The 143,037-nt window shown below is 37.2% G+C and overlaps 7 protein-coding genes and 1 long non-coding RNA gene across 11 annotated transcripts; 2 read left to right on the top strand and 6 right to left on the bottom strand.

Annotated features, from left to right (window-relative positions):
* Window positions 1–11,237: 11,237 nt before the first annotated feature.
* Window positions 11,238–46,824, bottom strand: LOC128231630 (sodium-dependent serotonin transporter-like). The gene is made up of 14 exons (XM_052944659.1): window positions 45,928–46,824; window positions 36,064–36,198; window positions 32,154–32,250; window positions 26,051–26,176; window positions 23,191–23,329; window positions 20,673–20,807; window positions 20,358–20,461; window positions 20,032–20,156; window positions 15,033–15,145; window positions 14,565–14,693; window positions 14,309–14,408; window positions 13,737–13,837; window positions 13,261–13,428; window positions 11,238–12,998 (listed from the first exon to the last, which is right to left on the bottom strand). The coding sequence occupies exons 1-14, from the start codon at window positions 46,316–46,318 to the stop codon at window positions 12,510–12,512; spliced, it is 2,352 nt and encodes a 783-aa protein (XP_052800619.1). The 5' UTR covers window positions 46,319–46,824; the 3' UTR covers window positions 11,238–12,509.
* A 17,277-nt stretch (window positions 46,825–64,101) lies between these two features.
* Window positions 64,102–66,436, bottom strand: LOC128231031 (uncharacterized). The gene is made up of 4 exons (XM_052943453.1): window positions 66,260–66,436; window positions 65,802–66,021; window positions 65,216–65,365; window positions 64,102–64,580 (listed from the first exon to the last, which is right to left on the bottom strand). The coding sequence occupies exons 1-4, from the start codon at window positions 66,434–66,436 to the stop codon at window positions 64,102–64,104; spliced, it is 1,026 nt and encodes a 341-aa protein (XP_052799413.1).
* Window positions 66,437–74,106: 7,670 nt separating this feature from the next.
* LOC128232257 (cartilage matrix protein-like) lies at window positions 74,107–84,262 on the bottom strand. Its single transcript, XM_052945720.1, has 8 exons — window positions 84,152–84,262; window positions 81,185–81,227; window positions 80,798–80,951; window positions 80,430–80,562; window positions 80,041–80,179; window positions 76,251–76,385; window positions 75,251–75,325; window positions 74,107–75,097 (listed from the first exon to the last, which is right to left on the bottom strand). Exons 1-8 carry the CDS (start codon window positions 84,191–84,193, stop codon window positions 74,544–74,546), a joined length of 1,275 nt encoding a protein of 424 aa, XP_052801680.1. The 5' UTR covers window positions 84,194–84,262; the 3' UTR covers window positions 74,107–74,543.
* Window positions 84,263–84,777: 515 nt separating this feature from the next.
* Window positions 84,778–91,082, bottom strand: LOC128229907 (uncharacterized). 2 transcript variants are annotated; one of them, XM_052941810.1, is made up of 7 exons: window positions 90,842–91,082; window positions 88,900–89,201; window positions 88,406–88,504; window positions 87,990–88,107; window positions 87,173–87,346; window positions 85,768–85,812; window positions 84,778–85,267 (listed from the first exon to the last, which is right to left on the bottom strand). In XM_052941810.1, exons 1-7 carry the CDS (start codon window positions 90,903–90,905, stop codon window positions 84,882–84,884), a joined length of 1,188 nt encoding a protein of 395 aa, XP_052797770.1. In that variant the 5' UTR covers window positions 90,906–91,082; the 3' UTR covers window positions 84,778–84,881. The 2 variants fall into 2 exon arrangements, with proteins under 2 accessions (XP_052797770.1, XP_052797771.1); XM_052941811.1 differs by having other exon boundaries at window positions 88,900–89,120.
* An 81-nt stretch (window positions 91,083–91,163) lies between these two features.
* LOC128229908 (collagen alpha-6(VI) chain-like) lies at window positions 91,164–98,995 on the top strand. The gene is made up of 4 exons (XM_052941812.1): window positions 91,164–91,203; window positions 95,369–95,441; window positions 97,290–97,931; window positions 98,446–98,995. Exons 1-4 carry the CDS (start codon window positions 91,189–91,191, stop codon window positions 98,805–98,807), a joined length of 1,092 nt encoding a protein of 363 aa, XP_052797772.1. The 5' UTR covers window positions 91,164–91,188; the 3' UTR covers window positions 98,808–98,995.
* A 3,204-nt stretch (window positions 98,996–102,199) lies between these two features.
* LOC128232318 (uncharacterized) lies at window positions 102,200–106,542 on the bottom strand. Its single transcript, XR_008260518.1, has 4 exons — window positions 106,420–106,542; window positions 105,472–105,531; window positions 103,469–103,542; window positions 102,200–103,104 (listed from the first exon to the last, which is right to left on the bottom strand). It is a non-coding gene; the product is annotated as an uncharacterized LOC128232318 (long non-coding RNA).
* A 73-nt stretch (window positions 106,543–106,615) lies between these two features.
* LOC128232537 (synaptosomal-associated protein 29-like) lies at window positions 106,616–114,438 on the top strand. The gene is made up of 3 exons (XM_052946163.1): window positions 106,616–106,918; window positions 110,189–110,573; window positions 110,796–114,438. The coding sequence occupies exons 1-3, from the start codon at window positions 106,697–106,699 to the stop codon at window positions 110,957–110,959; spliced, it is 771 nt and encodes a 256-aa protein (XP_052802123.1). The 5' UTR covers window positions 106,616–106,696; the 3' UTR covers window positions 110,960–114,438.
* A 4,314-nt stretch (window positions 114,439–118,752) lies between these two features.
* Window positions 118,753–140,085, bottom strand: LOC128230579 (uncharacterized). 3 transcript variants are annotated; one of them, XM_052942988.1, is made up of 22 exons: window positions 137,781–140,084; window positions 134,474–134,580; window positions 132,714–132,863; window positions 131,794–131,988; window positions 131,395–131,499; window positions 130,147–130,185; window positions 128,785–128,827; window positions 128,531–128,583; window positions 128,223–128,339; window positions 127,779–127,915; window positions 127,475–127,542; window positions 127,076–127,185; window positions 126,661–126,883; window positions 126,224–126,328; window positions 125,975–126,043; window positions 125,644–125,846; window positions 125,195–125,251; window positions 124,854–124,963; window positions 123,557–123,618; window positions 122,990–123,067; window positions 120,847–120,981; window positions 118,753–120,635 (listed from the first exon to the last, which is right to left on the bottom strand). In XM_052942988.1, the coding sequence occupies exons 1-22, from the start codon at window positions 139,927–139,929 to the stop codon at window positions 120,295–120,297; spliced, it is 4,656 nt and encodes a 1,551-aa protein (XP_052798948.1). In that variant the 5' UTR covers window positions 139,930–140,084; the 3' UTR covers window positions 118,753–120,294. The 3 variants fall into 3 exon arrangements, with proteins under 3 accessions (XP_052798948.1, XP_052798949.1, XP_052798950.1); XM_052942989.1 differs by lacking the exon at window positions 130,147–130,185 and having other exon boundaries at window positions 137,781–140,083; XM_052942990.1 differs by lacking the exon at window positions 118,753–120,635 and having other exon boundaries at window positions 120,858–122,756; window positions 137,781–140,085.
* Window positions 140,086–143,037: the final 2,952 nt, after the last annotated feature.

Below are 143,037 nucleotides of genomic sequence, written 5' to 3'. Positions count from 1 at the left end.
GAAGAGTTCCAGCTTTTGGTATTTTTGTTTTAACACTCCTTATGATTTTCCACACTTTATTTCGTAATTAAAATAAGTACATTTTACAAACCATGAGCGAGACACTTTGGGCCAGTAAATGTTGCATTTCTTCATGAAGGGTTGATTGTACAAAATATAAATAAACACGCTCTATGGCCGTGATTTGCTCATTTCACTCAATTACTCTCTAGATATATAGAATAATAAAAAACTAATTGGTTGTGCATTGTACGGTTGATGCATATGTTTCAATATTCTATTTCATACTTAATTATGTTTCTTTCAACTTCAAATAGAGATCGTTTTTTTAATAATTCTCTTGCGGTCGTATTTTATTCCATTTAAAATGGTTTCCATAGTGCGATTCACAATACTAAATACTGGACTAAGTCACATATATTTCCGTTGGCGACATAGACGCAGTTTGGGCGTTACACGTGTTAGCCTGACCTTTTAATGTTATTTGAAAGCGATAATGATGTCAACACTTTTGCTGCAAAATGTAAAGGATCCTCATATTACTTGGCAACATGCTAACTTGTTTGTCTCTTATATTTTTCGTATAAGGAACAAAATTCTAAAACAAAACAGTTGGTTTCAACTTTTGTATCTAACAATAATATTGAAGATTGGATCGGTCTTTTTAGTGTTGCCATGTTAACGTATGTTGTAATTGCATGTTTGATTATATACGAAGGCTCGTGAGCATATAGTGAAAGACTAGGCTCATATTCCGGAGCACAGATTCAGTAGATCTGCCTTTTAAATAACTTCCCTAGCTGCCTCAAACGGTCCCTGTGTACCGTATGAGGCTCATTACAAGTTAGAAGTCAAAATATCGATCAGAAAAGGACGGCACTGTAATGAAGCAATCAAAATACATACAATGCATAAAATATGTCACTAGCGCTATCCGTCCAGAAACCCAGGGATCAGCGCAGAGCCAGTCTAGATCTTTCAGTCCCGGGCAAATTAATGAAAAGTCAAAAACCGAGAAAACATGTTCAGATGCAAATCGATTGGTACGAATAAACGTTGTTTTATTCATGTACTCGGACATTGTGGGCTTATAACAGACATCGTAGGTGACTTTACCATTGGTTATGACAAAGAACAGATATTATGTATACAGACATCTTAAGCTAGACTATATTACAATCTTACGTGTAAGCAAAATAGAGTTTGCAAGAAAGCATAAGAATGTAGACTTGGTCCGTCCATAAACATAGAGTCTGCAAGAAAGCATACGGATGTAGACATGGTCCGTCCATAAACATAGAGTCTGCAAGAAAGCATAAGGATGTAGACATGGTCCGTCCATAAACATAGAGTCTGCAAGAAAGCATAAGGATGTAGACATGGTCCGTCCATAAACATAGAGTCTGCAAGAAAGCATAAGGATGTAGACATGGTCCGTCCATAAACATAGAGTCTGCTGCAAGAAAGCATAAGAATGTAGACATGGTCCGTCCATAAACATAGAGTCTGCTGCAAGAAAGCATAAGGATGTAGACATGGTCCGCCCATAAACATAGAGTCTGCAAGAAAGCATAAGGATGTAGACATGGTCCGCCCATAAACATAGAGTCTGCAAGAAAGCATAAGGATGTAGACATGGTCCGCCCATAAACATAGAGTCTGCAAGAAAGCATAAGGATGTAGACATGGTCCGCCCATAAACATAGAGTCTCAAAGAAAGCATACGGATGTAGACATGGTCCGCCCATAAACATAGAGTCTGCAAGAAAGCGTAAGGATGTAGACATGGTCCGCCCATAAACATAGAGTCTGCAAGAAAGCGTAAGGATGTAGACATGGTCCGCCCATAAACATAGAGTCTGCAAGAAAGCGTAAGGATGTAGACATGGTCCGCCCATAAACATAGAGTCTGCAAGAAAGCATAAGGATGTAGACATGGTCCGCCCATAAACATAGAGTCTGCAAGAAAGCATAAGGATGTAGACATGGTCCGCCCATAAACATAGAGTCTGCAAGAAAGCATAAGGATGTAGACATGGTCCGCCCATAAACATAGAGTCTGCAAGAATGCATAAGGATGTAGACATGGTCCGCCCATAAACATAGAGTCTGCAAGAAAGCATAAGGATGTAGACATGGTCCGCCCATAAACATAGAGTCTGCAAGAAAGCAAAAGGATGTAGACATGGTCCGGCCATAAACATAGAGTCTGCTAGAAAGCATAAGGATGTAGACATGGTCCGGCCATAAACATAGAGTCTGCAAGAAAGCATAAGGATGTAGACATGGTCCGCCCATAAACATAGAGTCTGCAAGAAAGCATAAGGATGTAGACATGGTCCGCCCATAAACATAAAGTCTGCAAGAAAGCATAAGGATGTAGACATGGTCCGCCCATAAACATAGAGTCTGCAAGAAAGCATAAGGATGTAGACATGGTCCGCCCATAAACATAGAGTCTGCAAGAAACATAAGGATGTAGACATGGTCCGCCCATAAACATAGAGTCTGCAAGAAAGCATAAGGATGTAGACATGGTCCGCCCATAAACATAGAGTCTGCAAGAATGCATAAGGATGTAGACATGGTCCGCCCATAAACATAGAGTCTGAAAGAAAGCATAAGGATGTAGACATGGTCCGTCCATAAACATAGAGTCTGCAAGAAAGCATAAGGATGTAGACATGGTCCGCCCATAAACATAAAGTCTGCAAGAAAGCATAAGGATGTGGACATGGTCCGCCCTTAAACATAGAGTCTGCAAGAAAGCATAAGGATGTAGACATGGTCCATCCATAAACATAGAGTCTGCAAGAAAGCATAAGGATGTAGACATGGTCCGCCCATAAACATAGAGTCTGAAAGAAAGCATAAGGATGTAGACATGGTCCGTCCATAAACATAGAGTCTGCAAGAAAGCATAAGGATGTAGACATGATCCGTCCATAAACAGTTAAACTTTAGAAAGGTCTATTTTTCCACCCCAGATATGAAGATCCAAATATTTGACCATTCTTGAAATCCTTATCTTGCCCACAGACAAAGATGGAAAAGTACCTGTTAGGAACTATTTTTTGATAGTCATCACGCAATTACCTTGTATTTAACGTGGACTTCGCATACTATTAAAACGGTATTGGCCGCCATTTTTTTGCGATGAAATTGCGTTTACATCAATGTCGATAAAATTAATAAAATGATAGACAAACCTTGTCTTGTGGCAATTATTAAATTCAAAATAAAACACTTCTCGCTTCAAATGTCACCAATAAGAGGTTTTCAGGCTGCATTCCAGAAATGATGCGCTCTCCTCAGAACTAGTAAAGAACGATTTGACAATTTACATATCTTAAATTACTACAGTCGTTTCTTTAACAACAACAAATTATCACATATCTATACGTGAATTATAGTCACAAGAGAGTTAAAGCGAAAACATTCATTTTTACTATATTTTGTTTGACTGAGGTGGGAGAAAAAGCATCTTCCATAACCGCTCGTGTAAGAAAGGTTCATCCCAACACTCGCGCAGAGTGTTCTGTGAAAACTCGGTAAACCTCGTTTACGCAAAACACCCTACGCTCTGGTTTGGATGAACATTTCTCCCACCTCAGACAAGTAGATGCAATAATTTAACCATGCTAGATATTCTTATCTTGCCCACGGGCGAAGATAAAATGCCCGTATGGAACTCTTTTTAACGGTCACCACATTATAATTACCTCCCTTGTTGAAGACTGTCGTCAGTAGCATCAAGGAAATCTTGTCTTATGGTAATATTTAGAACGCTAATTAATGATTTCTCGCTTCAAATGTCACCATTAAAAAAACAGTTTTCACGCACCATTCAAGAAATAATGCTTCATTTTACTTAAAACTATTTAAAAAGACCGATTTGACTATCAACATTAACTGGATCACTACGCACATATCCATGACAACCACGTGCTATCGCATATCCATACGCAATTATTTTCACTAAGCACAAAAGAGTTCCAGCAAAAAATACATTTTTACTAAATTTTGTTTAACTGATGTGGGAGAAAAAGCATCTACCATAGCCGCTCGTGTAAGATAGTTTCATCCCGACCCTCGCGCAGGGTGTTTTACAGAAACTCGGTAAACCTCGTTTCCGCAAAACATCTTACGCTCGGGTCGGAATGAACCTATCTTACACTCTCGGCCATGGAAGATACTTATAATCTTACACAGGCGACCATAAAATATACTTATATTCTGCTTCATTCCTCTAACAATATGAACGCTTCAGATGTACCGTTTATTTAAGGGTTTTAAAGATAACTCTTACACAGTCAACATAAAACCTGTCTTGAGGCAACAATGTCGTTTCTTACGATGATAGTTATTTATTACATACAAGAACATATAAATAAAATGTAACTTGTCTAAAGATTGTACTTCGCCTTTACCTTTAAGAAAAAAAATCATAACTATTAATTCACATTAGAGAGTAGTAGCAAACGTACACTTTCCGTATGACAAAAGCAGTTTTTGGACATCGTTAATTACCAAGCGGATACATGGTTCGATGACTCGCTACTTCTCTCAAGTCAACATCAAGCTTTTGACCATATTTGGTAAAAATTCTGTACTTCTTGGCTCGCATATCCGTATACAAACTACTTCCAACTTCAACTGAAAAATCTGTCTAAATAACGGAATGATTATTCATAGTATGCGAAACTTCGGCTTAGTCGAGTATAGAAAACAAAGTCCGCCGTAATGACAAAATATCGAATGCAATTGTTTCTATCCATGTTTAAACGTTATCTGATTATTTCGACATGGGGACAAAATATGGTAGATAAACCTCACAGAAGATATCGCTTATGCCCTAATACCTTCTTTAATTCCATATGAAGATAATGAATAAAACCCTCATACATAACTGACATAAGCCAATACCCTTGGCTTCCGTTCAAAGCAAGCATTACAGACGATATTTACATTAATATCTTTTTGCGACCTTTGCATTTTGACAAGAAAGCATTATTGAGTATGTTTTTCAATGCATTTTTAATAAGAGCTTTCGCAAAAAAACTTGGGAATTAACAAAACAGGTTTCATGAAAGTAAAATCTTCATACAGATGACTATGTAAAGAAATAGCATTAAGCTATTTGTAAAGAAAATTAAATAAAACGTTCTGCTCTTGTTATGAAAAACAATGCGAGGACACGAGACCTATAACGTCTATACAGTATATGATTAGAAAGGTAAAATTGGCTGGAAATTTCCATGAAATACAAAATGTAAAAAATAACTTATGTCTCCTGAAAGCCCAATGTTGCTCATCCAATATCAATCGACGTAGGAGCAGACCTTAAAATAACTTGGTATGATATTACTATATGCAACTGTCGTATCATTTAGTAGTTTTGTAGCATTGAATGTTCGTGGCCTTTGATCCCCCAAGTGAATTCCAAATCTAAATCAGCATCAAAAGCCAGTAACTTATCACTTTGAAACTTACTACTAAAAGATTCATACACCAGCAACGGACCCATACATGAAGAGTTTGTATTGGTTTTACAGCAACCTGCCAATTAAATCGTAGCCTAAAACTACGCAATTTGAAGTGACAAAAACTTACTATTTTGAAATCGATCTTAAGGTAGTACAATTTGTTGCAAAAAGGTATCATGATGGTGCTTGTATTAGCCAATCGACGAGAAGTTTATTGGCTGACATGAAGTCCCAATCACCTCGTTTTTGCAAATTCGACTGTAGCTCATTAATATGCACGACTATCATAAAATTATTGTCTACAGTATCATAACGTGAATCCTAATTCGGCATCGTTAAATGAGCGAAACATGTGCAAACGTATCTCTACCGTAGAGGTTAGTCGCAAATATAACAAGAGGCCCAAAAGGGCCTATGCTCTACTGGCATGGCTTTTGTGGTCATATCAATCTACAGCATGTATTTATGGGTAAAAGGCAACAGACATATAGTTTATGTTTTGTGTTTGGGTTACCTGAAAACGTAGCACGTTCAACATCTGAGCCCAGAAAGTATTGTAAGCAGATTAGTTGCATGAACTATTTTAATATGTGCCAAGTAAAAGTCATCTGACAAAACAAAAATGCTTTCAAAACTGTACTCATAGTAAAAATTTCTGTAGGTTTAAAAGTAAAAAAAAGTTGGTCAAAAGGTCAAAGTCAAGGGCATCCTAGGACAACATTGATCAATTTGAACAAACATTCACAATCAATTGTGCTGAGATGGATGCACGAACACACAAAAAGATTTTCAAACCTTTCCAGATTTATGTTTACCAAACCTGTGAACCCTGGGTGTGGCCAGTAATGACACCAGGTGCATAACTTAAACATTCACAACCAATTTTGTTAAGATGAATGCGCAAACTACAGAACTTAAAGCTAAAAAATGGCCTTTGGGCTTTCAACAAGAACAAGGCAGAGTAATTCACAAAATCAACTGCAGAAGCAAAAAGGAAATTGTCTCTCAAAATCCTAGACTTGCAAATTGTCTCCCTTAACTCTAGACTTGAATTTACATGTACATGTAAATTTGGCTAAAAATAGAATTCGCTCATGCAGACCTGGCTAAAAATAGAAAGCATTTCTTTAAAACTTTCATGGCCCATAATATAGGCATTTATGGGCGGATCTGGCTGGTTTTCGAAAGGAACCGAGCTCTAATGGATATCTAGATACTGTACAAGTTTCATCGAGATACAATCAAAAGACTGTATCGTGTTCACAACCAATTGTTAACAGACGCACGAACGCACGACCGCACGACCGCACGGACGCACGGACGCACGGATGCACATACTACGTACACATTACCATCGCATAAGCTCTTCTGGCCTTTGGCCAGTAGAGCTAAAAATAGGTTAGGGCTGGTAGTGTTGTAGAGAGGTTTTGTGTCGCTTTTATTGCATGGCAGTCACAAAGAGATTCCTTTGTCCGGCGTTGTCAGTGTCCAACCTTCCTTTCCGATTGCGAATGAAGTGCATAATCTTCTACCTTCGTATGCACATTGGTCATGGTCAGAAGATTATCTGAATAAGGTCTGAATTAGTCAAAGGTCAAAGTCATATTGATCTTTACTACAAACATTACGGGCGATTGTGTCGCCGATCAATCGAATGACTTGGTGCAGACTCCTGAGACATGGAATGCATATTGGCCATGGTCAGTAGATGACCAAAATTGATTGTTGGATTAATAGTGAACATAAAGGTCGTGACCTTTACTGGGAAAAAACATTGTCGCTCCTGACAAGCGACACTCGATTCTCGGAATTCTAGTTTGTTCTTATGGTTGACACTTTCTATGGTCACTTTCATTTTGAGATGACAACCCATACTATATATTGTATTAAACTGATTGAAACAAATATGTGTATTAACTTGCAACAATTGGGGAGACAATATGCCTCTAGAGAATTAAAATGGTTTTCTAACATTTGACCTGGTGACGAAATTGATCGGACATAACCTACAGCATATGAAGGTCAGTCCCTTATGTGTAGCTCACTGATTATTCTCTAAACGTTGTGCCTTTTAACAAGACCATGTAACGGCCATTGTATTAATATTAGGAGTGCTCACAGAGATTTGCAAACATTTCACCCTTTGATCGGACATGAGCAGACCAACATTCTGATCAAGTCGCTTGAACAATAATAACAGTATTTATTATATACCCATCATAAATCCACACGCAATATATATCGCAAAATACGGTAGTCCGTATTCCACTCCAGTGCAATACGGCCGTATTTCACTCTAGTGACGTCAAGTCATAACAAGTATCGTTGCGCGATGTTAAAATGACGTCATATAACAAAATAGTGCGTCGTTAAAATGACCTTTATTATGAAAACATGTGGCTTTTAAGTGATCTAACCAGTAATGTATATAATAAATGGGTTATTAGTACTGCGTTTTGATCCGGAATGTCGTATTCGACTCGAGTGGATTTTGCAGATTTTGATTTCACTCGCTGGCGCCTCTGCAAAAATCCACTCGAGTCAGGATTATGTAGCTTGATTGTTCAATGTACATGTTTCCATAAAGTATTCCTATTGGTGGTGCAGTTCGTCGTTTTGTAAAGACAATAGTGTTTGATTTCTTGACATTAACTTCAATTTTCCAACTCTGGCAATATGTATAGACAATATCTACTAGGCGTTGTAGATAAAGGGGAGTGACTGATACTAGTATGCTATCATCCGCAAACGATGGATTACCTCCCTTGACTGACATAACCATACTTCCATAATTGCTTCGTTCAAGGTCTACGAGAAGTTGGTCTACGTAAACCAAATACAAAAATGTTGACAGGACCCTTCCTTGCCTAACAGAACGCAGAACGTCAAACGGCTCTGATTTAAGTCCTTGCACTCTTATCACACATTTCAGGTCCTTGTACGAGCTCATTTAAAGTCTCAGAAATTTTCCAGTGTATTCCAGCTTGCCTAACTGGAAGAAAAGTCCCATGTGCCAAACGGAATCAAAGGCAGCTTTCTGGTCCAAGCAGGCAACGTAGGCATTGCTTCCACTCTCAATTTGATGGTAGATCGTCTCTTGAAGGTTAAACGAGGTAGTTATACAAATGAGATCTTTATGGAAACCTTGCTGCTGAGCTGATGGAAATATTTGACTATGCACATTGATGTTTGTATTTATCCTTGAAAGAAGCATCTTTTCAAACAATTTACAAAGATAAGGAATTAATGAAATCGGCCGATAGCTGCTTGGATCCGTCTTTTCTTCTCCCTTTCCCTTGAAGAGTGGTACTAAAATGCTTGTTTTCCAAGTTCCCGGTACTTTTTCATGGGATAATATTGCATTAAATAACCGAACTAGCGCTTCCTGGATGTTTTGTTTTCCCTTGAGTACGTGCTCGTTGAGGATATTGTCGACCCCGGCGATTTCTGTGCTTTAAACGTTTTGGTAACTTTGTGAACTTCAGTCAATGTAACTTGCTTCGTAAGTATATGATTATTGAAGAACAACCTGAAAATTATAGGCCAATTACTCTACTTAGTTGGTTAGGTAAATAACTTACTTCGGTTATAAAACAAAGGCTTACAAGTTTCATTGAAGAAAAGGAACTTATTAATAAAAACCAAGCGGGATTTAGAAAAAAACACATAGTTCTGTTGATAGTATATGTGTGCTTCATTTGTTAGCAGAATATTGTCAGAACAAAAAAGAACTGTTTTGCGCGTTCATCGAATTCAAGAAAGCTTTTGATTCGGTCTGGCGTGCAGGTCTCTGGTCAAATCTTGTGAAATATAATGTTGACGAAAAACTGTTTTCATTTACCAAGCATATGCACTAAAGTATAAAATCCTGTTTAATTCTGAGCATTTAGACTGAGGACGGGGTTTGCGTCAAGGCGAAAAAATATCACCGCTTTTTTCTCTTTTCCTTAACGATCAAGATCATAATATGTTCAATAAAAAGAACCCAAGTGTAAATATTGATGATGATATATTAGATGAGTATCTCAAACTTTTTTTTCTTTTGTATGCTGATGATACGTTTATATTTGCAAAAACGTAGAACCTTTTTCTTAAGTTAATAGAGAATTGTTATAATTAAAGCAAAATATAGAACTTAGATATAAATATAGATATAAAAAGATATAAGCATTTGGCGATAGACCTAGAAGTGGGAGAGACATATATAAAGTTGTGTTTGGGAAAAGATTCGAAGATATAGAAACATTTAAATATTTAGGTGTTTTTCCTAAGAATAGAACATTTGTAACCACCAAAAAGCATGTTACTGATCTAGTAAAAATATTCATTCAGTTTATATGGTAAAGTAAGTCATTTAGATTTACCTCTTGATTGTTAATTGAAACTTTTTTTATTAAAAAACGGATGATAGGATTCTGGTATAAATTAACTCACAATAGTTATAACTTATCTTCGATTTCGTGTAAGGTAATTTGCAATAAGGTATTTTCCTTACATGGTTAGACAATGTTAAACATATTTTTGTTGAATGTGGATTAGGTTTTATATGGCAAAACCAGTACTAGGACGGTACAAAACATTCCTTATTGAGCTTGGTAGAGACATCACTGAACGATCAATATAAGCAAACTTGGAGAGACTAAATAAATCATCAAAATGCTATACATGTAATTACCGAATCTACAGAGCTGAAAAGTTTGAAGATTTTTTTATTTCTATCCCAAACATATTTATCCAGACTCTCATAAATTTGAGACTTTGTAATAATACGTACTTTATATTGGACTCGGATAGCAAGTGTATAAAAGTTTTTTGAGTGATTAAGGTTTTGCTTATGTATTTGTTAACTGTAATGTTACCAATATGAATTCATTATTGTGTGAATTCAAAATTAGAATACTAGTAATTGATTGTTTAAAGTATGCATCTTCTATAGTGATGTTGTATAAAGAATTAAAAAACTACATTTGATTGTGAGAATAACCTAGATAAATTACCAAAAGCTTCTAGACTAAGGCCCAAAAAATAGTTTGGTTAGGGTTACATCCGTTTAAAAAAAACAGGTTGGGTAGGGAGGCTATTTATTTCATATTTTAACAACTGATTACGAAAACGGTAGGGTCGGCGCCTATTTTTGTAGGTATGTTCGGGTTACCCGAACCAAATGCATTTTAAGACCTTAATATTTCAGCTCATCCGTTAAGAATTCAAACGGTTAAATATAACTGTAATCGAAGTCAACGTGAAGGAATGGACTGTTTATATTATAATGTAAGCGATATCGAAGATGATTTCCGTTCCGTATGTGTTTGTCCATTTTCGATGTTATTCCAAGAAAATATGTTTAACGATTCGTGTTTTGTCAATAGACGTAATCACGAAAAGTAGTCTTCAGCAATCAGAAACGATTCTTGACAAATAAGAAACTAAATATTCTAAAACATAAATCGCCGTATACCCACGTGGGAGAGTCAATCGGAACACCTCGGTCATTATCCAAAATATATGACGTATATCCGGAAGCTTGCCGGAGATGGCCGAGTTGTTACGATTGTTTAATGGGTAACGGAATAGGTCAGTCGTTGGTTTCGCTGAGTGGGTAACAGCCTGTGACAAACAACTTGACCCAGTTTCGTTTATTAATGCGTATTTCTGTATAACATATATTACAACTCTCTGTATATTTCAGAAAATAACAAAATACAGCAGAACTGTCCACAAAACTATACTTGGTTTAAAAATGAAAAGTAATTGATGGAAGCCATTTATTCAAATTAGTTTACTGTAATGCTTGCTGTTGAAAACTGCTATTGCGAATAACCTGTGAATTCAGTAATGGTTTCATTGGCAAACACATACTGGAATAAAATAATAGGAAAACGCAAATGAATACCCGTCATGTTTATCCTAAACATTTAAATGCTACAATCATTTTCAAATGAAGTGAAATTGTTAAAGGGACTCGCTCATGTTTTTGTGAAATGCACTTTTTTGTATGGGGAAATAAAGTGTGGCAAATCATTAGGGGTGTAAAAACTAATACAATGTCTACCAAAAGCTGGAACCCTTAAACAATTGTTGATATTTGCTCAAATATCGTATTCGAAGACAAGAAATTTCATTAGCGTAAATAACGGCTACGATTGGTTGATTGACATTATCACGTGATGTTATCTATGTGTTGTTAAAATGACAAAATATCCATTTTCTTTGCATAAGTCCTGGTGGCCTAGTTTTCTTGATTTATCGGCTTGGTTTCGTACACCACCGAAATCAAAATACCCTTTTTATACTATGTTTTTGTTTTGCAATTCCGATTTCATAAAGTAAAATAAGAGCTTTCAGATGCATTGCCTGGAACACTAATTTTTGGTCCAAAACATGGGCGAGTACTTTTAAATGGCGATGTACATATATATCAACCTTTTCCTAAATGTAGTAACAAGCCTTCGTGGTTATGAAATGAACACGATATCAACATAATAAAATAACTGAATGAGGTATGTGGATGTGTTATGCAAGTCAAATGTTACAGTGTCCATATCACTTAGTTTTGAAGCCATAAACAAACAGAAACACGAATATACGATAATTGGACATTTATACAGTACTGGACCCTTAGTACCTTCTCCCAGTGGTGTGCAATGCTAAAAGAGCAAGCGCACAATGCACAAAATATCGAGTTTCTATTAATATATGGCGTCAAAACGACGTTATATTGATACCACATAAGTACATATTGTCACAGTTGGTAGCTAAACGCACGAGCTACGATAGAAACACGTTCAAGTAAAGACTGAAACGTTTCTTATATACTAATACTAATGGTGTTCATGAATATTTTAATCATAATAAAGTTCTGTTTATTAAACCTTCCGTTTCTATATTAAACAGAGTCCAAAATTAGTTTAAACAACTGAACAATCTTAGCTCGGCGTTACCTTTCAATGTTTATAGAAGTTATCATTTTGGCATCTATGTACAAGTGTAATAAATAATGGGCCACAGAAATGGTGATCCTATCTATCCGTTGGAAGAATCCGTTTCTATGCTGTGTCGATGACCACTCCCGTTGATAATGATCCTTCCCTCGGTGTCATTGTTTGTTTTATTGTTAAGTAAATTATTGCCACTGTTAAAACCATAACTATTTGTCTGTGTAGACGGTAAATGTTCGTTTTCATGTAAATAAATTCCGGTATTGGAGTCTGAGGCTCTATGTTCAGGGGACACGTGGTTACCTAATTCAGCTTTTCGGCCATGACCATTGATGCCTGCGACAATTTCTGTCATAGGATAGCTCGGCCCGCCGTTCATCTTCAGCTCTGCGTTCTTCAGTTCCGGTGGTTTGGTTTGGCTGCTGGTTCTGAACACACCGGAGCGGAGCGACTGTACCTTGCTGTATACGTACCGAGCGGCGATGGACGCGAGTCGCCAGGCATTGCGAAGAGTAAAGCCTCTGTCGTTGGGAGGGTAGTCTGTCGACTGTCCGCGGGTCATCTCCAAAATCCGCTATAAGAATACGTATGCTTGAATAATTGTAACAAAGAGCAAAATGGAACACCTTAGGAGGTGAGCTTTGAAAATGCGCTCCTGCTTTTTAATTTTTAACTACTAGTAAATGCATTTGCGAAAGATAATAAAGATTAAGCAATAAATATTAACTGCTTTCCAATACATACAAAGCTAAATTCTAACCCCTGAAATTAAACTGTATTTGTATTATGTTCACAAGATGTTTTGTCATTAAATCAAAAGCCTCGAGTGTTCTGACCTGTTTGAATGTTCCGCGTGTGAACACAAGGCTGGCGATGATGCCGACTGGGATACAGACGAGGGAGCTTGAGGTGACGAGCCAGCCCACAGACTCCGCCCAATGTGGGAACCGGTAATCCTCGATCTCCAGCCCCGCGTACGCCACGATCGACAACACGAACAATACCTACCGGATGGAAAACAGTGAGACACTGAACGCTTATGTATACTATGTCATACCCGTATCAATATACTCATAAATGAAGCCAGGAGTCCTTGTTAAAAGTGCTATTTACTTTACTACTCCGTTTCAAAACTATTTTTCTGTTTTTGTTCTTTGTAACAGAAAACATTTGACGATACGTATCGTGAATATAATCGTTAAAACATGTTTCTTTTAAAATGTTTTATAACAATTAAAATATTTCATAACAAAGTATTTTAAAGAACCTCATTGGTTATTACTGTTTTGGCATCTATGATTTTGATACATACCGCGAGGAACGTTGGACAAATGATGGCCCAACAGATCTTCCAGTAAATCCCGGGCTGGAAGCCCAACATCCGCTCAATGTCGTTGGAAAAGTGCTGCACACCTGTGTGGAGAAACAGTGCGATTCGCATTGACATGTAACTGAACTGATTAATTGCAAAAAACGACCTAGTAATCCTGTGTGCCCTGTCTCCTCTGTTGATGCTTTATTGCGAATTTCGTATAAACAAATTTTAAACCGTGGGTCCGTGGTTTTGTCCGTAATGTTTCATGTCGCAGCATGATGTCTGCTCAATAGAAATCCTCTTGTACACACAGCAGAAGGGAGCAAACCGGAGTAACCATTCTTTAGACATGATGGAGTTCCATACCATTATGCTTCAGTGCAATCATTAAGAGTTCCATACACATTTTCAATTAAGTCATTATGATGATGAAATATTTTATTATTCCATACATATGAAAGCTGAGTTCCATACAATTAAGCTTCAATGATGATAATACTATTTGGCTATAGTTTATCAAAAGGATTCAAAAACAATTGTCTTCAGAAGTGTTATCCGTGTTAACGTACCGTAGAACCAGCTGACGGCGACGGCCTCCACCAGACAGATGCCGATCAGGGCGACCGGCGCCGCGTGCGTGTCCAACAGCGTTATCAAATACTGGCCGCCCTAAAATAAAGAATTGTCTGTCTGTATGATAAACCGTATATCACACGATTTTGAAGATGTATAAACTATTACATAGAGAAAAGGGTTTTGCACTAGCTTGCTTCGCACATGCAGACGGAATAAAAATTCCTATTTAGCAAGAAGTACATTACTTACGTATGTGGTTGTGGGCAGTGCCCCCAGGAAGCAGACTACCACGACCCCCAACACAACAAACTTGCGCTTGCTTGCCAAGCGCGGACTGATGTCGCACAAGGCCGTGATCACCGATTCGAGACCTCCGAACTGAAACATACAACACTGATCAAATGGGAACGTCTACATGAGTTAGTAGACAGTCTAGCGCAGGGGAAAGGGTTTCCACTTCCCTTTCAATGGATGGCGTTATCATTCATAGGCGAAATCATAAGAACAAGTCATAATATAAACATAGTCAAGTTCAATTAGTCTTTTTGTTAAGAATCGTATTCTGTGGTATATGAATTCATGTTAGTATGCAGTCTCCTAGAAATAATGAAACTGAATAAATAAATTAAAGTGTTGTACCTCGCGGTTACCATTTTAAAACCATTAAAATATGTTAAACCAGGCCCGTGTTTCGACCCTTTGTTACTAGATACTCACCGTGCTGTCGATGCCAAGGGTGATGAGAAGCAGAAAAAATATTATTGCCCAGAACGTGGATCCCTCCAGGGTGGAGATCGCCTCAGGGTACACAAAAAACACCAGCCCCGGGCCTGGAACGGGACAGTATGGTTATTAAACACCAACAACAGTGACCCCTCGTGAATGGAAGGCTCCTAGGAGTCACTAATAACGCAAGACCTTCACTGTTACAAACTATGTTGTGATAAAGGGCTTTCCATACTTTCCGCCCGAACTAACATTGATCCTTGAGTAGCCTTAAAGGGTTGGGGTTTAAAGACCCTGAATAATGTTGTTGAGTTAGGCCGACGACAGGTGTTAACAAGTGTAATGAATGGCTAAACTAATAAGTTGATCATACTAAATGAGGGACTGTCTTCGAATACGGACAAAATATAAATTGACGGGAATGGAAAACATATGTAAAGTTTAGTTCAATTACAGGTTTAATAATTGCTCACATGATTGAATAGTCTATTTATGATTTTGGTTTTTATGTTTATAAAAAGTACATTTTCTGTTCAGTGATATTCGTGGAGATCGTGGAAATTGACGTTCAACCACCTGCCATTTTATCGCGTGGCCGTCTCTACGCTATAAACGGAAGCTAGCAATTCGCCGTTATCTCGGCTTAGTTAACGTGTTCTGCCAACATTTCTTTTAATCAAATTAAGATAAGTATTATCCCGTGCCAGTCTGTATGACTGATACAACAACTACACAGAACACTGAATGCAAATGTAATTCAGCAACTGCATATCTCAATGTTATACACTTCAAGCACTAGTCTGCGTTTGCCTAAAATCAAACGCCACTGGCTTACTATCACTTCTGCTGAACTTGATTGCATTTTCGTATGTGGGTTTATGTGATTTGGAACGAATTTCTTTTATTCTTATCAATCGTTATGCCTCGTTGTGATAAATATTTTCTTCCTGATGTAAACAATAATCTTAACTAAATAAACCTGTCGACAAAACTGATTTCAATTGCTGTTTTTACAAGGTTATTTCGACCTCAATATTTCAGACGCACTTTATCTTTATTTCAGAAAACTTTAATGTCAATCAAAAAACATTTAAATGCGTTTCGAATTATAAGAAAACTCTTAATGTAACATCTGGACGAGTAAATCATAGACGGTAATTATGAGTGGGCGAGATAGGATGGAATAATAACCATTTGGCTGTTCATGTCATTACCGAACTATCAACTCTCTTATAAAGGTGATAACCAGTGATAACCAGGTCCATAAAATATAGCCCTGTCAGACAAAGAACGTAAGTAACCGTGGGTAGTGAACTCGGTCATCTTCTCATTTTAGTCGATTAAGAGAAATCGTATATTTGTTTACTGTTTAAACGATCGTGAACAAAGTTATAAGAACTTATGCTAAGTCACTTTCGTTGGCACGATATTGCGCAATAGAGAGCTTTTGTGATATGGGGGAAACCAGAAATCCCCGATAAAATCATCTTGTCCGGATTGGTGACCAACAACGAAACTCGCCACAGCAACGTCACTAGGCCGAATAAATATGGCGATGTAACATTAAATAATTACCCCGTTTAATATAATCACCCCCAGGAGTCACAGGAAAGAGCCAACGAACTCTGCAAGATGGTTTCTTTACAGAAAATCTCGCGTGACCGGGTTAAGCATTATCAAAAAGACCCTCTCAGGGTGGCTTTAAAAAGACCCTATTAATGGTACAGGAGTGTTTCTGTTATGCAAGAAATAATAATTGGATTAGTCACATATTTTAAAACAAAAGCGGGTTAAAGGCACATCTTTAGTACATCTATTTCTTGTAAAAGAAAGTCGGTAAGCAAGCATGCTAAGCATGATTGCGGTCCAGTATTTCTTGATGGGGTGGGTTGAAACACAGTTAATGAAAAGATAAATTTCAAAACTGCCCCGAAAAAGGTCAATCCCCACCCACCCTCACTTCCAAATCTGCAAGTGATGTGTTTCTTTTCCACTTACGTTTACTTTTAATGATTTGTTTGCTTGTTCTACTATGCTTAATTGCATGTTTACATATTGTTTTACTGTTATAACAGTGCAAGTGTTACCTCTTCAATTCCGTCAACAAGACAAATGCATTTATTGTACTTTTGGTACGTCACAGCTTATAAAGAAAAGTTGGAGGACTTAAATGTAGGTACACCACAATAAAAATGTCCAGAAACTACCTATCACGCCATATACGATTTCGCAAATACGGACCAGGCAGAGGATCAATAAATGTTTATCCCCATTCTCTCATAAATTTTAGAATTTGTAATAACTATTTACTTGTTGAAAAGCCCCGCTGGCATGGTATTGTAAGAAATGAAAGAAAATATATTTTTTGCAACCAAAATGATATTTGTTATTAATTCCATTATCTTTTGAAAAGTAGCCACGTATAAATATTGTCGTTCACCAGAGTGATGATGCTATGCGAACCACATTTATCAGATTTAGATTTATCATTATCAAACCTCTGATGGATGAGAAGGCTTATTAAATGAATGAAGGATTTTTTTCCCGGCTTTACAAACTAATAAAATATATATCTTATGTTTCAAAAGGTAATATTTCTGAATGTGTTCATATCATTGAACGTGTGTTTCAGTCGATGACTAGTTTATTATTAAATTGAAAGATTTGTGGAAATAATCTGCAATATGCTTTAATGCAAGAAAAATGTATTGGGAAAATTAACAAGGCCAGTGACATTTAATTGGGGCGGATGTTCATTTAAACTACAGTAACTCTGCATGTATGCTTATGCCTCAAACGTGAGGTACATATAGCGGTTTCATACTTGTCCGTCCTTCCGTATGTCCGTTAACAGCGTAACACAGCTATAAATTACTCTATCCAATTTCGTTCACATAATTAGCTTGCTTTGACATTCAGGGTTTTTAATTATTTTAAAAATTAAGACATTAAAATAACTTAAAAGCAGTTAATACCACTCTTATACACTTTATAACGATATTATGCAGCAGTAAGTCATGGAAAATTCTTCAAAAGTTTGTGTCTGTAAAAAAAAATACAATCAGAAAACATTTAAACTGTTCGCATTCATTTTTTGCTCATTCTTATCAAGAATATGTCTGTTTTAAATTGGTATCTTCAAAAGTATCAGCTAATATCGGAGTGAACCAGCTTTTAATTAAATGTTTTAGAAAGTTATCAATCCATTGTGATAGCATATAATTTTCAAAGAAAAACCAAACAGCAAATCTTGAAAACAAAAATAGACAAAAACATGGGTTTTCAAACCGTTCATTCCTCGATAGAATCTGCCGAGAATTTTCAAAAAGTTTCCTTCCTTTATTTTGTTTTAAATGTCAACTATCAATTGTAAAACACTGACAAAATCAACATCACAGGGGACAAATAAATTGCTGCATTTACATGACATGAAATACATACAGGGGTGAATTTACCCATCTCCAGACTTTGGGCAAATTTGCCTAAAGGTCATTTTAACCCCCTTTGGTTTTTGCGTATAAATGCACACGTTTGCCCTCGAGGATAAATTTCGTCATATGAACGCAAAATCAGTCATCAAGACGTATTGTTCACATTATCAGTGTATACGGTGAACGCTTCCATACAAATCAAATCAAGTATGTTCAGGGCTGCCCGCCCATACCTGCCAAAACCATCGACCCTTGTGTTGTTGTTTTAGTTGGTGTTGAACGTGATTTGTGTTGATTACAATTAAAAACGAAAAGCATTAATTATTGAATACATACGTGATGTACCGAAATAGTCATTGTAAGCATTGGCGACTTGGTTTGCTGTTTTGAATTTACTTGAAAAAAACCTTTGTCCCTACCCTACCTTACATTTTTGGGACCGTTGCCCTCATATATATATTTTAGGCCTTACCAGTAAATACCAGTCATTAATATGTTTATGTCTCTGTCATGCAAAGGTGGATGGCGCTTGGTTTAATCGAACGTCCCAAAGCGCTTGCGGTACGTAATGTTCCCTAACTATATGATTTACAATCACCAAACTTAACGGTGAAAAATGCTCATTAAAAGTTTTAGATTTTATGGTCTGACCAGTATCAGCACAGTTATTGCTCATGGGTTAGCAAAATTTTTTCTTTTTTGCGGAATATGTACGGTATTATACACTAATTTAAATTTATAACGGTTACAACGCTGGAACCACAAAAATGTTTGAATGAGTTTAGCATTAATACCGACAAATATGTCACTTTTTAATGTTGCATTATGGCCAGACTTCAGCTGGTCAGTTAAGTATTAACATTCCTCGCGTGGAAGGATCTTAATTAACGGTTGGGGTCAGATTTCAACGTTTAAAAACATAAATCACCCGTTGAAAAATAACATGGAGTCCATTTTCAACGGGTCAAAATGTAACGTTACACCGGCCGTTATTACATGACCGACTGTGTCTGACTATAAGGCAAAGAAGGTCATGGCCGGAAAAAAATGGTGGAAGGTTAAAAACTGAAATCAACATATGCATTTAAGCGAATTAAATCAAATAATATTCAATAAAATGAAAGTAAGTAACCTTATATCGAACCACGACATGAGTAGCAATGAATTAATTCAATTGACACAATATTTCTGTGCATAATAGATGCAATACCTTGCACACAACGTGACATTGTAGGAATAATCATTGCTTAGGCACAGCAATACAAATTTAGCGGTGGTATAGCTATTTATAAAAGCTTGAACGTGTAACGTTAAAAAAGCATGTTTGTCTTTTTACATGAATAACCGCCACCGAGAAACAACTGTCAGAATACATGCGTCAAGTAAAATAAGTATTATTTTCAAAACCCCTGAACCCCGGTTCGTTTCAATATTACTTGTGTCTTATTTTGGTAGCAATGCCAACCCTAGTATTTGTGAAAATATTGAGTTATATCACAGGCCGTTTCTAATGCATCAGGTCAATAGCCTGTTATACAAAATGATGGAGCTTTGCGTACCTTGTACGGCGAGGTTCTCTATGGGAACAGCGAGCACGTGACTCATGTAGCCGAGAACGGAAAAGACGACAAAGCCTGCCAGCAGGCTCGTGAGACAGTTAATGGAGGCCGTCAACAACGCATCCCTGAAAATATGGCAAATCCTAACGATGATAGTATCTAAAAAGCCTCGATATGTCATCGCCCTGCTCAAATAAATTACAATAGCAGTTTCTAACAGTAATTTTTGTTATTGTTTTCATATTTTTACAAAACATAAGTTTTTTATCATTTACATGTTCTGTGTGTTGAAATAATCACATCAGTTAAATGATAGAGTGACTTACATGTAACAGTTGTTGTTGAACTTGTTATAGCTGGACAGCGCTAGAAGAGTACCAAAGCCGGGCCCCAGACTGAAGAAGATCTGGGCGGCGGCATCGAGCCAAACCTTTGTAAACAACAACACGTTCATGACCAAAGGATAAAAGTGTTATAGAACTTCAAAATTGTATCCCATATAGCATAGGGGGTCTCTTATAAAAATTGGTTTAGATGTTTAAAGGTATATATAAGTTTAAACTAAAAAAACACGTAAGATGAGCCTAACACAAACGAAATTAAGAGGCACTTGAAATGAATCTAAGGAACCTGTGATTTACCCCGAGTTCCAGAAGGCGGCTCCAGACCGGTGTGACGTAATAGATTATGCCCTGGCGCGCGCCCGGAAGGGTGGCTCCCCGCACGAGAAGAATTAGGAGGATAACGTAGGGGGCGGTTGCCGTGATCCACACAGCCTGAAGAAGTTGTGGTTTGGTTTGCAGAAGACAATATGCTATTGAATTATATACAAGGGGTGTAGACTTGTTCAAAATCTTTCAAATTTTATTATCTAAATGTTGCTTCCGTGTTCTCAAAAGCATGTATCATTTGATGGCATATTGAGTGCACCACCTAGATTTACCCCATGTTATTCAACAAACAATAATTCTGAGGAAGGTAAATGTTCCAAAATGAAAAATGCATATGAAGAGCAGGATCCCTGGTTATTATCATGATATAAGTATGTTGTTCCAATTCCGCTAAATAAAAAGTGGTAATGAACAGCCCTCGTGTAAGTGTTATATGAACAACTCAGATGCCAATATTCCAGCGCTTGTTCTTGTGCATTTAATAATGAACAACAGAAAAAACGACAATAATATAAAGTACACATAAATGCTGAATCAAATCTATCTCAATAAAAAAAAAACTAAAACAAATTGTTCTTCAGTTTTAAAGAGACAACACACTTTGCTTGGTTACTTGAAGTAGATAAAGTATTGATGTGCCAATAATATATCGTAAATTGAGGCCTTGAAAGTCTTTGAGTGCAGTTAACTATATTGCAAGCAATTATTGTTGTATTATTCAATTAATCCTCTACCATTAATCGGATTTTTACTGCTATTTAATGCCTTTTAATAACTTTTCATTGACAAAAATCACATTTAAGCAAAATTTCGCTTCCATACCAATATAAACAAAAATATTGAGGTTCCTATAGTGTGTTTAACATACTGTAGACAAGGTGGGTGATAACAAGAAATATATTTAAAAAGATAACTGCCGTACTTTAAAAGAACATAGTTTGCTTTAGAAATGATGCTATTGAAGGGGCTGGTATGAACATTCAAAATACACGACAAAAAATGTTATTATACAGATATTTTTATTTTATTTCATTTTATTAACTAGGTTTTCACAAAGTGAAACCTGGTTATTAGAATGACGAACGTCGTTGTTCGGGCGGGCGGGGGTTCGACCGGGCGGCGTCAAACTCACCTATGAAACAGAATAATTTCAGTAAGGATTGACATATCTTGACCAAACTTGGTCTATATGAAGAGTTTATGGATACCTTTCAAGGGATTGCGTTTGGTGTCCCTAGGGTCAAGGTCAAGGTCACTGTTACTAAAAATAAAAAAGGGTGAAACTGAATAACTTAGTTAGGTTTGACATATTTTGACCATCTTGGTCTATATGAAGAGTATAAAGATACCTTTCATGGGATTGCATTTAGGGTCCCTAGGATCAAGGTCAAGGTCGCTGTTACTAAATATAGAAAAACGGTTGAAACTGAATAACTTTTGTTAGGGTCCACATATCTTGACCAAACTTAATCTTTAGGAAGAGTTTATAGATACCTTTCATGGGATTGCGTTTGGTATCCCTAGGGTCAAGGTCAAGGTCACTGTTACTAAAACAGAAAAACGGTTGAAACTGAATAACATTAGTTAGAAATGATATAGTTTGACCAAACTTGGTATATAGGAAGAGTTTAAAGATACCTTTCATGGGATTGCATTTGGGGTCCCTAGGATCAAGGTCAAGGTCATTGTTACTAAAAATAGAAAAACGGTTGAAACTGATTACTTTAGCAAGGGTCCACATATCTTGACCAAACTTGGTATAAAGGATGAGTTTATGAAGACCTTTCATAGGATTGCGCTTGGGGTCCAAAGGGTCAAGGTCAAGGTCACGGTTACTAAAAACTAGAAGAAAAAAAACAGTTGAAACTGAATAACTTCAGTCAGGGTCCACATATCTAGACCAAACTTGGAATAAAGGAAGAGTTTATGGAGACCTGTCATGGGATTGTGTTTGGGGTCCCTAGGATCAAGGTCACTCTGACTAGAAATAGAAGAATGGTTGAAATTGAATAACTTTAGTCAGGATTCACATATCTTGACCAAACTTGGTCTATAGGAAGAGTTTATGGATACCTTTCATGGGATTGCGTTTTGGGTCCCTAGAGTCAAGGCCAAGGTCACTCAAAATAAAAAACAGGTTGAAACTGAATTACTTCAGTTAGGGTTGACACATCTTGACCCAACTTGGTATAAAGGAAGAGTTGGTTTCGTCGCATTGCGGCGATTCTTGTTTTGTTTTTGTAGTTGTTGTTGTTGTTTTTGTTGTTTTTGTAGTTGTTGTAGTTGTTGTTGTTGTTGTTGTTGTTATTGTCGTTGCTGTTGCTGATACTGTTGTTGTTGTTGTTGCTGTTGTTGCTGCTGCTGTTGTTGTTGTTGTCTCCTTTCAGACAACGAGATAGACCACTGCCATTATACCTAGAAAGATATATGTAACAAACATTACCTTGTTACCACCCTTACCGTTGTGTATGTGTAGAATGGTTCATACCTTTCCTGAAGACTTGATTCCCTTCCAGAGGGCGAGGTAGACCACCGTCATCACTCCCAACAGGCACAGGCACAGGTCCCACTTGACATTGCCTAGGTCGCCTATACCCGTGGACCGCTGGGACTCCAGGGCCTTGAACCTCAACAAAAAACACAACAGGTTATGTTTGGGAAGACAAGCGATATGCGGAGAATGCTGACTACGGGGACCAGACCATATATCTGTTATGACCCAAGCACCAACAGCCAGAGTCAAACTGAGAAACGAGGCTTTAAGTTTAAGATCAGATTTGTTCTAGTTGGAATACGATGACAACGACACCCTATACTTATTGGTTGTATATAAAGTAACGCGGCCTGTATGCGCATTACGCTAGCTCCAGTTATGGACCGCTAATGATATACGTGCTTTAGAAATAAAATGTGCGTATTCGAGTTTACTTTTGCCGCTTTAAGCCATTTTAACAGTGTTTCCTAAGTGTCTTGCTGTACATTCCCATATCTGAACGGTAACAAGTAGGCGGAGCTTAACAGTTCAGTTATTAGCATGCTGATAAATTACGACGCTATTCACTTATATTTAAAGTTAGTTTTCGACTGTTGTCATTAACAACATGGTACAACACTGTCACCCACAACCCTCGTGATTGAAATTATACACTAAGTCGTATATCTCGGTTTGAGTGCAGTTATTATTGTTAAAGGAATATCCTATGTCGACAACGCCAATACCTTTGGTAATTGAACTTTCCTTGAATGAATTAGTATGTTCTAGCACAAAACTCCATCCACTTAACAATATATAATATCCTGATAATTAACAATCAACACGGTATTTTGATAGGTTTCACCTTGGAAATTGTTGTTGACGATCGTGCTCAGATTCTTACGAATTACATAAATATTGTTCCACGTTCATTACAAATATCGTGGGGGCGAAATTTTATAACCATTTTTTTCTCTATTTATTCCAAGCAAAGTGTGTAAATTATGAAAGCACAGCAATATTTCTCCGATATCAAGTACAACATTTTAATTTCTATTTCAGAGGAGATCGCGATTTGCTTTCGGCTAAAATCCAACTGTCATGCTCAATAATACGATGATAATATCACTTCTTTGTAGGCACGTCCCCATTCTATTACGAGCATGTCAAAATTGCAAAAAATATTCTTAAAATTAGATCATGTATTGGTCAGCATACCTTGTCTGAATGTGGTGTCCACCTCAAGCACTTTAACTAAGGTCAACGTCTGTCTACGTATCACGTATACCGTACGCCTACAATAATTTCTCCAATCAAATGAAAATAACATTTCGGGGGACGATGTAATTAAGCGGTATCTATATAGCAACGCCAGTGGGCTACAAGGCACAGTTAATTGCTTGTATTAATTCCAAACATGTCCTCTTAAATCACTGCCCTTTTCTCTGTCTCTAGGGAAAATCTGACCATTGCTTAATAAAAGCGCACGATTACCCTTCATTAGCCGTTACCAAAAATTCAATTTTCCCAACACATATAAGTGGTCAAGCGGAAACAGAAACAGAAATATCAGACCTTTTCAAGAATTAACCAACGAGAATGGGTTTTCTCAGTTATATTGTCTGCTCATATACGCACAGGCAATAGTTGGAGGAGGTGTGTAAATGGTACACATATAGCTTCAGAATGTGTATAATTAGTGTTGATCGCCTGTCATAATGGCCCTACAATATAAGACCAAGCCACCATCCTTACCCATCACATTAATATAATTCAATTAAGGATTTCTTATAAACAGACATTATAAAAGATAGGATGAAGCCGAGCTGTCGTTATGTCGAGATAGAAGTGTGGTTGTCCAGAAAGAAGTGTCATTGTCGTCGAGCTGTCGTTATGTCGAGATAGAAGTGTGGTTGTCCAGAAAGAAGTGTCATTGTCGTCGAATAGTTTACCAAGTTTATCAATGAACAATACAGAAAATAACTAATATTTCAATGAATGCATGCCAGACCAATCGATGGGATTCTTGAATCGTTCATCAAATAAAAAATGCAGGGACAAGACCGATTGTTATTTCGTACAGTTAAAGCCAAAAGGGCATACAAACAAAAACAACATACACATACACAACGCACGCACGCACGCACGCACACACACTCACACCACGCACGTGCACTCGCGCACGCGCATGCACACGCACACACACACACACACACACACACACACACACACGCAAACTGACTTACATCCACCATTGTTTTACTAGAGTTGAATCAACTAATACTATTGTTGTAAAAATGTTGTACCGCCAGTGAGCCTGCTGGTAAACGGAGCACCGAGGTAATCATTGATGGCTTTAACCATTTTTCAAGTCCAATATATTACATTTAACCAAGCAAGTATTAACGGAATATTGCAAAACATGCTGTAACAAAACAACAACAAAAACGAAAACTATATTTGAATATCTCATGGTCAATCTGTCTAGATTTCCGGAGTAAACAAGAGCTGTATCGCGCTTTAAACGGACCCATTTAAGGACATGCGCATGCATATCAGGGGGCTTGGCGCAAGACTGCCGTAACGTCTTATATTGCTATATTGTATTACAACCGCCACGCACTACGTCTGCGATATGATCATTTTAGCAGCATGACTTTGTTGAGACATTAAAAATATAAATTTAAATACACCACGTATGTATCTGACATACGTACGTGAATCATTTGATGGCCATGAAGATTGTTGTACCATTACCTCCACATTGACCCATAAGACTAACTACGATTTTTGTTATCAAAATGTCAGTTGGTGGAAACCAGTAATCCCTGATGGTTCCATTGAAAAGTGTTTAATTATTTTAGACGGTACTCACTGGAAGTACTCGAGAGCCGAGGGGTTGGAGAAGTTAGTGACCATGGAAGCGTTGTATCCCTGGGAAATCGAGATACAGTTCGGTGTGTTCCATTCGTTCCCACAACTCGCCCACGGTACCTCAGACCTGCAGTAGTAAAGGAGGAACAGTTGGAAATGTCAAATTGTCAAATATATAATGTAATACTACACACTACTCCTACCATTGAGAAATACTACGCTTGACACTCCTACACATAGCATGGAGGCAGTCTGTCCAGGCATGTCTGGTTCAGTGCTAGACCGCCATGCAAGATGTCACGGAGAAAGCTGGTAACGATACAGGAAATCATAGCTGAAAATTAAAACGAATAAATACATATGTCTTCCTACATTGTCTCAATTGTAATGCAGAAGAAGGTAATGAATTGGCAGATACGCTGGCAAATTGCAAACATTCTGAGAAGGATATGAATACTTGAGTGATGCCATAAACGATTTAAGTATCAAACTGGAGGTGTTTAAACTTGAGAGTAAACTATATGCAATTCGACGCCAAGATTGTTGTATCGGTTCGTCTGTCCTTGTGTTGATATAACAACGTAGTTAATTAAGTGGACAAAATAGAACAGGGCTCACTTAATGATAGTGGTGTATCTCATCCTGATCGTATTTACATGTTACAGTAGTACACGATGATAATGTAGTGTATGATGTTGATGTAGTAAACGACGGTGATGTAGTGTATGATGTTGATGTAGTAAACGACGGTGATGTAGTGTATGATGTTGATGTAGTAAACGACGGTGATGTAGTGTAAGATGTTAATGAAGAACACGATGGTGATGTAGTGTAAGATGTTGGTGAAGTACACGATGGTGATATAGTGTATAATGTTGGTGAAGTACACGATTGCGATGTAGTGTAAGATGTTGGTGAAGTACACTTGGTGAAGTACACGATGGTGATGTAGTGTATAATGTTGGTGAAGTACACGATGGTGATGTAGTGTAAGATGTTGATGAAGTACACGATGGCGATGTAGTGTAAGATATTGATGAAGTACACGATGGCGAAGTAGTGTAAGATGTTGATGAAGTACACGATGGCGATGTAGTGTAAGATGTTGATGAAGTTCACGATGGCGATGTAGTGTATAATGTTGATGAAGTACACGATGGCGATGTAGTGTATAATGTTGATGAAGTACACGATGGCGAAGTAGTGTAAGATGTTGATGAAGAACACGATGGCGATGTAGAGTAAGATGTGGATGAAGTACACGATGGCGATGTAGTGTAAGATGTTGATGAAGTACACGAGGGCGATGTAGTGTATAATGTTGATGAAGTACACGATGGCGATGTAGTGTATAATTTTGATGAAGTACACGATGGCGAAGTAGTGTAAGATATTGATGAAGTACACGGCGGTGATGCAGTGCATGATGTTGATATAGAATATAACCATGATTTAGTACATAATGGCGTGTAGTGCATGATATTGATGTAGTATACGACGGGGATGTAGTGCATGATGTTGATGTAGAACACGACGGTGATTTAGTGCATGATGTGAATGTAGCACGACGTCGACGTAGTGCATTATGTTAATATAGTACACGACGGTGATGTAGTGCATATTGGGTACACTAGTTGTGAAGTGTTTGATGGTGATTTAGTACATGATCTTGATTTAGTGCATGTTGCTGGTGATGTCTTGCATATAAGTTTTACTGCATGGCAATGATGTTTTACATGATGATGTTATGGAACATAATGGTGACATTGTGTATGGTCTTGATATAGTATATTATGGTAATGTAGTTTATATTGGTGATGTTAGTGCACTATGGTGATCTAGAGCATGATATTGATGCAGTGTATGGTGGTTCTGCAGTGTTTAATGGCGATGTAGTGCATTGAGGTGATAAAGTGTATGATTGTGTTGTAGTACATGATGGTAATGCAGGGTATACCGATGGTGTAGTGCGTCACGGTGTAATGCATGCTGGTGGTGTAGTGTTACATGGTGATGAAGTGTTACATGGTGATGTCATGCATACACGAGGTGCAGTGTATGTTTGCGATGTTGTCAATGGTGGTAATGTAGTGTATTATGGTAATGTAGTACATGATGGTAATGAAGTGTATGGTGGTAATGTAGTGCATGATGTTAATGTAGTGCATGATGGTAATGTAGTGCATGATGGTAATGTAGTGCACGATTGTAATGTAGTACATGATGGTAATGTAATGTATGATGGTTATGTAGTGTATGATGGTAATGTAATAAAGGAATGAATTGCGGGATTGATATCATTTTCGGGATATGAACGCAATTGGGCTGGTCAATGTGTGTGGAGTCCGAAGGACATGATATAGATGTGTTACACTATTGTGATGTAGTACATGATGTTGATGTAGTACACGATGGTGATGTAGTACACGGCGGTGATGAAGTACACGATGGTGATGTAGTACATGATGTTGATGTAGTACAGGATATTGAAGTAGTACACGATGTTGATGTAGTACACGATGGTGATGTTGTGCATGATAGTGATGCAGTACATTGTTATGTTATGGACACTGATGACAAAGTACGTGAAGGTGATGTAGTGTTTAATGGCGATTTAGTGCAAGCTGGTGATGTAGTGAATGATGGTCATCTCGTGCACCATGGTCGAATGCACGACAGTAATGATGGTGATGTAGTGTATGATGGTGATGTAGTGAACAATGACGATGTAGTGCATGATGGTCGTCTCGTGCACCATGGTCCAATGCACGACAGTAATGATGGTGATGTAGTGCATGATGGCGATGTAGTGAACAATGACGATGTAGTGAATGATGGTCATCTCGTGCACCATGGTGCAATGCACGACAGTAATGATGGTGATGTAGTGTATGAATGTGATGTAGTGACCAATGACGATGTAGTGAATGATGGTCATCTCGTGCACCATGGTCCAATGCACGACAGTAATGATGGTGATGTAGTGCATGATGGCGATGTAGTGAACAATGACGATGTAGTGCATGATGGTCATCTCGTGCACCATGGTGCAATGCACGACAGTTTGATGGTGATGTAGTGCATGATGGTGATGTAGTGAACATGACGATGTAGTGCATGATGGTCATCTCGTGCACCATGGTCCAATGCACGACAGTAATGATGGCGATGTAGTGCATGATGGCGATGTAGTGAACAATGACGATGTAGTGCATGATGGTCATCTCGTGCACCATGGTGCAATGCACGACAGTAACGATGGTGATGTAGTGCATGATGGTGATGTAGTGAACAATGACGATGTAGTGCATGATGGTCATCTCGTGCACCATGGTGCAATGCACGAGAGTAACGATGGTGATGTAGTGCATGATGGCGATGTAGTGAACAATGACGATGTAGTGCATGATGGTCATCTCGTGCACCATGGTGCAATGCACGACAGTAATGATGGCGATGTAGTGCATGATGGCGATGTAGTGAACAATGACGATGAAGTGCATGATGGTCATCTCGTGCACCATGGTGCAATGCACGACAGTAACGATGGTGATGTAGTGCATGATGGTGATCTAGTGAACAATGACGATGTAGTGCATGATGGTCATCTCGTGCACCATGGTGCAATGCACGACAGTAACGATGGTGTTGTAGTGCATGAAGATGATGTAGAGAACAATGACGATGTAGTGAATGATGGTCATCTCGTGCACCATGGTCCAATGCACGACAGTAACGATGGTGATGTAGTGTATGATGGCGATGTAGTGAACAATGACGATGTAGTGCATGATGGTCATCTCGTGCACTATGGTGCAATGCACGACAGTAATGATGGTGATGTAGTGCATGATGGCGATGTAGTGAACAATGACGATGTAGTGCATGATGGTCATCTCGTGCACCATGGTGAAATGCACGACAGTAACGATGGTGATGTAGTGCATGATGGCGATGTAGTGAACAATGACGATGTAGTGCATGATGGTCATCTCGTGCACTATGGTCCAATGCACGACAGTAATGATGGTGATGTAGTGCATGATGGCGATGTAGTGAACAATGACGATGTAGTGCATGATGGTCATCTCGTGCACCATGGTGCAATGCACGACAGTAACGATGGTGATGTAGTGCATGATGGCGATGTAGTGAACAATGACGATGTAGTGCATGATGGTCATCTCGTGCACCATGGTGCAATGCACGACAGTAACGATGGTGATGAAGTGCATGATGGCGATGTAGTGAACAATGACGATGTAGTGCATGATGGTCATCTCGTGCACTATGGTGCAATGCACGACAGTAACGATGGTGATGTGGTGCATGATGGCGATGTAGTGAACAATGACGATGTAGTGCATGATGGTCATCTCGTGCACCATGGTGCAATGCACGACAGTAACGATGGTGATGAAGTGCATGATGGCGATGTAGTGAACAATGACGATGTAGTGCATGATGGTTATCTCGTGCACTATGGTGCAATGCACGACAGTAACGTTGGTGATGTAGTGCATAAAGGTATAATAATACATGTATACATATTTTATATAATGACGATGTAGTAAAACAATGGTGGATGTAAGTTCGTGCCAACATACCTTAATGAGTTGTCTTGTTAAATTAACACCAGAAAGTGATGGTGTTGTGGTTCATAATGTTTTTGCAATGCTGTCTACGGACCTTCATACGTTTTCTACAATCTACTTAAGATCATTTGGCGCTTAAAACACTTTCGGACAAAAGTATTCCAAACGTACTTCCGACCTAAATTGTGTCACCCTACTATGGGATAGATTACTTATTCCACTTTTCTTGTTATCTTCAGCGAACTGTTGGTACTATAGGGTACCAAGCAATGTTAGTGCTGCATGTTAACGCTAGTAGTATGTCTATGTCTAACCTGCTGATGTAGACATAAATTGCAATCTGACTGAATCTCGCTTGCTGTGAGATCTGATGACGACCTATTTAAATGTATATTGCGAAGATCTCGATTTCCAATATCGATTTGCTTAGCATTCAAGCTGCTGTCAGTTTTTATTTTTCATCCAGATGGAATTACCGAACTTTTTAAAACAGAACTCATTCGGCATCCTTGGTACACATACCGTTCTGATAGGTCAGACACCAATAAACAAATTTCAAATATAATCTATAGTCAATTGACCAATTTGCACGCAAGATATCACTAATTTCTAGTGCAACTAGACAACTGTAGCGCAATCGGTTCCTAATGACTTTCATACCACATTAAGTTCTTTTGGGGGGCATTTTTGCACCAAAATGTTGTTGTTGTTTTTTGTGCAGACGAAGGAGTGAATATAAACAAACACTAGACGTAATTTCTTTTATCATCATCATTATTTATTTTTTAGTTTGGTACAAGTACACATGAGTAGACGTGCCATTTAAAACAATTATTCAGCTTTTTTAAACAGGTTAAAACCCAAAATAATTGTAAATGGAGGCTGGGTGTATAATGTAACATTTAACGCATTTTTGATTGTGTTTTTGTTGTTGATATATTTTGAAGATGAAGTTATGTTTGTGCCCACGACCTTGTTTGCGTAGTTCACTATTACATTTAAATCTGCTATTACTATATAAGTTTCATTTACTTCAATCATTTCATCAAAGCACTATTTCATTGAGTAATTCTTTGTTAATACCGCGTTAAAAAATATTCGTTAAAAAGGGAAACAACTTGTATAAAGTTTAAATTTTGAAGAGTTATCGTTCTCTATTTAATGAATTTAAACAAATGGTTAAGAGTTTTCGTTATTTAAATCAAAATAAGATAATAAATCATATAACACAAACTCATCATTTTGTCTAACAATGTAAATATGAGGTGTAGGATTCGCCGAGCATTGGTCCTCTTTGTACCAACTGCATGTGCCATGCCGGTATAGTTCGTGGCGAAATGAATGCGGTGGCTAAGTGTATGCGACACTACAACCCTCAAAAGTCTTTTACCGACTGAGCTATTCAGACAGTGACCTTCTAAGACTCGTCCTCACATCGTTGTGCTGAACGTGAATTGCAGATCTAATTAAATTGAAAAAAAAGTTGTGTTATCATGCATGTCCGCCTACCTGAATGAGTTGACGAGGTAGTAGAGAGCCCATGCAATGATGGTGTTGTAGTACATGCCCACGTACGTCGCTACCATGATGATTGCCACACCAGTGCCTGCAATTGAACACGAACAATTGGCTACAATAGGGCAACGCATCACCGGAGTTGAAACTAAATGAATGCATGTATTCATTTACATGTCGTTATGGATGATTGAATATATGTTGGATAATGCAAATATGATATAAGCATCCCAAACAGCGCAGATCCATTCGTCACAAATGATATAGTCTTGAAGGTCGACCTCTGTGGAACAGAAAAACATCCTTCGCGGCGGTGAATTTTTGGCAATGACAATGCTGACATAATTAAGGTGAACAATAATACAGAAGAAATATTTGATCCTATACATTCTTAAAAGAGCTGCTCTTTCTTGGCCACAGAAACAGGGTCCATATCGAATGACAAAAATGTGAAAATGGCCAGTGATAGAACATCCTTTTAGTATGCAATTCATGTTGCATTTTGTTTCAATAGCTCGAAAGGTGAATGACAATGTCTGTAGTAAACAACCAGGTGTTCGGCAGTGTTTCCGGTAAAATATCTTTCAACAGCTGAATATATACTATATCCTAATACAATTTACACGACGACAAATGCCAACATTACGACTCACTCAAATGACAGTCACACATTTCACCATTGTTTTTGTTTGACTTGAAACTCGGTGATGTGATATTTTTTCCGAAAAAAAAATCCTAAAGTGAATGTTTGTCACAATTTGCCTTGGTATTAAATATTGTGTTCCATAAAGCCATAAGGCTTATTGTTTCAGTGAAATACAGCTCGGAAGACAATTACGCGTATTTGGTAAAGAGTGAGCAGGGTGTTGTAGGTCATTTTGGGCATTCAAATACCTGTCTTCATGCATATTACTATGCTATTCTCTTCAGCTGAAAATCAAGTTGGATGGTTTTATACGAGACTTTATTTGGCATGCCTTTATACTCGAATCCGCGCTTCTTTTAAAATTTGACCAACTTCCCATTGAATTTGTAATACAATTCTGATAGTGCAAGTTAGTTGCCCAACAAGAGCGGCCATTTGCCTGGCTCTCTCTATCTTTTATTCTTATTTCAGTTATAATGAGAATACGAACGGGACACTCATGTCTGACTAACTGAAATAACGATAAACTTGGATGCTTTTGTTTGTTGACCTTTAAACGCATGTATTAGTACTCGGTCGATTTGTTGCACTGTCTGTCTTCTCTATTTAAACATTGGGTTATAATTGCCATTTCAAATGAGTATTTCTTGCAAACATTTTTAGGCTGAGGGCCGCAGGCCTACAGACTTCAGTTCCGCAAATCGAAATCAGGTATTGTCGGATTTACTTTTTGACATGACATGCCGGGTTTACAGAATGGGGCGTTTGGTGTTATTCGGTTTAAATTATTGCGAATTAAAAGACCATTTATTTTAAATACCATACGTTTAATGTGAAATTAATAGAAACCAGAATAATCTTAAATGAATCTTGGAGAGGAACCGAGTGAATACTTATAGATGAAAATGCAGAAAATTCAAATGTGTTCACTAAAACCTATGCCTTACTTTTCCTATTGCAAATAGTTAAAACGTCCTCAGCCAATATCGGGTCTCATATAATTAACTTTACACTAGCAATGCACTTTCGATATGAAAGCGATTTTTATATTATCTAGTACATAAAGTTTATCGGTTAATGTTATTAAAAAATCATCACTTTATAATACCTATTCCTTGGTAATGACAGGCACTTACCTGTTACAGTTAGTGCCACTCATTTTTATTTTTTTTCGGATTCCATATGTTTTGCCTATGAATAGAATTGTAAAAAAAAATCAAGCTTATCCCGCCTTCAACCTTTCAACGCTTTCGGCGTTTTTATTTTATGTCTACAGCTTTAAACATTTGAAATTTGGTCAAATTGCTTACGTTTACACAATAGAGTTGGCAATGAAACAATTCTAATAACCAAAGGAAAATTGTCTTTACAGTAAATAATTTACTGGATGATACTTTTTATGAGCACTAAAATTACTCTTATATAGATGCCAAACACATTTGAATGCAGTCGTTTATTGAATGTCCCTCGTGCATTGGAAACAGAACTGTTCGTGTGGTCAGTCAGAAGAAAACGGTCAACTTGAAAGGATGCGCGAAAATCAGGCCATAAGCCGCAACATAACTGTGACAATATATAAGCGATACCATACAACTGTCTATAATCGAATAAGCCTCTCTAAAATCATTTCCAAAGTGTCACACCAATTGTATTTGTCTGCTGATGTTGTTCCCTTAAAGAGAATAATGTCGGTGTCTGGCTCTAATTTTCTGTCACGTCTTGTTTGCCTCGTGAATTATCACAAACAACTCTTGTTCGGAAGTTGTTTGTGGGGAGGGTAAACTAAGTACAATTATGGCAGACCTACATGTACATATTTATGGTAGACCTACATGTACAATATGGCAGACCTACATGTACAATATGGCAGACCTACATGTACAATATGGCAGACCTACATGTACAATATGGCAGACCTACATGTACAATTATGGCAGACCTACATGTACAATATGGCAGACCTACATGTACAATTATGGCAGACCTACATGTACAATATGGCAGACCTACATGTACAATTATGGCAGACCTACATGTACAATATGGCAGACCTACATGTACAATTATGGCAGACCTACATGTACAATATGGCAGACCTACATGTACAATTATGGCAGACCTACATGTACAATATGGCAGACCTACATGTACAATATGGCAGACCTACATGTACAATTATGGCAGACCTACATGTACAATTATGGCAGACCTGCATGTACAATATGGCAGACCTACATGTACAATTATGGCAGACCTACATGTACAATATGGCAGACCTACATGTACAATATGGCAGACCTACATGTACAATTATGGCAGACCTACATGTACAATATGGCAGACCTACATGTACAATATGGCAGACCTACATGTACAATATGGCAGACCTACATGTACAATATGGCAGACCTACATGTACAATTATGGCAGACCTACATGTACAATATGGTACGCGCTACTGGAAATCGTTTTATTCCAACGCCTGAAATTGTGCAGAGATTGAGGCACATCTTTAAAAAAAAATAAAGATTGTTAACTCTACGTAAAGCCATGCCGTTTTGCAATGTTGACACTCAGGCGCCTATGTTTCGATATCCGTGAGCTAAAACAAACAAATATTTTTTGGAAAGCTAAAACAAACTGAATTGTCTTCGATTTTCGAAGCCACTGCAAAGACGACAACGATCCATACAGGGCCAGACGCTCAATACCAATGAAGTGAATGAAAAGATAAGCGTCAAGTTACCCTGAGCAATGATTTGCCATTAGACACTACAACATTTGTATTTTCCCGTTTGGGTTTTATACCATTTAAACCAATAAAAGCGTAATATTTAACACTGGTAACATGGCAAAGCAAGCTGTTCGCCGTTAGTGTCCAATAGGGTGATCAAAATGTTCTCGATTGGTATGCATTGCAAGTTGACTCTTAAAACAATCTCATCACTCTTTGAAAAAAAGTTGTCCAAGCCAATAAAGGGTCATCCCTGGCAGGAGATTAACCATCCTACCGTTTTAAAAAATCCGAATACTAAACATTGCAGAGTTCTGAAATGTCGAAGTGGGAGGTTTGGTTTTTTGTTGTTTTCATCATGAATACCTCAGAAGAGATGCATTCTCTATTTCCTGGGTGATATTTTTTTATTTACTTTTTTGAATGACTGTGTGATTTTTTTCTTTGGTACCTAGGTTTGGCGAACAAAAATTAAAATCTTAGCTAAAGTGAACATGCTTATGTCGCCCTTTTCTTGCACTCACCTTTAAACATCGGACAGAGGCGGTCCCAGATTTTGATGGCGCCGCTGCGGTGGAACTGCCCCAGAGCCAGCTCCATGTAGAAGAGTGGCAGCCCAAGAAAGACCAGCATCAGGAAATAAGGGATCAGGAACGCTCCTGAAAACAGAATGGTAATGACACATTTGTAGGTGTTTTTATGGTTTAGTAATGGATATTGGTATGGTATATGGTAATTGGTGAAGTATATGGAAATTTGTATATTCTATGATAGTTGGTATATCAAATGTTATTGGTTAAGTATATGATAAGTGGTATAAAATAGGGTTATTATTATAGTATGTGGTATTTGGAATAGAATATGGTATTGGTACAGAATATGGTATTTATATAATAGTTATATGGTAGTTTGCATGGTATATGGTAACTGGTTTAGTGTAATTAGTATGAAATTTAGTAATTTGTGTAATTTATGGTAAATGGTACAGTATATATCATAATTGGTAAAGTATGTTGTTTTTGGTATAGTATATGGTAAATGATGTGATATCATTTATGGTAGTGATTTAGTGTATGGTAATTTGTATAGTATATCGTAACTGGTTTATAGTATATGGTACTGGTACCGTGTATGGTATTTATATACTATATAGTATATGATTATTCATATGGTATATGGTAATTGTCATAGTACATGGTAAAAGGAATATTCAAATGAAACGGTATAGTGTATGGTAATTGGTAGAGTATATAACATATAATAGTGTAGTCTTGTACGTGTTGTGTACATGGTGTGTCAGTAGTACTTATTGCACCCAAACCCGAGTTATTCAAATTATACACGACGAGCACGAGCTATGGGTATGTATAATGTCAATCACGATGGTATGGTGGTGGAACTCTTTTATAACATGTTGTCCAGCCTACCGTACGTAACTATCCACGCTACTTACGGCACGATACTAGTGGTACGAGACTCAATGCAGAGGCGAAAACAAAAAAAAAAATTACCCAATGCGGTACATAATGCTGAGCACTGTATCAAAGGTTTCGTCGACCAGGGCTTTAACATTGATATGCATATTGGTATGCTTGGGATAGAGATTTGCATATTTCCGTTGAAAAAATAATGTTTAATGGCGTAAACCGTTACTAACGGTTTTAGAAATATGCATAAAACATCAATTTTTTAACTTAAATATAAAAATCTGAGATCTGATTTTTTGTGAGCAATCTTTAACCATTGGTTTGCAGATCTTAATGCAAATATTTGCTCTTTCCAAGACAAAAACTAAAAAAGTTGAAAAAACGGTAAATCTGTGAGAGTGCAGCTTTAATGAGTTTGATATGTATGTTCGTTCATTGTTTAAGACTGGTGATTTTAGATCTACCAAACTTTTTTCTTAGTTATTCTTAAATATGTGCTTTAATTATTTTCAAAAAAGAAGAAAACAAAGGTATGTCCCACACCGAGTATATGTCATATGATAGTGCCGTCAGAAATAATCAACATAGTACATATAATGCGATAGTCATATAGGAGGTGGACTTGGGCTTCACGTGACTGCTAGTAATACTAGTAACATGCAAGGAACGCATGATGATAAATGCTAAATCGTTCAGATGCCACTAGTAACGCAGGATGCCAGAAACCACGCGTCAGTCACTGCCTCTAAACTGAGTAAGATACCCCGGGTGACTCAAGTGTCGCCTTCCACAGATGACAGATAGAGGTAGCCACTTATCAATGCGATCACGTGCGGGCGGCACACCAACTGAGGCCGAACCGCTCAATGTCAGCGAAAGCACGGGTTGAATGTGGTATACTCATTAAAACCTCTTCAATTTATCATTGGAATCTTATCGATGAATATTCCCCTGATTTCCTTTCTGCAAAATAAATCAAATTCCGACATAGTTTCGGTGTTTTACTGTGTTTTCAAGTATTCCCCGGAAAACTGGTCCCTGCCGACCCGAGTTTGATGATTGGCAATTTGTCGGTGTATTGCTAGTAATGAAGATGGTCTGCCCATTGAGACGCTATTGTATAGCATATTGAGTTCATATAGTTTGTGTCATAACTCTACAAGGCATATCTGGGGCTTGCCAAACGTTACAGTATTCGGTATTTTATAAATATTTCATGTCGAATAGTTCAACGTTATAAGATATATCAAATATTGTAATGTTTGACACACCATACTTTTCGAATTCAGTAAGCTATTGTAATAAGCTACAAGAATTGTGTTTTATTGAGACACCATTGTATATTTTTACGATTTATCATCCTTCTTAAACCTTCTCAAGTGGCTTCAGTATGCGAGTGTTTTTTAAGATGTTTGAAAAATGAACCATTGGCATATTTCTCCGTATTAACGTGTTAATTCCAATACTAAACAACCAATAATTTTTACTCTAATAAGTGACCATTAAACCCGTCATTCCAAAACGCTAGAAGTAGGAGTTGGTTATTAAAAAGATGTTCGGAACAATTACTTAGCTGTTTTACAGGGGCAGTGTGCTTTGTTTTTACACACCCCTTTGACAACGCCACCCGCCCGCCCCCCTCCCTTTTTTTAAAAAAATCCCAGGCTTATTAATAATGATGGGAGAACTGTTACTTATGTTAGCTCACAAAAAAAGAAAGTATTCACTGCAATCCTTGAGATCAGAAGGCTATAATTTACTGTGTAAGAAAGGAATATTTATGGCACTGTTTGCTTTAAAAAGTAGTCAGTGGTATTCACAGTCTGGCAAAAAATATCTTTCTGTTAATTTTGTTGGTAGTAAAAACTCACAGTTTTGTGTCCGAGGTCGAAGATGAATAAATATGTCGCAGCATCTAGTATGTGACGGCTTGCCTTACTTGTGACAAAAAATAATTGATTGATCTAACCCGAACATATTCAAACATTTTTTCTCTCAGGGACATCTTACTGAGTAAACACTGCAGGACACTTAACTGCTTGTGTGAGCATGAATGTTTACTGATTTTATCATATGTAAATAATTATTGATGGATGTTTCCGCCGCTATTTCTTGAAAATAAGTTCTTAAGAGGGCTATGTGATCCAAACATGTAACCAATGTAAATATAAAAACATCTCAACTTTCTGTCCGCTCAGTAAAGGTAACCTGTCATGGCTTTTATTAAACCACTCTTCATCTTATCAAACCTTATTTCGCCCCGTAAAATCCACATTCCAGAAATTCAGGGCATCATAATTATTTAGTCATGCTACTTAATAGTAGTTTTTAACAGAAATTCAATGTTTAACATTAACTCACCAATCGCTTGTAAACTGAAGCCTTTTCCCGTTCGAAGCATTGTTATCTTTTCAAAAAATTAAAGAGATTTAGTGCTGCACGTGCACATATTTATTTCATTTCGCAACATCTGTGTGTCATGTGTGTGTTTTTAAACAAACGTGTGCTTAAATTACTTTGAGAGTGGAACTCTATAGCTTGTATATGTATTGCTACAAGTGTTCGCTGAAGTCCATTTTTTTATATAAAGTAATATAACGGTTAAAATTCTTTTTTTAACCGAAGGGATGGCAGTCTTTATCAGTTTTAATCAGTGTTCAACACTTTTTATGACGGCACTGTTCATGACCTTGACTGACATGCATGAAACACAAGTTCTGATGAAAAAAATGAGGAAGAAAACCAAACAAAAACAACAACAACAACAACATCATCAAAAATACGTAAAAGCTAATCCAAATTTTTTTCCAATGACAACTTACTCCAGTTTAATAAAAATTTCAGCTTATCAAAAAAAGAAGAAAACAGTATGTCAATAACTAACTATACACATGTTGAAATGACTTTACCATACCTGCAGAGGGACCACGTGACAAATTGCGTCATAAATGCTACGGAAGGCAACATTTTGCTTTTAATGAAGACTATAAACAAAGATAACTTTACTATTTCTTCACCATTTTAAATGAAACATAATGCAGTCTACGCCGCTTACGGAGCACTGCTCTCAGTCTTAAACCAAGTTTATTTTCACACGTTACATCACATAAATATAGGCTATCATGGCCCATGATCAATTTTCATTTCTAAACATTTGCTTGGTGGGTTATATAAGTTTTATGACTTTTTGAAATGCTTTACATTAACATCAAATTATATAACACCGAATATTTAAACTATTTTTCAGAAGAAAAAAAGCGTATTAATATTTTTAGCTATTGAAAAGTTGGTACTTAAACATTAATAAATCATGTATGGAAAGTGTAGATAAAATAAACTTGTCAACTTGTAAAGTAATGAAATTCTTTCTCTGAGCAAATACTTTTTACAGGAAAATGGAACGATTCTTTAACAAACCAATACTTTCTGTATTCGACATTTCAATGGTGTAAAACATATTTGAATGAGAACGGTAAAATCGTGGATTATTTTTAGATCCAGTATTTGTTTGTAGGCTGTCAAAATCGTCGTCTATGACATAACAATAATGTGCATCTACCAACTTCTATATTTAGCCGATGCGACGCTTATCAAAACTGGTTCAAAGCAATTCATTTACACACTTGAGGTAGGTTTTGAATTCAAAATTAGAGATTTTTCTATACTATAAAATAACGCTCTTGAAGAGGCTGACAATCTTCTGTTTAACGTTTTTGTGCACGCCATCCACACCCCAGTTTGTTTTAAGTGGGAATTTTACAACATCATCAAGCATTACATTCTTACAAATTTATCATTCGGCATACTAAAACATTAGACCAGCATTAATTAGTATTGATAATGCAATGATACATTATTTCTAGTCTACCCGCCTCTGCATATACAAAATCGTTTTAACCGAAAGTGTATATTTTATAAATTTGGTTCATATCTTTACATTTGGCAATTGTTTTGAACATCCCTAAACTTCTAAACCATATAATAAAATAGGTCTAAAAAGTTTGTCAACAAGTACCAATATGTTCAGAAAATATATTTAAATTGAGAAATTACTTGAATAAAACTACTAATATAACAATAGAAATAGTATAATGTATTCAAGTATTTTCTCAATTTAAAAAATGCTTTATGTGCTTAACCAGACAACGTTTTGGAAGCACGAATATATGACCCACCTTATAGTTAGACTATACCTAAATATGTAAATGTATTGACAACTTCAAATAATGATACCAGATAGAAAAAATAAACATTTAAATGTGATCGTCTAGCTTCCCGCATACCAGAATCTTAGGTTTGCCTTCCTTCGAAGTGTGCTTTGCTTTGCACATTTCGGTCAGTCGTCCGGTCGTTTGGTCGGTATGTCAGTCAGAAAGTCGGTAGACCTACTTGCCCGAATGATAACCCGACAGTGCCTGGACGCATTGTCCTAAAACTTGAATTGGAGGTTTGGCGTTACCAGTAGACGACCTCTATTGATTTTGAAGTCATCGGCTTAAAAGTCAATGTCACCGTAACCTTTGTAAAGAACATGCCCGAGTGATTACTGGACAATGCATCGACCAATACTTCTTAAACTTCACTTGGAGTTTGGGCGTAACCAGTAGATGAATCTCGTCGATTTTAATGTCATCGGCTCAAAGGTTAATGTCACTGTGGCATTGAATTCAAAAAGCTTGTCCACGTGATAACTCCATAATGCCTCAACTTACGGTTTTCAGACTTGACTTGGAGGTTGGGTGTGTCCAGAAGATGAACTCCATTGATTTTGAGATCATCGGACCAAAGGTCACAGTGACCTTGAAATGAAATGTTTGTCCGAGTGAAAAGTCGCCAAGACCTTGACCTTCGGTCCTCAGACTTGAAATGGAGACTGGGCCTGACTGGTAGATGACTCCCATTTTTTGTATGGTAAACAGTTTAAATGTCAAGGTCACAATCACCCTCAAACTTGACACGAAGGTTGTGGGTGTGACTCTATTGATTTTGAAGTAATCAGGTCAATGTCAAAGTCGCATTGAATGCGAAAAGCTTGTCCGAGTGATAACTAGACAATGCATAGACTTATGGTCCGCAAACATGACAAGAATGTTGGGTGTGTTTTGGAATCATTTGTTCCAAAGTTTAATGTCATAATGACCTTGAACTTGAAAATCTTGTCCAAGCGGTACTAAACAATACATGCATTGTCTGTCGTCAAAATTGACATGGAGGTTGGGCCGAACCAATAGACGACCCCTATTGATTATGAGGTCATCAGGTCAAACAAGCTGGAATTACGGTCTATGCATATTTTTATTTAAATGCCATATATTTCTGACAACATGGCCCTCAGGGGTGCATAATGTTTGACAAAAATAAATTGCCATCTTTAATTAACAACATCGTCTGCATTTAAGCGAAAACAGAACGTTAACAATCCTGTGTCGACCCCACTAATACAAAGAAAATAATAACGGCTATAGACATTCTCCTTGACGAACACCTAAATGACTTTCTAACGCTGCACGTAGAGCATTTTGGTGGTTGACTCTTGAATTTTTATACATAGCGTGTATTAATGAAAAACGATTGCCCCTTAGTCCTAATAAATAAAGGTTATACCACAGATTATCTCGTACTATATAGTCAAACGCTTTTGTAAAATTAATAACAGCACAGAATAACTGGTTATTTTAATTTAGAACATGGTTAATTGAAATTTGTAGTAAACAAATCATTATCAATGTTACTCATTTTCCCCTGCAACAAGCATGTGCCTAGATATATATACATGTATATACATTTTAGAGGGATGTGCCTTGTCAATAAACAAAAAATGATTTCAACCATTAAACAAGGTATCATTTATTTGGAGGTATTTATGAACATTGAAGGTTCGAATAGCTACCCCAGACTTGAACTTAAAGCAAACTTTAAAAAAACACTATGAATGTATCAACTATGCATCAAGACATGTGTCATCAATATATAGAGAAATGCTCACGAAGCATGGTCATTAAGCATGGCCCGGAAGCATATTCCGGACATTATCAGCCGGATATTATCCATTAATTTATTTTCCTATAAGGTATGTACGGGGACAAAAGTAAATCCAAAATGGCCGCAAAGAAATTTAGATTACATAAGCACATCCCAATTAAACTATCCTGTATTTAAAAGGATACTGTGTGACAAATATATTAAAACAATGAAAACGTGGTATTTTTGCCTGTTTTACTTTCTCGCTTGAGATTCTGAATAGTTTTAAAGGGTGTCAAAACTTTACGCCCCTTTTTAACGCACTCTCTTACGTCAAATCTAGAATCCGCCCCAGCATAAATCTAATCGTTATGTGATCATCCTGCGATTCATGTTCTATTATCGTTCATTTTTGGAGAATAATCGCAAGTGAATAACATCAACATCCGGCTGAAAACATGTCGGAATTACCCATCTAAATTATTTTACATATGACATAAGATTACGTGGTATGTGCACCGGGATTTAACCGCTTCCGTCACATTTATTACTTTTTCAGAATTAAACAAAAAAGAGATCTTTATTTAAAGTAATAGTAAGTTTGAAAGAAGATGTGGTATTCAATTTCGTCCAATTACAGGCATGTTCAAGTGCGGAATCAATAAGTCACACTTGGAACACATACAAACCAACGATTTTTTTGATTTTTTTTGGCAAAAAAATAAAGATTATTATTTTGGATTACTGACATATTCAGAAATAAGATAAGTGCCAATGGATTTAAACTGTCTTCATACTTTCAACGTTTTATGCTTTATTAAGTACTTTCATTCACCTGCCAAAATAACTTCACACGGATGAGGCCTTGAATTGAAAGGAATGTCGCTGGGAGTTTTCAAAGAAAGCCCTTGGCTAGTACCGAAAAAGTACATGTATAAAGTTATCCTATTTTTAAGTATTTGATTGAAAGATTAAAGATTCATTATACCAGTTTCTGTGCCGCGCAATGACATTAATGATGACTGAAACTGGGTTGTTTTGATAAAAACAGAGCTCTAGCCGCCCACTCCAATCAACAACATGGAATGATCTTGGCACACTAGCACTTTCTATATCTCATAAACCACATTGATCAGATATATGGTACATCCATTCTTATCTGATGATAGGCATATATGATCCCGTGTCTAATTAGAATGTTTATTACAAACATTGTAATGTATGAATAAATAAAGATATTGAAGCGAATGACCGATCGAGAACAGACGACAAATGCACATAGGTCTGGATCTGTTTTGAAAATTGCACCAGAATATTGTATCACATTTTGTTAACACTATGCTTTATCGTTACAACAAATACAAACAAAAGGTTGCTATTTCTTTCGGCCTTAAACTGTCGTATCAGGTTAATATAACATGCATCGTACATACGAGGAAAGAGTCAATATGAATCGGTACAATTTGTGTTTAGCGTTCCAGGCCTCGCGTGAATGCAGGCATTGCAAAACACCCGCAGCAAGTGCAAAAACGGCAGCCCATATATTCCATGGATTTACCGATTATTAGAAATATTTGATCATAAAAGTTGTGCTTTCGATTGTTCGTACACAGGTTAACTTATAAACAATAATATCAAACAATTCCTGTGCCCATTTCCGGCTACTTAAGTGTGCCTTTACTCTCGCAATAAACGATTCACTTTTAGTTGAAGAGCCCTTCCTTATATCATGAAATAAATACAAACCGTGAAATGTGTGAAACCAGATTTTGAATGAAATAATTTAATGCAAAGAAAACATTTAAAACTTTTCCGTTCTCAGACTTATATGATTTGATTTTAGCAACCTTATGGTAAATTTAGCCATTCAAGTTGCAATGTATCCTTTTAAATTAGCGAAAGTTAACGACTGGGGTGATCGTTGTTTACTCGAGCTAAAAATAACAACCATACTGGAGCATGGTACCATATCTATTTATTGCGCTATATTATATCAACAAGTATAACCATCCGATTAATTATTTCACACTCTACTAATAGTCATAACGTTGTAGTATACATTTATCTGCGTAATCAGTAAACGTCTTAAACAATTTTGGCACCTATTTGACACAGATAATGTACTCTGTTAGATATAGTTATACAAGTAACTATTTAGCATTGAACAGACTGATATTAATAAGATAACGCTTAAATATTTCAAGCGTCACGAAGGTATTAAAACACATTGTTTTGTTTTGGGGTCCGACTACTGACTTAATATTATTCGATACAGGACTTCAATCTTCACACGGTCATTTCGTATTTATGTATAATCATTTTGTATTAATGGCCTGCTTTTCGCTTCAGGTCTGAAAAGGGTTAATGGTGATGCCAGATTTAATATAAAAAGCGTGTAATCTTGTAGTTTCACACCAAGTTAATGTTGTATACAGTGAAGATACTGTTAAAACAGAATGAGGACGTACTGCGTTTATTACGTTTAATATGTAAGTACACGAGCACTAGATTTTAACGATTCTTGGTCTGTCACCTCATTCTAATAAGTGCTCAGCGTGTACGTGCATCTTTATTCTACGTTTCTTTTGCATAGTTGATACCGAGAGTCCTTTGATAACCTTGCTTAAATGTGTGCGATAGATGAGAAGAATCAGCTGTCGAATCAGGACAACTACTTAAAGATGCACTCCTACTCCCAAATAACATTTACCAAAATTAAAAAAAAGTTGATTTAAAATACCAGAGGGGACGGATAAATGTCGAAAACAATGATTCTTATGAAGGATACAGAGTTTAATTTGAAAGAAAGATGCAAAAATCACGCTATTCGACCTTATGAAACGATAGTAGATCACAGTAATTCTTTCAGCATTCACCAATCATTTAATATTTTCACTCAAAATTCATGTTTGTTATACATGTGTATGTATTGATTATGAATAAGAGTGTCACTTTAATACGACCCACTAAATGACCATGCAGCACTCCGTGTCCACTCACCTCCGCCGTTCTTGTAGCAGATGTATGGGAAGCGCCACACATTACCCAGGTCCACCGCGAACCCCGTCACCGACAACAGGAAGTCGATCTTGTTACCCCAAGTTTCGCGTGTCCCATTGTCACCATTGTCCCCATTCTCATGGACACCCAACTCTAATTGTTCTGAACTAACAGTTGTGTTTTCGTATGGTGGTGGTTGTGAGTGGTGACCGTCCTGTGTGTTAGTTATACCATTGTGATCATTAATGTCCATTTCGCGCTTAAATGAATGTTCATCCTTCTCGTGGATGTTCAGTAAAGCGTCCGTCACAGTAGGGCATTCAAAGACATTTATATCAGTATCCGTATCCATGTCCATGAATCCTAACCTTTCATTAACACTATTAACCATTACAGTCAAACTTATTTTGTCAGTTGAATTTTTTTCTCCTGTAACGCAAGTTCCTCATGGCAGAAACATATTACGCTATCTGATATTTATGTTTCTGATTGCTGCTCTTATACCTCTTGGAAAATGTTTCTTTTTTTTCACCGTCGACGGATAAAAATGACGTTAATAGTTCATGAAACAATTCCACAGTGCTTATGTAATGCCGTGTCTGCTATAATCTCACCCACATTCAGTTTGTAAACAAAACGTTATCACACACGACCGTCATCCGTCATATATTTTAACCGATTTACAGCACCAGGTCACAAACTACCAAAGAATTTGATTCACACTCAAGTAAATGTGAGAGAGAAATAACACCATCATAAAAAATAAATCTTTTTTACAATTAAATAAGATAATTTGCCACAAGTTAATCACCATGAGTTTTTTTTTAAATCCATGTATCCAATTGAACAACTTTATCCAATTAAGAGGAGAACAAACTGTGTTCTGGCGCTATAAAACGGAAGAACTTCTCAGTAGAATGCATCACGGCTCGATGTTAGTAAACAGCTTAGCTCCGAACCAGCCTTATCTAGAAAACCAAGATTCCTCGCCAAAATCAGTTAGAGCTTTAATCCATGTCCACAACTTATCAGGCGTTATTGAAATATTTATCTACTGCAGTAATCCGGCACATTGTGCTTGGACAAGTGAGCTGAAAGTGCCGCCATACGCCAGTCATGTCTTTGTAATAGTCCGTAAATCTGTATTGTCATATGTTGGTATAGTTGATATGATAAAGATTGAGTTACTACTATAACATAATAGTTCGAAAACATCAATCGATATTCGCTTCAAGAAAATTCACATCAATTGCGTCATTCGGAACTCCTCGGCCATTTTTTTTCAAAAACAACCTCGGATGTATGCCGGTACATCTGTTGAAGTAGTCCGTATTTTTTTGAATAAAAGCATTAATTAAATGTAGTGTTTAAGAGTTGTATTCATTGCTCTCAGTTGAAATTGATTGCCAGTGAAGTGTATTATTGCAAACATAATTACGATTCCCAAGAGTTAAGTCATAAATTTTAACTACTAAATAAGATTACTACGCGATCTATTTGCAGCGGACTTAAACGTACCACTTTTTAAGTATGTAAACCGTCCATATACATCCGAGGTTGTTTTTGAAAAAATGGCCGAGGTGCTCCGAATGCAATTGCGTCGAATCAGATTTTCAGTATAAGTTGTAGTAGTACTAGTATTAAATCAACATCGTCATCGTTATCGCCGTCATCATCATCGCCGTCATCATCATCGCCGTCATCATCATCATCATCATCAACATCATCATCATCATCATCATCATCATCATCATCATCATCATCATCATCATCATCATCATCATCATCATCATCATCATCATCATCATCATCATCATCATCATCATCATCATCATCATCATCACCACCACCACCACCACCACCACCACCACCACCACCACCATCATCATCATCATCATCAGCATCACCAACACCAACAACACCACCACCATCATCATCATCATCATCATCATCATCATCATCATCATCATCATCATCATCATCATCACCACCACCACCACCACCACCACCACCACCACCACCACCATCATCATCATCATCATCATCATCATCATCATCTCAACCACCATCACCACCACCATCACCATCATCATCACCATCATCATGTACCCTTCTGTTTCCTTACATAGAACGTCAGAGGGGACTCAACCCTGCTTATCTCCTGTAGGATTCATCCTCTCTCCGTACATGATGTCATCCCTACGATAACTTCCAGATTAAACACAAATTACCTCTCAACTTACCCAAATGCCTTTCCGTGTCTGTTGACACCACTCTGAAGCTTGTTAACACCTGTTGAGGTAAGAACACCCTCGTCAATCTACGTCAAGTAATAATATCACAATATCATTTGAAACACTGCTTAATACTTTTCCGTAGGAAAACGGTTGATAAGCCTTAAACTGCAATGCCACATTTCTAGTGCTGTATTTTATTCAATTATGTAAGACAGTGATACGTATAGATTAAGATATTCTAGCAAATAGATAGTACAGGTTTTAATATAAAATCATTGGGCCGATTGTTCAGAAATTCCCGACAAGTTAGCGATTCGCCAAATTAAAAATTACTAATTTTTTAACATATCGCTTGCTAACTGTTAAAAATATGACTGGTCAGAACACCGTTATCGCTGTCGCTAACGTACAATCGTTCAACGATTTAGCGATATCGCTAATTCTTAAGCAACAAATGTACAAAAGAGTTGACCCATAATGCATTTGCTTTTTCCCACAATGCATTTAATCTGACCTGCACTGCAGAGTCCATGGCACAACCTCTATCGGTAGGTCCACGGAGCCTTTCTTCCAGCTGGTCAGTTATGAATTCTAACCACTCCTTACCAAACCTGCAACTGGCACGCAGTTCTTTGTCTATGAGGGGTTTATACATGAACTTTGGCCGGTAAACACGTTTTTTCCCTGATTTTATCGTTCAGAGCATCAATAATTGCGGCCATTTTGTTTGTCGTTGTTATCCGTCGTTAAATTTGATATTGGGGATTTTAGGTTATCGTTAGTTATTGCTAAAAACTCCTAAACAATAAAAAAAAACATATGACGAAAATGTTAACGATCTCTATAAGTATATTACCAAACTTAACAACGATTTCTATGCTAAGTATTAAGCGACTTTCTGAACAATCGGCCTATTGTTTGTCTTGTTTTTGCATAATGTTATGAGAACTATGTGATGGTAACATAAACATTTCAGCAAAGTTTTTTTCAGTCTGAATTAAATCATGTCCTAGTATAACTTTGACATAGGAGATCATCTTCTGGTGACCGTTCGGTCAGCTAATCAGAGTCCTCTTTACGCTAAGCCGTAAACCGCGATGAAGTATCCAATATTTCGATGGAATTACAAATATTTTTCACTAACCGGAATAGCTCAGTAGGTGGATAGGTGGACCTACAACACCAAACAACACTCTCGTGCAACATCATACCAACTAGAGTTACATAGCGTAAGTTCATGTTTCTACAGATTCGTTGTAAAATAAATAAAAATAAATCAAACATACACAAAACCAGCGGCCAATAGTGTTCAACTGTGTCTGTATATGTTATACGTGCACAACGCCAGCGGACAATAGTGTTCTACTGTGTCTGTCGATGTTATACGTGCACAACGCCAGCGGTCAATATTGTTCTACTGTGTCTGTCCATGTTATACGTACACAACGCCAGCGGTCACTAGTGTTCTACTGTGTCTGTCCATGTTATACGTACACAACGCCAGCGGTCAATAGTGTTCTACTGTATCAGTCCATGTTATACGTACACAACGCCAGCGGTCACTATTGTTCTACTGTGTCTGTTCATGTTATACGTACACAACGCCAGCGGTCAATAGTGTTTTACTGTGTCTGGCCATGCTATATGTACCCAACGCCAGCGGTCACTAGTGTTCTACTGTGTCTGTTCATGTTATACGTACATAACGCCAGCGGCCAATAGTGTTCTACTGTGTCTGTCCATGTTATACGTACACAACGCCAGCGGTCAATAGTGTCATACTGTGTCTGTCCATGTGATACGTACACAACACCAGCGGCCAATAGTGTCATACTGTGTCTGTCCTTGTTATACTTACAAAACGCCAGCGGTCAATAATGTTCTACTGTGTATGTCCATGTTATACATACATAACGCCAGCGGTCAATAGTGTCATACTGTGTCTGTCCATGTTATACGTTTACAACGCCAGCGGTCAATAGTGTTCTACTGTGTCTGTCCATGTTATACGTACATAACGCCAGCGGTCAATAGTGTTCTACTGTGTCTGTCCATGTTATACATACATAACGCCAGCGGTCAATAGTGTCATACTGTGTCTGTCCATGTTATACGTTTACAACGCCAGCGGTCAATAGCGTTCTACTTTGTCTGTCCATGTTATACGTGCACAACGCCAGCGGTCAATAGTGTCACACTGTGTCTGTCCATGTTATACGTGCACAACGCCAGCGGTCAATAGTGTCACACTGTGTCTGTCCATGTTATACGTTTACAACACCAGCGGTCAATAGTGTCATACTGTGTCTGTCCATGTTATACGTACAAAACGCCAGCGAGAAATAGTGTCATACTGTGTCTGTCCATGTTATACGTACACAACGCCAACGGTCAATAGTGTCATACTGTGTCTGTCCATGTTATACGTACACAACGCCAGCGGTCAATAGTGTCATACTGTGTCTGTCCATGTTATACGTTTACAACGCCAGCGGTCAATAGTGTCATACTGTGTCTGTCCATGTTATACGTACACAACGCCAGCGGTCAATAGTGTCATACTGTGTCTGTCCATGTTATACGTACACAACGCCAGCGGTCAATAGTGTCATACTGTGTCTGTCCATGTTATACGTTTACAACGCCAGCGGTCAATAGTGTCATACTGTGTCTGTCCATGTTATACGTTTAAAAAGCCAGCGGTCAATAGTGTTCTTCTGTATCTGTTAATGGAATACGTACACAACGACAGCGGCCAATAGTGTCATCTTCTGACTGTCCATGTTATACGTACACAACGCCAGTGGTCAATAGTGTTCTACTGCGCCTGACCATGTTATACGTGCACATCGCCAGCGGTCAATAGTGTTCTACTGTGTCTATTCATGTAATACGTACACAACGCCAGCGGTCAATAGTTTTCTACTGTGTCTGTTCATGTAATACATACACAACGCCTGCGATCAAAAGTGATCTACTGTGTCTGTTCATGTAATACGTACACAACGCCAGCGGCCAATAGGGTTCTACTGTGTCTGCTCATGTAATACGTACACAACGCCAGCGGTCAATAGTGTTCTAATGTGTCTGTTCATGTAATACGTACACAACGCCAGCGAGCATTATTGTTCTACTGTGTCTGTCCATGTTATACGTACACAACGCCAGCGGTAAATAGTGTCATACTGTGTCTGTCCATGTTATACGTACACAACGCCAGCGGTCAATAGTGTCATACTGTGTCTGTCCATATTATACGTACACAACGCCAGCGGTCAATAGTGTTCTACTGTGTCTGTCCATGTTATACGTACACAACGCCAGCGGTAAATAGTGTCATACTGTGTCTGTCCATATTATACGTACACAACGCCAGCGGTCAATAGTGTTCTAATGTGTCTGTTCATGTAATACGTACACAACGCCAGCGAGCATTATTGTTCTACTGTATCAGTCCATGTTATACGTACACAACGCCAGCGGTCACTATTGTTCTACTGTGTCTGTTCATGTCATACGTACCCAACGCCAGCGGTCAATAGTGGCATACTGTGTCTGTCCTTGTTATACGTACATAACGCCAGCGGTCAATAGTGTTCTACTGTGTATGTCCATGTTATACGTACACAACGCCAGCGGTCACAAGTGTTCTACTGTGTCTGTCTTTGTTATACGTACACAACGCCAGCGGTCACAAGTGTTCTACTGTGTCTGTCCTTGTTATACGTACACAACGCCAGCGGCCAATAGTGTTCTACTGTGTATGTCCTTGTTATACGTACACAACGCCAGCGGCCAATAGTGTTCTACTGTGTCTGTCCATGTTATACGTACACAACGCCAGCGGTCAAAAGTGTTCTACTGTGTCTGTCCATGTTATACGTACACAACGCTAGCGGTCAAAAGTGTTCAACTGTGTCTGTCCATGTTATACGTGCACAACGCCAGCGGTCAATAGTGTTATACTGTGTCTGTCCATGTTATACGTGCACAAAGCCAGCGGTCAATAGTGTCATACTGTGTCTGTCCATGTTATACGTACACAACGCCAGCGGTCAATAGTGTCATACTATGTCTGTCCATGTTATACGTACACAACGCCAGCGGTCAATAGTGTTATACTGTGTCTGTCCATGTTATACGTACACAACGCCAGCGGTCAATAGTGACATATTGTGTCTGTCCATGTTATACGTACACAACGCCAGCGGTCAATAGTGTTATACTGTGTCTGTCCATGTTATACGTACACAACGCCAGCGGTCAATAGTGTCATACTGTGTATGTCCATGTTATACGTACACAACGCCAGCGGTCAATAGTGTTCTACTGTGTCTTTCCATGTTATACGTACACAACGCCAGCGGTCAAAAGTGTTATACTGTGTCTGTCCTTGTTAAACGTACACAACGCCAGCGGTCAATAGTGTTCTACTGTGTCTGCCCATGTTATACGTGCACAACGCCAGCGGTCAATAGTGTTCTACTGTGTCTGTCCATGTTATACGTACACAACGCCAGCGGTCAATAGTGTCATACTGTGTCTGTCCATGTTATACGTACACAACGCCAGCGGTTAATAGTATCATACTGTGTCTGTCCTTGTTATACGTACATAACGACAGCGAGCAATAGTGTCATACTGTGTCTTTCCATGTTATACGTACACAACGACAGCGAGCAATAGTATTCTACTGTGTCTTTCCATGTTATACGTACACAACGCCAGCGGTCAATAGTGTTCTACTGTGTCTGTCCATGCTTTACGTACACAACGCCAGCGAACAAAAGTGTTCTACTGTATATGTCCATGTAATACGTACACAACGCCAGCGGTCAATAGTGTTCTACTGTGTCTGTCAATGTGATACGTAAACAACGACAGCAGTCAATAGTGTCATACTGTGTCTGTCGATGTGGTACGTACACAACGCCAGCGGTCAATAGTGTTCTAATGTGTCTGCCCATGTGATACGTAAACAACGACAGCAGTCAATAGTGTCATACTGTGTCTGTCCATGTTATACGTACACAACGCCAGCGGTCAATAGTGTCACACTGTGTCTGTCCATGTGATACGTACACAACGACAGCGGTCAATAGTGTCACACTGTGTCTGTCCATGTTATATTTACATAACGCCAGCGGTCAATAGTGTCACACTGTGTCTGTCCATGTTATACGTACACAACGCCAGCGGTCAATAGTGTTATACTGTGTCTGTCCTTGTTATACGTACATAACGCCAGCAGTCAATAGTGTTCTACTGTGTCTGTCCATGTTATACGTTTACAACGCCAGCGGTCAATAGTGTTCTACTGTGTCTGTCCTTGTTATACGTAAACAACGCCAGCGGTCAATAGTGTTCTACTGTGTCTGCCCATGTTATACGTACACAACGCAAGCGAGCAATAGTGTTCTACTGTGTCTGCCCATGTGATACGTAAACAACGCAAGCGAGCAATACTGTTCTACTGTCTCTTTCCATGTTATACGTACACAACGCCAGCGGTCAAAAGTGTTATATTGTGTCTTCTCCTTGTTATACGTACACAAAGCCAGCGGTCAATAGTGTTCTACTGTGTCTGTCCATGTTATACGTGCACAACGCCAGCGGTCAATAGTGTTCTACTGTGTCTGTCCATGTTATACGTACACAACGCCAGCGGTCAATAGTGTTCTAATGTGTCTGCCCATGTTATACGTACACAACGCCAGCGGTCAATAGTGTTATACTGTGTCTGTCCTTGTTATACGTACATAACGCCAGCGGTCAAAATTGTTCTACTGTATCAGTCCATGTTATACGTACACAACGCCAGCGGTCACTATTGTTCTAGTGTGTCTGTTCATGTTATACGTACCCAACGCCAGCGGTCAATAGTGGCATACTGTGTCTGTCCTTGTTATACGTACATAACGCCAGCGGTCAATAGTGTTCTACTGTGTCTGTCCATGCTTTGCCTACACAACGCTAGCGAACAAAAGTGTTCTACTGTATCTGTCCATGTAATACGTACACAACGCCAGCGGTCAATAGTGTTCTACTGTGTCTGTCAATGTGATACGTACACAACGCCAGCGGTCAATACTGTTCTACTGTGTCTTTCCATGTTATACGTACACAACGCCAGCGGTCAAAAGTGTTATACCGTGTCTTCTCCTTGTTATACGTACACAACGCCAGCGGTCAATACTGTTCTACTGTGTCTGTCCATGCTTTACCTACACAACGCCAGCGAACAAAAGTGTTCTACTGTATCTGTCCATGTAATACGTACACAACGCCAGCGGTCAATAGTGTTCTAATGTGTCTGCCCATGTTATACGTACACAACGCCAGCGGTCAATAGTGTCACACTGTGTCTGTCCATGTGATAGGTGCACGACGCCAGCGGTCAATAGTGTCCTACTGTGTCTGTCCATGTTATACGTACACAACGCCAGCGGTCAATAGTGTCACACTGTGTCTGTCCATGTGATAGGTGCACGACGCCACCGGTCAATAGTGTCCTACTGTGTCTGTCCATGTTATACGTACACAACGCCAGCGGTCAATAGTGTCCTACTGTGTATGTCCATGTTATACGTACACAACGACAGCAGTCAATAGTGGCATACTGTGTCTGTCCTTGTTATACGTACATAACGCCAGCGGTCAATAGTGTCATACTGTGTCTGTCCTTGTTATACGTACACAACGCCAGCGGTCAATAGTGTTCTACTGTGTATGTCCATGTTATACGTACACAACGACAGCGAGCAATAGTGGCATACTGTGTCTGTCCTTGTTATACGTACACAACACCAGCGGTCAATAGTGTCATACTGTGTCTGTCCTTGTTATACGTACACAACGCCAGCGGTCAAAAGTGTCCTACGGTGTCTGTCCATGTTATACGTACACAACTCAAGCGGTCAATAGTGTCATACTGTGTCTGTCCATGTGATACGTAAACAACGCAAGCGAGCAATAGTGTTCTACTGTGTCTGTCCATGTTATACGTACACAACGCCAGCGGCCAATACTGTCACACTGTCTCTGTCCATGTGATAGGTGCACAACGCCAGCGGTCAATAGTGTCATACTGTGTCTGTCCATGCTATACTTACATAACGCCAGCGGTCAATAGTGTTCTACTGTGTCTGTCCATGTTAAACGTACACAACGCCAGCGGTCAGTAGTGTCATACTGTGTCTGTCCATGTTATACGTTTACAACGCCAGCGGTCAATAGTGTTAAACTGTGTCTGTCCTTGTTATACGTACACAACGCCAGCGTTCAATAGTGTCATAATGTGTCTGTCCCTGTTATACGTACATAATCCCAGCGGTCAATAGTGTTCTACTGTGTCTGTCCATGTTATACGTACATAAAGCCAGCGGCCAATAGTGTTCTACTGTGTCTGTCCATGTGATACGTACACAACGCCAGCGGTCAATAGTGTTCTACTGTGTCTGTCCATGTTATACGAACACAACGCCAGCGGTCAATATGGTCATACTGTGTATGTCCATGTTATACGTACACAACGCCAGCGGTCAATAGTGTCCTACTGTGTCTGTCCATGTTATACGTACACAACGCCAGTGGTCAATAGTGTCATGCTGTGTCTGTCCTTGTTATACGTACATAACCCCAGCGGTCAATAGTGTTCTACTGTGTCTGTCCATGTTATACATACATAAAGCCAGCGGCCAATAGTGTTCTACTGTGTCTGTCCATGTTATACTTACATAACGCCAGCGGTCAATAGTGTTCTACTGTGTCTGTCCATGTTATACGTACATAACGCCAGCGGTCAATAGTGTTTTACTGTGTCTGTCCATGTTATACATACATAAAGCCAGCGGCCAATAGTGTTCTACTGTGTCTGTCCATGTTATACTTACATAACGCCAGCGGTCAATAGTGTTCTACTGTGTCTGTCCATGTTATACGTACATAACGCCAGCGGTCAAAATTGTTCTACTGTGTCTGTCCATGTTATACGTACATAACGCCAGCGGTCAAAATTGTTCTACTGTGTCTGTCCATGTGATACCTACATAACGCCAGCGGTCAATAGTGTTCTACTGTGTCTGGCCATGTTATACGTACATAACGCCAGCGGCCAATAGTGTTCTACTGTGTCTGTCCATGTGATACGTACATAACGTCAGCGATAAATAGTGCCATGCTGTGTCTGTCCTTGTTATACGTACACAACGCCAGCGGTCAAAAGTGTTCTACTGTGTCTGTCCATGTTATACGTACACAACGCCAGCGGCCAATAGTGTTCTACTGTGTCTGTCCATGTGATACGTACATAACGTCAGGGATAAATAGTGTCATGCTGTGTCTGTCCTTGTTATACGTACACAACGCCAGCGGTCAAAAGTGTTCTACTGTGTCTGTCCATGTTATACGTACACAACGCCAGCGGTCCATAGTGTCATAATGTGTCTGTCCATGTTATACTTACACAACGCCAGCGGTCAATAGCGTTCTACTGTGTCTGTCCTTGTTATACGTACAGTACGCCAGCGGTCAATAGTTTTCTACTGTGTCTGTCCATGTTATACGTACACAACGCCAGCGAGCAATAGTGTTCTACTGTGTCAGTCCATGTTATACGTACACAACGCCAGCGAGCAAAAGTGTTCTACTGTGTCTGTCCATGTTATACGTACACAACGCCAGCGAGCAATAGTGTCATGCTGTGTATGTCCATGTTATACGTACATAAAGCCAGCGGCCAATAGTGTCATACTGTGTATGTCCATGTTATACGTACACAACGCCAGCGGTCCATAGTGTCATAATGTGTCTGTCCATGTTATACTTACACAACGCCAGCGGTCAATAGCGTTCTACTGTGTCTGTCCTTGTTATACGTACAGTACGCCAGCGGTCAATAGTTTTCTACTGTGTCTGTCCATGTTATACGTACACAACGCCAGCGAGCAATAGTGTTCTACTGTGTCAGTCCATGTTATACGTACACAACGCCAGCGAGCAAAAGTGTTCTACTGTGTCTGTCCATGTTATACGTACACAACGCCAGCGAGCAATAGTGTCATGCTGTGTATGTCCATGTTATACGTACATAAAGCCAGCGGCCAATAGTGTCATACTGTGTATGTCCATGCTATACGTACACAACGCCAGCGGTCAATAGTGTCCTACTGTGTCTGTCCATGTTATACGTACACAACGACAGCGAGCAATAGTGTTTTACTGTGTCTGTCCTTGTTATACGTACACAAAGCCAGCGGTCAATAGTGTCATACTGTGTCTGTCCATGTTATACGTACCCAACGCCAGCGGTCAAAAGTGTCATACTGTGTCTGTCCATGTTATACGTACACAACGCCAGCGGTTAATAGTGTCATACTGTGTATGTCCATGTTATACGTTTACAACACCAGCGGTCAATAGTGTCATACTGTGTATGTCCATGTTATACGTTTACAACGCCAGCGGTCAATAGTGTCATACTGTGTATGTCCATGTTATACGTTCACAACGCCAGCGGTCAATAGTGTCATACTGTGTATGTCCATGTGATACGTACACAACGCCAGCGGTCAATAGTGTCATACTGTGTATGTCCATGTGATACGTACACAACGCCAGCGGTCAATAGTGTCATACTGTGTCTGTCCATGTTATACGTACACAACGCCAGCGGTCAATAGTGTCATACTGTGTATGTCCATGTTATACGTTTACAACGCCAGCGGTCAATAGTGTCATACTGTGTATGTCCATGTGATACGTACACAACGCCAGCGGTCAATAGTGGCATACTGTGTCTGTCCATGTTATACGTACACAACGCCAGCGGTCAATAGTGTCATACTGTGTATGTTTATGTTATACGTTTACAACGGCAGCGGTCAATAGTGTTATACTGTGTCTGTCCATGTTATACGTACACGACGCCAGCGGTCAATAGTGTCCTACTGTGTCTGTCCATGTTATACGTACACGACGCCAGCGGTCGATAGTGTCCTACTGTGTCTGTCCATGTTATACGTACACAACGATAGCGAGCAATAGTGTCATACTGTGTCTGTCCATGTTTTACCTACACAACGCCAGCGGTCAATAGTGTTTTACTGTGTCTGTCCATGTTATACGTACATAACGCCAGCGGTCAATAGTGTTCTACTGTGTCTGTCCATGTTATACGTACACAACGCCAGCGGTCAATATGGTCATACTGTGTATGTCCATGTTATATGTACACAACGCCAGCGGTCAATAGTGTTCTACTGTGTCTGTTCATGTTATACGTACATAACGCCAGCGGTCAATAGTGTTCTACTGTGTATGTCCATGTTATACGTACACAACGCCAGCGGTCAATAGTGTCATACTGTGTCTGTCCATGTTATACATACACAACGCCAGTGGTCAATAGTGTTCTACTGTGTCTGTCCATGTTATACATACACAACGCCAGCGGTCAATAGTGTCATACTGTGTCTGTCCATATTATACGTACATAACGCCAGCGGTCAAAAGTGTCCTACTGTGTCTGTCCATGTTATACGTACACAACGCCAGCGGTCAAAAGTGTCCTACTGTGTCTGTCCATGTTATACGTACATAAAGCCAGCGGCCAATAGTGTTCTACTGTGTCTGTCCATGTCATACTTACATAACGCCAGCGGTCAAAAGTGTTCTTCCTTGTCTGTCCATGTTATACGTACATAACGCCAGCGGTCAAAATTGTTCTACTGTGTCTGTCCATGCGATACGTACACAACGCCAGCGGTCAATAGTGTTCTACTGTGTCTGGCCATGTTATACGTACATAACGCCAGCGGCCAATAGTGTTCTACTATACGTACATAACGTCAGCGATAAATAGTGTCATGCTGTGTCTGTCCTTGTTATACGTACACAACGCCAGCGGTCAAAAGTGTTCTACTGTGTCTGTCCATGTTATACGTACACAACGCCAGCGGTCAATAGTGTCATAATGTGTCTGTCCATGTTATACGTACACAACGCCAGCGGTCAATAGTGTTCTACTGTGTCTGTCCTTGTTATACGTAAACTACGCCAGCGGTCAATAGTGTTCTACTGTGTCTGTCCATGTTATACGTACACAACGCCAGCGGTCAAAAGTGTTCTACTGTGTCGGTCCATGTTATACGTACACATCGCCAGCGGTCAATAGTTTTCTACTGTGTCTGTCCATGTATAACGTGCATAAAGCCATTGGTCAATAGTGTCCTACTATGTATACCCATGGTATACGTACACAAAGCAAGCAGTCTATATCGTTTTACTGTGTCTGTCTATTTGATTAACATGGAATATGGACTTGTTCTGAGTTTCTACGTACGTTACATCTTACTTTGGTATTTTGAAAATAGAATATTGTCTGCATTAGCTTATTTAAGAACTTAATTCAGGATGTTTTATTACTCTCATTGTTTTAGAAATCGAACTTTTCGTATATGTTGGGTGGGATATCAAAGATTTTCAGTTATTGGAACTATTTGAAAAAAAAAATAAAGTAATTATTTTTATTTTGCGTCAGTCATTAACGCAAGTTGTCAAAACATAGATAATTGCTTATTTTAGCTCTTACATGAATTCTTGGTTCGAATCGGCAAGGAGCTCCAAGTTATTTTCCGAAAATGTGCTTAGTAGTTGTATGCCGCTGTCACATTCAGTTTCTTTACAAAATGCTCCTTTTTTCAACGTTAAAAATGCACCCTGGCAACATTTCAATATTCACTTTTGACAAGAAATGTCGTTGATTTTTATCAGTAACGGGCTCATATTTTAACGGTAAGCAAAATTTAAAAATACATGTAACATCAGAAATCGACTCTCCGTTGAAGAAAATCTTCTAGGTATCTCTTGAAATAACAAGCAATTTGCGCAATCCTACTGGCTAGCTTATTTACATGTAATTCCTAACTAGAGTTTGAACCTATAACTTCATTGATCGGGTTTTCATTTCGGATTTTAGAGGCATAAAATTCTACGCACTATGCATCCCATTTTCAGAGACATCACTGGTTCTTTTTTTACGTACAGTAATAATCTTACCCCGGTTTTAGACCAATCATACGCCTGTTATTCAGCGATGACAGGAACCAGCGAGTTCTGAATTCTAACGCGTTATCAATCATCCACGGACCAGAAAATATTTAATCACTGAAATATTCATGAAATGTTTCTTTCTGATTGTAGATATTGGACTGAATTCAAAGTATAGCAACTATAAATTATGCGCATTACTCAGATATAAACAAAATATAAATCTAATGTAGCAATCTCAATGTAAAATGTAGAGATTGCAGCCTGGACCACATCAGGACACATGATATTTGGTTATACCGTATCTTCATCCTAAGTTACACCTCTCTTTAATTTTATCCGAGAACATTGAACTACCGGGTATACTAACACATAAAATAATCATGTTTACTTTGAAAGACACTAACTCATGTGCGTACGAGCAAAGTACCATTTTAGTCCATTTTAGTTAATCTTACAAATGTGAAAAAGAATTTAATACACATCAAGAATGTTTCTGGTGGTGGGAATATGTTGATTGTTCAATTTAACAAAACGTTATGTTTAAAAGTTTTTTTTAATCTTTTGGACTCCATCAAAAACAACTGCATTACTATTATATTTAAAGAATCTTTACAGATTAGAATGCACGTTGGTTAAATAGCATAGACCTACTTTTCTGACTAGTATCAGCAAGGTTATGGCTCTTGACTTAGCAAATACATAGTTTTTTCAGCTGGTTGTGGCATACGTTACATTAAGTGCATTACGTAAAATCAAAAATACAAATAACTTGCATGCGTCTATTGGATTGTCCGTGAATTTAGCAGTCTCGCCACCTCGGAACATATAGGCCTGAAGTCTGGCAGCGTGACAGTCTGGCAATGTGAAGTCAGCAGCCGAACAGCTTGGCAGCCTTATAGCGTGGTTGCCTGGCAGCATAAGTTAGCTGTCTGACAGCGTGATAGCCTGGCGTGAATTTAGCAACCTAACATCGTGGCAGCCTGACATCGAATAGTCGGTAATCAAAACGGGAGGCATCTAATAATAAGAACTAAAATTTCGCTTATCTGATTTAGTTGTATAATTAGGCAATATATTACTTCATATATGAAATGAGTTATGACCGTAGGATTGACTAAGTGTGATATTGGTTCCCTTTTCAACGATGGTCAACTCATAAGCGAGGAAGGATCAATAACGTTGGGGTCAGTTGTCAACGCTGTAAATTGATCGTATTAACCGTTGAAAAAGGTACCTTGGGTTATTCTTTAACAGGGTCAATAATTCATATTACAACGGGGCTTGGGCTGGTCCACGTGAGGGCTATTTCACAAAATTCAATATATAGCGGAAAGTGTCCACTTTTCAACAAAGGTCATCAACGTTTTAATGTATATGTGTGTTGTCTATGAGTTTTGTAAATACAAATTAAATAAGAGGATATCATCTTTGTCCACAAACTTCTGTTGTTGGGTTAGAGGTAACATATCCAAGTTTATATTACTTTTTTTCATTTACATAACGGGAAAACTGGCTAGAGCAGAGAAACCCCGTTTTAGCTAATAGTACATTCATTAAGATTGCAACACTTGTTACATCTAACAAGTCAAGGATAGCTCTCCATTTGCAGCTCTTGAATATCCCATTATGCAATGAGACGGAAACAGAATGTTCCACGTCAAGAATCTGTTCACGTTTTCCAAGTCTGATTAAATACAATCATACAAATCGCGGAGTCCTGTAAGCGAATATGTTACAAAGCCTGCAGCGATTTCCCAAGGGTCTGATCAGAGACGTCTGAAGTCTTTAAGAGAAACCATAAAACTATAGACGCCTTATCACACATTCTGTAAGACAATTCTGTAAAATATTCTATCAGATTCCGTGATCGCTCAATTGTTGTAATTGTTAATATTTTGAAAGCTTATGATATATAAGTATACGTCATTTTTATAGCTAGGTTACCAAGGGCTTTATGCGCATTTTACAGCCGTATGTCGTAAAACTAACGTATACTAAATTGAAATCAATTGACATTATAAATGTTACACTAATAGGAATCTATAACGTTACGAATTCTAGCCCAACTCACAAACGAATGATAATGGTCGAAATCATTTTTAATCAATGGGTTGGCAGTATTTTTCAAAATATTCCATATTTAATGTTAATTTCTGAGCCGTTCACGTTAATTGTGAAATCTGATTATTGTATGTCGTAAGCCTCTTACTTTTATAACAGCGTTTATATAAGAAGTACGCGGGTTTTTCTGCTGAATGGATTACACGATATTTTAAAAGTGCAAACTGTGTTTTGTTTAAAAACAGGCTTGTAATGCTATGATTTATTCAACAACAAAAATAAGAGCATGTAGATGACAACGCTCGTTCGTTCGTCAAGGAGCACAGGTCCACATCCATGATGCTCACATAACCTATAATTAATTAAACGTTGCAGATGGTATTGTTAATAACCTTCAGATTCGTATTGGTTATATTTTATCGGAGTAGCCATTAATTGTTTTTAATTTATGATCAACGACAACAACGTTACCGTGACGTCATGTCTGTTAACTTACGTTACAAAGCTGGAATCCTGAACGGTTAAGCGAGGCAAGACCGATATGCGATTTGATTGGCTGGAAATGTTAGTTATTATCTCAATCGGTTACAGCTCACTCCGGTTTAATATGTGACACATGAACTACTTACTGGGTATTTGTTGGTCAATATCAATCGGTAATGTGTTCATAATATCATGTAGGTCGATTCTGACGATAGATCAGTTGTTTAATTGTGTACAGCGAAAAACTAAACGTAATTATCTAAGACATTGCTTTATCACTTATCATATTTCACAACATAATTATGTTCTAACTAGTACTTGGTAAGAGGATCATTGAGTGTAAAGTCACGGTCCAATATAATTAAGTATGATGTCACGTCCCAATATAAAAGTCGACTCAGCCTAATAACCGAAATAAAACGAAATTAATAAATACTTGGCTGTTATGGGCGTGTTTGAAGCAAATAACTATAAGATAATGTTACTAGTAATAGTTGCAATATCCCGTAAATAATGAGCATGAGCAGTGAGGTGTTGATGAATGCTGATCAATGAAGTCGTTCACACTGATAACTGTGTTATAGCATTTTTATGCAAGTCTGCACAGTGGCATGGGCTACCGCCCTTTGGAACCCTACATAATATTACCCTATGGGAGCATGAAGGCGGATGCTGGTTTACTTTGTATAGTAATAGTTAGAATAGATTATGTAAAATCTAATTAACAATGAAATAATTAATAAGGAATGAGCAAGCGAATCGAGCGAGCTCTTCTTAGTCTTAAGATTGCAAATACTGTTCTAACTGATTATAACCTATGTTCAACAGTCGGGAAACAAAATGTTGACGACAAAGCTGCTATTCTTAACGATTAAGCTCGGTACTTATTGAAGGCGATATGCGTTTTCATTGGCTGGGGATGTACCGTATATTCTCATTTGCCCTGAGTTTCGCTCTGGACTTGTCTCAGACTTATTTAGAGAATGTAAAAAGTTTTCACTATGTAATGCCCAGTCTCTGTGACTTGGTGGTAGAATTACTTGGTACAGGGATGGAAGTTGTGTGTCCTGTTGCAGGCAACCGGTAACTCATGTTTAACTACAGGCTAAATCATGGTGAATAGGTGTACAACCATCATGGTACTTCTTCCTTATAAGAACATTACTCAGATAAAATAAAAATAAGATCAGCCTTTTTGACTTCCGAAGTACAAAAATTACAAAAACAGACTACATGTATATCAACTATTGCTATTTATTATGTGTTAAATTATACAACAGTACAATCACGCATAACGTGTTGTGAGTATAAATTGAGATCAATCTTGACAATGGCTTCTGTTCTAATTCGCGTACAAAACCTTGCAGCCATCCTGACAATATATTGGTGGACAGGCGCCAGCCGCGCACTGCGTATTACACCACTGATCCGCCAGGATGTACCGAGACCGCCATAGCGGAGTCGCCTTGCACACGGCCGTCACAGTGCCAACGAAGCCTCTCCCGCCATCAATTGCTTGGAAATTAGCAGATAGTTGTGGTTGAGCTGCAGCACCGCCGATAAGAAGGGAACCGAGGGAGGAACCGGCCGACGATGAGCCCTCGCTGCCGATATTTGGTGTTTGCAGACCTGATCCAATGGTTCCACCGTTTAAAGGGATAATTGGTCCAATTTGTACTTTGCCCATGGGCGCCTGGCTATTGCTGGCGTAGCCTTCGACATTGGCAGCTCTAATGGCGACGTCGGCACAGCCTAAAAACTGTTCCTGGGGACCGCAGCCCTTACAACACTTGTTGTTTGCATCACAATCCCAATTACTTGCTGAAAGTATAAAAAAATATTATTCTTAAATACAACTGTATTTTTACTATTCTTTAAGAACAAAGACTCAATTGAAGAAGATAGTGCCTATTTTTATGAATAGTTATTTATGTATTTTTTTTTGTAAATATAAGTATTGAGTTTACATGGCATTATCATACAGTTATGGACTGTAGTTATCAAATGCGATGTGTGGATAATATCAAGATCATATTTAAATACAAACATGTTCATAAGTGTTGTATTATATGTTTAAGATGTAATACAATGTGGTATAAATAATTCATAAGTAAAAAATATCTTAAAAGTCGGTTTTCCAGTCATTCTATGTTCAGACTTTTTGCAAATCAGCCTACCTAAAGTTGTGGATTTGCATATAAATCAAAAACCAAATACGATGGTTTGTTTTCTGAAATCAACAATATCTACCATGCAGCTCTGTGTAATTGAAACCGTTAACTATGATATATAAATGTAATTTTAAACGCCGATCGTGCTCTATACTAACGAGAAACTATTTATTTGTAGGTCATATAATAAACAATAAAAAGAAATGCAATATGAAAGTAAATTGTATAATGTATATGATATCACGTATATATCACACACTCACAATCGTAACTTTGTGAACGTACCCGTATTCCATTTCCACTGCAGAACACACTGGGAGCAGGTGAGTCCACGTGGCAGCACGAGACTGAGCGAGAACATCCGGGTACCATCCGGCACCAGCCACCGCGTGTCTCCAGATGGCTGTTGCAGGAGGTGCTCGTCCAAACAACTCTCTGCAAAATGAACACGTTCGATTAAAAAAAACAGCAACTTTGAATGATTATTTTAAGACAAATAGCACACAGATAGGTTGTTCCTCTATTCATTATATACATAGAGTTCACTGTAAGATCGTAATTGCTGCACACTTCATGTGCCCAAATGGAATTTCTTTGTTGATAAACCGATTACAATTGTCAATTTACAAGTGGACGAACTTTCGACAAAACTATCAAGACATCCCAACTTCTTGTTACAACATGAGATTTGTCTTTAAGGGTCACAGAGGATAAAAGGGTCATCTTTATTAAAAGACAGAGACAGATGCATTCATTTCCGTTGTCTCAAACACACACTTCAAACTACTGATATTAAGTATTTAATTAAGTGTGACACAAACAAATACAGATTTGAATGTTTACGTCTATTCATAAAATTACGAGTCAGTACCTGTGACGGGTCTGGTTGGGTCGTTATTTGGGCAGATACGGAACTCGAAGTATCCTCCGTGGTTCGTGGTCACCTCCACGGTGACTGAGAATGTCTGGCCTTCCGTGTACCGGCGCGCGATGGTTCCAGTGGCGTACTTGCCGCCCGCCTCGTTCTCCCGCCGCCCTTTATAGGGGTCTCCGCACACACCGCACCGTCCACCGTTTTGATGCCACTGCACCTATAGTAGAAATTTGATTATACTTTCTGTGGCCTATTGTTTAAGAACGGCCAAAAGCTAAATATTGAGATTATTTACTGTCAGCGTTATCGTATATCAGTTGATTCCATGTTCAGAACAATTACAACACAATATGTCTTTGGAACTTCTGTTGACAGTGTTTGGTTATTATCGACCTGTATTTGAGATTTTAGTATGGCTTGTCTGTAGGTTAAACTAGACTGTTACTCAAACATACATCAAATCCTCCACAGAAAAGCTGGTTGTCATCGTAGTTGATCGGTGTCTTGTAGCCGAACCTCCACAGACTGGAGCGGGACGGCGGCTCCAGTAGCCGCCCGTGACCGGAGACCACTGTCACCATGGTGACAAACAGAACGCTTCCGACCAACGGTATGGAGCTTGTAATCTCCATGGTGCAATAATTTGGTAATCTAAAATGTGAGATAATACTATTACATTATGGTTCGATTAATCATATGGAATATTTCTTTTCTAACTTGAAACCCAATATTACATGTTGCGAATGATTGATTATAAATCATGGAGTTAACGATACAATGGCTTACCTCTTTAAATAAATGAGTATTTAGTACACAGCGTCGAATCTTGTCTTGGAAAAAAAAAACAAAAAAAAACGCGCAAATCTTTCCCCCGATCTGTTTAGTTCATATACAAATGGTTTTAAATATTGTTATCGATAAATCCTCAACTTACAAGAACGATTGAAGCGCTTAGCTTCTCTTACTCTAATTTCAATCATAACCATACGTTTTTGCTATATAAAACAACAGAGCAAATAACTTGTCAAAATTTTATTTTGTTTTATTTACATTTAAAGTTTGGATTTAATGGCGAGGCTCCATGTTATTTACACAAGCACGAATTCACAAGCATGAACAGCGAACGAAGCAATCTGGTCACCTGCCAACTTGGCGTATTACTGGCGACCGCCCCAAAGGGCAAAGCAGCAGTTTTGAATAGCCCCCACTGGGCTTTACGAGTTTGATTATGAAATAAACTTAAGTATTTGAACGTGAATTCCGTCAAGGTGTACTATGGCCGGAACTCACAAATTAGCATTTTAACTTTAAGTATACTGTCTGTATTTATATAATTCCAATAGCTTAATAAATATCATAATTTAAGTGCTGCCGAACGCTAATCACAACTCATAAAGCATTATATACATGACAAACACAAAATATCACGATTTTAATAGGAGCCACGCCGCTGGTAAATTCACGAGTTGTCCATCCGATGAGAGTTTTGGTCCCACGCGTGAAGAATATGCACCTGTGTTTGCGTAGTGGTCAGCGACTTTTCAAATTCGTCGTGGTGGCTTTATACGACCATGGATGTTGTAGCTCTGCTGAAAACAGATATGCCAAACGGGCGCAGACAAATGCACACATGCCGCTATTTATGAACATAACTTTAAACTAATCAAGAGCTAAGAAGCAAAAGGCACGGCAATTGGGTGGGTGGGAGGGATTTTTTCTTAAATAGCAAACCTAGCTCTTAAAAAACTGACCTTTCGGTTCGACTGCCTGAACGAAAGTGAATCGGTGGGGTTGCGCGCTCGATTTAGCGCATGCGCTGAATCTCTTTTTAAGTTTTAACCAATGAAATGCTTTAACGAAATGGCGGGCGCGGGAATCTTTTGATTACGTAATACTGTAAGGCGCCCTCAAGCGGATCTGTTGAATGATTAGATGTGTATTGCTAATGTAAACATAAAGGTGATGAAAACGGGTTGATTATTCTCGATAACAACAGCTATTTTATAGTTAATAGCTGGTATTATCGATAAATCCTCAACTTACAAGAACGATTGAAGCGCTTAGCTTCTCTTACTCTAATTTCAATCATAACCATACGTTTTTGCTATATAAAACAACAGAGCAAATAACTTGTCAAAATTTTATTTTGTTTTATTTACATTTAAAGTTTGGATTTAATGGCGAGGCTCCATGTTATTTACACAAGCACGAATTCACAAGCATGAACAGCGAACGAAGCAATCTGGTCACCTGCCAACTTGGCGTATTACTGGCGACCGCCCCAAAGGGCAAAGCAGCAGTTTTGAATAGCCCCCACTGGGCTTTACGAGTTTGATTATGAAATAAACTTAAGTATTTGAACGTGAATTCCGTCAAGGTGTACTATGGCCGGAACTCACAAATTAGCATTTTAACTTTAAGTATACTGTCTGTATTTATATAATTCCAATAGCTTAATAAATATCATAATTTAAGTGCTGCCGAACGCCAATGTGAGATTCTAGGTACTAGAAGCGAACTCGCCAAAATATAAGCATAAAGAAATAACACGCATCACAACCCGAAACAGCAACTGGGTTTATTATCTTATAAAACAATTCATACTTTAAGGAAATTTTGGCTCGGCAGCAAAAAAGCAACAAGAAAAGGAGCCTCGCATTACTCAGCAACAACTTGAATGAACGGTAAAGCATACCGTAAACGTGTATTAGCGTATCATAAAGCGTCGCTGGACAAAACTGATGATATTTATTTCAATGATTTACCAAACTGCACACGCAGGACTTAAAGTCGCGAATCAAAAGCGCATTGCCATGCTCGTTCAAGTGGACACCGTCGGACTTCAATTGTTCAGGCGTTATACTATGAGAAATGAAGGAACCCCCAATACCTAATATGGTTTTTTTTACAAAGCCATTTAATCGGCGCCTTACATTTCCCATTGCACGCTTATTACTCGAATAGCGCCATGTTGTTCGAGGCGTTATCTGCGATACTGCGAGAGTAGTTGATGGGAATAAATCTTTAAGCGCTCTTATTACTTTAGCAAAAATTGCCATTAACACTTTAGTAGGATATTGGCCAATGTCATTTCCCCCAATGTGAATAATCATGACATGAGGTAGTCCATCTTCATTAATATGTTTCAAAAACGTGACTTTCCTTACAAGCGCTTTAAGGCTTAGACCTCCATAGCCCTGCCACCAAAAGGCACTATTGGGAATTCCCAGGTTCGCGTCGTGCGATCGGGCGTAGCAAAAGGCATGCCTAATAATTGAAGAACCGACGACCCACACGCGCGTCGTTCTATCTAAATAAGCAAAAAAATAAAATAAAATAATATGTAATATGATGTGATGAACCAAACCTAAAGTAAATTTGGAACCAAATGTATAGTTTCATGCCGAACGTAACGTTTGTAGGCGTCTGACGTCCACCTACCGGCCTCTTTTATCTGTTCCGTGGTGCAACCCACCATAGCGGCGGTTGTGGCTGCCCCAATGCGAAATGAATGTGTGTTGTACTTTGCAAATTCGAGGTTCCTAACAGATAAACATTTTTTTAATACAGAAGAAAACTGTGTGCGTGTAAGAGGAGTACCATCCATATGACACAGCAACGGACCGTTAATCTTTGGCCTGCGTGCCAGAAAAATATTTAAACTGTGTACAGGGCAAACACTTTTACCGGTTTTATTGATCTGAATAATATAACCCTTTGACTCTTTATCCGTCTTTGAATTGCGAAGTGTAAGCAATAAATTGCCGTCGCTCGTATATCTTACATCACTAAATGCTAACGTGTGATTTACAACAGACTGTCGTGTTACGGCTAATTCTCCTACGCGGAAGAACCCAAAGAAAGCCAAAGTGTATGCCGCTGTAAATAGGGCACTTTCGTACATATTTATACACATGGATGGGAGTGTTTCAACAATAAGGCATAATAATTGTGCCGTTATTGGAAGTCGCGTTGTATTTGCGCGTGTATTCCTTCCCATGCCTGTTATAATTTTAGTGATTATATAATTTTCGGTGGTATCCGCGAACCCAAAAAGCTTGCATTGGGCACCGATAGCACATTTATAGAGGCGAGCTGTATTGGCGGTTAAGCCATCAAGTGACAAAGATGAGAAAAACAATACCAAATTGTCAACGGATGGAGGCCACAAATTTGGCAATTGATACGTAAGCCTAAAATTAGAGAACCGGTTTAAACCGACTTGATACGACTGTAATGTATTGCCGGACATAGAACAGCCAATTAGTCGTCGAGCCTCATTTCGTAAATCATGCTCTGAAAAAGTGGTGGAATTGGTGCCCTTTCTGCCAAGTCGGGTACCAGCTGGCGAAGGCGCGCCCACTGCTTTCGTGAAATAGAATCAGCGATATTATTAAGTTTTGTTCGAATATGGACAGCCTTAAACAAAATATTATGGCGCATGCATCTTAACACAAAATGTCTGAGAATGTGCATAACGCGTTTGGATTTCGCAGACTGTTTATTGATTATGGCAACTAAAGCCTCGTTATCGATTCGTAAAATTATCTTCTTATTTTTTAGTTCGGGACCCCAAAGGTACAAGCTAAGCAGCACAGGGACCATTTCTAAAAACGTTATGTCTTTCATGACTTCATGTTTGCTCCAGTCAAGAGGCCATGGAAAAAATGCCCAATTGCCGTTTAAGTAACAGCCGCCGCCAAGGTCGGCTCTACCCGCGCTGTCGGTAAAAAGTTGTAAATGTTCGTTTTCCAACCAAGCATTTTCGGGAATGTAACATACCCCATTGAAACTTGTTAAGAAAAACAGCCACATGCGGAAGTCCTCGCGCATTCCTTCTGTTATCCTTATTTTATGAAATTCATGTTTTATACCGGACATTGCATCATAAAATCGCCGCAAAAAAGCTCTGCTTGAACGAATTGCCTGGCCGAAAAAGCAAAATTTACCAGCGAGTGACTGAAGGTCTCGCAACGTTATTTTCTTCCTAGTTATATAGAGCAAAATAAGGGACTTCAACTCTGCGATTTTGTGCTGGGGTATTCTAATAAGCATTTGTGAAGAATCAATTTCCAAACCCAAAAAAACTATTACAGTGGAAGGGTCCGTGCTTTTGACATCGTTAATTGGTACACCCAACTGTACACATACTTGATGGAAAGTGGAAAGTAAATGTTGGCAGTTGCCAGTTCCATGTGCCCCGCAAAATATGAAATCGTCCAGATAATGATCAAGTGATGGAATTTTTGAAATGTCTTTTACCAGCCAATGGATAAAGGTCGAAAATGCCTCGAAATAATATGGTGCACAACTGGCGCCAAAAGGTAAATTTAAGTTTACATAAATTTTGCCATCAAATTTAATGCCTAATAATTCGAAGTCTTTAGGTGATATTGGAAGTAGCCGGAATGCAGATTTTATATCACGCTTTGCCATTAACGTTGATCTTCCCAATTTAAATATCATGTCTGCCACTATGTCAAATTTTGTGTACGATACTGATTTTAATTGACTAACTATGCCGTCATTAACACTACCGCCAGCCCGTGGATAGCTTAAATGAGTGATAAGGCGCCAACCGCCATCAGACTTCGGTACCAAGCCTATGGGAGAAATTCGAAGATTTTTAAACGGTGGACTAATGAACGGCCCGGCCATTCGGCCCTCCAATATTTCTTTTTCCAATTTATCGAAAACTACGCTTGGTCGGAGTTTAGCCGATCGCAAATTTTTTGCATCGATGGGTTCGCGCGACCCTTCAAATCCTAAACTAAAACCAAATCGGAAACCATTCCTTAACAATGTTGCATGGACCTTATCGGGATATCGCTGTAAAAATGCGTCTAAATTTGATGTGTTTATGGGGCTGTAGCCGGGGTACTTAAGACGACGGACGGGGCACGAATCGTTGTTAGTAACGGGGGGAGAACTTGGACCCGAGGTAAGGGCGAGTAAAGGAACGACCCCGGACGAGTGGAAACCTTGTCCGCGCGAGGTGAGCTGCGTCACGGACAGGTCGGGGCCCGGGGTATGGGATAGAACTTCTTTGGCTAACGCAAGACCTACAAGGATGATCAAGATTGCAGAACATACAACTATGTCGGTAAGCACAAACTATTCGATGGCATTGTCTATAATTGAAATCGAAGCATTTCTTCTCGGCAAGTTTGCCAATATTGCTTACCACTGCCAAGGACGGACCCATGCAAAGAAGCCACAATTCGTAATCTATTTTTGCGAAGGACAGGCCAGTTGGGTCGGCGGCTAATCTAAGTCTAAACTGCTGGTCATAATCACGCCAGCCTAGGCCGGCGTGCTTTTTTGCAGCAAGCCGGATGTCACGGCCATATTTTAACAATTCCTGAGTCCTGCCCGGATGAGCAGCCAAAAAAATGGACATGTATACTAAGAAAGCATCTGTCCACGAACTGATGTCGTTAACTTTTTGTTGTGCGGACTTGTTGTCAATAATTAGCCGACCGTCCTGGCCTATCATTAACGATTTATTTGACTCCTCGACACCTGATTTAGAATCAATCAAAGAAGAGAATTCTACAAATGCACCAGACACAATTTTATTCTTAATCTGATGCGAGATGTTGCACCCAACATTTGAAAAGACACTTGGCATCTGATTCACTGTGTTATCAATAACCGTTAAAGGCAACGGATCAGAAAGGAAATGTTCCGTACCTGCACCTTGTTCACCGTTCGCGACCGATACCTGATGCGGAATGCTGATGGGCCCATTCAATGGCTGGAGGCCTTCCAGGGCGGCGGTTTGTAAACCGTTGCCAGCGAGGAATGATGACGCGACCTGAGGTGTGGATACCCTCCCCGTATTAGCCAAGTCTATGGGCGATATAGGACCATCATCTGCCAGAGCCACAGTACCGGTAGTCAGCGCCACAGATGCATCAGCTGTAGCCGCGGCTAGACCGGAATTCACCGTCGGGGCTGATGCGGGCACTGCTGCGATTGTGTTTGATTTGGGCGTCTGGCCTGTCTGTACTGGAGGGGTCCTCCTTGCCCGCTTAGCGGCCCGAAACTCTTCCACAATATCTCGAAGCGGGAATGCCATCCGGAAAAAGAAAGCAAAATCAATAACCGTCGTCTGACGTATAAATATTTACAATTTATATATACATATGTATGTGCGTGTTTGAAAACCTCATTCCTCGACAAATTGATCGAGTTCTTGATAAAGTAGACAAAACAAATAAAATAGAAACATTTATTTAATGATTTGAATGTATATGTAATGTTCTGTACTATAATTCATCAACTAACTAAGCAAAACTATTTTAATTCGTTCAACTATTTTTTCTTAAATAGCAAACCTAGCTCTTAAAAAACTGACCTTTCGGTTCGACTGCCTGAACGAAAGTGAATCGGTGGGGTTGCGCGCTCGATTTAGCGCATGCGCTGAATCTCTTTTTAAGTTTTAACCAATGAAATGCTTTAACGAAATGGCGGGCGCGGGAATCTTTTGATTACGTAATACTGTAAGGCGCCCTCAAGCGGATCTGTTGAATGATTAGATGTGTATTGCTAATGTAAACATAAAGGTGATGAAAACGGGTTGATTATTCTCGATAACAACAGCTATTTTATAGTTAATAGCTGGTACTATTTTATAGATCAGTGCCTTAATCTGTTTCTGTTAATTTCTGCTTGCAGACTTATATTTATAGCCGCGGAAATGTGTTATCTGAGTGTTTACAATATTATCAATCATCTTTGCGGTATTTATACTGATGTTTAATTTAGATTATCCCTTTTACCTACTCATGTCAAAATTAATCAAAGTTTATTGAGATACGAGAGAATTCCATTGACTGGGTGACGTAAAAGTGAAAACTATTTGGTGTTTCATGCGCGTATTTCCAAACTTTGAGTCGCTGACTAAGACCGTACGAAAGGAAATGAAAGGGAAAAGAACCTTCCTACCCTGTCCTGTGTACGTAATCCTGATAGGAACACGGATATGGTATACTTAAAAGTGTTTTCATGTTTGCGGACACAATGTTCTACTGTTCACAAAGTTCAATGTTGACCATGGTAGGGCAAACGCGTAAAAGGTCATTACGTTCGAAACTCACTGTGCCAGAAATTAGAAATTAGTATAAAGAAATGTTCTGTGTGTTCTATAAAACCATTTCAAGTCATGTCCGTGTGGCATTTATGAATGGAACAGACACTGACTTTCGGCATTTATGTGTATGAATATGGTTGCGACCCCCATCAGAATAAGCAAATGATGATGGCACATTTTATGGCAAATTTAAAACAGACAACAACAGACATTCAGTAAAAGAAGGTTTTATTAATAGACCAGCAGCCAACAGTTACTGTACCATTCAGGTCAAATCTTTGGTGTGGTCAAAGTAAGCAAAACCGTTTATTGAATGGTAAATATTATCCAACAATTAATAAAAGTCAACCAATTAATTTTAACGTGCAGCTAGCCTTAAAATAGCCCGTTGTTGAATACGAATTTCTGTGATAGGATAGTGACATTAAGTATTTCGTTGGTTTCATGATGAATTATTGTTTGATCAAATTGATCAAGTATACTCTTGCTTATTTATTTTTTTAAGTTTATTTTTCTCGAAAAACAACAACGCCGGTGTCATACACTGTAAAGAAGTCATTTGTATTTCAAATGTGTTTAAACACATAGACATTTCCTGTTTGAAGTCCATGTCGTGTAATGCGTATTCGAGTTGATAGTTTCTTTTAAACAACTCCAAAGAGGCACATGCTATAAAGGAGGTGGTTGGCCACTTCCATCAAGCCGGGGAAACTTGATGCCTGTAGCAGCTCGCCACCGTTCAGGGTGAGTGCCTTCAGTTGCCCACTGTCTACGTGCGGGCCGACGCCAACCACGAATATGGTCGTCCGCTGATATTTGGCCCGCCCCTTCTCCTTCCGGGACTCCTTGAATTCGCTCTCTGTCAAACGGGCGTTCACAAAAGCGATTCCTATATGAGCCGCGTTTCTACGACCGTCTGCGGCTTTGAGACGCATGTTTCCAAGAAGCTCATTAAACCTTGGAACCTCATAGAATGACAGTTTGTCCTTTACGGACTGAGCGTCTACGGATGGCCGATCATCTATATCCCCACTAGCGCACCCATTCGTGACGGTCGTAATGGTGACCAAGTTATCGTCCATGTTGATATGTTCCGAGAAGTTTGCAATGAACGCGAGCACGTGGCGGGCATTAAGGGCGCCGATGGCCGCTGTGTCCACTGCAAATACGAGGTCTAGCGGCCGCTTCGGGGAGCATCCTAGAATAGTAATAGTAGTTATACGAGAGGTCCCCTTTGAACGACACTATGTGTTTATCGAAAAAGAGATTTGATCAGGAGACACCATAAAGGGAACATTTTAGTACATACGTTATATTTTATAATATAAACAATACAATCAAAAGGATTTACTTCCAAAGCTGATGAACTCGGAATCCACATCCGCCTGCATTTGGTTCGGGTCGGGAGCGGGCGTGACCGGCTTTGCTGAAAAAAATGACCACAAATTTAATTCAAATTTAAGTTTTGAAAGCCCACTCTGTAAAGTAAACAGACACATGCATCTCTGAAATTCGGCACGTTTCTGTCAAAAGGCAGGCGTTTCTTTGAGGCAGACTCTCACCCGTCTCTGTGAAGGCTCAGTTATTACGTTTGCTTGCAAATTAACGATAGCTATTACGTAGTTTCCGCATTTTAAAGACATCGAACTGGAATTTCTAATTTAAAAGTAAATGCATTTGACGCTTTTTCGCAATTAAATTTATGCATAATGGACAAAACTTGTTGCTTGAGTCTCTTGAGAATGGTTAGCATTTTAAGACAGAAAAACACATGGAAGATTTTTGAGAGAGACGTCATACCGCTAACTTCTTTTAAAATGGTTGTCACGACAACATGGTTTGGCATTTAAGTAAAGATTAAAAGAACACACACGCCAACTTACTCTATTGACAATTAACATGGCGCCAGTTCTATATCACGTTAAACACTTAGAGGAATCAATCTTGGAGAAAATATCTTAAACAAACAATCTTAGAGAAAACATTCCTAGACAAACGATCTTAGAAAAAAAACACTGTTAGACAATTACTGTTAGGCAAACACTGATAAACAATAAGGTGTGCCACAGGCCAGTTGGAATATGGTTAGTTAATTAATACATTTTATTTGCAAGCAAATCAAAGTTGGGCAGGTTAAGAAGTGGAAGGAAATATTGTTAAGTTACAATCATTTTCCTAACTAACCAAACAAATTTACTAAGAATATTTGTAACATGCTCAAAAAGATCGTTCTCCAAAACAACAAATCTGCACTTCCAGAGTTTCGGACTTAATAGTTTTATAGCTAGTTAGTTAGCATTTACGTATACTGCACGTGTATTCCTAAATGCATGTGGTACTCGTTTTTTTACCGTCGCATGCCTGACTGGCCAGATTTTCCTTGATGTGGTCCAGGGCGTCAAAGTTGTCGATCATGAATACGTGACTGACGGTCGGGGAGCTACCGATCGCCTCCAACTCCTTTCGGTCCACCTGCGACCCGATACCTGCACAGACACACACACGCTTTCATACCTACTAACAATTGTCATTTTAGGAGGGGGGGGGGGATTTTATTTTATTCACTAATTTAGCCGTTGCATTTTTTCGTCTAGTGCACTATGTTTATTCAGCGGTCGCATTGTGTGTGATAGATCCAGAGTTCGAATATCGGGGCCCCCGCGTACATTAAATTTGAAAGGATTGAATCCTACCCCTTCCGGATAATCCTGGATCTTGGCAAGAGAAGGTAAGCCTAAGAAAGTCTTACTACTCGTTTGATTGTGTTGTCGCCCATGATGTATGTCTATTACAGAACTATTATTTTTATCCATGGTCGTCGCACTCGGACAAGAATGTATCGATATCATGTGTTGGAATTTAACTTTCTCAATTTTATTTTTGCAGCTGAATAGTCTACTCGTACGCTGTCAGGTTCGAAAACAAAATTAAAATCAAAGCGTTGAAAGGACTGGAGTATTCACTGAGTAATATCGAGAAACATTATGTTTTGAATTTTATTCAAAGTAACGGTGATGCTCAATTTGCAGCTGGGCGTAGGTTGACCAAATTTGACTTGGTTTTCTAAGCGTCTTTTTGGCATATCCACTACAAATTACATGTTTTTGGAACATAATTTACGTGTAAATGCCTGAACGTTAAGCGAGCGAAGTGCAAACGAGTAGGATCATAATTTAATTCTTATGGCAGCAAGAAAAAAGCCAAGGTTACATTCAGTTATGTTTCTGTGAGCACTGGGTTGATGAAAGTTACATGAAAAAACCCCGGTCACTCAGAAACAGATCACAAATTGGTTTCAGACGTAATTGGCACGTGTTCGGATTACCTCCTCAAAATATATAATATTACTACGGCACATAGGTGTATTTTGGTGCAATTCTTACCATAATTGTTAGACAAAATCGACATTGCAGGTTTACTTCGACAATGAAATAAGGGGCGCATGCTTATGTCTGCTTTTGTTTGCTCCAGTATGTAAAGTTTGTTCAAAGTTTTCGCATTCAGATTATTACAAATTGAAGTTGGCAATTTTTTTTATCATGTAGTACTTAAATAATAATCAAAGCGCTAAACTGCTGAACGGCTTGAGCGATGATTCCTTAGTTTAAACAGTAATTATTTCAAGTTTACATATAAAAAGTAATTTAACAACAAAACAAAGAATAAGGATTGGAAAACAAGTTACTAAAAACTTATGTAAATTCCTTTCCTAATAGTTATTTAGTTCAATAAACTTATAATATTCAAATCCGATCAAGATGCTTAAAATATGATGCGTTATATATTTGCTAATATATTGTTATCATTTCTAGCACATGTAGCTATATAATTGGTTTATTAACTCATGCATGACACACTGCCCCCGACACCGAACACTATCCGAACAGACCCGATCAAGCATCTAATATCCTTGAACTTGATATAAACCTCGCTGTTTCTGGATGGAGTATAAAGAGAATATCATGAGAAAATGGGAAGGATCTTCAATTGCGGTGCATGTACATAACGGACAGTCAATGATATTTTTTCTGTGAAGATCATGGTTAAGCGAACTACACGCAAGTCTTAGACGACAATGCATCATTTGGTTGCGGCGCGAACCGACATTGTAAAGTGGAGGTAGTTTTGTCGAGTGTGTTTGAAGTTTGTTTTTCAAAGATAGGACTGTTTCCGATTGTCTTATTGCTATTGGAAGGGAGTTCCAATCTCGGAATGTAGCGGGAAGAAATGATGACGCATATGACTGGGTTCGACAAACTTGCAGGGGAACATTTTCTGAGTTTCTAAGTGGATATCTGACCTGAAACTGGGTGGGAATCAACGACTATAGATATTCGGGTGTCATGCCTTTGCTCATCTTATAAAAAAAAGAAGAAGCCTATGTTTTTTCCTTCTTATTGCAAGGGTGTCCCACTTCAAATCAATCATAAGACTATGTATGTTACACAATTTAGTGCCTCTAGTTCACTCTGTTAGTTAGCACTACAGTTGCCCCAGACAACGTCCCCATTAGCCAAAAGCGGTCTTATGGGCATAAATACATTTTTTGAAGGCAAGCACGAAAAAGTATGAATTTAAGGGAACGCATGATACCCAATCTCTTCCGAGTTTTGTCGAGAACCGAAGTGATATGATCTTTCCATTTAGCATCATCAGAAAGGCAGAGACCAAGATGCTTGTGAAAACGAACACTTTGAATTGGAGTATTGTACATAAACAAAGGGGGTAAATCCCTCTATCACGTTTCCTAGAGAAAATAATTGATTCTGTTTTAGAAAGATTGAAAGTGACAATCCATTTAGTTGACCAAGTGGATAGATTCTGAAGATCAGCATTGATTACAGCAGCTGAAGCTTCAGGTGTCTCGAACACAATGTACATGCTAGTATCAACTGCAAATAAACGAACGTTAGCTTCATCAACGATGTCGTTCATATAAATGAGAAAAAGAAAAGAACCGAGAATAGAGCCCTGCGGCACTCACGCATGCATATCAGACCAAGATGAGGAAGAATTCAAGACAACGACTCTTTCTTTCCTACCGGTAAGATATGATGTAAACAGTTGAGAAGATTCCCTCTGATGTCAAAAGAATACAGTTTGTGAATAAGGCCTCTATGCCAGACTCGATCGAAAGCCTTAGATATATCACAAAAACGCCCTCACCTCCTTTCCCTCATCAAGAGCTTGACATACTTCATTTTAAAGGAAAGTAAGTTGATTTACTGTAGAATCCCCTTTGATAAAGCCAGACTGATACGGTGTAATGAGAGTGTTGCTGACAACGTAATTGTAAAGCCTTTTGTGAATAAGGGCTCCATTAGTTTGTCTAGACAGCTAAGAAGAGAAACAGGAAGATAGCTTGAGGGCTTGGAAGGATCAGACATATCAGAGTATATGAGTTACATTTACAAGTTTCCAAGGCGATTGAAATGTGGCGGAATCAATGAGTTTTGAGGAAAAGGTGGACAATGGAGCCACCAGAACAAATGAGTCTAGGATTGATTAGACCTGGGCACTAGCCTTTGAAGGAGTCATACACCTAATAGCATCCTTCGCTTCCTGTTCAGAAACAATAATGTCCTCAAGAGAGCTTCCAGGGACAGTAATAATATCAGGAAGTGGATTCTGTAAAGAGAGGATTGTGAACAAATGCAGTTATTTAACAAAGTTGCTTTTACGACATTTTTCAATGTTGTTATCAGACAAGGTTGGAATGTGGTTTGATGTGTTTCTATTTGTGACTTGCTTGGCAGTTTTAAACCAACCCTTTGTTGAAACGTTTGTTGAATTTAATTGAAGAGTATATAGTAATGTTTGTATTTCTAAAATAACTGACATAAGTAATCACTATGTTTCAGGACCACAAAGAATTCACCCTAGTTTGCACTGCGTTGATAATGGTACAAATGATATAACATTGTAGTTACCAAGTGATGTATTAGGTCGGGATTTTTATTTTGCAGCTCTAAAAAAAGGTATGGCTTTAGCAAGGGCGTTTAGAACCGACACTTAATGTGGGATGCCTAACGGGGCAGCCATTCCGCAACTTTTAATATGACGTTTATTTTAATTCCATAAAACATTTATTTTGTTACAGAAATTGTCATTACTTAGTTTAAGTTCTTTTATTATCCTCACCTATGACAAACACGGTGATTGCAGAGCGGTGCACAAGCGCCGCATTCTGCAACGTGGCCGTCATGTTTTGCGACATGCCGTCAGTCAACACGATGGCTACGCGCGGAACATCCGGCCGAGTCTGCTCCAAGGACATCCCCTAAAGTATATTCATTGCGCTATTCAATGTATCATGAACACTTTGAAAAATGAAATGCCGAAGTGAGTCGCAACATATTTTTTTTTTCAAATTTTCAGATTCATTTTAGTCTCTTGCATCCCCAAATCGTAATAATATGGTGACAAACACAGCAGCTGAATGTTTACGGCTGCAAAACATGGGTGTCTTGTTAAATTAACCTCTGTAATTGTGCGTCAACAAATAACATAGTAAAACAAAGCCACGGTACCTTGTCGCAGAGGAAGGCCAGTGCTTCCGCTGTGTTGGTTCCTCGCCCCTCATACGGGACGCTGGCGATGCGCGTCAGTAGGTCCGACCGGTCTGCGTACTCACCAAGGCCAATGTGGGGAGTCACCGTCTGACTGAAGCGGGAAATACCATACGCAATATGCTACATTGTCATCTGAGACAATACAAATTGGTGAATTGTACAACTGAAACAAACGAACGCCAGTCTGCTTGAACGCACAACATTTGCAACGGGCCGTACGAGTTAATACTCTGTGAAATATGTTGAATAAAACAGTTCTTTTTCTAAATAACTTGATTTTTCCCCATCAAACATCACTGTTTACTGATCAAGTATCCTACGGATACCTAAAGCTGAGGACTCCGACCCTAACGGCACCACTGTCTGTATCAAACATCTCTGTCACGTCGTTTGTGAAACGCAGCTCTTTCCGGAAGTCGCCCGGACTGATGCTCCCCGAGCTGTCCAATAGGAAGTACACATCTGCAGGCCGCCCGCACGCTTAGGGAAACAAAGTTTGCTTACAGTGTGTTTGTTGTTGATTTTTTTGTTATTTATTATTCATTATTTCTTATTTCTTTTCTACTAGGTAGAAAAACCCGATAAGACAATACTCAGATGATTGTTAGTCAAATAGAAACAATATCGTCGTATTCCCAAACAGGCATAAAGTTCAAAGATATATTCAACGGAAAAGATGCGTTACTTGTTTGCTCTTAACAATAAAAACGTACTTTCCTGCTGTGGTGCCCAAGCATGAATGGAGCCAAACGCGATCTGGAAGTACAAATGTTTGTCTAATAATCCTATTCATTGTTTATCTTTGAAACAGTTGTATGTTTGTTCTCACCAATATTTGATTTCGCTACTGACGTTATTCTTTTTGATAACACATATCCTTAAAGACTCCAAAGCAAATGACAAGTACCTACTATAGGTAAAGATATCGAAAACGTACTAGTATTTTATTGTTAGTTTTGTCTTTTACTGATATTATAACTTTGAAATAGTATTTGCAGAGTAAGTTCGTCTACATTAATCCTAGTTACACTTGTTTTAACAGACTTTATTGCTCAATGTTGCGAATTATAGGGATGGCAATAGAACATCATTCTAAAAGAGTACATTACAAATTTCAATCTGAAGCAAATAAGGCTGTATCTGTTGATGAAGTAGACGTTACTGCCGTGTGGTTTAAAATGATACTACTAATATATATTATATACAATAGATTAATTAAGTCGAGAACACCATTCTCCGCATATGAACAAATCACAGAAATAATGACTATAGATAAGATGCATTTCTGATTCATTAATTCTGTACCCGAATGCAGTTTTATCCGAGCCAGTGATCGATCTTTCACCCCATTAATAAAGCATTTAGCATTCTATTTAATTTCACCTCCAGTGCCTTGACAGCATTTATTTTTCATGGAAATGGAAAAAAATGTAAACATGTTCACCTCTTTTTTATATGTTTTAAGAGAAGAAACGAAATCAAAATGGAATTGCATGAACATAATCTCGAAGGAATCCGGGATGGTCACTTGTAACGCGCTGGTATTATTACATAATTTGCACTATCACTATTTAATATGATTAACGAATAGGTGTAAAAAAGTTTCAGCATGGAAATTATTTATTTACCTGTTATATCCTTTATGAGAATGTGAAGTTCATTATATATATATTCATATTGTTGCTGTTTCATCATTAACATTATATAAACATGTTTATTTTTTTATTTTCAGCAACAAACATGAACACGTAAACGCGGGCAGCTCGAACCTACACGAAAGATTTCTAAAATACATATTTCTTTCATGCTTTTCGTTGAATAATGGGAGTTTTATCAGTGAAAAAATAATAGGGAAAATATCAACTTTAATAACTACTTTTAAAATACACTAGTTACTCCCCCTGATCAAAACTAAACATGTCACTTCTGTCCCAGGAAATGGTGCCAACAAAATAATTTGAAATTAAAAAAGGTTAAAGGTTGCAGAAGTTTAAATAAAGATATATTTGGAAATTAACAACTTATCGTTTGTTAGAAAATGTAAATCTTGCTTTTAATAAGTTATCTTGAACTTTGAAGCTGAATGTTCGACAATTTGCTTCTATACAAATTACAGATGAAAACAACTGCTCGAACAGGGTGTTAAATCATCGTTCAAATATCTTTCTGAACTGTTTGTCGTTCTAACACGTTGTTCGATCTTCCCGGAAAATCCACCCAACAATAAACAGATGATAACTTTTACCCCACCCACGCCTCAAAATTTGTCAACAACCTAGCGTGGTCTTTACTCTTTACCTGGTCTTTACCTGGCGAATCAGTCTGGTCTCTAACAGTGAGGGATGACTGAATACCCATTTATCATGAAACAAACTTTAAAACTAAAAAATCAAATGATTAACACGTTCGACCTTTCAAATTTTCATTCAATGAATGGCTGCGATGTAATTTGGTCACGTATTCGTGATTTATCCTCATAAAGTGTTTGCACTAAACGACTAGTGAATAATAACGTATAAATAACATTTCGAGAATATAATTTTTTCACGAACAAGAAATAGAAAATTGACAGCTACCCCATCAGCTATAATTTTGAGTGAGCGACGTCCTACGGGTAGCGGCGTAGGAAACACTGTTTTTAAAAAGTAAATTAAAATATTACTAAAACTCCGAAATGAGCATAAAAGACACAGAAAATTTGTTGATTTCAGCGTTAGATCGTTTGTAATTTCACTCGAGATCATAGAAAAAAACATAAAATACGATCTTACACTGTAATCAACAAATATCCTCTATATGGTTTTGTATTCTATATAACCCCGCTGTGTTCGATTAACACACCGACTGATTCCCAATTGCAACCAAATGTATGTTGCCGCTATGTAAACTTATGCTTAAAATATTTAAGTAAACAAAGTGCATATATAAACAATGAAAAAAGTATTCAAATAAAGAATTGGTATGGCACAGTGTAGGGCCCGAGATTAAGTAATATCCAATGTCATTTTCTCAATTTGCACTTGTTCCCGAGTTCCACCATTATTTGACAAAACATTCCGGGCAAAGTTGCTCAAACTTCTGTATTTTTGCAACAAGGTATGTAAAACAAAAACGAACTACACATGCGATACGGTTTTTTCTTTAAAGCTGCACTCTCACAGATTGAAAGTTTTGACAGCTTTTATTTTTTTGTCTTGGAACGAGCCAATTTTTGTGAAAATCCATGGAAACCAATTATATAAGACTGCTGACAATAATTAGATCGCAGATTTTTATATTTAAGTCCAAAAAATGATTTTTTATGCATTTTTCTTAAACCGCTAGTAACCATAAAACATTAATTTTCGAACGGAAATATGAAAATCTGCGATCTGATCTTTTGTCAGCAGTCTTATATTATTGGTTTGCAGATATTTAAGCAAAATTTTGCCCTTTCCAAGACTTTGTTTTAAAAGTTTTAAAAATGGTAAATCTGTGAGAGTGCAGCTTTAAAGACATGATTATTGCGATAATTTAAAATATAAAAGCAAACCATAAACATCATGGTATTAATAAATCGTCCTATCATAAATCCTTACATTAGAGCGCCATTATGCGCGGCGCCAATAATGTCGAACGTTCTTGTTTTAAAATGAATTTAAGTCCTAACAAGTTTGATATGACAATACTGCAATACTTACCACCAGAACCCAGTTCCACTTAACACCAAACTTGAGCTTCATGTCGTTAAAAGTATAGCGAGTCTGACTGAAACTTTCCGTCGAGTCCTGGCAGGATGGCACAGACAGATGTGTTTGCTTTATATCATATCGGAGGACAGGATAAATTGCGCAATTAGAATAATTGGGATCCATTCGATATGATAGCTTTTTGACTAATTGTTTGTTGATATAGGTTACAAATCATACAAAACAGAGAATTACCCGGAGCCACTTTGTAAAAAGCGTAACAGAATCCAGATGAAAAAGTAAACAGGAAATAACGGGATACTTTACTAATGCATTAGGCCGTCAATTGTTTCATCAACTAAAATGATTGTGAAAGCCCACGACAACGCTCCAATTTCCGATGCCTGAGGAAATGTTTGATTTGGTCAACATCCCAAAAAGATATTAAATCTGTTCCAGTAATCAAAGTGTATGAAGTTTCAGGAATATAATAACATGTTCTCTCCAACGTCATGCAATGAGCTCAGTGCTGAAACATGGAAACATCTTAAGCAGTATCCTACATAGCTTACAAAGTGACTAGGCGTCTAAACTCGTTGTGTTCCAAAATTGCATTTATCATTGAATTTCTGCAAAGCTAAAGTTTCCAAATTTATTTATTGTTATTACATTTAAAATACAAGGTCAGAAGGCTGTAGAAAATGTCATCTGTTCACAGTAAACGTCGGGGACTGTCATCTTATCAACCGTATTGGTGCATACACGCCGTGGACGTCTTATTGCAGGTTTGAGTCTGAGGGTCAAACACCTGGTCATCGGGACACGACTGCACGTGCGGAATGCGGTCGTTGTAGCAATTAATGAACTTGTTGCAGTCCATAGGGTGCGCATGGAGGGCGGGCTTATCATCAGGACACGTGATATCGTTGTAGCAGGCGACGCTACTCAAGGCGTTACATATCTTAGTCAGGGGGTCATACAGGGTGCTCGCTGAGCACTGCATTCGCCGAGGGTTCTTGTCAAAATATTCGCACTGGTAGTAGTAGGCACAGTTGTTGGGGTCTGCCTGCATCATGTTACCCTCCACCTGACAGGAAACGCCGATACCATGCGCCTTCGGATACCTCCCTAAAAGGGGACGATGGGGTGTGTATATATAACATAGAAACTCTGTCAAGTATACAGTCCAAATACTGTGTTGCATAGTGGTTTTTTTTACAGACTAACAGGCTAAATTGAGCCGCAACACACGAGAGTTTTTAGTAAACAAAACGCCTGAGCTGTCAATATTCCAATGACGTTCAATCTTAGTTTTTATTGTAACACGGAATCCTTAGAAATCATAAATGCCATTTAAATTGAGTGTAGAAGTTTGCTAATTCATTTTCGTTTTTGTAATCAAACAATACGTTTCGAGTAGAAAATATGAATTTTGTTCAAAGAAGTTTGGACAACTACCTTAGATGCTGTTTGAAGATAAGTAAAAGCGACAATACCATTCCCTTCAAAACAAGAATTGTAAATGAGCTATGATTGTTTCGTACTCAAATCCGATGTACTAAAAGTCATGTTTACGGAAATAATAAAGAAAATTTATTTGATTTACTAAATAAAGTATAGGAGCTCACGAGGGAAGCAGTTCTTTTCCGTTATATTGACAGTCGGATCAACCTCTGAAACATAAATGCCACAATGTTAAAATGAAATCACGCTTTTTTTGAAAATGAATGAATATGTAGAATAAATTTCATGGTAATATGAAAAGGAGAATAATTGTTTGTTTCCGTCTATGATTGTACAATATGTTCACATATTAAATGGGCACCGTGGCAAAAGTGTGATGACTGGCGCAATGGCATTAAAAGATTTCAACTGCATGTTATCAGAACGCGTGTATGCGCACGTTACGTCATTTCGGAAATGACGTCGTTGATGTTCTGTCCGTTGTTCTGTGCGCGCTGATGTTTTAATGGGCTAAATTTTCAAAATATTGAAATCAAATTGATATTTTCGCTTTTTGAAAAAGTGAAATATCATTAGTATTCCACTGATTAATCTCTAAAAAGAACAGGAAAGCATATATAATAAAACAAAACAATATATGATAATGGCGGTAAAGGCTATAATACATTAAATATGCCATTTCGTTGATTGAACTACCAAATAATTTATATATTATACACAATTGTTTTTTTCCAGAAAGTGTTTATGAGGTAAACGTTTTATGATATCATTAATCAAAACAATATTAAACTGCAGTTTTTCTCGAAAGGCCAATATAAAAAAACTGTAACGGTTTAAGGGGATTTAATGGTAGCAAATATTGTAGCGATGAAAGCCAATAACCAACAACGTGAGCATCATTGTTAAATAGCCTGTGGTGCTCACTCGGTGAAATATATTACAATCTTACATGGAAACAAACAATTGTCCTATTATATATCATCAATACCAAATGAGTAATAAGCGTATGACTTGCTAAAATATTGCCAATTAAGTGTGTATTTTTGCAGATTGATTTTTATTTTGACAAACAAATTGGGTGACATATTTTCTGACCAGTAGAAAAAAAGAAATGTTATATCACACATCTAAAATAATTGCTTCATTAAACCGGAATATGATAAATGGTTTTAATAGAATATTGTTGTTGTCATTTAAATTAATTCATTTATATAAAAAAAACTTTTTATGTATTTGTTTACTCAGTCTGATTTAGTTCATATCCTTAATTCGTCGCTCATAAGGTTCCAAGTCTAAGACTGACGGTCATTGAAACTGGACACATTATTGGCCCGATCTTCGTGCCAGGTAACAAATACCTTAGCTTTTAATAATACAACAGTTAACCATATAATTTACCCTCTGCATGACGTCATCACACAAGATTAATAGTGTATTGAATAAGTTTGATAACTAATACAGCCCCTCATATTTTCATACTTGAGAGATTTGACATGTTGTGTTTGGTATGTTTGTGATTATATTTTTCCGCGCGTATGCGCACGTGTATCTCCTGTGTCACGTGTGTACCTGAGCAGATGCCACTGGCGAGGTCTGGCATTGCAAAGGGGAGGCCGTCTGAGAACTCTCCCATGGAGAAGAGACGGCAGTAGTCGGTTCCAAGCTCTATAAAGTCCCGGCTGGTACCGTTGCTTCCAAGCGCGTACAGCAGGATACCATCCGACTTGGCCCTTGTTGCTGCCGCTGATAATGCAAGAATTTAACTATGAAAATTTCATTATTGGAAGAGACATAATTCGATTCAATATTTTAAAACCAAGGTTAATACAATATAAGTTGTTCTGAATTATTTTTTGTTTCTTCCATTTTCGATGCTTTTTAATATATCATTTTTACGCTACATACGTTGTATGTACAAATGCACTTCCAAAACAGCAATGGTGAAATATGTCAAATTTACAGGTTCTTTTAGATAAATTATCTGAAAAAACGGCAACCTTTACGAAAACATCGTTATATATGGTATTTTAATTAAAATTATAAAAGTCATAAAGATGTTGAATAACTACATCTAAAGAAGTAATCATGACTTTTGTAAAAACACAACTACTTATTGATATATCAAACCTATATAGCATGTAATTTCTTTAGAATCTTATTCATCCACATTGATGTTCTTAGTGCAATTATCCGTAGTGTATGCTAGAATGCTCATTTTTCCCTTCCCGTTTATTACATGTAATGACTCGCCGATCGCCGTGTATATATGAACACATATTCATTCTTTTCATTGATCATGGGTCATTTTGACTTGATTTGTATATTATTATGTTGAATGATAGATCTGAACTAAATCCATTATCTGTTCTACAAAACACTGACGTACCAATGACGTTATCGACGTTCTCCGCGGGAGTGGAACCGAACGTGAAGATGATGCCTATACGGCGGGCTCTCTCGCGCAGGATGTTACCCGTGTAGCCCGGGGGTGGCACTTTAAACATCTATGTAGATAAGATGGGAATAGGAAGTCAAGGTACACTATGTAAAAAACTTATATAAGAAGAGCATGAGAATTTTTCAAATAGAATATCATTAACATACTCATTATTTTTATATGTTGTTGTTTTTTTTTAATCTGAATAGAACGTGATATTACAAACAAGTGAATTACACCGTTAAACAGATATTCCAAGAGTGTGTCCATCAGAAGTTATAATTCATTTTTTATCTGTAAAACCATTATTGGGCGAATGTTTCAATGGGTCAGGTATCCAAGGGCAACGTGTGGGATAGTCTTACGTTAATCATGAGGTTTAAGGCGGCGGCTACGTCGTGTTTCGTGCCAAGTTCGTGCTGGTACTGCATCCGCTCTGTGAGTAACGTCACACGCGTGTTAATCTGAAACGGAAACATTATTAGACTATTATTGCGAGATTGAAACGGGTTTCAATGTTGTTTTATGCATCGGTGTGTGGTAACAAGCTATACAAGTTGTTTTTTTCTTTGAACTATTCATGCATTTTTGTTGCTGAGTGTTGTTGTACCCTAGTTCTTTTTCTAAAATGTTTTGTTATAACCGTTTGTGAGATCATGTTTTACACGAGTGTTACCTGCTTTACATGAGTTCTTGATGTGTGTGAGGGCATGTTTTTTCTTTGTTCTTGGTTTAACTGTTTGGAGAAGTTATGTGTTACTTTTGTTTCTGGTTTTAACTATTGGGGGTAAGTCGTGTGACCTTATTTCTTGTTTTTAGTATTTTGCTTTTGATTTGTTCGGGGCAAATCATTTGTTACCTGGGTTCTTGTTTTGAATGGTTGCGGTGTTGCAATGGGTATCGCAGTTTTTCCGTACAGAATTAGGCCAATGTTGAACTCGTCAGGTTGGATGGCAAAGTGCATGAGGAGATTAATGAGGTTTTTCTCGAAGGCACTAAACTCGTTTTCAGGAATCACATGGTTAGATCCGGGTACTGCGATCACCAGGTCCACGGGTCCCGTGTTAGCTCGACACTGGCCTGCAATAACAAACAACACATGGTTAGATCCGGGTACTGCGATCACCAGGTCCACGGGTCCCGTGTTAGCTCGACACTGGCCTGCAATAACAAACAACACATGGTTAGATCCGGGTACTGCGATCACCAGGTCCACGGGTCCCATGTTAGCTCGACACTGGCCTGCAATAACAACACATGGTTCAAACTGATTTAAATCAACATTTCCTGATGCCATTTTAAAAATCGGGCTACTGAACTTGCTCCTAAATATCTATGACTTTATCGCCGTGTCCGAGCGTTCCATAGAGATGTAAAATGTAACTATTATGCCCCAAATTATATAGAACCCGTAAGGTATGTGGTAAAGAAATGGCAACAGTTGTTAATGTGATAAATGGAAATGTTGAGATAAATTGAGGTAGCACTGAGTATAAATGTTCAGCTCAAATTTGTAATTTAAGGCAAAAACGTGGGTGGGGTAATTTGACATGAAAATAGGCCAAGTGCTCTTTTATCGTCATAAGAGACTTTTAAGCGCTATTCCTTACCAAAATCTGTTTTAAATTTCTTTATATCTTTTAGTTTTTATCTACAAAAAAAAATTATTCATGCATACATCAAAGAGTATGTAATACGATGTTTTCCTTCAATTTCAAGAATGAATTTATCAAATTTGCGTAAACAAGTTTTCATGCTAATAAGATATAAGTCTGTATGTTGTTATTATGCTAATGTTATCATATAAATTGAAAACACATGCTACAAATGTATCAATATAAAATTGAATGTGTGTTCAAAACATGACAAATTTGACATTACCTACTATATAACTTGATTAACCTTTCATGGTTACGATATTTCGGGCTAGAGAACACTTCATTTCCAGCATGGTCGTTTACGTAATTTTTCAGTTAAGACCATTTTTATGTTTGATTAAATTTACATTGTCCTTTCATTGACCATTCTACTCCTTCTTTCTAATTATGCAATAAACCGTGACTGTTTTACTGGATACACCGCCCTCCACCCCCCTCCCCACCAACACACACACACGCACACACACGCAGAGAATATCCGCGGGGTTTTATCTGTCCGCAAAAAATGTTTTCCTCTTGGCATCATATTTTTAGCCTATCGAACGTCATTTTTTATACATACTTTAAATAGATCAGATAATGTTTATGTCATAGTACTTACTGGGTTGACACCATCTGAGTAGCGCTCATTATACAACAATATAACTGTCTAACTGCGTAAAAAAGGAGATTGAATTATGACAGAGGCTAATTAAAGCTATGAATTTTGATTTTCATTAAAGGACTAGTGCGATAATATGGCGTTGGAAACCAGCACTGTGGATTACTAGTACGCAATTTTAGGCAAAACCATCGCTTAGCTGACGGGACTTGACCAATTTACCGTTATGAAACGTGATTGCATAGCAACAGAAACAGTCTTTATACCTAGTATTTCTTCTAAATCTACATGGGTGTTTTTCTATTTTTAAAGTCCAACACCATTAAGTACATAAGTAAATGATCATACATTGGGGAGGTAGTTGGCCGTGCTACTAACGAATTTTGTTGCAAGGTTACTGGATAATCTACAATACTAGAGATAAATAATTGATTAACAATATTTGTACACAAAATCTTTAAATTATATATTTTTTGAAAATGTGCTTTCTTGGGAATGTTTTGAACTAATGAAGTGCAAGAATATATCAGTATATAACGTACCTTTGGTCATGGGAGCCCAGACAACAAAAAGCAGGGCTATAGTCCACACGAAGATTGAACCCATAATTACAATGTCAAAAGAATTTGTTTCTTAATAAATAATATTCATATAAACACAGACAACTTCACTCTATAGCTTCCAACAACGGTGTGTGGGAAAGATTACGAAATAAAAGTTAAACCAAATTAACTGAATAAAATTAACGAATTATTACACATAAAGGTGGCGTTTCGGTCAAAATTTATTTTAAAGATAAATAATGGGCTTTGAAACTCGCTTTATCATGGCTTGCCAACTTGTTTTGAAATGCAGACAGATGTGGTTTGGATGAGACTGTTTATGATAGATGCTCGTTAGGCTGGTATGCAATTTTAATGCGTATTTAATTTATATGATTTCATTTCAATATTGTATGACAAAAATGCAATTTGCGATTTGTTTTTACATTTGGTGCAATTTATGTTATTTACTTCATTTATTTGCCAGGTGAATAAATATCCAAGAGATGATCATACCAGGCTCAGTGTTCCGTGACTAACACAGTTTAATTAATAACATCGTTCATTTATTATAAGAAACCAACATAAATGCATATTAACTTTAACTGAAATTATATCTTACTATGCTGGTAAATATTGTCCCTGTATATGAGACTTCGAGACAAATGTAAATTTTACTTGTCCATGCAAAGTTTACCAGTCCAATGGCAGTTTACCTAAGCAGGTTTACCTTACCTTAAGAAATCTCACTAGCCCTAAGAAAGTTTACCTAGCCCTTAAAAGATCTACTAGAAAGTTGACTAGCCCTTAGAAAGTAAACTAGCCCTAAAATTGTTTATTAGAAAGTTTATTAGCTGTAAATAAGTTTACCTAGCCCTAAGAACATTTACTACAAATTTTACTAGTTAAAAGAAAGTTTACATAGCCCTAAGAAAGTTTACTAGAAAGTTTACCTAGCTCTAAGAAAGTTAACTAGAAAGTTTACCTGGACCTAAGAAAGTTTACTAGAATGTTTACCTAGCCCCAAGAAAGTTTATTTAGCCCTAAGAAAGTTTACCTAGCCATAAGAAAGTTTACTAGAAAGTTTACCTAGCTCTCAGAAAGTTAACTAGAAAGTTTACCTGGACCTAAGAAAGTTTACTAGAATGTTTACCTAGCCCCAAGAAAGTTTACCTAGCCACTAGCCCTTAGAACGTTTTACTAGCTCTAAGAAAGTTTACTAGAAAGTTTACCTAGCCCTAAGTAAGTTTATCTAGCCATAAGAAAGTTTATCTAGCCCTAAAAATGGTTACTAGAAAGTTTACTAGTTCTAAGAAAGTTTATCAAGCCCTAAGAAAGTTTACCTAGCCCCAAAAGAGTTTACCTTGTCCTAAGAATGTTTACCTAGCCCAAAGAAAGTTTACCTAGTCGTAAAAAAGTTAACTAGTTCTTAGAAAGTCTACCTAGCCCTTAGAAAGTTTACATAGTCCTTAGAAAATTTACATAGCCCTAAGAAAGTTTGTCTAGCCCTAAGATAGTTTACCTAGCCCTAAGAAAGTTTACATAGTCCTTAGAAAATTTACATAGCCCTAAGAAAGTTTGTCTAGCCCTAAGAAAGTTTACCTAGCCCTAAGAAAGTTAACTTAGCCTTAAGAAAGTATATCTAGCCCTTAGAATGTTTATCTAGCCCTAAGCAAGTTTATCAACCCCTAAGAAAGTTTACTAGAAAGTTTACTATTTCTAAGAAGGTTTACCTAGCACTAAGAAAGTTTATCAAGCCATAAGAAAGTGAATCTAGCGCTAAGAGAGTTTACCTAGCCCTAAAACATTTACTAGAAAGTTTACTAGTTCAAAGAAAAGTTTCCTAGCACTAAGAAAGTTTATCTAGCCATAAGAAAGTTTACCTAGCCCTAAAAATGGTTACTAGAAAGTTTACTAGTTCTAAGAAAGTTTGTCAAGCCCTAAGAAAGTTTACCTAGCCCCAAGAGAGTTTACCTTGACCTAAGAATGTTTACCTAGCCCAAAGAAAGTTTACCTAGTCGTAAAAAAGTTAACTAGTTCTTAGAAAGTTTACCTAGCCCTTAGAAAGTTTACATAGTCCTTAGAAAATTTACATAGCCCTAAGAAAGTTTACCTAGCCCTAAGAAAGTTTACCTAGCCCTAAGAAAGTTAACTTAGCCCTAAGAAGGTTTATCTACCCCTTAGAATGTTTATCTAGCCCTAAGCAAGTTTATCAACCCCTAAGAAAGTTTACTAATTCTAAGAATGTTTACCTAGCACTAAGAAAGTTTATCCAGCCATAAGAAAGTGAATATAGCGCTAAGAAAGTTTACCTAGCCCTAAAACATTTACTAGAAAGTTTACTAGCCCTAAGAAAGTTTACTAAAAAGTTTACTAGTTCTAAGAAAAGTTTCCTAGCACTAAGAAAGTTTATCTAGCCCTAAGAAAGTTTATCTAGCCCTAAGAAAGTTAACCTAGCCCTAAGAAAGTTTGTCTAGCCATAAGAAAGTTTATCTAGCCCTAAGAAAGTTAACCTAGCCTTAAGAAAGTTTACCTAGTCGTAAAATAGTAAAATAGTTCTTAGAAAGTTTACCTAGCCCTAAGAAAGTTTACATAGTCCTTAGAAAGTTTACATAGCCCTTAGAAAGTTCACATAGCCCTAAGAAAGTTTACCTAGCCTTAAGAAGGTTTACCTAGCCCTAAGAAAGTTTATCTAGCCCTAAGCAAGTTTATCAACCCCTAAGAAAGTTTATTAGAAAGTTTACTATTTCTAAGAAATAGTGACTTTCATGACTTTCATTTTTGAATGCCCAATCTCCACGACATTCATTTTTGAAAGCCCCGTGTCCAATGTCCGGCACGACATTCATTTTTGAATGTCCAAAGTCGTGCTGGCACGACATTGGAGATTGGGCATTCAAAAATGAAAGTCATGCTGGCACGACATTGGACATTTAAAAATGAGAGCAAGGTAAACTTTATTAGGGCTAAGTAAACTTTTTTTTTTAGAATAAGTAAACTTTTGGTAATCTTCCTTAGGTAAACTTTCATAGGGCTAAAATATTTTAAGGGCACGACTTTCATTTTTGAATGCTCAATGTCCAATGTAGAACACCCGTACACATAATGTCTGGTAATGTCTAGAACAACCGTACACATACTGTCGGGTAATGTCTAGAACATCCGTACACATAATGTCTGGTAATGTCTAGAACAACCGTACACATACTTTCGGGTAATGTCTAGAACACCCGTGCACATAATGTCTGGTAATGTCTAGAACACCCGTGCACATACTGTCGGGTAATGTCTAGAACATCAGCACACATAATGTCTGCTAATATCTAGAACAACCGTACACATAATGTCTGGTAATGTCTAGAACATCCGTACACATAATGTCTCCTTATGTCTAGAACACCCGTTCACATAATGTCAGCTCATGTCTAGAATGCATGTACAGATAATGTCTGCTAATGTCTAGAACACCCGTACACATAATGTCTGGTAATGTCTAGAACAACCGTACACATACTGTCGGGTAATGTCTAGAACACCAGCACACATAATGTCTGCTAATGTCTAGAACAACCGTACACATAATGTCTGGTAATGTCTAGAACATCCGTACACATAATGTCTCCTTATGTCTAGAACACCCGTTCACATAATGTCTCCTTATGTCTATAACACCCGTTCACATAATGTCTGCTCATGTGTAGAATGCATGTACAGATAATGTCTGCTTATGTCTAGAACACCCGTACACATAATGTATTTTCGCGATATTGAGGCCCGCTTTTCAGTGTGATCTCTCTCGTCATCTGTGTTACAGGGGAACCGGAATTGACAACTGAAATAGATTATGTGCACATATTTGGGGAATTGATAGCATTCATGTTATTTAACGACCAATAATAATTATATCGTTCTTACGATTAGATATGTCCAACAATTAGTGTGCTACCATCATTTTCATATTACCAAAATAACTACGTTATCATGAATTTCGGGGTGAGATAATTTTGATTGGGGTGTATAGGTCTGATGGACAAATGTACGAGCTTGCAACTATATATTTTAACTGCTACACTCAGTCCCATATTTAGGGACAGTTATGTGTGTTTTAGTATGTTTTAGTGTGTTTTACTGCCATTTAATATCGTCTAATAACGAATACATTGTCGCAATAAAACGCTAATTCCCCGTAAGTCGTCCACGTCCAAATTCATGGGTTGTGCAAATAATGAAGTCATAGTCGTTCATTTTCACTTTCGGAATACAAGGTACTGGAGGTATAGTAAATATATATTTGTATTTTTTTTTAAATCAATGTTAGGATTATTAAAATAATATTATTATATTTTCATTTTTTTCCATTATATTATTATTGTTATTATTAGTATTATAATTATTATTGTTATACTTATTATTATTATTATTGTTATTATTACTATTATTATTATTATTATTATTATTATTATTATTATTATTATTATTATTATTATTATAAATACAATATTTTACTGTGTTTTTCTTTTTTTTCAGCAGAAGGAGAGTATGGATATCTGGAAGGGAGCTGTCGTTTGTTTCCTAGTTATTGGATTAACCTCTGTCACAGGTACTTTTTATGCATTTTTTCGGTTAATTGAGAAATTGACTGATTTGGAGTTATATTTCATTAAGTAAGCTAGCATCTTCAACCCAAATCATTGCCACAGCTAATGTCGGTCGATGTGCATACCGTTCTTTGTATTTGGCATTTGTTACATATCAGTTCTGCTGTTGCTGGATCGGCCAGATTTGTACATGATTATTGTCGTTGTTTCATGAGCGTAAATCATGAATTTCAGAAAAGAAATTTTAAGCTTAGCTGAGCACAAGCGGTTCATAGTTAATTAGCAATTGTGATCGGTTTTGTGCGTCGAATGTCGTCCGTCGTCAACAATTGCTTTTATGAGCCAACATCATTCATCATTCACCTCCTATCTCTTGGTAAAATTCATAGAAATGTTCCCCTAACTCATAGTGTTTTTTAGGTATATGACTGGAAGCCTTGACACATTGTTAATGCAAAAACTGACGCAGGGAGTGTGTATCTAATGAGTGGCAGTAGGCGGACCTTTTAACACCCGCGAAAGTTGAAATTGATTAAATTTTGTAGTTGGCTAATGATTGCCTATCTGCAATTGCATTGGCTGAGAATGTAGGCTGTATTCTTAGCGATTTTATACACAAATCTGGGTGCAAACGGGAACAATTTCAAACAATAATTTTATATAAAAAAGATGTGCATGTGCAACACTTAACTAAATTCCTTCTATCTTTTGAATCATCTTCAACAATGCTGTTAAGATGGGCGAGTTCTACTGCACTTAAGGAAACTATAAGCATATTCTGAAAATGTTTTGGAGTCTTGTCAAAGTTTAATTTTCGCAATGCATGTTTTGTATATTACCTATATAACATTAATTTATAACTGATTGCTATATACTGGTTGACGTCGCAAATCCGAACACTTTTTGAGGTTTTTCACAATTATCTTGAAGAGTTTTTGTTGTAAGTTAAAATTGCGTATGAAACATCTTTGGTTAATGTGACAACATCTGTCAAAGTACAGATTCACGATCTCATCAATTTAATGTCGAAAATCGTTCATTTTATGGACAGTAAATTATGCACAAATACCGAACACTTGCATTAGCGATTCATACAATTATAATTAATAAGTATGCTATATTAAATAAACACTTAGCTGCAAAGTGATTTATTGTTTCCGATGTTTGTTTTTTTCAAAACATGCAATTCAAATGTAAAGCGTGATTTCTAATCATAAATACCTTGAATGTAGGTCAACATAACTGCAAAACCTGCATAACTGCAAAACCTAAAGATGCGCGTACGCCCTCTGACGTCATTCCCCCATGTGCTACATTTTGATCTTTAAGGTATAAACATTGAATGGCATTTTTTTAGAAAATACTTAACAAAACAAGATGAAACTTCGCAAGTGTGACCAAGGCAGGCCTCTGTATTGATCTAGATCTTCGAATAATCGATGACGGTAAACAAACGCGTGTTTTAGCCGGTGTTCGGGATTTGTGCCCTGTTCGGAAATGTACCGTCAACCAGTAAGCCAATGTTTAGGGCTAGGGTGGATGGCAAACTAATAAGGGAATTGTTTTGTTGTACACTGTAAACGCATACCAAGGAACATTTCTGTTATATTAATATCGCACCGACCGTCTGTCCGTCCGTCCGTCCGTGTGTCCGGATGCCCGGGGGGGGGATAGCGGTAACCAGCCATACTGTTCGATTACAACACAGTGTAAAAATAAATAATCATAAATGAGATCGTTGATTTTTATTGACCTTTGATTCCATAAATCAACCAGACAATGTTTATAACCAGGCAGTGTTTACAATCAGACAGTGTTTACACTTTTAATATCTTAACTTCTTTATCCAGGCCAGTGTCCGGGCAAGGCTGACATCATGTTTCTCGTGCCGGGCTCGGATGCAGTGCCGGGCCACGAGTTCTTCCCGTTCGAGCGTTTCCTCATCAACCTGGTCAGCTTCTTCAACATCGACCGGGACAACGTCAACGTCGGACTCATCCTGTACGGGAAAACGCCCGTCCCCTTTGCATGGCCACAGCCATTTAAGAGTCAAAAACAAATTAACACTCGTATAACGCTAATGAGCCAGCGCTTATCCTATGCGGACGAACTAAATGGCGGAAACAATCTTACTGCGGCCTTATCGTTGATGCGAAAAATGTTTACCAACCCCACCGGGCAAACAGGCAGTGGCCGTCGGAACAATGCCAGGCAGATCGGGGTGGTGTTCACGTACGATTCCGTGAGCATAGATGAGCGTCAGTCTGTGATAGAGGCAGCGAAAGCGGCAAGGGGTGATGGTATTACGTTGTACGGAGTGGGGAAGGGCCAGGCGGGTCCCGAGTTCTCCCACATCGGCTCTGATTACTGCAAGTCGTTCTCAATGGGCCGCTTCATCGACGGGCTCCCCAGTGTGTTGGCTTTCCTAGGCTCCAGCCTCTGTTCCGAGATGAACCCCAACGTTAACGTCACAGAGCTAAACTGCTTCCCACGTATGTAACTCTGACCAACAATAGCATGTTAATAACTGTTCAATGTAAACAGAGTATTACTTGCTTTTTAAACAACGATTAAAAGCTTTTCAAATAATACAATAACGTAATCGATGCATGTTTCCTAAAACATTTAATAGGTTTGCATACACTTCAGTTATGACAAATGTTTATTGATGTGTTTGCATACGTAAACATCTAATCGATCATGGCTGTTATGCGGAAATCAAGCTTATTCGAAACATTGCAAATGAAATCTATATTAAGTAATACATTTTTTACACATTATCTGTCAAATTTCGGCAATAATTATGACCATAAATGCCCTCCTGGTCCTCCATCTATTGACAGGGGGCGTTAAACTAGTGACTGGTCTGCGCGCGCCTGCCATATTAAATAGTTGTTGACATCCATGAACATATAAAAACATACTATGTAATTTAATTGTCCATAAGGGATGAGTAACTTTTCAAAGTTGTCTGTAAAATAACTTCATGTAACCATTTCGTTACAGAGCTATATCAAAGCAAAGAACCGGAACCGGTACAGTGTGACGGGCGCTCCCTTCTCTTCCCCGACCCTGAGAACTGCGCCTACTTCTACCACTGCCGTTTCCGGCGCCCGGTTCAGGAGCGCTGCTCCACCGGCATGTTGTTCGACCCGAGCGCCAGCGCGTGCAACTACAAGGAGTTCGTATCCTGCTACACTGACATCAAGTGTCCCATGCAGAATGGACTGTTTCCACACCCGACCGACTGCAGCAAGTACATCAACTGCTTCGACTTCCGGCCGTACGTTCAGAAATGCCCGAATAATATGTGGTTTGACGCAACAACTAAAGGATGTGGGTTTACGGCCGCGGTCGCATGCACTTAGTCCTGAACCACATATATACGCAATACTGTACTGTGTGAAATCTGTATATCTAGATGATTTGTACGTGCCAAGATGAAACCAGAACTATGCTGACGTCTCCGTATGTGACATTTTTAAGGTGCACTTATTCATACATTTGAAAGATAACATACACGACAAACATTGTGCTTATTTCACTTGTGTTAATGAAGTTGTTTTATTGACATACTTGGAGAATTTTGAAGAATAAAAGATTTACATCCATCTATGTATTACATAATTATATCTTAATTATAAAGCATTACATTTAGTCCATCTCAGCGTTTGTGCGTCGTATGGAATAGTTTGTAAAAAAAGTCCTTCTATTGAAACATCGCAGACAACATTGAACAAAGAAGCATACGTGGTTTAAAACTTTGTATATGCTGACGGGTGACTCCGTGGGACATATTGTATAAATGTTGGTTCCTGTCGCACAAGGAGTTTTTAATCACTACAGGTATACTTGTAATACCACACTTCAAAAAAACAACAACCAGAAATGATCGCATCGAGCAACGAAATGCTTACATTCTCAAAAAAGTAGTAATATACGCAAAAATGTTAAAAATAAATCACAGCATTGCTACTCCCATTTTCTAACTCCGGCACATTAATTCTTTTTAACATGTCATGTCAAAAATTAGGTCTGATGATACCTGATTTCGATTTGCAGAACTGAAGAACTGCGACCTACAGCCTAAAAACTATTCTTAACTTTCATTGACTATCAGCATTTTAACAGCATTCACCACACATGTGTATGACACATGATGGTAAATGAAAAATAAGGGACCATTTTGTTAATGATCTTAAAACGAGTGATGGCTGTGTTAAGTCGTGTGTAAGATATCAAACATCGATGTCACCTTCTTTAAACATCTCTTTGTAAAACATGGAACCCTAGCTCCCGGTGTTTTTCATCCACAGGGGGCAAAAACAAATTAGTTTTGTTTATTCTAGCCTATATGTATATATACACCCTGTGTTTTTCATCAATGACTTAATAAATATAAATTATACGAGTAATCTACCGGTGGTGACATCTCTAGATGACGTAAAGTTATTCCCCCATGTTATGCCCATGATGTGGTACTTTTTGCAAAATCTCCTTGGTAGAAGGACGTAAGAAATTACTGCAGCATATGGGGGGATAAAAGATAAAAGTAGCAAAGACTTAAGTCATAATCTTCGAAAATGTAAGAGCAACACATATAGACCTTCACATTTATAGAAATACAATAGAATATGTTAACTTAATTGTTTAAGAATGATATCTTCAATAGGTTTCAAAATATAATTGCTCAGCGTGCATCTTTTTCACTCCATAAATTGTATCAAGTAATTAATACCACTGAACTTTCTTTCATCAGTAATTTAAACTTTTGATGTTTTAGTGGGCTCTGTACTAAATTTCTGCTCAGAAATTTGTGGTATGAATCCAGCCACGGAAAATAAAACGATTCATGTCATTTTTCCCGGAGTAAAAAATCAACAAACTTAATTACTATTTAAAGCGAACTTGGAAGAGTTCCTTTGCTAATATATAGGAAAATAAATTAGATCATTATTGGAAGAAAACAATTGCTCCAGGAGATGATAGTTTGGTTCAAACACATAAACCGTCTTGCGAACAGACGATTCCATACATGAAACATAAAAAAATGGCCACTCACTGTTAAAAAATACTCTGATGAACACGGCTTTTCTGATATACGGCGAGTTGAAAATACTGATAACTACACACTACACACCAAAATAGAATTATAGATACATATTGTCAAAACTGGTATGCAATAAATCACCTAAAGTAAAAACATGTGCCTTATTGAAACATGCTTTTACCAGATAAAAATACTTAGAAACTATCCATGAAATAGAATCGACATTCCCTCGCAAGATATAGAACGCTCAAATGCTAGCAATATGCTGGCAATTAAGACGGGCAGGTTTACTAATACATCAGTAAATGAAAGAGCTTAAATGAAAGAGTATGTGCATGCAATATCACCCAGGTATAATCCGAATACCACTTCCTTCTTGTCTGTCAAAACTATTGGGAATTAAGATGTAAATTGTTTACGAACCGTATTTTTGCAGTTGGCCAACACTGAACAAAAACGAAGGGCAGTAGCCCAAACAAATCTGCAGCCAGGGTCATGTACTGCACTTTTCCTCAATGAGTTTTACTCCGGACAAAAAAAAATAAGTTGAAAACATTACAAACGGCAATAGCTAAGAAATACTGCAGCAAGAAGTATGCGGCGGTTCTTGGGCACTACACTTTTCCTCAATGATGTATATCTGTACATGAAGTCTGAAGTAAAAACCTCAAGGCTTTTCAATTAATGCTCCGGACAAAAATAAGTATAGAAATTGACAAATAACAATAACAAAAATAATTCTGCACCCAAAGCATTGTTTCTGTGCACTGAGATCTGTAAATGCTCAAAGATGTCATGCACCGGAAAGGTGGTACGTAACCGACAATATTGGGCAGTGTCTTAGCAAGAAAGCGCTCTTCAAAAGGTCGACGTTATATTCTATACACGCTCACGGTCTGACCACTGGAATCTATACACCCCCATTGAAATGTCGTAAAATATATGAAAAATTCTGTATCCACATTTTTTGAGATTTCAGATAATAATTAAGACAAAAGATGACAATTTTAAATAAAATAAATACTTTGCAAGGAAATAAACAATTATATCTCACAGTTTCCAAGTTCGCTCGACATAGGAATCTAAACAGCTACACCGTAGGACAGACAATGGAGTCTTTTCAACTCCAACATATTAAGACAGATATTGGAATCTAAACAGTTTCAAATTTGAGAGATCTTGGATTCAGTACAGCCTGGACAAACATTGAACGTTATACAGCCTCAACTGAAGACAAACATTAGTATCTATCCAGCCTCAACTGAAGACGAACATTAGAATCTATACAGCCTCAGCTTAAGACAAACATTGGAATCTATACAGCCTCAACTTAAGATAAACATTAGAATCTATACAGCATCAAGAAGGGACAAACATTGAACGTTATACAGCCTCAACTGAAGACAAACATTAGAATCTATACAGCCTCAACTGAAGACAAACATTAGAATCTATACAGCCTCAACTGAAGACAAACATTGGAATCTATACAGCCTTAACTGAAAGCAAACATTAGAATATATACAGCCTCAACTGAAGACAAACATTAGAATCTATACAGCCTCAGCTTAAGACAAACATTGGAATCTATTACAGCCTCAACTGAAGACATACATTGGAATCTATACAGCCTCAACTGAAGACAAACATTAGAATATATACAGCCTCAGCTTAAGACAAACATTGGAATCTATACAGCCTAAGCTCAAGGCAATCATTGGAATCTATACATCTTCAAGTTAGGACAAACATTGGTGTCTATACAGTCTCAGTATTGTCTTGTACATATACAGCTTTTAAAAAGTATTTAGCAACAGCTTTGGTTCTTAATCTGTTTTATTGATCATATACAATGTATTATATAACATGAGGTACACTGAATGTAGCAATCACATGCAGGGAAACCCTTAGATATTTTGTAAGAAAAATGTTGAGCTCTCTGTAGCCACTCTATATGTATATGCATAAAGAACACATTTTACAACAAAGAATATATCTGTTTTTTCTTGAAGGCTAGGAATGGACATGTACATGTACCCTATGACACCAATACAATATAATCAAAATAACAACACATTTAAATTTGTTAAAATGTTTGATAATATACGAATGGCTATTCAATGAAGAGTATAATAAATACAGTTTAAAATGGTTAAACTAAAATGACACATTTGGTCTTGTTTTGTACAGAAAAATGAAGAGAATGAAGGTACACATAGTGTCAACATAAATACATACTATCCCCAAATAAGAAAATGTTATGATAAAGGTTGATTACTCACCACTTAACCTCATAAAAATACACGTAGTTACAAGACAAATTTCAAGTTTGTGGATGAAACAAATGGAACACATCCAAGTTAACTGAAGACTCTGACTATGTCTGGATTTATCTTATCTTGCATTGTCAAAGAATATCTTTTCCATATCCATGTTTAATGGAATATCATTACTATTAATATAGATATTCATTATTGTAGTGCATACTTGTTATGTAAGTTAAAATAAATCATGTTCAAATAACAAAGGAAACCCATCCAGATTGTCAACTGTAGTGTGATCTTCATTATTTCTTTACTTTCTATGTTAAGAGGACATTTCTTTCTGTTCTTTGCCTGAAATATAAATAATAAAGATATAGATTAAAAGCATCCCCATTTATCAAAGATCAGCAGTTAGCAATTTTTTGGCAATCTTGGGCATTTATCAGATTATATGCAATACAGGAATAAATGCTGTTAGCAGGAAATTACAAGAATTTCAAATGTATAAACAACATTTTTGCATAAAGTTTAGTTGTAGAGGATCTTTTAGGATTATGATATAGTAATACTGGCAAATTGAAATTGGAATACATGATACTTATTTCATGGCAAGATTTAAACAAATTGAAATTGGAATACATGATACTTATTTCATGGCAAGATTTAAAGTTTAACACAGTATTCACATATTTAGAAGAAAACAAATACAACATACATATATCGTTCTTCAATGCTGCAAGCAAATCCTTATTCGCCACCTCTCGAACACCATTTTGCCATGAGTACATACTGCAATTAAATCATAATATAAAAGAAAATTCTATGAAAATCTTTCTTTTGTTGATCACCTTCAAAAAATCAAAGTCTTAAAACCTATTGTGCAAATATTAAGAAGTTTTTTTACAACAAAAGTATGCTATATGGATGGCCTGTACGATAGTATTAGGCAAAATATATTAAAACATACTTTGTGGTTTGCTTTACTGTCATGATATTATTTCAAAGTCTGAAAAAGTTAAATATTCCTAAAATCCAATAAAGAAACTAGAGATTGCTTTTTCGAAAAAGCGCATGTCTCCCCCATTGTGTGGTCGTAGGTGAGAAATAATCAATGATGGATCCCAAAATCAATAGGGGCCATCAACTAGTCATGACTAACTGGCATACCAAGTATGAAGTTCCTGGGTGTAAACGTTCTTGAGTTATTGAGCAGAAACCGGTTCTTCACCTCAAGGTCAGTGACCTTGACCTTTGACCAACTGATTGCAAAATCAACTAGACATCATGACCAACCTCACTTCAAAGTTTGGTGAACCTAGATCAAAGCATTCTCCTGATATTGCACGGAAATATTTTTTTACATTAGAGGTCACAGCGACGTTGACCTTTGACCTTGTGACCCCCCAAAATATAGGAGTTTTCTAAACCTCATGATCAACCTCCCTACCAAGTTTGGTGAACCTAGGTCAAACCATTCTCAAGATATTGAGCGGAAATGTTTTTTACATTGGGGGTCGCCGCGACCTTGACCTTTGACCTAGTGACCCCAAAAACAATAGGGATCTTCTACACCTCATGACCAACCTCCCTACCAAGTTTGGTGAACCTAGGTCAAACCGTTCTCAAGATTTTGAGCAGAAATGTTTTTTATATTGGGGGTCGCCGCGACCTTGACCTTTGACCTAGTGACCCCAAAAACAATAGGGATCCTCTACACCTCACGACCAACCTCCCTACCAAGTTTGGTGAACCTAGGTCAAACCATTCTCAAGATATTGAGCGGAAATGTTTTTTACATTGGGGGTCGCCGCGACCTTGACCTTTGACCTAGTGACCCCAAAAACAATTGGGATCCTCTACACCTCACGACCAACCTCCCTACCAAGTTTGGTGAACCTAGGTCAAACCATTCTCAAGATATTGAGCGGAAATATTTTTTACATTGGGGGTCGCCGCGACCTTGACCTTTGACCTAGTGACCCCAAAAACAATTGGGATCCTCTACACCTCACGACCAACCTCCCTACCAAGTTTGGTGAACCTAGGTCAAACCATTCTCAAGATATTGAGCGGAAATGTTTTTTACATTGGGGGTCGCCGCGACCTTGACCTTTGACCTAGTGACCCCAAAAACAATAGGGATCCTCTACACCTCACGACCAACCTCCCTACCAAGTTTGGTGAACCTAGGTCAAACCATTCTCAAGATATTGAGCGGAAATGTTTTTTACATTGGGGGTCGCCGCGACCTTGACCTTTGACCTAGTGACCCCAAAAACAATAGGGATCTTCTACACCTCATGACCAACCTCCCTACCAAGTTTGGTGAACCTAGGTCAAACCATTGTCAAGATATTGAGCGGAAATGTTTTTTACATTGGGGGTCGCCGCGACCTTGACCTTTGACCTAGTGACCCCAAAAACAATAGGGATCTTCTACACCTCATGACCAACCTCCCTACCAAGTTTGGTGATCCTAGGTCATGCGGTTTTCCAGTTATCGATCGGAAACGAAGTGTGACGTACGGACGGACTGACGGACTGACGGACTACCGGACTACCGGACTACCGGACTGACGGACAGGGCAAAAACAATATGTCTCCCCCAGAGAGGGGGAGACATAAAAAGTCCAATTCTAGGATCACAATACACATGATATCATATTGGAAATCATGATTAACAAAGAAGGTGTTTTAAACATTTCTTGTTAACATTACCAGACAATAAGACTCTTTCCTGCCTTCCCTCATCATATTGCTCTCAACAATCTGCATAACCTGAAATTATATTTGAATAATGCAATACTTGATAACTTTGTCATTATCAACTATGACTGTAAGTCTTGGATAAAACCTTTCAGTTCCCAGTGTCTTTGATATTCTTGAAGATATATTACAAAAAGAAAAGGAAAATCTTTACTGTGATATCTGATCTGCTTTCATTGCCACAATTGATGACAATAAAATTTGGACAAATGGGAGCAATTCTCTCAATTAGAATCTGACATTGCATTAAGAATGTTATGCATCAGTCATTTATAACCACAAACACTTGACAAAGTACCATTATGAACCAAACATACATAAAATAACATTCAAATATTCGTCTTTGATGTTGCAAACGTCAAAGTAAAATCATATATATCTTTATGCCCCCACAAAGTGGCGGCATATAGGGTTGCCCTTGTACGTACGTACGTCCCGAAGATTGTTTCCGATCTAATTCTTGAAAACCGTTTGTCCAATCCTCACCAAACTTTAAACACATGTTTGTGACCATAATATCTTGATCAAGTTCGATAGTCATGGAAATCGCTTTAGTCATTTAGGAGTTACGGCCCTTTTTTGCCAAAAATACTTCAAAAATATATGTTTCCAATCTAATTCTTGAAAAGTATGTGTCCAATCCTCACCAAACTTTACATACATGATTGTGACCATAATATCTTGATCAAGTTCGATAGCCATGGAAATCGCTTTTGTCATTTAGGAGTTACGGCCCTTTATTTGCAAAAAAAGACTTGAAAAATACGTCCCGAAGATTGTTTCCGATCTAATTCTTGAAAACTGTTTGTCCAATCCTCACCAAACTTTTATTTACTGTTAGCATACTTGATCCCAATCCTTTCGTACCACAGCGACACGTCATGGTGACGGAGCACTTACAAAGTTGACTTGAGGCTGTTTATCCATGTCGACATATTGGAAGTCCAAGTTATAATCCTTAAAAGAGTTATTATACTAAAACGGGAGCTTTAAGGGCTATCCGGAAATAAAACTAGTTGAAATGGTCGCAGTCAACAGTTTCATGGTTTACTTTACGGAAAAATTTAAGGGTGATAGATTCCAATGGTCAGACTGTGAGCGTGTATAGAATATAACGTCGACCTCTTCAAAAAGGAGGTAACAAACCAAAACAGGAACAGAACAGAACAGTATTGACATGTCAAACTCAGTTTATACGAGTTCTAATCCTTTCGACGAAGATGAAGACGGTTATAGAAATAAACATAACCGTCCCAGCCGCGAGAAGTTGTCACAAGAAGAACAGATCCAGCGGATGATGCAAGAAATCGAGGATTCTGAGGCACGACAGCTCGAGAGTACGAGGAGGGCTCTCGCAAGTATTGATGAATCAGAACGAATGGGTGTCGCTACTGCAGAGGTAGTTTTAAGATATTACCATTGAAACACATTAATTCTATAATGTGAATGGTTTAAAATGTGTTTGTCACCCGAATTGATTAACATTCTTGTTTAAAATTCAATATTTCTTTTATACTTAAGTTTTGAAAATTTATATATTTCTTTTCAATTTTTTACCCTTCTTTTGCCAATAAGGATTGGTTGGGGTTACGGCTGGAATCATAACAATAGTGGCAGACCATCAGATTATTACTATTTTTATGATATCTCAATAAAATGTTTGTTTGACTGTGAGGATAGTAGTGATTGTCATGTCTATTTATAGCCAACTGTGAAACGAAACACATTCAATATTCATCATCACTTGATCTTGCAACCCTAGCAGGGACATAAACATTTAACTGAATTAAGAGTTCATTTTAATTTTCTGATCGATTTTGAAGCCAAAGTTTGAGCCTCATTCCCAATGCTTGAACTCAGAGTTTTCGCCATGATTTTCCGAAGGCTTGTCAGGGCTGACTTATGGGGTGGGTATGTGGCGGTATCCCCTATCTATGTCAATATTATTTTTATAATTGTAGTGCACTACATGTTACAATTACTAAAAATGTTAAAAAAATCAAAAAGTACAGTTGAACACCGCTATTCCGAACACCGTTTATCCGAAATTATCGCTATTTGGAGATTATTATTTTGGTCCAGATTTTACTCCTTCTTTGTTTAACTAAATTTTTAATCTTTATTCTTAAATCACTAGTCTGAAATAATTGCTATTTCGAGGTAAAAATTACAGTCCCAATTTGGTATTTCACACCTATATATCAATTCTTATTTCGAACTGGATCATGTCATAGTTTTGCACACCATACTTCAAATGCACTCAGGCATCGGCTTGATGTGACAATGGAGCAGAATTAGTGCTTGTTAAAGAATGACATTGAGCACGCGTATGTTAAAAACATTGATTTCCAAAAATGAGCGATTCATTTGGGTGATATAGTGTGTATATAATTGCTGAGTAACACAATCTGAATATCATTCAGAAATGCCTCATCAGGTCCGATTTAATAAAGAAGGATAATAACGAATTATATGTCATTTATAAAGCAATAAATCGACAAATATTTTTGTATACGACAAATATCACTCATACCGAATGTATCGTATTGGTAACGTGTAACCAACATTACAATCTTCACGACTTAGTATTCACATCGTCTATAATTTGCGAACGCTGTCATGCTGTCATTTTCTGAAATTTGTTGATCCGAAATATCGCTATTCCGAAATATATTTTGGGGGTCCCTACGAATTCGGATTAACGGTGTTCAATTGTATATCATAATATGTCTGCAGAGAGAGGGACAAATTGGATATTTGCTTGTCACACCCATAATTCCAATCCAAATATATTAATTTGAGTTTCTTCTCACATTGGAAGGGTTGACATCAAGCATTAAAACAACAGCTATAAACAGGGTTCTCATTAAGAACCAGCTCTCACCCAAGAAATGAACAGTTCAAATGGCTTTTGAGTCTGAACAAATTTGCGTTAACCTAAATAAAAGAAATAAAGAAATATTACGCAAATAAGAGTACCCTTTTTTGCTGTTTAAAAATACTTTTGCATCCTTATGTGCAGCGGCTGACTGGTTTTATTTATCAAATAATGTTTTTATAATAATCACCATATCTTTTTGACGTTGTCTGTATTAAGTCACATATGTAAGAATCATACAGACGCTCTTATATAGTTAATGGCCAAATTTAGAGAGATGCATTCGTCTCAATGAGACAACAAGCTGAACAATGTCAAAAACATGAAAAGGGAAAGATTGACAGGTCTAATTTAAAATTGTATCAGTTGTATAATATGATCATTGGATGCCCTTTTTATGTAAGATTTAACTGTAAACTATGTGTAATCAGAATGGCGATGAATGCAGGAAATGATGTGCTTGTTTTCAAAATGTCCCTATCTTATCAAGAACCCTGCATAAAATATTTATATATGACATCGAATTGGAGCAAGGCTTTAAAGCTGCACTCTCACAGATATACCATTTTTACAGCCGTTACTAACGGTTTAAGAAAAAGGCATAGTATGTCAATTTTTGAACTTAAATATAAAAATCTGCAATCTAATTTTTTGTCAGCAGTCTTATATAATTGGTTTCCATGCATTTTCGCAAAAATTGGTTTCAAGACAAAAAATAAAAAAGTTGTCAAAACGTCCCATCTTTGAGAGTGCAGCTTTACGGGCTAAACAATTTAGAATAAGTCTGTTGGTTTTAACATTTGTCCTCATGTGTCCTGCATTGATTGCATTCTTCTTCATTGCACAACATTGAAAAATGAGCATGTATCTGTTTCTGTCATGATGTATTTGTTTATTACTTAAATTCCCTTTCAATATCACAAAAAATGTGAAGTAGAACTAGATATATACCTTGACATGTACAAAGGATTTCTTAGAACTTATACGTAGACCGATTTAGGGACAAATCAAGTAACTGTTATACCTACATCCATGGAATTTCTTTTTTGAAACTTTTTTGAAATATTTTATTACAAAAATTAAGTCAAAGTATGTGGAATTGTTTGTTCAGGCCCTAAATTATCAAAAAGCAACTTAAAGTTAATCTTAAAAACTGAAAAAAAAAGACTTAAAATTTCCAAACAATATAAAAAATATAGTTAACGTTACATCAGTTATATTACCTCTAGATGTTTATGTTAATCAATAAGATGTTTCCCTTTTATAAACTAGCTAATGTACAATTGGAAATACAGTAATAATTGGTCACAACCATACATCTTTATTTGAAAAGTTTTAACACTAACTAAATTGTCATTTTCTTCCAAAAATGTTTAACCCTGCAAGTTACCCTGTTCTTTACACTTGACGAAATTGTAAACTACTTAATTTTAAGACATGTAATGTATTGATCATTTTGTATTTGTACATGTACTGACTGGTTTGTCATAAAAGACAGATTTGACACTTTATATAAATAGTAATGTGATTTTTTTTAAATAAAACAGTTCTTTACCATTAATCCCAGACACTTATGATATAAGTTAAACTAACGAATGATAAAAACAAGCTTTACAAACTGATAACACTTACCTGGGATGGATCAGTTTTTCTACATAACTTAAATAAATAAATGTGTATATAATTTAATCATTTTATATACAATTGTAACAAAGATAACAATTTATGAAAGATGCAACAATTGGAACTTGATTGATTTTGCTGGAAGATTTTTGTGTTTGTTTTTTTCAGGAATTACTTCAACAGCGTGAGCAGCTTAAGAACATTGAAATCAAAACTGGTAAAATAAATCAGGATTTAAAAACATCTCAAAAACACATCACAAGTATTGGGAGTATCTTTGGCGGAATTAAAAATTGGTGGAACGGTGATAAAGAGAAAGAACCAGCAGGTGCTACACCAACTGAGAAAAAGGGAAAGTTGGAACAAACATTGGAACATCAGAGCACATCACGACCTCATCCAGCAGAACGGTACAAGACTGATGATGGACATGGGTTTTATGAAGAAGATTTAGATTCCAAGTTCATGAAAGGTGCTCGAAAGCCTGAACCCCAGCAGTACTTTAAACCAATTACAAACAGCAGCAAAGAACAGAGGCTTAATGAAAATTTAGGTAAGTTACACAAATATCACCAACTATGTTCGCTACATATGTCTGTGACATTCTGAAAAATTATACAACAATAGTACATTGATTTTGAATTTAAACTGAGTCATCCAGATAAATTATATTAACTTCAAAATACAAAACTTTTGATTTCTTAACTACAGAAGTTTGTATCTGGTATGTTAATGAATTCTGTTTGAATGTGATCAATTCTGTATTGTACTCTAGATATGATGTCGGAGGGAATGTCTCGTCTGAAAGGTTTGGCTATCGGACTTGGTGATGAGATCGAGACACATAACGAACTTCTTGACCGCATCAACACCAAGGTGGACCGTGCTGACATCAAACTTAAAGACCAAAACAAACAGATGCGGGGTATTCTCAAATGATACATGCAAATCACAGGCTGTCATCACATTTAGTGGGTCAATGTGCAGTGTAGATGTTAAGATTAGTGCAAGTTGTTTCCATTTTGAACATTTCTTGTATTAAACTGAATCAATGCTAGATTGGACAACTGTATGAGATTGTTATCAAGATTATTTTTGATGAAGTTTACCGACTTACAAAAATAAGTTGAAGTTATTCAATTATCTTTTTAAGAATTAAGAATTAACCATCACTTAAGTCCTAGAATTGTATGAGCAAGATTTTTTTATTCCAATTACCGGTTAATCTATGCTTTTTGCATAAATATAATTGTCTAATCTGAGTTTAGTAAATTTTTGCAGGAACACATGGTCTTGTCTTGGGAGTTTTAGTAAAACTGGACAAAGTACTATTAACAGCTATAAATTAAGTATTGATAACTTGTTACTCATTTATATAATTCTTTTAACACAATCAAGTAACATGCTAATTCCTTATGACTTGCAGTAGTCCTGTTATATATACAACTTTAATTTGCCATCAATGACTTTCAATTTTGTTGCACTTGTAGTTCGTATTGTGTAATTCTGTGATAATTGTTATGTTTGTGTGTGCATTTCTTGTATTTATTTCCAGGTCATATACAGATTTTTTCCAACATACTTTTGATTTTACTTTAGAAATATACTTGCCTGCTTTAGTATGTTTATTATTCAGTTGGGTTATAAGCAGGATTTCCTCCACACTGGGTGATGAGTATATGTACTTCATTTCTGATTTAGATTGAAAATGTGATACCGCATAATTGTGTCTATAAATAAAGGACTTGCTTTGATACTTACTAAAAGAGACTATGAATATAAGAGTTTATAAGTGTTTACATTTGTATGTCATGTAAAGCCATGGTCATATTGCACTTTTGGTATAAATTATACATTGTAAACATGTAATGGAATGAGCAATACATGTACACTTTAAAAACATTCCTTTCTGTATAACATTTAAAAAAAAAAACTGCTATTGTTATGCCCCCCTTCGAAGAAGAGGGGTATATTGCTTTGCACAGGCATGTCGGTCGGTCGGTCGGTCCGTCGGTCCGTCGGTAGACCAAAGCTTGTCCGAGTGATAACTCAACAATTCCTGGACGTATGGTCATCAAACTTCACATGAAGGTTGGGCCTGACCAGTAGATGACCCCTATTGATTTTGGGGGTCATCAGGTCAAAGGTCAAGGTCACAGTGACCTTTAATGGTAAAATAATTTTAAAGCTTGTCCGAGTGATAACTCAACAATGCCTGCACCCATGGCCCTCAAACTTGACATGGAGGTTGGGCCTGACCAGTAGATGACCCCTATTGTTTTTGGGGGTCATCAGGCCAAAGGTCAAGGTCACAGTGACCTTGAATGGTAAAAGGTTGTCCGAGTGATAACGTGACAATGCCTGCACCCATGGCCCTCAAACTTGAGTTGGAGGTTGGGCCTGACCAGTAGCTGACCCCTATTGTTTTTTGGGCTCAATGGGTCAAAGGTCAAGGTCACAGTGACCTTGAATGGTAAAAGGTTGTTCGAGTGATAACTCAACAATGCCTGCACCCATGGCCCTCAAACTTGACTCGGAGGTTGGGCCTGACCAGTAGATGACCCCTATTGTTTTTGGGGGTCATTGGGCCAAAGGTCAAGGTCACAGTGACCTTGAATGGTAAAAGGTTGTCCGATTGATAACTCAACAATGCCTGCACCCATGGCCCTCAAACTTGACTTGGAGAATTGGCCTGACTAGTAGATGACCCCTATTGTTTTGGGGGGTCATTGGGCCAAAGGTCAAGGTCACAGTGACCTTGAATGGTAAAAGGTTGTCCGATTGATAACTCAAAAATGCCTGCACCCATGGACTTGGAGAATTGGCCTGACCAGGAGATGACCCCTATGGTTTTTGGGGGTCATCTGGCCAAAGGTCAAGGTCACAGTGACCTGGAATGGTAAAAGGTTGTCCGAGTGATAACTCGACAATGCCTGCACCCATGGCCCTCAAACTTGACTTGGAGGTTGGGCCTGGCCAGAAGATGGTCCCTATTTATTTAAGGGGTCATTGGGCCAAAGGTCAAGGTCACAGTGACCTGGAATGGTAAAAGGTTATCCGATTGATAACTTGACAATGGCTGCACCCATGGCCCTCAAACTTGATTTGGAGGTTGATCCTGGCCAGAAGATTGTCCCTATTAATTTTAGGGGTCATTGGGCCAAAGGTCAAGGTCACAGTGACCTTAAATGATAAAAGATTGTCCAAGTGATAACTCAACAATGCCTGCACCCATGGCCCTCAAACTTGACATGGAGGTTGGGCCTGACCAGTAGAAGACCCCTATTGATTTTAGGGGTCAAAGGTCAAGGTCACAGTGACCTTGAAAGCAAACTGGACAATTCTTGGACCTATGATCATCAAACTTGACATGAAGGTTGGGCCTGCCAAGTAGATGACCCCTATCGACTTTGGTCATCAGGCCAAGGTCAATGTCACAGTAACCTTTAATGCAAAAAAGTTAACAAATCTTCCCCCAATGATATCTCGACAATGCCTGAACCTATGATCATTAATCTTGACATGGATGTTAAGCCTGACCAGTAGATCACCCTTATTGATTTTAGGATTCATAGAGCCAAAGGTCAAGGTCACAGTGATCTTGAATGGTAAAAGGTTGTCCGAGTGATAACTCAACAATGCCTGAACCCATGGCCTTCAAACTTGACTTGGAGTTGCATCTGACTTGTAGATGACCCCTTATGATTAAGGGGTCATCGGGTCAAAGGTCAAGGTCACAGTGACCTTGAACGAAAAAAACTTGTCTTTTGATAACTTGACAATGCCTGCACCCATGGCCCTCAAACTTGACATTTAGGTTTCAGGTGACCAGCTAATGACTCTGGATTTTGAGTTCATAGAGTCAAAGGTCATGACGGTCATAACACACTTTATCCTCACACTTTAATGGTCATAATCTTAAAACAGCAACAAATCAGCTGTCATTTCGGTCCATGCATATTTCATTCAATTGTCCATATAATCCTGACAACATGGCGCTCAGGGGGGGCATAATGTTTGACAAACATCTCTTGTTTTCTTTAGATTTTCTCATTTTTGTTTGAATATAAGATTAAATTTAAAGATAATGAAACTGTATAGATATAAAAGAGCATTTAATTAACATCATATAGTATTTTGTTTTGTAAAGTCATTTTGATATGTTCAACTGCATATAGCTGTTGTCACATTGTTGGCAGATGCTGCAGTAGAGGTTACTGCAGATCTAGTCATCTATTTACTTTTTATTTCATTATTTCCTATGAATAACCTCAGAATCTGCTGTAAATCTATACAATAGAACATGTGTTAATATTGTATTCATTTATATTGTGTCTGGAATAGATCAGGAACCAGTTACATTTGTTACATTTACTTTTATATGATGCTCATTTATCTTGTATATAATTTGAACTATAGCTATTACTGGATGTGATTAATACCCCCACAATGCCGACTTCATGATGTAAAAGAATCACTGGGAGTTATGTATGCTCCTTAAATGCACTATGTTGTAAAGAAGGTATCAATTATGTTACTTGTGTCTCATACAGTTGAATTAAAAAACAAGAGGGCCATGATGGCCCTAAATCGCCCACCTGAGTAAAAGAGTTTAAACTTTGTAATCAATATAGCTTGATATTTGTTCTCAAAGAATATTGACAAACATACTGGTCAAACATGTTCCCTGGATAATCACTGACAGGACTTGTCACAGTTGCCTGCACACTGACAGGACTTGTCACAGTTTCCTGCACACTGACAGGACTTGTCGATTACTGCACACTGACAGGATTTTGTTCAGTTGCCTGCACACTGACAGGACTTGAACATTGACTGAACATTGACAGAATTCGTTTCTCATACCTGCACACTGACAGGGCTATGTTCAGTTGCCTGCACACTGACAGGACTTAATAATTGACTGCACACTGACAGCACTTGGTTTAGATACCTGCACACTGACAGCACTTTTTTCAGTTGCCTGCACACTGACAGGACTCGTTCAATTGCCTGCACACCGACAAAACTATGTTAAATTGCTTGCACACTGAAAGAACTTTTAGTATAGATACACAAACAACTGACAGGACTTCGTTCAATTGCCTGCACACTGACAAAACTATGTTAAATTGCTTGTACACTAAAATAACTTTTAGTATAGATACATAAACAACAAACAGTGCACCATCCAATAAAATCAATAATCTGCCCTAGGCTCTAACCATCAAAGAACAATACTCCATCATATTCTATTATTGCTTCTTCCATCTAGGACAACATCACCATACTTCAAATAGTGGTAATGAAATTTTTGTGTATAAGTCTTATTCACTATCCACACAGAAGATGAGATTTGTAGCTTAGTTTACAATAATATACATGAAGTTTAATGGAAAAGTCTGAGTTTTAAATTTATCATTAAGTAAAAATGAAATTTTTTCTAATGAATAAAGTGTATAATAATTAGTTTAATCTATGATCCTAAAAAAAGAACAATAATTACCTTAGAAGTGACTATGTTGAAGACTTAATAAAATTTAAAGTCTATTCCCTTGTTACTAAAAATATGAAGAAGTGGAATCTCCAACAAAAAGGGAGACCATATAGAAAGACTTGCTGCCCTTGTTTCAAGGATAAACTTTACATAACTATCAAAATGTATCTATAATGAACTTTTAACCCACTGGGTGAGGCCAATTTTTCTTCAGGGGCATACTTTGAATAAACATGGTAGATAACTAATAGACAATGTTACACACCAAATATTTAAGCACGAGGCTTAATAGTATTTGCCAAAAAAGTTTTGTAATTTTTCCTTTAGGTTGCCATGGCAACCAGAGTTCTGTATGGAATTCATTTCTTTGAACAATTTTAAAAAAAGCTCCAACCAAGGATCATTCCTATGAAGTTTCATTAATATTGTCCAAGGGGTTAAGGAGAGGATGATGATTATAACAAATTGTTGACATTTTTCTTTAGGTTGCCATGGCAACCAGAGTTCTGCATGGAAATAAATTATTTGAACAATTTTGAAAAAGCACCAACCAAGGATCATTCCTATGAAGTTTCATCAAAATTGTCTGAGGAGTTTAGGAGAAGAAGATGATTATATCCAATTGTTGACATTTTCCTTTAAGTTGCCATGGCAACCAGAGTTCTGCATGGAATTAAATTCTTTGAACAATTTTGAAAAGCACCAACCAAGGATCATTCCTATGAAGTTTCATCAAAATTGTCCAAGCGGTTTAGGAGAAGAAGATGATTATAACCAATTGTCGACATTTTCCTTTAGGTTGCCATGGCAACCAGAGTTCTGCATGGAATTAAATTCTTTGAACAATTTTGAAAAAAGCACCAACTAAGCATCATTCCTATGAAGTTTCATCAAAATTGTCCAAGCTGTTTAGGAGAATATGATTTTAACCAATTGTTGACGACGGACGACAGAGGCCGAACATAGACCGATCACAAAAGCTCACCTTGTTCCTTTTGTAAAGCACTTCTCATCAACACATTCAAAATGAAGCCGATACCTTAACAACATATTGAGTTATAACTTGGTACAAAACAGAATAAACAAATTCAAAGGGCATTAACTCCTGCAATCGAGCTTTTGTTTTTTTATGAGAATGAATGAGTGTATTGGTTACGGCAATGCAACTACAGATTAAACTATAATCGAGTATTATCAAATGTTGTAGAGGTCAACCGAGGACAACTTTTGTTTCCACAACTGTACACATGGTCCAAATTTCATTGCTGTAGCTTCAAAAATAAAAAAGTAGATCCAACGGTCAGTATAGCTCATCCGAGAACAACATTGATATTTGTTTGCAAATGTGGACATGGTCTCAATTGCTGTAGCTTTAAAAATAAGAAAGTAGGTCAAAATGTCACAAAGTCATCCAAGCAAAACATTGATTTTTTTTTTTTTTTTTTTTTATAAACTGTACACATGGTCCAAATTCTGTAGCTGTAGCTTCAAAACTAAGAAAGTAGGTCAAAAGGGGTGGGGCCAGCTTTGACCCCAGGGGAATAATTTGAACAAGCTTGGTAGAGGGCCATCATAGGATGCTACATACTAATCATCAAAGGTCTGGGCCATGTGGTTTGAGAAAAGATTTTCAAAGATTTCCATATAAAAGTCTATAGGAAACTTGTGAACCCCAGGGTGTGGCCAGTTTTGTCTCCAGGGGCATACAATATTTTGAACAAAATTTGTGGAGGACCACTGTATGATGCTACATATAAAATATTAAGGGTCTGGGCCTAGCAGTTTTAGACGAGAAGATTTCCCCCATTTAAGTCTGTTGGAAATTTGTGACAATGATTTGAACAAACTTGATGGAGAACTACTATATGATGCTACATGTATGTACAAAATATCAAGCATCTGGGCCTTTAGGTGTCATACAAGATTTCCCCATATACATGTAAATATGTAAGAGACTTGTGACCAATGTGGCAGGGCCAGTTTTGACCCATAGAGCATGATTTCAACATACTTGGTCGAGGACCATGAGACAGCTGAACACATGTAAAAGCTCTAGGCCTCATGGTTTTTGTCAAAGTTTTGCATGGAATTCATTTTTTTGAACAATTTTGAAAGGGCACCATCCAATTCCAAGGTACATCCCAGTGATTTTTTATCAAAATAGCCAGGTGGTTCAGGAGATGATGTTTGAAGGAATTGTCGACCAGCGATGGACAATGGGAAAAGGTTTTCCTGAGCACTGTGTGCCCAGGTTAGCTAGAATACCATGCACAAAATGTTTCTTATGCACAACACTCCTCCTCAACACAGTCAACATGTGTATGAAGTAATAGAAAAGTAGACTTGCCAACATTTCTTGATAGGTGTTTTTTTTCCATCTTAGAAATAGCCCCTAAAATGTGTATTGTTATGTCATTTTTCAACATAAAACATATCGAGGCTATTTGTTGATTTCAGTATAAGATCATATTTTATTTCACCAGTGTAACAGAAAAACATTTTCACAAGACAGTGGCTCTGACCTATGACCTGATTATGAACGTGAAAGATATTTACTTCCAGTTCCAGTGTGTGTATACCACGTGATAAATTGCGTCATAAATGCTTCGTCGGAAGGCAATATTTTGTTTCGATTGAAGACTTAAAAAAATGATAACTTTTCATTTTCTTGAGCATTTTTAATGAAACAGCGCAGTCTATGCCGCTTACGGAGCCCCGCCTTCAGTCTTTTACCAAATTTTGATTGAGAGTTTAGTTTCTTATAACACTTTGATAAACCTTTTCACGATACGGCCGTCTGACAGTGCACTGTCAAAACATTGTTTTGGAAACAGGTTTGTCGAAGGATGAAACTAATCACCTTATCAAACTCCGGTTATAAAACAAAGGTGGGACTCTTTAAGCTGCATAGACTGGCCTTTGTTTTATTTAAAATGGTGTAGTGAGCGAAAAGTTATCTTTCATTTAAATCTTTATTTTAAGCAAAATATTGCCTTCTGATGTAGCATATGACGTAATTTATCACGTGGTATACGTACACTGAGTTCAATGTGGTAAACATTTAAAAATCTTTCAGTTCAGTAGGGGACTGACTGATAGACATGTCAAAGCAGCAACTACATGCTTCCCCAAATCCATTCAACTATCAAACTTCAGAAAATCCTTTCAATTTATACAAATTCATTTGGGGAGGACAGCATAAGAGGGCGCTTGGTGATAGATAACAATGAATGTAAATAACAGCAGAATTTATTCAAAGAATTGTACAATATTAATATTAAAATATTTTAATAATAATAGACTTTAACATATATTCTTTTACTGTCCCAGCAGTTAGGTTTCAAAAGTAATAAAAAAGGGCTATGCTATGATGTAAAATATTAGAGAGATTAGATACGCTTAACTTATTGACTCACATGCAATCAAGTAGATAAAAAATAAAGAAAAATGACACTTGGGTATATGCAAGGACATTTTATCCATAAAAAAGTAATGTTCATACCAATATAGGGATTTAGATACGCTGCATTGAGTTCATAGTATTCAGCAAACAAACAAAAATATGAAACTAAAATATCTCTTGTACACAACAAAAGAAAAACAAGCCCAAAAGTCTTCAGCAGTTGTCTGGATTATGCAGCACACTTGCAGCAGGTTGGTAGAAGGTTAATACACAAAAAAGAAACAACAAAAGATATAAAAGAAAACACAAATGCACAATAAGAAAGTTTCACATGGCATAAATACATGTATGTTATCTATCGAATAGTGAATGATTTCAATCACATAATCAGGCTGTTCAATCTAGTATCTATAATTTATCAAGCTATTTAATTAACAACTTGTTCATAATTTGTCCATAACACTTTGTACAGCATATAGAGCTCATAGTTTCACATCTGTATAAAAAACAACAACAACAAAGGTGAAATCTATGCAAACTAAGCACATGTGACAGTGAAACACTCACAGCTCAACAAATGTAGGAATATCTGAACACAATGTATGAACACAGAAGCCTTGCCAGGAATTATCACATTACATTACACATATAGCAACTACACTTGTACCTTCTGACTGCATTACCTCTTGTACTCTGAATAACAATTAAAAACAAACTTCTATCATCAAAATTTACGAAATGATTCAAATGCAAACATTCACCTAACTAAATACATTAATTCAGTGAAGAAACAATCTCCATTGTAACAAAAGGGTTCTTTACGGTACATTACGTTTTAATAAAAAAATGTTACAAAATCATATGCATACAAAACAAAACAATAACTAAAAAAGGTTAACAGATATATATTTAAATAGTTTCACAGCATTAAAACTGTCAATTTCAGAGGGAAAGTACTTTTTTCTTGAACTAACACAATAAGATACACAATTAAGATAATCTACACATGATCTTCATAAGAACTCAACATCTAATAGTTTCTTTCCTATTAATTTGAAATAGGTCAACTCCTGTAACTGGTTAAAGACCAGTTGTCTGTGCTATTATAAATGTAAGTACAGGTATGTGATATGGCTGTCAGACCTGTATACATTGCATATAACAAACATTAAAACCAAAAATAAACTCTTAACATTTAACAAGAGTTAGGTACATGTAATTCTGCATGCTGTAAATGCTGGTTTCACAGCTGTTTATAAGAAGGGTAACTAGCAACAATAGTACATGTAAGTATACATATCTGTAAAACTTAACAAGCAATGAAAGACAGTATTAGTAAGCATTTCAAAAGCTAAAACATCATTTATTTGTCTTTTAAGTCGATGTAGGTAACACAGATGCAGATTTACGGAGACTCATGCCGCTGGCTGCCAGCTTGAGAAAGAAGTAGACTACCTCTGTCTGCTGGCTCGACTCCTTGGCCGCTAGAGCCATCTGCAGCATTGGGTCAACGTTTGACTCTTTCACAGCTGGGTGCATCAGTGTTGGCCCAAATATCGTGGCTAGGTTGCTAACCGACATCTTGTTCTGAACGCTTTGATTGGCTATGCGTACAAGGTGCTCCATCATGTAGACGATAGTGTAGTAGTTGGCATCTGGAAGTCCATGCAAAAGTTCCAGCATGCAACGCTCCTTCGCATCCGCATTCTGAAGCTCTGGATTATAATAATGAAGATGTTTGGTCTGTCTTATGTCATATAAAAATCTAATATGTGCTCAAAACTTGAGGTTGCAAGGCATGCAAAAATAATACACAATATAAAAGAGAAAATAAATACTGCAGCAGATAGTCTTTGACAAAGTTTTCATTTGCAGCATTAACATTCTTTATATTCAACAACACAAAGTACTTAAGTATTTTCTTACGGCTTGTCTGTATGAAGGACTTGTAGTGAGTTTCAGTAAACAGTGGTTCTGGCAGCTCCCTGAAGTACAACTTGAGAACCCCAGTCACTGTGTGGATGTCGGCATCCTCTGCAAACGCACTGGCTGCTATTGGATCTACAATAGGAAAATAAAATTAATTCATTGCCTAATGACTACTTCTATTTAAGCACAGTCGATATATCTGAAGTTAAAACAGTGTCTTATACCTGCCTAGTAAATATAATTTTATTTCAACCAAATATACCTAAAACACATTTTTACTGTTCAAGAATGCAATATTACTTTGTGGGATTTGAATGTAGCTGGCTTTTATCAAATAAAAATGTATTCTGTAAACGTGAAAGCATTGCACATGTTTAGTTTACTTACGGTAAGTGTGTGAATGAAATTAAATGGAGGACAAATTCATATTATGTGCACCTAATGTTTGGTAATGACAAACAAAAATTTTTATTGTAGAGTTACATCTAGAAGGAATAGACTTTAACAGATGCTTATTACACAAAACAAAACTGAAATATGTATGCTAAGCAAATATATATCAGAAGCTTTTATGCTTGCTATATGATATTGATAAATGTTTAAGCTACACTCTGTATTGTATTCAATATATTGTTATTTCTACATTCTTAAGTATAAAAGAATTACTTCATGTATTAACTATACCAATATTATGATTGTTTATGTTATGTAATTCATACATTGTAACTTGATTTGTTCTATTGTTTCATGATTTGCAATGGTACTATTAAATTTCATGCTTTTTAGCAGTTATAATATTTCCATGTTAATATATTGATCAATTATGTGTATGTAACACCAAAAACTGCTAAGTTTAAAATGTATGATTTATTAGTATATAACAAATACATCAAATGGAATGTTTGATTAAAATTCCATTTATCTTCAAATTAAACCCAAACTGTGAAGATGTCCTATCATCAGGTTAAAAATTATTGCTAAGATATGAAGTATTGCGTAACATTGACCTCCAACTATGACCTTAACCTTTGAGATGAGAGCACAAATGACATGAACAACTTAAAATGAAGCTTTACAATGCTGTAGAGATGTGACTGATATAAAACTTATTCCAAAGATACATGTATCTATAATTTGCAGCATGACATCCAAGTGTGACCTTGACCTGTGAGATAGAGCACATATTTTATTTGTGCCATACCTTATCATTCTACAATACTACGGAATTGCGTTTGATCTTTTAAAGTAATGGCTGAGACATGAATTATTTTGATGGAGTCCACATTGTCCAACCTTTTGAGATGAGAGCACAAATAGTATACATGGCATAATCTGCATTTATAGCATCAACATTGAATCAAGATAAACCCAGAAGCTAGGGATAACAGAAATAAAGCAATCTCAACCTGATAGATAAGGAGGCAAGATGATCATAATGATAAATTGGGTTAGTTTCTACTACATCACTGCAGCTTGATTCTGAATACAATTATAAGCTAAAATGAACATGTTGTAGTGTTTTTTTCCGGAAAGAAACAGGTACTGGTGTCCTTTCTTAGGAACAAAACAATGTGCTCCTGGTTGGATTTAAACCCACAACCATATGGACCACTCGACCACTCTCACCTTCTAAGAATAAATTAGTTACTCTATAATAATAGTCTATGCAAACAAGACATGAACAATGCAAGCATCTGTGATTATTCAAGAGAAAAAGCCTGATTTTAGCGTTTTCTTTTTAGACAAAAAAAAAAGATGATTGGCAGCACATCTATGCTTATATATGTAGAAAACAGAAATCAGCTGATTAATGTTGCAGTCCAAGAGTCTGCTAATGAATAACAGTCATATAGTCTACTAATGGGATACATGTATTCCCTCACACAAACACAAACCTTCTAGCAACACTATAGAAACAAAAAACAACATTTTGCAATGAATTTTGGTAACTAAAAGACAGAAACTATTCACTTCTATATAAAATAAATACTCTGGAACATTCAATAATCATTTGTTTCGTTGAGTTTTTTTTTACCAAGAACCTTTTTAATTCTATTTTTACTCAACTATTTTGCAATTCCAATTCAAACTAATAACAAAACATAAATTGTAAGATACTTCTAAAAATGCTAAAACTTACTTTTATCAAACAGTTTCTTGCAATGCTGGATATCGGAAGTAACACCGGACACTCGATATATCCCTACCTCATCCAGCCCTGTAACATAACGCATGCAAAGTAGAATTAAAAAATAGTGTTACAGTGAAGAAATTTCCTATAAATTGGTTGATTCCAAATCATATAGATATCACAACTTATAATATTGAAATTAATCTTATACGTTTCAACTATTAGTGGTCTTGTACAAGTTCTGCGAAAAATATCAAAATAAAAATGTTTTTACTTTTTAGGAATCACAAGTAATAAAGACAATGTTGTGAAAAGAATGCTAACTCTTGTCCTTTATTCCCCCAGGCAAACAAAGGTCAATACACAACACTTAATAAAACGAGAGATATGGCTCTTGCAATACATGTCTCAAGCAACATAGGTACAAAATTTTATTTAAATATCTCAACAGTTTGGTTATTGCCACGGCTAAATTTTTTTAATACAACGACGACAACTACCACAAGGACACTAAGGCTATGACGATACCAAGACAAGCTTAAAACATCATAAACAACATGAAATATGTGTACATACCCCTCCTTTCCACTTGCTGGACACACACTGTAACTATGGATGGAACTGTTTTGTTTTCACGCCTGAAAAGATATGATTACATCTATGTCCTTGCATCTTTAAAATAAGAATTTCTGAATGATATAAAGTGAATAAAGAGAGGATATTTGTTGATTTCAGTATAAGGTCATATTTTATTTCAAGAGTGCCATAGGAAAACATATGGTCTATGACCAGGATTGCAACACTGATTACAAATCAAGAACTACACAGAGATCAGTCTGATTCGTTTGAAGATGGGTCGTGTTCCAGAAGAAGAGTGAAGACCACGCTTCGTGACATAATTTAAGGCAGGTAGGATTTCAGTTTATCAGTTATTGTTGTGTGAATTTTCCGGGAAGTTCGTATTAAAAAGTCAATAAGATTGATGATATAACATTAAGTTTATGTTCAAGCAGTTGTTTTCATCTGTAATGTTCTGTACGAATGCAAATGTTGTAATATTCAGCATCAAGCATGTGAAAAAAGGAAAACCATTTTTTTTCTATCCAGGAAGTTATGTTGATTTCCCAAAATATCTTTATTTAAACATATGCAACCTTTTTTAATATCAATTAAAAAAAATTGGCAACATTTACTAGTTCTAGAGTGAGGGATTAAGTTTTTTATCAAAGGGGGTAACTGCAATTAATTTTAACAGTTGGTCTTATTTCACATCTTAGTTTGCAGCGTAAATATCAAATTGACATTTTCAATGCTCTTATTTCACCAATAAAACATCTTTTTAAAGAAATATTGCAAACCACTGAGGGTCATATAACATTATAAGGACTAGCCAGTCAGCCCGCGATGGTGTATATGGGCCGATGTGTAAGCTGAGGCTGAGTGCTGATTTACATTTCTTATATTATACCAAACATATTATATCGCTTTTTAATATTTTCAAAGCGCTATTGATGTGTTTTATTGAACAAAGCAAATAATGCAAAAACATTTCAACCTTTTCAAGTCCAGACTGTTTCTGACAATATTTTGCTGTTGTGAAAATTGCAAAGCTGTTCTAAACATTTGTATGATTTAAGTCGTCCTTAAAATATTTTTCCCACGTTCAATAAGTATTTTATGGTTTGCGGACTTCATAAAACTGGATTTAAAAAACCCAAAACAAACTAAAATGATATACAGGTCGATCGACCGATATATATAGATCTTATATAAAAATTATGCAATGTAGGGAAACATTTTTGTAAGGTATATTACTCTAAAATTGGATCCTTTGAAAACATTAAGAAATAGAATCAAAACTGAAATGCTTTACCTCGCAACGTTTTCAATCTTGACACCAAATATGCCAGTCCTTAACTTGGAGTGGGTTCTCTTCAGTGTTTTAGATGCTGGGGTATGTCTTATAGATATTGTTATGGATACCTGTAAATGAAAACCTCCATCAACTGTTTTTGCTAAGATATAAACAAATAATAACGCTTAGAAATACTTAGAAATAATATAATGTAAATGTCATAATATATCAGATATTAATATGCAATAATGCAATCAATCTTAAATTGATATTTATTACAAAAGGCAATATCATCTATGTCTGCCAAATATGTCTTGTGTCTTAAAATCAGATATCAACTTTTTAAAGAAGCAACTTACATCATTCATAGATATGGTTTTCTCATTAAACTTGGAATTTAACCAGGACATACTGAGCTGAAAATAAAAGAAGCAAGAAAATGGTGTATTGATAAGCAGTAATTTGAAAAACATAAACTTGTATAATATTTAAAGAAATCAGCTTTACAACTTTAAATAACACATTAAATCAGGCCCCAGTTTCTCGAAACTATAAGTCCCTTATAACAGGATTAAGCTAAGCTCACTTTTTTTGTTTTCCAACAATTTGCGTAACATTCGCTTTTGTTAAAGAGGTTTTATTCTTTGGATAGGGATTATCTGTATGATAATCACAATTAACCTTTTTCATTCATCTAAATTCGATTTTAAATACATATTTTCGCTTGTTGAAATAAGCTACTTATGCTTGTTAAGCTTAAGAAGTTTCGAGAAATTGGGCCCTGTTGAGCCAGTCTTTACAATTTTACCTCCAAAGCACACTTCCCAATGATGACATCACTCTCTGCATCTGGCCGTTTCTCAAAGCAGAGAATACGTAGAGTCTGGGAGCCATCAAGGTCAAGTTCAAAATCCTGGTTCCAGGAAACGTCGGTCTCATAACGGCATGCTCGCGTCTGGGCCTTCTTGTAGAAATGGCCGTACGAATCCATCTCAAGGCAGCAGTATACATCTGTAATGAAATATTGTGGTAAAGAATATAATATACAGTTCAGACACTTAACAGTTCAGACATTTTATCAATCTTAAACAGACAAAATATCTATACAACGCAGGTCCAAAGATTAATATAACCCTTACCACATGATCTGTCAATGCCCTGCATTTTGTGAATGGTGACATTCAAATTACCCGTCAACATCTCCTCATCTGGAATCATAACCATTCGTTTTATTTTATGAAGACATTATTTAAACTTTAGCATGTGAAAAACAAAAACATTTCTAGTGTAACAGCTATAAATTAAATTATTTTCACTTAAAAAAATAATGAAAATATATTATTTACCGGTTATTAATGAATAATGTACTGAATTGTGTCAATTTTTACCTTTCTTGAGCAGAACAACCCCAATGCCATTGACCTGGGTGTGCAACTTGGTGCTGTTAATTAGATCCTCACAGTCATGGTTGCTCAGGTGAACTTCAGGCAGAGCTGCAAATAAAACATGCTTATCTATGTATTAGCTTATTAAATGAAGTATCTCAGTTGCTCAGTAAAGTTTATGTCAGTTATAAATGTTTCACTTAGTGAACTTAAACTCCCTGCATTATTGCGATATCTGCAATACATGTATATTGTGTACATTGTTTGCAACATCCAGTATGACTCTACAGTCAACTAACCCAACATCAAAAACAATTCAATTTTGGCATGTCCACAGGATTAGATGGTCATAATATGTAAATGAAGGAATCTGATGCTTTTGTTTTGTTCAAGACAATAATTACATTTCTCTAAACTAACAGTTTCACCAGTTTTCCTACCCTGCGCTTTGAGGCCCTGTGAGCGGAGTGCTTCCCGCCATTCCTCTCGTTCGTAGTCAGTGGCAAAAAGAAGAGTGCGGGGCCTAAACCCCTCAACCCTGGTCTCCAGATTCACTGGTAACCGTGGCAACTGTTCCACCAGACTTGCCTCATGCTCCTGAATCTTCTTCTTCAACTTCTCTACATTACGCAGAACTCGCTTCTGTGTCAGGGAAAACGGCTTCTGCATGTACAAAATATTCATCAAGTCAAAATACAACATAAAGAGCCCTTACCTTAAACTGTTATTCATTGAATCAAGGTACCACAACAATTCACATTCTATAAATCAGTTGCATGAATAAAAACATAAATGTGCATATATAGTATTCTGCTGTATTATATATTTCGAAAGAAAACTGCAGATGTAACATACGTCTCTAGAAGCATCTGCACGCAGCATTTCCTCCCGCAGCTCCACCTTTAGGTTTCCGATCTTAAACTTCAGATCCTCAAAACTCCCCTTACACTCGAAGATGCGATCATCTACAGAGGATTAACATAATGATAAGACATGGTACTCATATTGTACATTAAGTACTTCAGAAAAGATATGCAATGTAATGTTACTTATATTTATGCAGCATCCACACATCTAAGAATATCTTAAAAGAGTTATGAGGTCATTTCCTCCTCCTCTGACTGGTTTATTTACAAATGTATCACTTTAGTCCAGTAAGACTTAATCATGTGACAATCTCCAGACCAATAGATAAAGCAGCATGTATCATGTACACAAGAGAAAACTGGCCTACTGATTGTGTATATGGCTAACCTTTCACACTGATAGTGAGGGAATGTAAGGGAAGACTCCACAAATACTTAAATGACACATCCTTCTGTCTGCAATTGCAAGTAAAATACAAAGCTTAAGTACAATTCTAAAGCCATACATTTTTAAAATGAATTAATTTATTCCTTCAATGTACAGTGGTGTTTATAAAGTAGTACACAGCTAATGCTAGTTTTATGCTTAGATAATGGTTAACAAAACTGCAGCATTTTAAGCACAATTTACTGTTATAAAGAGTAAACATTATCAATTCTCAGGAAACAATGTATGTTAAGCCTGTCCATACCTTGCGCTGCCCTTGTGCTTGGTACAGATGAGAATGTCAGAGAATAAGAAGATGTATCGTAGGTGTCTGGTGGCCTTCTTGTCCCGTGACACCTCCACCACAAACCCATTCTTCACTAGATGACGCCCATCAGGGTCCTGGAAATACATTGGCCGATGAATTACAGACATCAAAGCATACAACGAAAGCATTATTAGTCAAAAACAAATATCAATTAGAGCCATTTCTGTTACTAGTATACAGAAAAAACTACACTTTAAGAAAGGCTTGCTTTTGCCATGAAAGAGCATAAACCATTAACCATGCATATGGGCGACAGTGTGAAATGAGTGCACATGCAATATACACCCTTTTCACTACCCTCATATTATAGCAACACCAATAAACATGTAAAGCAAAAGTTAAACTGCTTTCTCTGATGGAGGTAGATAGATAGATAGATACCGTGCTTGGTGAAATGTTTCCCAAGCTGTACATGCGCAGGTTCTCTTCACTCAGCTTAAGGGCCTTCTGCAGCGCCAGGTAGTCAGTATGATCCTTGGGCGTGTGCTTTATCAGGTCCTGAAAGGGCGTATTTACTATGTGGAATAACCATATAACTTTCGCATTTATTCTTTAGATGATTTTATTCATTTTACAGTAAATATTAGTTAAACCATAAATGAACTGTAAAATATTAATTAAACCATAAGTTAGTCATAATCCAAACAGCTTGTTTTGGTATGTCTGATGAAAGATGGGCATCTACTTACATGTAGAACAAGGTGATTGGTCTGGATTCTCTGAACGGGCTTCAACAACACATCTGAAATATAACATATTTTTGCTTATATTTTGATCGTGAAGGAAAACATTAACTTTAACAGTCTGCTTGACACAAAAGAACTGACTGGTAATATTATATACATGAACATCAAAGGAAAATTCCAAGCTATTGATATTGGTTGAATTTGTCTCTTCTTATTACAAAAGATAAAAAAAAGGAAATGGAAAATTTAAAACAAACCTTCTAGCTTTAAAGTTTCATCTTTGAACGATTCCATCTGCTCCTAAAAACAAAAAAGCAGCTTAGATGTAACACATTAGGATACATAATATGTATTTAAATTCAGTATTTCATTGTTTAATAATTTAGTTTCATTTTTAGGATATTAGCATTTGTTTACAATATTCTAGAACTTTCTATCAACTCCTGGTATAGAAGTTTGAGAATAAACAAGATTTTTACGTAGACTTTGCAAGTTTTTGAGGATTTTTGTAGTATGCTCTAGAACATTTAATTTGGTATACAAGGGTAAGCTCCTCTGATCTTGGGTCTTTTGGCAAATTGTAAGTTTCTATAACAGTTTCATCAGTGAATAATTTATTTTGTTGTTTAAAGTTTGTTGCTGCTTTCTCTTTCTCTGCTGCATTTGATGTTGTAACACTTAACATTTTATAAAATACAATTTCCCATTAAAAAAAGTATAATCTATATATAACCATAGCTACAGTTCTTCCATGAACAAGTCTCCATGGTTACCAATCAGTATGTTCATTTTGCAAAGTAAAGAATCACCACATTATGTTTAAATATGGGCAAACAAAGCTTAGCTCTCTTTTTTATAGCCAAGCCATCTTTTAATAAGGGCCCTCGGAGACGATAGTGAAGAAAGAGAGGAAAGTACAGATTGGTGTAGACACAGAAACAGAGTAAGACTTATATCTAACACAGTAGTCTTACAAGTCATGAGCAATCTTTCATGCAATACTAAAGGCGATTTACTAGTTACAGGAGCATTATATGAACTTTCAACCAAGCTTTCATAATCTTTTCACCATTTTCTACCACCTGCAGCTTCATATTTTCCTCTTTTACAAAAATGCACAGTGCACATTGATAGCAAGTTTAGTTGCTTCAAGTCATTTTCCATATTACTGAGTTGTGTTGTCAAGCACATTACTACATGTACTAGTATATACATTGCTGCTATATTTTGTACAATATTACATTGTGCATACTGTTACCGTCGCATACTTTTATCAATAATTACTTATGAAAGCCATTCTTGTTTTATTTGTCCGAATATTTTCACTTTGACTGTAGTTACGAAATTAACCAGTACTGTATGTAAAAAAAGATATTGAAAAAAAAGTAATCAAGTAAGACAATATCAACTTTAAATTGAAGGAGACCACAGAGGTTTCTCTCCATTGTTTTTGCCCTACATACATGTATAATCTATTGACAACATATAGGGTAAAATAAATTGAGAAAAACCCCTATGTATGCGACTGAGGTGTAACATTCAACGAATAGAAGATATAAGTTCAGGGCTAGATTCATTCCCAAGTTTTCACATTCATTTACAACAATAACCAAACTTACATTACAGCTGGCTAGTCTATTTCTTGACTGAAATGATTTCTGAAAGATTTCCATATTAAGCTGTTAGAAAATGAACTTTACTATTATGATTTTTTATTATATACCACTCATATCAACATGGTCATATTTAGTTTGTTATGTACTCATAAACAATCATACAAAAGGGAAATCATGTTCCAATAATTCTAAATTGTTATCTTCATTAAACACATGAGCATATATTTGTTATGATTAGAATCCTTAATTGTGTCATCTTAGTAAGGTTTATGAAATTAAAATAATGAGAAAAGATCATTGATTTTGTTCTGAAAGGCTCTCCATTTTATATGTCCATTGTAAACAGAATAAAATCCTTACTGCATGAACCAGTAATGCAGAGTTTCTACATGTGACTTAAATATCAGGGTACATGTATGTCATTAAACTGCCTTAAATGGACACAATTACACATAACCATGTAGATAGACACTTAATACTCATTGAGCAGATATGAACTCTAAAAAATTTCCTGTTTCAATACTTGCTAAAGAAATATTAAGCTCTCATTTGAGAGCTGACACAGGGTATTATAACAACTTCCTTAAACATTATATCCGTCATTTCCACTCATGACTATTTGAAAAAGTTTAAACATGACATGATCATAGCATCCACCAATGAGGGCTACCCTACCAGGCTGTTTTCCCCTTTTCTGATTCACCGAAATCAGCAGCAGCAGCATTTTATAAACTTAGAATAAGTTGTTCACTTGTTATCTTTTGACTGCCGGGTAGTTGACTCAATAATTCAATTTCATTAATTAGTATAAATACATTGGATAGATATTGACCAATCAATAAACATTTTTTATCAAACTGAAAACTTAACTGGTTTTATACAATTTATGCCGGTCAAGAAATATAACTAACAGAAATTTTGAGAATAAATCCATCATTTATTAGTGAGTAAATGTACTTTAAAGTTAAGTTTTACAATTTTTTAAGAAAGTAATATTATGATAAGTCAGCAATACTGACTTAATATTAATGATAATAATAAGGGAATCAGGTAATATTTACATGAAATTTAAGTAGTTTCTTTTTCTTGATTATATCTGCTCTTATTTGCTCATAATATTGAAAAGCGCAACAGGAAAGTGGTTAATCAAATTGCTATCATTGTACTAAATGCATCAACTATTGGGAAACAGGTGGAAGACAGTCCATTAGGACATACCCTCTATGAAGCCTATATCTCATAGCATCCTACCTCCAGCAGGTGGCGTGTTTCCTCGTTCCGCTGGTTACGTCGGATGGTCTCCACGGCAACAGGGTAGTTATGCACATACTCCTCGTAAATCTTGAAGTAAAACACCTGGAAAATATACCAAATATGTTTAAAGTGCACCTATACAAAATGGTTACTGCAAAAGACATCAGATCTATACAAATAACATTAAGAGTAAAAGTGACTTTTAACCAACACAGGCACATCCTGCAGCAAAACAGCTTAAAAGAGAGCCTAGCTAAGCTCTAACAGACACTGATTGGCAAACAACCATTGCCAAAAACACAAAATAAATTGAAGCTCAAATCTGTCTACTGTCTGCTGAAAGAACAACATTCCAAGTAGTTGCATCTTTAGAGAGTTGAATGATGCAGCTCCTACCAGTTTCTTGACAATATACGCAATTTCCTGTCTGTCTGACCAGGCCTTGACCTTTGCCTCTAGCTCGTGCACGAACTCCTTGTGGATCTGGTAGAAGTCGTCTATCTTGTAGAAGATGGTGGTAACATCTGCCAGCGCTATTGGTGACGGGTTGTCTCCCGGCCGCATCGCACTGCTCTGTAGGAAGAACTTTGCCTACAAATATACAATACAAAAAATGTTCTCTAATGTACATTTATTGAAATGAAAATGTTTGTAACTATACATTTATCTACCGGAAGGCCTGTTTGAAATGATAAACAAAAAAGGCAATAATGCAATGGATGTTACAAAATATACAAAATTGGATTAAACAAACAAAGACAAGGCTTAGTTCTTAACAAAACAATTTCAAAATGAATTGTTGGAAGCTATTATTTCCTCAAGAGACACAATGACATGTCAATGAAATGATAATGATAAATCTATAATTGTTGGCTATATAATATTTAAGGTTATTAATTATTTTCTGCTTCAAAATAACAGGCAAAAATCTTAATCTGAAAAATCTTCTTTTTTTCAAGAGAAGACATACCAGTGTTATTGTTAAAATCAACCTTCAAAATAATAAATATTCAACCATTAAGAAAACCCCTCTGATTTCCAATGTTTATGAATACCTTTGAAGAAAATTAATTGCAGTGGTACTAGAGCATTTCATTGCATGAAGTCATTATGAAACTATTGGAAAATATACAAAATTGTGAGGACTTAACAGTGTATAATATGGTAATACTTAAAGAAAAGTGCTACACAAGTCATTCCCATTGGTTGTCTAAAGAGCTTATGTTGAGTTAAACTCAAATCTTCAGACAATTCATGTATCATATCTTCTTTTTTGACTATAACTTCTGCAAATGTGGTGACCAACGAGTTCCCACCTTGGTCAGTTGTTCTATAACATGCAGATAGGACTTCTCACTCTCTAGAATGCCCTTGACAACCAGGTGCCGCATCCGCAGCTGCTCTGAGCCATACATAGACACTGTCTCCGGTCGCAATGTCTCCTCTAGATCGCCAGGGTGATCCAACTGCAAGAAAGATTTACTTTACTGTGATACCACTTGTGAATGTTGACTGGGGTGCTATCAAAATAAAAGGAAATCATACACATGTCATAGACTAAAAGTCAAATCTTATACAAACAACAAACACAAATATAGAAGCAAAAACATCTTCTATATTGAATTTGCATCAAGGCAAAGTCATCGTAGCTGATGGGATAGCAAAAAATACATAAAACTGGATTTTGAAAGCAATCATACTAATCGAAATGTTATTTTTAATCATGTAGACAAAAAAACTGCAAACTACCTACTAAATGATCTAAAAAAAAGACAGCCATTAATAACAGAGACAATCCCTTATTTATGGTTGTTGGAAGAGTCAAGAGGCCATTATCAAGTCAAGTATTATTTTATCAATGTGTAGTGAACTAATTTTGAGGTTAACTAGAATAAAAATCACAAATTAGGCATTCAATAACCTCCCAGTGTTTCATGACCATTTATGTTATTTCTACCTCATAATTACATGTAACATAAATAAGAACCTAAAAGCACATGTTCTTATGCACAAATATGGCCACATTAAGCCAATACCATTAATGGTAATTTTCACTTCAATTTAAAGTTTGGACGCATATTTCAGCTTATCACTGGTTATCTATATTGATCAATGGCAGCAGTACATGATTGAAGCTCCTGGCAAACCTATGTGCATATTGCCAATGTCACTTCCTGCTTTTAACAATATCATGTACCATATGCTTACAACATATCATGTACCATACACTTAAAACATTGGCCTTATGAGTAATATCTAGTGTTTATACTGAACTTATCATCGTTTGAAATTGATAGTTTTCTATCAAGACACATAAATAAACATCGCTAACATGACTCATCAGCACAATGTGATCTGGCCTGTCACAGCTACAATGTAACAAATGTTGACACATATCTTCAATGTTTTTATTCTAGGATAGTGACTTTCATTACTTTTCAATTATGTACAAAACAAAAGTCAAAATAGGGCTGCTATTCTTTACTGTGGCATGTAGTTTCATAAAGGTGTGTTGTCATGATTTCAAACTCCAGACAAGCCATTACCTCCGAATACAAATGACCACAGATAAATTATACAGGAAGAGCCATCAACAGGATGTTATAAAGAAGATAAATATGTTTCATGGCAACCAGTAAATGTATTCTCACACAATGGAGAGTCCAGTTTATATGAGATTCAAAGCATTTAATATTAAGGCTTTAAGAGTCATACATTTTCTTAATTAAACACCTTAGAATCCATGTTTTTCATGCAGAAATTTCAGGGCCAGTGACAATGTCAGAAATGATGCCAAGATTTCACTGCAATAACAGAAAAGGAACTTGAGGTAACTTCCTAGGCAAAAAAAAACATATATGCCTAATGCATGGAACATTTCATAAGAAATTCAAAGTTTGAAATAAGAAATGTCACTGTAAAATTAACGACCTGCTGCCTTGTAAAAGAGGCAATGGGAGACTTTAGGCTAGCATGCATTTTTAGGTCAATTTGAAGACTGAAAAGAAAATGCTTTCAATCCTGCCAAAATATTCCAGCTCTCTGAATGACGGCATGACATATGTATACAATGTACCTGGTCATCAAAACTGCAGATGCTCTCCGTATCCTCGGGAATACCAGGCACAGTCTCATTGCTGTCACTGCGGTGGAATGCCGGGTCAATGTTCACAGTCACGCAAGCTGAAACAGTAAAACAAATTATACCTGATTTGAGGTCAAAAGATAGACATCATATATTGCCTGTACACAAACTTGTGTTTACAACAGGGTTAACAACTTTTCCGCCTTACATTGCTTTCAAACAGGACAAAAAAAACATAGAAGTGTAACTAACAATTGAAACATTACTAAAATGTCACACTACTGCTCTAAATATAATGTGTAATGGTCTACAATATGTATAAACATGAGGTTTAAGACGATATTTGCCACTTAAAAATTCATTAGATGCATAACTGAAAATAAAGAGCTATGCATGGTGCAAATATTTCATTCAAACAAGGAAAACTATGTACATGATTCCTATATACTGGCAATGCAAATGAATTTCTCTGCACAAGCATATCTGCACAAGCATATCTGCATATTGAATATGAGGCAAAAAACATTTACTTAAAATTGCATTCAATACTTTTCAAAGGATATTGAACAGCTACAACTGTTTACTCTCAAATATGTATTCAGTGCTGGTATGAATTGATAATTGTTAATCATTTCATATTTCCAAATAAAGAAATTGATGTTAAGCACACCCTTTTGACATTCGCTTCTCCGTCAGAACCGAAATCTTAATTGTTTTAAGTGTTTGTAGGGGGTTTTGGGGGTCTTCCCCCAAAAATATATTAACAATTTCTAGTTCGAAATGGTGGATTTTCAATTTTAGCGTATTTTATTACTTGTATTTTCCAATATTGATATAACAAGTTAACTTGGACAATTCTAACCTCCCCCCCCCCCCCCCCCTCTCCCTGAAACCGCTAGTGCACTGGAAAAATGAGTGAGTACATGATGTTAGAGGTATGTTTGTGATTGACTATATGCCCTACAGCTGAACAGGTCATATTCAGCCTAAAAGGTTATCTCTTGAATATATTGTTGAATGAATTATCACATGTATTTTACTAAAATCCTTAGACCCTTTTAGTTGTTTATAATTATAAAGAGGTAAATTGAATAAAACAATGTTCTATCTATACAATAGAACGTTAAAACAAAGCAGGTTTTCCAGCCACAGTAGCTTTTTAGCCAGATTGATTTCAAGAATAAAGTTCTAAATGAAGTTTCTGGTAATAGGTTTGTGAAGTTCTTTTCTGTATTCATTGGCAGGAGATTTCTGTTCAGTGACTCACCTCACAAACCTCAGGACTTTGAAACAGGAATCAATGGCTTCAAATGAATATATCAATATTATTTGTTTAAATATTATGTAGAATTTTTGCCCTACATGAATAACTTTAAATGATTTTCAAATGAATCTATGCTCGTATAACATTCAAGTGCATTAATACATCCAGATTTATAATAAAATCCACTTCAACATAATATCTTCTTTTTTCCTCATTGACCATTAATCTTGGCAAGCAAGTATTTTGCAAAGCATGGCAATAATTTCATTGCAAATAAATATCTATGCATGCAAATACTGCACTTCAAGGTCATGATATTATGAACATGTATCTTGCTTATGATACATTACATTGAGACTTGGAGTTTTGAAGGATGATCATACTAACAGGTTACAACTAGCTAATTAATTATATCTGATTGGAAAATTTCATATAGATACTATAAATCCAAACATGGGCATGACTGTGACAGTTACAAGTCAATAAATCATCTGTCATGTGGGCGACAAGCTGACCACTTCACCAAAACATTGTAACACACTATGACATTTCGCTAATTGATATGCAAGTGTTTTCATGTTTAACGTATGCTTTATCAGCGATATATAGTACAGTTGTGCAGATATAATCCGGCACATTATAGAACTTGCCCATTGTTCCAGTGTTTATGACTTCCTTATTAACACCCATCCCTTATTTGCCCTTATCAAACAAAGGTGGTTAAAACATGTAGCTCTTTCATTTTGACATTTTCAGAGAAATTGAGCTGAATAGCAGAATATTTACCATTTAAAATTTTCAAAAATTGCCAAACAGGATTTTCAATTTTTCAGGTCAATCCCATTTAAACCTGCCAAGCACGTGGCAATGTACATCACGTTTTCAAAATAGTTGAGAAATAACTTGAGTTGAATCTACATGTATACTTTTAACTTCATAAAGCCTTCTATTTTGACTTTAAAGTATTGACATCCTGCTTATTTCCTACCATCAATTAGTATTTATTGTTCTATTGATATCATACCCTTGCCTCTTGAGGGCCTGTGCAAATATACCAGCCTTGAAGCTAATTGGTATCAGATATGTCCTGTATGATTTATGTGGGTCATATAAGTATTTAATCATATTTGCCAATTTAACTTTGGTCATTGGTTCAAACTCATCATAAACTCATAAAAGTTGAATCCAGTGATATGGTTTGCCGTTTCACATTGAAATTGGTGTTATACATCTATGTTGCATGTTTATTTGATGCATTTGCATCAAGTATGTTTCTGTTGAAATTGACATTTAATGACATGAACAGTTTAAAATGGTGGCTATACATGTATATATCCTACCTTTAAGTTTAGAAAATATTTAGTACATGTTGAGGGAGTATCAAACCTGAGTCAAAATTATTAGACATTATCTTAAAATAGAAAAGTATTTTCATATCTGTTTTTCAAAACAAAAACTTTTTTGGGAGTATAATACATTGCGTAAAATGACAAAATAGTGTATGAAGTAAATGTAAGATTAATGTAGCGTGAAGTAAACATGTTCCCTTGACTTAACAACTGATGTCATTCACTCATCATTGTACGTCATGTAAATCAAAACTCTCATGTAAAGTTAAACTTAATCTGATTTTCCTTAGTTCTCGGAAGCATTGTCAAAAAAGATAAAATTTGATATATGGCATAAAAAAACTATTTGGTTCAGGGACCCGACCCTACATGCACCATCAAAAAGTAGCTGGCCCTCCCATTTATCCACTTTAATACAATTATCCAATGATGACAATAATGTTCTTATAAAAAGCCTAATAAAAAAAATACTTACCCTACCTGTTTTTTAAAAGGAGGTAACCCTAACCAAACTATTTTTGTGTTGGCAATGTTTTGCACACTGGTAGGGTAGGATGTGTTTGAATTTGAGGACTCAATTAACTAAATGTATTCTGAAAATCAAAATAAATCCAAATACTGTAAACATATATGCATACAGTTATTTTAACTTGAAACACTTTTCTATTTTTATTTTGTTACTTACAGGCTGTTGAAAGCCGGGAATCAGATGATGTGGTCGAAGCTATCATTTCATGTCTGTCTGTTGGTGTTCCATCAATAAAGACATCATCTGTGTGCCTCCGGAGAACTGGTATTTCTTCCGGTGTGGAGGATGGTTCACATACCCCGGAGTCTGGTATTTCTTCCGGTGTGGAGGATGGTTCACATACACCGGAGTCATCACTATGTCCTGATGCAACATCTGGTTGTTCAGGCACATTGTCATATATAATCTCATCTTCACTGCCTGTGTCAGTTAGATCTTTATCTGCAACACTGATGTTAGTTTCTGTTACTATGCAATGAAGATCCCATTTTTCATAGTCTGGTACACCCTGAGGCCGTTTTCCCTTAACAATGTTCTCTTTTGATCTGCTTTTTGGCAACAAGTCTGGTGATTTTCTTTCCTCATCACTTCCATCATTTGTCTTCTGTTCTCCCTCATTGTTTTCTTGAGTCTCTTCACTGTTGTCTTGGGATTCAGCACTTTCAAGCTCTTGTTCAGTTATTCCTAACTCAGCTAAGTTTACCTCCACAGTATCCAACCTTTCATCCCCACATCTGTCATCCTCAGAACTGCTTGATAAACCCTTGTACACCTTCCCTACAATCTCTTCCTCTTTCCCACTAGAGCCCTTTTCACTTGAAATAGCACCATTTCCTTTCTTTCTGAACAGTCTTTTCATGTTTTCTTCACTTGAAGACTTTTCATTTGGTTTAAATGATGTTAAATCAAGGTGAGCATATTCCCCACTCTGCGTTTGTTGAAGGTTTTCATGTGAACGACTTAGGTTTGATGGTTTTAAGACGAAATCCTCAGAATGCAAATTTTCATGCGACCTTGATAACTCTCTTTCTGATGCTTTGATATGTATTAAAGTAACATTGTTAGCCTTAGATATCTCGCCACCAGAAGTAATAACCCTGTCAGCATTTCTAGACCCGGTTACTTTGACCGAGGTCACATGTTTATCTTCTCTTTTAAATTTAGATATTGCACAGTAATCCCCCTCAACATCCTCTACATTTATATTAAACCTTGGATGAACATGAATTTGCCCAATCACATTATTAGACTCCCCTGTGTTATAATCATCAACACCTGAAGCCTTTTTTGTGCAACGAGGAGTTCCTGGCTGAGGTTCATTGTCACTATGCTGCAATGTCAGCTGTTCAGTTTCTTTCAGCACATTCCTGTCATCAGCAAGGCACTCTTTACCCTTTCTCCTTAATGGTACAGGGGGTGGAGGCTTTTTCAAATGCTCACCCTTTTCTAAATGTCTTTCACTTAGCACAGATTGATCATTCTGAAAAGAGGATTTCTCTTGTTTTGAAACATTATTAGTTGATACACTTGAACTTTTATTATCACTGTTGGAATCTGGTAGAATAGCTTTGTCACTATGAGACGCGCATGCTTGCTGACTTTCATTTTTTGACAAAAAAGGGAGACTAATCTCTTCATATTCATTTACTTGTGGTCGTCTTCTTGATGCTGGAGATGGTTTGGGTGACACAAGCGGTGGAGATTTAACGACAAGTGTGGCATATTCACCTCCTTCCACAATAGGCGGCGAGTTGTTCTGAACTTCTTCACCAGAAGAAGAATCTCTTCTTTCAAACATACTTATTTTGTCCTTTACTGAACTACGCAACTTTCTTGATCTCGATTTTGTTAATGATCCATCATCATGTGGTGATTGCGAGACTTTTATTTCTTCATAATCACAATCATCTAGACACACTATTTCCTCAACACTCTTGTCAGTTGGTTGTTCATGTGTACATGACTCTGTTGCGGTTTCATTTTCAACATGATTAGCGTGATTTGGTTTGTTTACTTTTGCATACAATGATGAAACATCAACTTGAACCTTTCTGTTTTTTGACATTTCCCCTAAAACATGTGATATTGCCTCATGAAAGAACTCTTCTTTTTTAATTTCCGAGTTTAACTCCTTTAATTTTGATTTACTCTCATCTCTAGCATATGTTAACAAGTTAATACTAGTGTCCTTAGGCTCATTTTTCAACCTATCTAAATCACATTCCAATCGTGTAACAAACTCAGGAGGTATTTCACTTGAAAACTTACTCTTCCATGATAACTTTACCTTTTCAATACTTTCCATCGTTTGATGTTTAAACAGTTAAATCACATACACCTTATCAGTGAAACTCATATCCCGTGAACACAAATCATCGCTGTCATAAAAAAATACTGCAATCGAAGTTAATGCACATCCGTACTTCGTAAAATCTTGGTCGATATACTAAACAAATCCATGAATGAGACACTCCCTGTCATTGGTCGATACACGAGCTCTAGCTAAAAATAGCACAGGGAAATCCTAAAATTTCGCATTCTACATTTGGAGCTCCTCAGCCATTTTTATCGAAAACAACTTGATAAAAATGGCCGAGGAGTTCCGAATGCGCATTCTACTCTCAGAAGGTTACAGAAAACTATTATGAGAAGTTCGATGTTTTTATTGGTCACAGAAAACAGGGGTCAAACGTATTCCGTTTTTGCCGAAACTTAAGTGAGGGAAATGTTAAAAGCAAAACAAAATGGCGATTGTGAAAGGATTTTGGTGTTTTTTGGAAGATATTTTGACCTGGTAAATTAGTCATATAAAGTTTCTCGCAATATAAATACGCCTACCCGGAGGTCACATGTGTAAGTTCTCTCGTTTTTTAACCTATGTTTCGGCAAAAACAAAATACGTTGGACCCCCTGGGAAAATGCAATGAACAATACATAGCATTTGGGCTCCTATATATTCAGGCTTTTAATCACGAAAGGAAAATGAATGCAGACACAAACTGTTATTAAATCAAAGTTTTAATTTGCATCGTGTATCTATTTACACTGTTGCAAGACAAAAGTTCTAAATTATACAGCATTGTAGTAAAATTAAAACAATTCCATTATAATTTTGCAATTCCTCTTTTTATGCAACATGCACGAAATCGACGACCCCACTTACCATTCGGAAGAATGCGCACAAATGAAACTATTACCACTACTACCATTCTACAAGCCCTGGTTAATTAGTGTATAGCAATGACACACGGGAGCCGTCTAGCGTCTCGCGTGGACTTTGGTCAGTATTTTATTATGGATTCGGGGGCCATGATGAACCTTGGCACCCTCTGTTGACAGACAAGATGCATACCACTAGACTATCGATCCACATCACAATCACCAGTTCCCTCGGAGTATCGGTGTTGAAATAATACGAACATATATAGCGTAATATGAACGGATTTCATTCAAAGTCAACAAGAACAAATGAAAGGGAAACGTTTGAATCACTGCGCCAGCTTTCAGTGTGGAACCATTTCCAGTGTGCCCGTTGCAATATTTGGTGCCATGTTAAACTCTCTCTGTATACAAACGTAACTTTTTAGATACCAAAATGCACTTAATTTCGATAGCGCGGTTCTTATAAACATATCTTATAAATTATATTATTTAAAAACATGAAAGCAAAAGAAATGGAAACAAACGAAATTTGAATCAATTATTTATGTGATCAATGATCAATTGCGGAAGTCAAATTTGGTAGGATAATTCAGGCCTTCACTTCCACTAGCGGCTCCAAGGTGTTGGAACAGGGGAAATGTCCCCCCCCCTCGAAAAAACACACACACACAAAACACAAACAACAACAACAACAACAAACACACACACACACACACACGCACACACACACACACACACACACACACGCGCGCGCGCGCACGGAAACACACAAAATAATAATTATGGAATAGGTAGATAATGCATATAATAGGTTAAAACTGCACGTGAACACTTGATATCATATTTAAAAAAAAATAACAAAAAAAATCAAACCCCTTGACACACGTATATGGGAGAGTGCGAAGTTTTAACCCTCTATAACCCGGCGGAACCACAAACATCATTTCCTGGACCGCCCTTGACTTCGAACAAAGGTGAAAATAAGAATCATAATATTGTGCTGTAAAATGAATATAAAACCTGAATAAAAAAAACTTAAACACAATTTTGATACATTTTGTTCACCATTTTCAAGTTATGTAATTCATTTTATTGACATATTCTCTTGTATTGCAGGAAAAGGCAGTTGTCACTTTGGGGGCGGCGGGTGCTGTTGTCGCTCTAGGCTATCGCATTTCGTACTATGCTGTGTACTTGAAGGGAAGATGCCATATCAGCCTGGCCTAGTGGTGTAGGGAACGTGTCTAGAATTATGCCCAGTGAAGAGCAGGCTTCTCTACTTGGGAAAAGTTAATCCGGGTAATCTGTGACGTATGTCATCTGTCTTGTTTCCAAAATATTTCCTGCTTTGTTTTGGTCAGTTAAGCGAAGAACAGGTGCCCCTAGTATCGTTATGCCTCCCTATATAGCTGTGTGTGCATTTTCACCGTGATCAGATTCTCGTAGGCCTAGTATCCGACATCGCAGGTATAGTGGTGCCATCATAATACCCTGTGTCAAATGGAAGCCAAAAGCAGCGTTATTCTCTGTGGAGACCTTTGCCATCACATAAAAATTGGTTGCGGTCTGGAGTATTGCTTTACCCATTTGTCAGACAGTTGATCATACATGTAGACAAGGTCACCAATGCTAATCGATCTTTCAAATCCTGAGTAATTCACTGTTCAATTGATTTATTGGAGGGCGCCATTAACAGAGCATTGGGTATCGAATACTGAACTTTCATACTCATTGTCATTGTCCATAGTTGTTGGCTTGTCTTTGCTTCGACTACATATGTTCTATGTGCTAGTCACAATTAGAAAGGTCATAATTTTTGCAAGTGTGAACATATGCCGGGCATGCTGTTTTACGTATGCGTGCTGGGACACCTTTACCATGGCCTTTCTTCCCACAATATGAGCACAAGTCAGATTTTGAACTGTTTTGACTGGACGCTTATCACGTTTGCTTCTTCGGTGGATGCGGCTTGTAGCTTCAACCGGGTGATGGTCCATTAACCTTCAGGCAAAAGGCTTGCCTGCTTCCTTAGGCTTCATTAACTTCAACAAACTGAAACACTTCCTCTAAACTCCTGTCCTGCTTCTTTCCCCCGGGTAAGGCCAAATGTATCTCAGCATCTACTCAGATGACCGTGTCAAATCTCTACGTAGTGGACAAGTTTGTCACGACCAACTATCTTAGTACGTGATGCTTGCATAGTCCGACCACCTCGACAGATATTATGCCCACTCCTCGCTTTAACCTGCGG

The sequence above is a fragment of the Mya arenaria genome, chromosome 4 (assembly GCF_026914265.1).
Source record: "Mya arenaria isolate MELC-2E11 chromosome 4, ASM2691426v1".
Lineage (NCBI taxonomy): Eukaryota > Metazoa > Mollusca > Bivalvia > Myida > Myidae > Mya > Mya arenaria.
This window is presented reverse-complemented; position numbering and strand designations above follow the sequence as displayed.

Bases quoted from the DNA above. Each gene is read 5' to 3' on its own strand.
- LOC128232257 (XM_052945720.1), bottom strand. From the start codon at position 84,193: ATGAAGCTCAAGTTTGGTGTTAAGTGGAACTGGGTTCTGGTG. The intron at 80,563-80,797 runs GTATCCGTAGGA...TTCCCGCTTCAG, and splicing joins GTCGGAGTCCTCAGCTTTAG to TCAGACGGTGACTCCCCACA. The intron at 76,386-80,040 runs GTGAGGATAATA...GTGTCTGTGCAG, and splicing joins AATCACCGTGTTTGTCATAG to GTATCGGGTCGCAGGTGGAC.
- LOC128229907 (XM_052941810.1), bottom strand. From the start codon at position 90,905: ATGGGTTCAATCTTCGTGTGGACTATAGCCCTGCTTTTTGTTGTCTGG. The intron at 87,347-87,989 runs GTACGTCAGTGT...TTGCATTATCAG, and splicing joins GAACGTCGATAACGTCATTG to CGGCAGCAACAAGGGCCAAG. The intron at 85,268-85,767 runs GTGAGCTCCTAT...GTCCCCTTTTAG, and splicing joins GGAAAAGAACTGCTTCCCTC to GGAGGTATCCGAAGGCGCAT.
- LOC128231630 (XM_052944659.1), bottom strand. From the start codon at position 46,318: ATGGTTAATAGTGTTAATGAAAGGTTAGGATTCATGGACATGGATACG. The intron at 20,808-23,190 runs GTATGAACCATT...CAACTTCTTCAG, and splicing joins GAATCAAGTCTTCAGGAAAG to GCTGTGTGGATCACGGCAAC. The intron at 20,462-20,672 runs GTAAATCACAGG...TTGTTTACAAAG, and splicing joins GCCGCCTTCTGGAACTCGGG to GTTTGGCTCGATGCCGCCGC.
- LOC128230579 (XM_052942988.1), bottom strand. From the start codon at position 139,929: ATGGAAAGTATTGAAAAGGTAAAGTTATCATGGAAGAGTAAGTTTTCA. The intron at 126,329-126,660 runs GTAGGAAAACTG...TTTTATTTGCAG, and splicing joins ACAGGGCCTCAAAGCGCAGG to CTCTGCCTGAAGTTCACCTG. The intron at 123,068-123,556 runs GTATGTACACAT...GTTATGTTACAG, and splicing joins CCAGCAAGTGGAAAGGAGGG to GGCTGGATGAGGTAGGGATA.
- LOC128229908 (XM_052941812.1), top strand. The intron at 95,442-97,289 runs GTACTTTTTATG...TTCTTTATCCAG, and splicing joins TGGATTAACCTCTGTCACAG to GCCAGTGTCCGGGCAAGGCT. The intron at 97,932-98,445 runs GTATGTAACTCT...ATTTCGTTACAG, and splicing joins AGAGCTAAACTGCTTCCCAC to AGCTATATCAAAGCAAAGAA.
- LOC128231031 (XM_052943453.1), bottom strand. From the start codon at position 66,436: ATGGAGATTACAAGCTCCATACCGTTGGTCGGAAGCGTTCTGTTTGTC. The intron at 66,022-66,259 runs GTATGTTTGAGT...TTTCTACTATAG, and splicing joins TTTTCTGTGGAGGATTTGAT to GTGCAGTGGCATCAAAACGG. The intron at 65,366-65,801 runs GTACTGACTCGT...TTCATTTTGCAG, and splicing joins CCCAACCAGACCCGTCACAG to AGAGTTGTTTGGACGAGCAC.
- LOC128232537 (XM_052946163.1), top strand. From the start codon at position 106,697: ATGTCAAACTCAGTTTATACGAGTTCTAATCCTTTCGACGAAGATGAA. The intron at 106,919-110,188 runs GTAGTTTTAAGA...TGTTTTTTTCAG, and splicing joins TGGGTGTCGCTACTGCAGAG to GAATTACTTCAACAGCGTGA. The intron at 110,574-110,795 runs GTAAGTTACACA...ATTGTACTCTAG, and splicing joins GAGGCTTAATGAAAATTTAG to ATATGATGTCGGAGGGAATG.